The sequence below is a fragment of the Megalobrama amblycephala genome, linkage group LG23 (assembly GCF_018812025.1).
Source record: "Megalobrama amblycephala isolate DHTTF-2021 linkage group LG23, ASM1881202v1, whole genome shotgun sequence".
NCBI classification, from domain to species: Eukaryota; Metazoa; Chordata; class Actinopteri; order Cypriniformes; family Xenocyprididae; genus Megalobrama; species Megalobrama amblycephala.
This window is the reverse complement of record NC_063066.1, coordinates 27,551,918-27,684,678: the sequence shown is the minus strand read 5'-3', so window position 1 is coordinate 27,684,678 and position 132,761 is coordinate 27,551,918. Positions and strand designations below refer to the sequence as shown.

General features: G+C 36.7%; 8 protein-coding genes across 16 annotated transcripts; 3 read left to right on the top strand and 5 right to left on the bottom strand.

The window, feature by feature from the left end:
• Window positions 1-22,124: 22,124 nt before the first annotated feature.
• Window positions 22,125-25,151, bottom strand: hbegfa (heparin-binding EGF-like growth factor a). Of its 2 annotated transcripts, XM_048176834.1 has the most exons (6): window positions 24,938-25,151; window positions 24,099-24,308; window positions 23,777-23,981; window positions 23,455-23,610; window positions 23,280-23,370; window positions 22,125-23,186 (listed from the first exon to the last, which is right to left on the bottom strand). In XM_048176834.1, exons 1-5 carry the CDS (start codon window positions 24,996-24,998, stop codon window positions 23,298-23,300), a joined length of 705 nt encoding a protein of 234 aa, XP_048032791.1. In that variant the 5' UTR covers window positions 24,999-25,151; the 3' UTR covers window positions 22,125-23,186; window positions 23,280-23,297. The 2 variants fall into 2 exon arrangements, with proteins under 2 accessions (XP_048032791.1, XP_048032790.1); XM_048176833.1 differs by lacking the exon at window positions 24,938-25,151 and having other exon boundaries at window positions 24,099-24,904.
• Window positions 25,152-26,744: 1,593 nt separating this feature from the next.
• On the top strand, window positions 26,745-43,393 carry rufy1 (RUN and FYVE domain containing 1). The gene is made up of 17 exons (XM_048176919.1): window positions 26,745-27,068; window positions 33,638-33,811; window positions 35,595-35,712; window positions 35,815-35,916; window positions 36,042-36,165; window positions 36,248-36,309; window positions 36,485-36,620; window positions 37,426-37,527; window positions 38,180-38,296; window positions 38,416-38,583; window positions 38,688-38,785; window positions 38,990-39,109; window positions 40,913-41,042; window positions 41,195-41,289; window positions 41,371-41,419; window positions 42,155-42,232; window positions 42,312-43,393. Exons 1-17 carry the CDS (start codon window positions 26,786-26,788, stop codon window positions 42,450-42,452), a joined length of 2,097 nt encoding a protein of 698 aa, XP_048032876.1. The 5' UTR covers window positions 26,745-26,785; the 3' UTR covers window positions 42,453-43,393.
• hnrnph1 (heterogeneous nuclear ribonucleoprotein H1) lies at window positions 43,351-54,286 on the bottom strand. 6 transcript variants are annotated; one of them, XM_048176924.1, is made up of 11 exons: window positions 54,036-54,286; window positions 53,605-53,702; window positions 53,364-53,519; window positions 53,142-53,285; window positions 51,475-51,613; window positions 50,255-50,433; window positions 47,898-48,001; window positions 47,631-47,766; window positions 45,307-45,384; window positions 44,988-45,218; window positions 43,351-44,176 (listed from the first exon to the last, which is right to left on the bottom strand). In XM_048176924.1, the coding sequence occupies exons 2-10, from the start codon at window positions 53,687-53,689 to the stop codon at window positions 45,034-45,036; spliced, it is 1,206 nt and encodes a 401-aa protein (XP_048032881.1). In that variant the 5' UTR covers window positions 53,690-53,702; window positions 54,036-54,286; the 3' UTR covers window positions 43,351-44,176; window positions 44,988-45,033. The 6 variants fall into 6 exon arrangements, with proteins under 6 accessions (XP_048032881.1, XP_048032879.1, XP_048032883.1 ...); XM_048176922.1 differs by having other exon boundaries at window positions 45,120-45,218; window positions 54,036-54,270; XM_048176926.1 differs by having other exon boundaries at window positions 43,351-44,180; window positions 45,120-45,218; window positions 54,036-54,269.
• A 470-nt stretch (window positions 54,287-54,756) lies between these two features.
• Window positions 54,757-58,930, top strand: eif4ebp3l (eukaryotic translation initiation factor 4E binding protein 3, like). Its single transcript, XM_048176927.1, has 3 exons — window positions 54,757-55,153; window positions 57,607-57,780; window positions 58,361-58,930. Exons 1-3 carry the CDS (start codon window positions 55,021-55,023, stop codon window positions 58,387-58,389), a joined length of 336 nt encoding a protein of 111 aa, XP_048032884.1. The 5' UTR covers window positions 54,757-55,020; the 3' UTR covers window positions 58,390-58,930.
• A 1,182-nt stretch (window positions 58,931-60,112) lies between these two features.
• On the bottom strand, window positions 60,113-64,058 carry hnrnpaba (heterogeneous nuclear ribonucleoprotein A/Ba). 2 transcript variants are annotated; one of them, XM_048176254.1, is made up of 9 exons: window positions 63,949-64,058; window positions 63,473-63,718; window positions 62,967-63,135; window positions 62,725-62,883; window positions 62,286-62,441; window positions 61,946-62,033; window positions 61,325-61,492; window positions 61,137-61,222; window positions 60,113-60,847 (listed from the first exon to the last, which is right to left on the bottom strand). In XM_048176254.1, exons 2-8 carry the CDS (start codon window positions 63,688-63,690, stop codon window positions 61,152-61,154), a joined length of 1,029 nt encoding a protein of 342 aa, XP_048032211.1. In that variant the 5' UTR covers window positions 63,691-63,718; window positions 63,949-64,058; the 3' UTR covers window positions 60,113-60,847; window positions 61,137-61,151. The 2 variants fall into 2 exon arrangements, with proteins under 2 accessions (XP_048032211.1, XP_048032213.1); XM_048176256.1 differs by lacking the exon at window positions 61,137-61,222.
• A 638-nt stretch (window positions 64,059-64,696) lies between these two features.
• Window positions 64,697-67,365, bottom strand: nme5 (NME/NM23 family member 5). Its single transcript, XM_048176258.1, has 6 exons — window positions 67,271-67,365; window positions 66,968-67,124; window positions 66,464-66,669; window positions 66,077-66,177; window positions 65,877-65,995; window positions 64,697-64,905 (listed from the first exon to the last, which is right to left on the bottom strand). Exons 2-6 carry the CDS (start codon window positions 67,109-67,111, stop codon window positions 64,816-64,818), a joined length of 660 nt encoding a protein of 219 aa, XP_048032215.1. The 5' UTR covers window positions 67,112-67,124; window positions 67,271-67,365; the 3' UTR covers window positions 64,697-64,815.
• A 140-nt stretch (window positions 67,366-67,505) lies between these two features.
• rack1 (receptor for activated C kinase 1) lies at window positions 67,506-73,498 on the bottom strand. The gene is made up of 8 exons (XM_048176257.1): window positions 73,279-73,498; window positions 72,648-72,819; window positions 71,567-71,714; window positions 69,322-69,417; window positions 68,973-69,083; window positions 68,599-68,739; window positions 67,876-67,986; window positions 67,506-67,611 (listed from the first exon to the last, which is right to left on the bottom strand). The coding sequence occupies exons 1-8, from the start codon at window positions 73,385-73,387 to the stop codon at window positions 67,546-67,548; spliced, it is 954 nt and encodes a 317-aa protein (XP_048032214.1). The 5' UTR covers window positions 73,388-73,498; the 3' UTR covers window positions 67,506-67,545.
• Window positions 73,499-74,470: 972 nt separating this feature from the next.
• Window positions 74,471-86,920, top strand: clk4a (CDC-like kinase 4a). Of its 2 annotated transcripts, XM_048176238.1 has the most exons (13): window positions 74,471-74,628; window positions 75,029-75,198; window positions 77,711-77,957; window positions 78,537-78,627; window positions 78,938-79,004; window positions 84,298-84,414; window positions 84,585-84,751; window positions 84,851-84,945; window positions 85,292-85,421; window positions 85,536-85,618; window positions 85,722-85,801; window positions 86,177-86,267; window positions 86,415-86,920. In XM_048176238.1, the coding sequence occupies exons 2-13, from the start codon at window positions 75,029-75,031 to the stop codon at window positions 86,559-86,561; spliced, it is 1,485 nt and encodes a 494-aa protein (XP_048032195.1). In that variant the 5' UTR covers window positions 74,471-74,628; the 3' UTR covers window positions 86,562-86,920. The 2 variants fall into 2 exon arrangements, with proteins under 2 accessions (XP_048032195.1, XP_048032196.1); XM_048176239.1 differs by lacking the exons at window positions 74,471-74,628; window positions 75,029-75,198; window positions 78,537-78,627 and having other exon boundaries at window positions 77,818-77,957.
• The last annotated feature ends 45,841 nt before the right edge of the window (window positions 86,921-132,761 follow it).

Genomic DNA, 132,761 nt, shown 5'->3' with positions numbered 1-132,761 from the left:
TTTGTTCCAGCTGCAAAACACCTTTGTACAACCATTGGTCCGTGACGATAACGTAATAGGAGGTGTGCACTGAGGCTCCGCCTTCTTTCACGTGGAACCCTTCTTTGACTCATTTTGTCTGTTGAGTTCATTGAGGTAAGATCTCTGCGGGCGAAAACATGAACACACTGGATAGCAACTTTATAGTACAAAATGAAGTTGTGCTTCTGATGAAATGAGGCACTGACACTGTTTTTTTCACTGTTTTTCCATGTAAGATACTGTAAAGCTGCTTGCTTTTAAGCAATCTATTAAATAAACTGCTATATAAATAAACACGATGTGACTGGAGTGCTAATTTGCAGAGCTCGTGCTAACATACCAATGTTGGTATGATCAGATGCTTTTCTTATGCTGTTTTCTCATTTTTGTTGAAGAACGAAAAAGAACTTAATTTGAAATATATCGGGGCCTTTAATCTCCATTGGCAGCGCGATTTACTGTAATGCTTTTTTTTCCTCAGTTAGTCAGAACAAAAGTGGCAGACATGTTACTTACTTTTTCAGATGACATTCTTTGGTAAAAATTCTTATTTTGGTCATACTTCAATCTACAATCTGTGATTCCGAAGTACAGTATCCACACCGATGTGGTGATTGACAACAAACATTAGATTCATCTGCGCTGAGGAGAAATTTGATGTTTATCTGCTTACCCCCAGGGCATCCAAGATGTAGGTGACTTTGTTTCTTCAGTAGAACACAAATGATGAATTTTAACTTCAACCGTTGCGGTCTGTCAGCCGTATAATGCGTGTCAATGGCAACACCATCTATAAGAGTCAAAAAACATGCACAGACAAATCCAAATTAAACCCTGCGGCTTAGGACGACACATTGATGTCCTAAGACACGAAACGATCGGTTTGTGCAAGAAACCAAACAGTATTTATATCATTTTCTAAAACACTCTTATAGATAGTGTTGCCATTGACCCGCATTATATGACTGACAGATGGTAACGGTTGGAGTTAAAAATCATCATTTGTGTTCTACTGAAGAAACAAAGTCAACTACCATTTGGATGTCCTGGGGGTAAATAGATAAACATCAAAATCACCAAAAATTTTCATTTTTGGATGAACTATCCCTTCAAGCCTTGTCTTTGAAACTAGGGATAAAGTCATTGTCTCAAACTAAAAGATTCCTGGAATTCTTAAAGAGAAAGTCTTTGAACTTCAGGAGTCTTTGAATGCTCAATAAATCCATCTCACAACCTCATCAGGGGTCCCATTAATAATACAAATGTCACTCCTTCTATAACCACGAGCCCACAAGCAGTGACCACAAATACCCTCGACTTTACAAACGCTGAGAGCTGGGGGGGTTTGCATCCATCTGACAGGTGTTGAAATTAGATGTCATCACCCGTCACAGCACATAGACACCCTGACTGCCAGCACAATCAGGTCATAGTGGCATCTCAGCAGACAGAGCAACCAAATTTACCTTTCAGACTTACTGCCTTTTGCAACATCTCTCCAAACCATTCAAACACACACACATACATATATTTATATCTTTAGCAGGAACAACTATTTGCAATTTGCGCTGAGCTACTATAATAAATGCATTTAGACACAATTATCCCACAGTTTTATTCATATTGCATTTATAAATAGATGTGTTTACATGCAGTCATTTTGGTCATCCTTATGAATCCAATCAAATGAAAGTTCTGTTTAATGAACGTTGCAGTCCGATTCATATGTGCATGTATATGCACGTTCAGAACTGGAGAAATCCACTGCAATAATGTCACTGGAGCTACCACGAGTATAATTATCGTTTTTGCTCATCCACTGACCAGTTAACCAGTAAACATGCACAGCACAGCACTGCACGTGAGTGCAAGGTATTTTTGAATCCATTTGAGAAAATAGATGGATTCAAGCGTTTAAGTGCTTAATTTATACATGTTGATTTATTGAATTATTTCAGGTCTACACCACCACTTTCCATCCAATCGAAATTTAATTCGGATCAAGCTCAATTAATACAATTTGTATCACAGATTGAGGTGTTAACATGAAGACATTCAGTCCGATTGAGCCATCAATATGATTCTAAATGGATGATTTGGGTGCATGTCAATGTAGTGGATGATTTTTCATTAGGCTACTAAATAACTTGAAATGTGTAATTGCATGCAAATTGGCTCAACCAATGGTGTGAGATTGGGGCTGGATGATCTGTTAGCCCAACCAATGACAAATGGGATTAGTGTTTATGAAACCTCTTTGTAACAATCATTATGTTTGCAGTTCCGTTTGGTGCCACTTGAGGTGCAAAAAACAAACACTTCATCTGTTAAATGGATAGTTCATGCAAAAATGAAAAATTACTCACCCTTATGTTGTTCCAAACCTGTAAGACTTTCATTCATTTTCAAAACACAAATGAAGATCTTTTTGATGAAATCTGAGAGCTTTCTGTCCCTCCATAGACAGCTTCACAACTGACACTTCAAAAAGTTAATAAAGAGATCGTAAAACTAATCCATATGAATTGATTGGTTTAGTCCAAATTTTCAGAAGAGACTCAATCGCTATATATGACGAACAGGTTTAATTTAGGCTTTAATTCACATATATACACTGATCAGCGAACATAAACAGAAGCTCCACCGAAAATGCTTGACTTGCGAGAAGAAACCTCTTTAGTTCTCAAATGCGCTGTGTAGCACACGAGAATGAACTTCATTGGTTCTCGCATGTCCGTTTACCTCAACTGATGTGTGAGTTGGTTAATGTTTGTATGTAAATATAAGCCTAAATTCAGTCTGTTCATCATATAAAGCGATCGTGTCTCTTCTGAAAATTTGGACTAAATTTATTTGTCTTCAGAAGACAAACAAAAGTCTTACGGGTTTGGACTACAAGGTTGAGTAATTAATGACAGAATTTTCATTTGTGGTGAACTATCACTTTAAATGTGCTTTAAAACAACAAGATGATCTCAGTGAACAAGCATGTTCATGTTTAAATTATAAAATACCAAGAAGAAACATTCTGTCCCATGCATTTTGGTAATAACATGTCTATAAAAAGTATAACTGTATTTATATCACATCACATTTTAGGTGGGGGTATGAAGGAATGGTTGCGTGGCTTTCAGATCTGGAATGACATGATGGGACGTGAATGATGGCGTAAGTCACACATGAATCTCTTACCTCAGGCCAAAGTAAACTCTTGGGAGTCATTACAATGATGAGAGTATGAAACCCTCTGTCACTCCGCCAAGCGGTTGAAGCTAAATTCAGTTTTGGAAGGAACAGAGGCTTTCGTTCTGCTGAGTTACAGACTGTAATACAGGCAAGCGACATTATTATTATTGCTCAAGTGTAATATTTGATATTTGGTTTGTTCAAATCCATTACCATGGTAAACACCACTAATAAATTAAAATAAGTGCTAGAGAAGAACAAAAGAATGTTCCCCATTGCACTACACAAAATGAAATATGTTATCGCAGTAAAACAGCATCTCAGAACCTCCCTCTAGATAAAATTTAGGAGGATTTATGTTAAGTCTGACAAGCCACAATCTAACCATTAAACAGTTACATTAAACAATCTAATATAAAAAAGTTTGCTTGATGTATTTTTCCATTAAATCAATTATATTTGTGACAGTGTGTTCAATGGTTAGTTGGCTACTTCCATTTGTTTCTGGATAAACATCCCCGCCTGCCACAGTACTGTCAAATCACTGTATAATCACAGAGCACTTTTCTAAAACTTGGTGGAGTCACGTCCAAGGTGCCGCATGTATTGCAGCACCTTAATCATTCCAGGAACTGTTTATTGAGAAAAACCAACAGGCAACCTGAAAATAATAGCTGTATAAGAAACCAGCCTCATTTTAGGCTTTGTGGAAATTTTGGACAGCATTCCAAAGTTGTGAGAGCGTCGCAAAGCTCAGGGAGCACCCAGCATGTCTAGGCAGATCCTTACCTCCACCCAACATATGAACAGCTCCTTTATACCAGGCAGTTCCCTTTACAACTGAAGCTAACAGGTGGAATTGTAAAAACAAAATTAAGCTCTTTCATATTTAAATGAGCATAAATTTGGTTGGTCAGCTAAGGGGTTAATGTATAATAATGTAAAATATATAATGTATATAACCCAAAGGTTGTGGGTTCAAACCCCAGGAGCTTCATGAGCTACCATTATTGTGACACTGAGCAAGGCACTTAAAGGGACAGTTCACCCAACTATGAAAATACAGTCAAGGACCAAAAAAGCAACATAAAATAATATCTTAAATGTAGGCCATATGACTTAATGTGTGGTCACATTAATGACATTTTGCGTGAAAAAAGATCCACTGACCTTCACACAATACTGCCTGTGAAATTCCACAACGCCATGGCACTTACAGGACTTACAGCGATATCCTTCTAGCAAATGCTGCATGTTATAGACTTTCTTAAAAATGGATAGTGAGAGCCAAAACACACAATACAACATGTCCCTTGATGGTTTTTTTCCATTGCTGACAGCTCAGTTTCAACCACAGATAAGAACACGAAATCAGAAGAAAACATATTTTATGACAGGAATCTGATGATGACAAGTTTACCAGACAGATGTTATAAAGGAGTTGGGCAATATGATACATTTCATGCCAAAATCAAAAGTCAAGTCAAGTCAAGTCACCTTTATTTATATAGCGCTTTTTATAATGCAGATTGTATCAAAGCAGCTTTACATTGATAACTGGTACATAATTTTTGCTGCACAGCAGCTCTTCAAGAATAGTGTCAATGCAGGCAGATCAAAGCACTGTTGAATAAATGTCAAGAATACTGTTGAATATCAAATGTCAAGTCAAATGTCAAGTGTCCCCAACTAAGCAAGCCAAAGGCGACAGCAGCAAGGAACCCAAACTCCAACAGGTGACATCAGGTGGCAAACAAGTGGCAAATAGGTGTTAAAATGGAGAAAAAAAAACCTTAGAGAAAAAAGAGAAACCAGGCTTAGTCGGGGGGCCAGTTCTCCTCTGGCGAACAGTGCTTTGTTACGAATCAGGTTGCTATCATAAATCTGATAGGATCGCAACATTCAAAGTATTTATTTCAGTTCCATCCAGTTGAGGATCGTATTCATCACGCCGGTATGGACGGTTTGTTGAGGAACTGTGCTACTGGCTGTCGTGTCGATGAGGCCTTCACAGTGGATGATCTAGTCGACTCGATCTCTGCTGATACTTCAGGGCTGCGTTGTGGTCGTGTCCAAAGGAAAAAAGGTGCATGAAGAAAGTCTGTTTTATGACTATTACAATTTTTTTTTGCATTGTGACATTATTTTCATGAAAATTAAGAACATTTTCAATATAAATTTTCATTGTTTGGTGACTCAGAGGAATTACAGCTGTAATTAATAATAATAATTATTTGCACTACATTAATGAGAACATTATTTTTGCATTATGCTGAGAATTTGGAGGGATATGTGCTGAATATAAGAAAATGATGTTAAGCGCAAATTATAAATAGTTCTAAAAATAGACTTAATAAATAGACAATCTTTCTTTTCTTTTCTTAAAAGGTTTTGTGAGATTCTTCCCTATAGATAGACATACAAACACTCCCAGACATCCTAATAAAGATTAACTTCCCACATGAAAGCTCCTGAATCTCAAGTTCACCTTTGTACACTGATTTTCTTAGTCATTAACAAACCTTGAGTATCACCTTCATTCTTTAAGTGTTGTAAATATTTGACACCTTGGTGATAGAGCACAGGCTCTGGATTTTATGTTGGACAAGTAAAAAACAATTTATTCCGTCAAAGAGGGCCTCAATCAATAAAGGAAATGTGATAAGTGTGCTGTGCATGTTAAGGGAGTTCCTGGGCTTCTTTTGCCAGAACACCGCTGATGACACCGCCTCCATTGACGCTACTCACATTGAGAGTCACAGCATTAGTCAGAGTTAAGCTTTGTTACAAGAGCTCTCACCGGAAGGTATCGTATGTGATAAAGATCTGATAGAGAATGTAGCCCGTGGCAACAGATTACACACTGCTGTGTTTGTAGGTGGCATTCCTGAGCATCTTTAGGTATGGCCTGCAGGGCATGCGTCATATGAACAGTTTTCTATTCAGAAGAGCAAAACCTCTAGTCTAGACAATAACAATGCTTTGGTTTCTGTTTTTATTTTTCAACCAAATAACAAGTTTGGTTCAAAAACAAATGCAATTCAATGTACACAGTCAGTATTTGGGGTTGACAAACGCATTTACAGGTATAAATCTCAAAATGTCCTGTTCACATATCAGTCTATGATAGTGGTGCGAATACTGCAATGGAAGTCAAGCCCATATTCTGTACCGTCCACCTGTAACCTTAGAGTCAGCGACTAAAGTAATATTGTCACGATATCCAGTTGGAGTACCCTGGTTGGCCACCAGAGGGCACTCCAGCACGGACTACGTCACCAGTTTTCACTTCATTTCCCATAATTCACCCCTTGGACTTATCAGCCTCATGTCATTGCACTCAGGTGTTTTGTGTTTGCTCATTAGTTCTGTCTATTTAGTTTCAGTGTTTTTTTGCCTGTGTTGTGGTTCGTTGTTTACTGTTTCGTGCACTTTGTTTTTGGTTTCTGTTTTTGTGGACTGTTTATTCCCTGGACTTACATCATTAAACTGCACGTGGATCTTATCATTTCGTGTCTGTGCATTCCGTGACAGAACGAACCACCAATTAAGATCCAGCAGCATGAGGACTATTTTGTCAGGCACATGCAGGGAGCGTGTGGCTCTGCTTGGGGCAGTGATGGCGTTACGCCAGGAGGGAGAAGAGGTAGGATGCTTCGCCAAGGTCTTTTGGACAATGGCGGTGGGGCTGAGGTACAACGATGCGGCGCTGAAGGATATCTTTAATGGCTGCATTGACAATCCTTTACCTCAGTGTGAGATGGAGGGGCTACAGGACTTGGATTTCTGGAGATTCGCCGCCTATCTTCGCCACTGGGTAGATTGGGCCTCACCAAGTCAACCAGGCAGTGTGCATGCTCCTGACCATGAATCCGTCTCTGAAGTCACCGGGGAGGTGGGCACTGAGCCTCAGCTTCACCCCGGTAAACCGAGGAGGAGGAGAAGGAAGAAGGTTTCCTTCAGACGTCAGGGCCCGGAGGCCGCTCCGGTCAGAGAGCCCGCTCCAGCCAGTGAGTCCACTCCAGAACCCGCTCCAGCCAGTGAGTCCACTCCAGAGCTCGCTCTAGCCAGTGAGTCCACTCCAGACCCCTCTCCAGTCAGTGAGTCCACTCCAGAGCCCGCTTCAGTCAGTGAGTCCACTCCAGAGCTCGCTTTAGTCAGTAAGTCCAGTCCAGAGCCCACTCCAACCAGTGAGTCCACTCTAGAGTTCGCTTTAGTCAGTGAGTCCAGTCCAGAGCCCACTCCAGCCAGTGAGTCCACTCCAGCCAGTGAGTCCATTCCAGAGCCTGCTCTAGTCAGTGAGTCCACTCCAGAGCCCGCTCCAGTCAGTGAGTCCACTCCAGAGCCCGCTCCAGTCAGTGAGTCCACTCCAGAGCCCGCTCCAGTCAGTGAGTCCACTCCAGAGCTCGCTTTAGTCAGTAAGTCCAGTCCAGAGCCCACTCTAACCAGTGAGTCCACTCTAGAGTTCGCTTTAGTCAGTGAGTCCAGTCCAGAGCCCACTCCAGCCAGTGAGTCCACTCCAGAGCCCGCTCCAGCCAGTGAGTCCACTCCAGAGCCCGCTCCAGCCAGGGAGTCCACTCCAGAGCCCGCCCCAGTCAGTGAGTCCACTCCAGAGCTCGCTTTAGTCAGTAAGTCCAGTCCAGAGCCCACTTCAGCCAGTGAGTCCACTCCAGAGCTCGCTCTAGCCAGTGAGTCCACTCCAGAGCCCGCACCAGCCAGTGAGTCTACTCCAGAGCCTGCTCCAGCCAGGGAGTCCACTCCAGAGCCCGCTCCAGCCAGTGAGTCCACTCCAGAGCCCACTCCAGCCAGTGAGTCCACTCCAGAGCCCGCTCCAGCCAGTGAGTCCACTCCAGAGCCCGCTCCAGTCAGAGAGTCCGCTCTAGTCAGTGAGTTTACCTTAGCCAGTGAGTTCACTCCAGAGCCCGCTGCCGTTCTGGAGCAGCCCGAGCCCGCTGCTGTCCCGGAGCAGCCCGCTCTCCCTGATACGGCCACGGAGGCCGTCACCGAGCTGCCCGCTCTCCCTGATACGGCCACGGAGGCCGTCACCGAGCTGCCCGCTCTCCCTGATACGGCCACGGAGGCCGTCATCGAGCTGTCCGCTCTCCCTGATACGGCCACGGAGGTCGTCACCGAGCTGCCCGCTCTCCCTGATACGGCCACGGAGGCTGTCACCGAGCTGTCCGCTCTCCCTGATACAGCCACGGAGGCCGTCACCGAGCTGCTCGCTCACCCTGATACGACCACGGAGGCCGTCACCGAGTTGCCCGCTCTCACTGATACAGCCACGGAGGCTGTCACCGAGCTGTCCGCTCTCCCTGATACGGCCACGGAGGCCGTCACCGAGCTGCCCGCTCTCTTTGATACGGCCACGGACGCCGTCACCGAGCTGCCCGCTCTCCCTGATACGGCCACGGAGCGCCCTTGGTCAGCCCTGCCGCCGCTGCCATCCAAGCCTTCTGCCCTGCCGCCACCACCGAAGCGCCTTGCCCTGCCGACGCCACCTGAGCAGTCTGAGCCTGCTGTCGTTCCTGAGCAGCCCGAGGCCGCTGCCATCCCAGAGCTGCTCGCTCTTTTCGATATGGCCACGGAGCACCCTCGATCGGTCTTGCCGTCGCTGCCCAGATCTTCTGCTCTGCTGCCGCCATCCAGGCCTTATGTTCTGCTGCTACTGCCCAGGCCGTCTGAACCGTTGAAATTTGCTTGGTCAGTTCCTCCAGCGCCGCCCTGGCAAACAGCTGGGACTTCAGACCTGCCAGTGCCTGCCTGGTTGGTTCCTCCAGCACCGCCCTGGCAAACAGCTAGGACTCCAGACCTGCCAGTGCCTGCCTGGTTGGTTCCTCCAGCACTGCCCTGGCAAACAGCTAGGACTCCAGACCTGCCAGTGCCCGCCTGGTTGGTTCCTCCAGCACCGCCCTGGCCTTCGGGGGAGCACGCTGGATCTGGCCCGCCATCCCTCCCCCTGATCCTCCTCCTATCCACCTCCCTCCTGAGTTTTGTTTTGTTTTGTTAAGTGGAGCGTCTGGTATCCGCTCCGTAGGGAGGGGGTAATGTCACGATATCCAGTTGTAGTACCCTGGTTGGCCACCAGAGGGCACTCCAGCATGGACTACGTCACCAGTTTTCACTTCATTTCCCATAATTCACCCCTTGGACTTATCAGCCTCATGTCATTGCACTCAGGTGTTTTGTGTTTGCTCATTAGTTCTGTCTATTTAGTTTCAGTGTTTTTTGCCTGTGTTGTGGTTCGTTGTTTACTGTTTCGTGCACTTGCACTGCACGTGGATCTTATCATTTCGTGTCTGTGCATTCCGTGACAAATATGATGATGTCCATATAACTGGATTTTCTTATCACTTTTGAAACAGCAAAAGTCCAGTCAAGCAGGAGTTTATACTTCAGGTCTAAATTAACCGACAAAAGCATCAGCGAGAGCAGAGCATTTGAGTCGCACATGTAACCCCCCTACCCAGGTCCTACTCACCCAGCTCTGCGCAGGCCTCGAACATGGGTCTCCGGCGTGAGAGTTGGATGCTCTAACAAGGAGGCTAAAGGCTGCAACCGCTAGCATCAGTTGCTAGAGCATCTAATGAGATCAGAGGAGTGAAGTTTACTCACACAGCGACTACTAGCTGGCCTCTGTTACACTCACCCCCCTAAACCTCACTCCCATCCGGGTCACAACACCAATGTAACCCCTCCTACCCAGGTCCTACTCACCCTTCTCTGCGTGGGCTTCGAAAATGGGTCTCCAGCATGGGAGTCGGACGATCTAACAAGGAGGCTAAATGCTGCAACCTCTAGAATCAGTCGCTAGAGCATCTCTTGAAGATAGTACTAAAGATGAAACACAGCTCATGCGGTGTTGAATAGCTTTCTCACTGTATGAAGTGACAGACAACTAGTCATCCAGGGGTGTTTTTCCCAAACGTATCGTTAGCCAACTTCCATTGAACTCTAACAATGGAACTTGTGACCATAGGTGGCTTTGGGAAAGGCAGCCCAGTCTGGTTCCTTTTACACAGCAAGTTAGTAAGTCCTGAAAATGTACAGATTTGAGTTCAGTGACAGCAGGGGTGCCCAATCCTATTCTTGGAGATCTGTCTACCTGCAGAATTCAGATCCAACCCTGATCAAGCACACCTGTCTGTAATTATCAAGTGTTCCTTAGGATCTTAATTAGCTGGTTTCGGTGTGTTTGATCAGGGTTGGAGCTGAACTTTGCAGGGTTATAGAATGTAGTCGTCACTCCTGTAAATAACCAAATTCCGTGTGAATGTTACTGTATTAAAGATTCAGATAGGACTAGGACTGACAACCCTATTCTGCTGCTGTTTTAATGTGAATGTCATGATTCAGAGTTTTTTAACAAATTGGTTGAATATTTTATTCACTCATTCATAATGACAGATGCTGAATTCTGAACCACATACTAGAATACTACTCTTACTATTCCTGCAATTCAACAACTCACTTGTTTTTTTCACAAATCAGTGATTTGAACAATTCGGTTAATGATTCAATAGTTGCGTCCCAATATAGAGGTTGCATCCTTCGAAGGCCGATTGTGTTACAGCTGTGCAACAAAGACTATCCCAATTCGAAGGCTCCTTTAAAAGCGGCCTCCAAATGTGTCCTTCATTTCCCATGAAATGAAGGATACAACTGATGGACTCTTTATTATATACACAAATGGACCATGGTGAACATATGCATATGCAGCTTCTGAATTGGGACACAGCTAATGACTCTATAATGAAAGCCACTCTTATTACTGAATCAAACTGTGTGTTTGAACAAATTGGTTGAATGAATGATTCAATGACTTCGCTGGTAATGGCAGTCACTTGTTTCGTTCCTCAGTGATTCAGCGTTTTCAAACAAAGACAATCACTTGTTTCATTCAGGGGCCGGTTGCATAAAATGCATAGACTAGTCTTACAAGTTAGTCATCTATTTTTTTTTTTTCATTAAGACTGTTCATAACTTTTTTTAAGTCAGTTACATGAAAAGGCAGATTAGTATAATTGAATCTGAAGAATAACAGTGATTAGCCCTAACTAAAGTTCTGCTAGTTGGTCAGAGTTCTTAAGACAAGTCTTAACTTAGAGGCTATGTTTATACAACTGTGTTTGAACGAATCAGTTGAAGAATGATTCAGTGACTCTCAGCTGTTTTGAACAAATCAGTTGAATGAATGATTTAATGGGTGCTTCACTATTCAAATGGATGCTTCCTCATTTCCTTGCCCCTCTGTCCTCCAGCCTCTGATCAGGAAACTGATCAAAGTTAGCTATTTTGAAGGAGGTCTCAATTTTCTAATTGCACCACTTCCAGAGAAGTTATGAGAGAGGATACACAGTTCCACAATCATATTGCGGAAGTCTTTCTTGTCGAAAAACCTGATGCACACATATACTCTCCTCCTCCTTCACATCTGTCACAATAATTTTAAATTATGCTTTATCTTTTCATTTTAAATAAATCATACAGCTCACATATTTCAACAGGGCATTTTGCTTTATTATTATTTATTTAATTCCTGAAAGAGTTTTTAGGAATCGGTTGAATGAACAAGTCAGTGACGTACTCAAAGACAGTAACTTGTAGAAAGAATCAGTAAATAACTTCCACCACCAATAAACTGTGGTAAAAAAAAAAATACAATAATATAAGATAGAAACATCTGAAATTGATAGAAATTATAAACTGAGAATTAGTATAATGAGGGGAACATCTTTTTGTGTTTAAGAAAACAAGATTTGCTGTTCATTTACTTTTAGACATTTTCCCTTTTTACTGTAACAGATAAAGAAGTGTAAAATTAATCTGCAAGGCAGTTTCTGTTCTCTTGTTCACTCCCTTTCCTTCCCTTTAACTTGTATACAGAAAACAGACAGGGACAGTATATAAAGCTCAAACTAACATTTAACATTCTCTCTCTAATGCATTTACTTTGTTGATGATTCAGTTCAATATTCTGATCCATTAAGGGTTAAGCTAGTGGATACCAAAAAAGCACATCTTATCTGAATCTTGCCTTGAATGTTCTTACACTTTTCTCTCAATTCTAAAGTTATTTGTAGAAAAAGTGGAAGAACCCAGCCTCAAAAGAAAACACCCAAAAATAGCTATCACAAGGAGAAGAAAGATAGCTGCTTCAACTGCTGGTGAATAGAAATGGAAACAATTGCTCTCATTCCTAAAAAAAACAGATATTATAAAGTCAGTGCTTCTTGTTGACAGTGTTTGTTGAATGGTGAAAGGAGTCGTCAATGTTTGTGTGGCTTCATGCAGCACAGCTTTATGTATTTTTCTTCCTGAGTTCCACTTGTAATGTTTGTAAGGATAAAAAAGTCATGATTTAGGTAGACCATTGTTAACCCTATTTAGTTGACCCTTAGAAGACTTCTGCATAAAAGGTCTCTTCACACATGTAATGAACAGCAGCATTCTGCAAGTTTTTTTTTTTTTTTTTTTTTTTTGTGTGCAAATTCTACTTTACAGATGACAGAAAAAACAACAATATGCACTGAAATGTTCTACTCAAACTATTAAAATCATACTGAACTGATCTTGAATCCTGGTTTCTAAAATTTTGAGGGGAATTTCCCAAGTGGTTTTAACGCTAATATTATCTATACAGCTTTTTTTGCTGTTTCCTCACTGTGACTATACTGGCCAAGTTTCTGCATACTGTTCAGGGATTGTTGGTGTGTATGTTAATTTTTCATGGATCTGACATCTGTAATCCAATGATTTCAGTGTGAGCCATTTTTGTAACTTAGTTTCAATAAATAGCCTTTTAGACTGGGAAGGAAAATTTGAGTTTTAAAAGTTACAGCATGTTTTCATAGTACATCATAGTACTATTATCAGCTCAAAAAGTATTAGCTTTTTGATAGCTCAAAAGATTGAGGAAAATTTGAGGAATATTTCATGAAATGATGAAATGACACTTTTATCGGTAACACTTTACAATAAGGTTCATTAGTTAACTTTAGTTAACATGAACTAATAATGAACTTCACTTATACAGCATTTATTAATCTTTGTTAATGTTTCTTGAATTTCAACATTTACTAATACATTATTAAAATCTTGTTAACATTAGTAATGCACTGTGAGCTAACGAACAATGAACAGCTGTATTTTCATTAACTAACATTAACAAAGATTATAAATTTGTTACTGTATAATAAATACAGTAACAAATGTATTGTTCATGGTTAGTTCATGTTAGTTAATACATTAACTAATGTTTATGCAGTTAAACAGTCTTTATTCAGAAATACACTACTGTTGAAAAGTATGGGGTCAGAAAGATTTTTTAATGATTTTGAAAATCTTATTAAGATTCAATAAAAACCAATATGTTGAGATATTATTACAATTTAAAATTGTAATATTTTAATATATTTTAAAATGTATGTATTCCTGTGATGTCAAAGCTGAATCAGCATCATTACTCCAGTCTTCAGTGTCAAATGATCCTTCAGAAATCATTCTAATATGCTGATTTTCTGCTCAAGAAACGTTTATTATTATTATCAATGTTGAAAACTGTTGTACTGCTTAATATGTTTGTGTAAATTATGATTCTTTGATAAATAAAAAAGTAAAAAGAACAGTTGGTAAAAGGTAAAATAAATGTTTTGTTACATTATAAATGTCTTTACTGTCACTTTTTATTCAATTTAATGCCTGGTGAATAAAATAATTTCTTTAATCAAATACACTCTAAAAAATGCTGGGTTAAAAACAACCCAAGTTGGGTTGAAAATGGACAAACCCAGCGATTGCGTTAAATGTTTGCCCAACCTGCTGGGTAGTTTTATTTAAACCAACTATTGTTTAAAAATTGCTATATGGCTAGCTTAAAATGAACCCAAAATTGTTGGGAAATTAAAAACCAGATGCAATTAGAGGCAACAATAATAGACAAAAGGTGAATGTTTATTAATAAGCTTTAATATTTTATTAATATACATTTAATAGTTTAATAGATTATTAATATAAATTTATTAATAAGCAATTTAATAAATGTTTATTGTTTAATAATTATTCATTGAACATTAATAAATGTTCATTTCCAACATACTTTGGGTTAATTTTAATTAAGCAATACAGTAATGTTTAAACAATAGTTGAGTCAAATAAAACTACCCAGCAGGTTGGGCAAACATTTAACCCTACCGCTGGGTTAAAACAACCCAATTGCTGGGTTTGTCCATTTTCAAACCAACTTGGGTTGTTTAGAATCAAATATTCCAGAGAACCTTTCATACGATTTCATATTACAATATATCAAGGAAGGGCAAATCCACCTTGTATTCTTGTAGCAGGCCACTTGGCATGAGAAGCAGAATAAAACAAAAGCCTCTTCTTAGTTTCTGTCACCATCCCATTATATCAGTCCAGCCTACTCAAGGAATGCAGGGGAATGACCCATAATGTTACCAGGGAACAGACTCATTCCTTTAATCTCCATTGGGTTTCTTTATGAGCCAGAGAATAAGGGAGACTCAACATTAACCTCACCAGATATGTGATTTATGCCCACAGATCCACCTGCACAGAGTTTAATCACCAGCTATAATTACTAGCTATAAAAGTCTGTCTTTGTTTTCTGTTCCGTGTTCTCGTTCCTGCTTTCAGTGCAGCTTTATTAGTGGGAGAATATTGGTTTCACAGCAAGCCCCTCCTTTTGCAGGTGGTCTGGAAACTGTCCTCATATATTTTTGAATCAAAAATCAATAGCCTATAAAATCATTTTGACGCAAAATAAAGGTTCTTTATTCATAGTTTTCATGTGATGTCACACTCTTATAGGAACACCCACCTGAATGCAAAACAAGGCTTTCCTCCTTTGCCCGCCAGTCATTTTTACCAGGTTTGTACTAATGTAGTAAGACAGTGATATTAACAGACCAAAAACAGTATACACCTTATATATCAGGCAAGCAGATGAACCCAGAAATAAAATAAGTTATGAACACTATTTTAATGTTTAACACATTCAGATTTGCACAGAACATGAATAAAACCCCAGAAAGACAGACAGACACAAGGAGATATTTTTGTGGGTCAAGCTGTCAGATAACACACTCGGGTCTAATATCTGAATATAAACCATGGCACATTCACAGGTCTATGTTTAGAGCTTTTATGATGTGCAGATCATAACTGTGGATCCAGATTTAGAAAGCACAGAGCCTCTACATTTATCTAGTAATGGAGTCAGTGTCAATATTATCGCTCTAACCATTTAGTATTTGCATAGTCAACTGCAGCTTAATTGTTCATAGCTGTGATTCAGTTGTTGTCGTTTCAAATTCTCTGAGCTATATCATCCATTGACTCACAGATCGCATATATTGTGGTGAGTGTTTGATCCGTGTTCACTGATGACGGGCCAGACCCGTATAAGCCTACATCATCTCATTGTCCCCGGGGCCCATTCATCTGCTCGTCAGCCCCAGAAAACGCAACAGGGGGCACAGAGAGGACGAGGTTTCACATGGAGACACAAAGGCTGGGTGCTGTGACTCATGCTTACACATTCCCCCGGGGAAACGGCTGAGTAATCAGACCTCACAAAGTAGATTTTCAACGATTTAACAGGTCAAAGTGACTGTTTGCAATAAACCATTTTTTCCTATTTCTATCCAGTCAGCTTTTGAAGCAGTCTAAGAAGTGCGGAGCACACTGAAAACTGACTTGTAAGTGCTCTGAGCCAGCCTTTGTTCATGCCTGGAAGAAACTCCAAAACCATGCGCTGTGACATTAGAGTCGATGACTCCAGGATCGGGGTTTGTGGTCTAATTACTGCTTCCGCTTACTGCAAAGGTCGAAAGTTGAGGGTTCTGGGACTTAAAGGAGGCATAACGCTTAGAAGTTTAATGTTTTAAAGTGTGTTACGATTTATCTTGTTTTAAGGATGTTTTCATGACAGAAAACTGATATATATATATATATATATATATATATATATATAGATGCACTGCAGTAAAAACAAAAACACATGTCTGTGCACAGGGTTGTGTACAGAAAAAATAAGCTGCACATTACTGTAATTCTAGAGTAATGGATCACTGAAAACTCCTTTAAAGGATGTTGATGATTCTTGCCATCACTACATCTGTCTTTGTTGTAAAGCAGAGCTTTTCAGAAGAGCAGTGAGCTCACCATATGAAAAATCCCCTCCTAACATTCCTCAGGCCCTGACTACAGCTCCCTCCTCTCTGTGGCTCGCTGTTCAGAAACCAGACAACACGTGAATTAGAGAGCGAGACACTGAAATGTAGTCGTTGCAGCACCTGATTCAGGATACTTAAAGGAATACCCTTGGTTAAACAAGAAGAATTTAAATAAATTGAAGAATTTAATGCTTTTACTCAGCACATTGACTGCATAGATCAAAAGTGACAGTCAAAAAACAATGCTGCCAAATGTATCTGTTTCAAATAAATGCTGTTCTTTTGCACTTTCTATTAATCAAAGAATCCTGAAAAAATGTATAACAGCAAAACTCTTTTCAACATTAATAATAATAAAAGGATATCAGCATATTAGGATGATTTCTGAAGGATCTTGTGACATTGAAGACTGGAGTAATGATGCTGAAAATTCAGCTTTGATCACAGGAATAAATTACATTTTAAAATATATTAAAATGTATTAATGTTAATATTAATGCAGCTTTGGTGAGCATAAGAGGCTTCAAATTCATTAATTCATTCCTTGAAGGCAGTCCTTTAATTTTTTGAACTTGTTTTGTTGTTTCTAACATTGCTGTTTGTCTTTTGCTGCCTGATCATTCTTGCTAAGATGTTTTTATCTATGTTATGAGATCGCAATGGGCCGAACTGACTAAATAGTTGAGTAGCATTTTAGCCCAAAATCCTGCATCTTATTAATGAACTAGTTCACTTTCAAATGAAAATTAGCCCAAGGTCTACTCATCCTCAAGCCATCCTAGGTGTATATGACTTTCTTCTTTCTGATGAAAACAATCTGAGATATATTAATAAATATACTGACGCATCTGAACTTTATAATGGCAGTGAACGGGATCAACAAGTTTAAGCTGAAGCAAGTGCATCCATCCACATGACCACATCCATCCATCATAAACGTATTCCACAAGGCTCTGGGGGTTAATAAAGGCCTTCTGAAGTGAAGCGATGCATTTGTGTAAAAAAAAATCCATATTTAACAAGTTATGAAGTAAAATATCTAGCTTCCACCAGACTGCCTTCCGTATTCAACTTACGAAGAAAGTGTAAAACTCTTGCAGTTCAAAAAGCTTACGCTACGTCCTACACCTTCCCATATTTAACTTACGGAACTGACGCGACGCCAGTTCCATTTTTTCCGTTCATCATTTTGTAATCTTCACAAATGAAGAAAACTGTAATGAATTTTGAAGAATTTATTTCTTATTTCTTATTTTACTATTTGTGTACTGTTGTTGTCTCTGTGTCTGGAAGCCCCCCCCCCCCCCCCCCCAACTGTCTGTGAAATCGACTAGTAAGTAGATGAGTTTCTCTGTTCAGCTGAGGACGTTTAGATGCTCCTGACAAACTCTGTCCCATTTAGCTTTTTTTAGCATTTAACTTGTTAGCAACCGCCCTTTTAAAAGACAAGCAAAATCGTTAAACAAAAAATCACAAGAGGGTATTACTAATGTGTTTTATATCGTAGAATGAAACGTGAAAATATCTTAAGCTTGCATTCAACACAGACCTTTTTTTTCAAGCATTTAACCAAAAACCCATTCAAAAAACCCACTGACTTCAGGACGATGAAACCTGAAGTGCTAAATTGCAAACTTGTTTCTGTGTTTTTTTTTATTTTTTATTTTTTTTTACCTAAAACTGAGGTATGAGTTGCAATTGTCATTCAGTGACAACTGACACTTGATGTGACATTTTCAGAAAGATGAAAGCTGGTTAACTATTTAAAATCAGCATGCTCTGCAGAACAGTGGCTCATGGAAGAGTCATTCTGGCAGAAAGGCATGCACGCTTTGGCCTAATCCTGCCTAACCGCATCTGCCGGAAATGGTAGGCTGTGAGGGGGGGTGTAGGCTCTTGTTTAAATATGTGAGTCAAGGGCAAGACATCCCTCCCTTCTGGCTGCATTCTGAATTGTGGTAATAAAAAAAAGGCAATGCTCAAAACAAGCCACAGCCCTGGAACACCATCAGATTCCCAATGTTTATTGATAGCATCCACTGAAAAAGCAACCGAATTTGTTTGTGCAGGAGCTAGAGCAAAAAACGGATGCCTCTATAGTCATTTTGTCCCCTCTCTGCTTCACTCCTCCCAGCGCTATCATATCCTCTCCTCACATTTGTCATACAATCCTGCTCGGACTCTCCAGGGGATCTAAATAGACGGGTGAGAATTTAATAACGTGATAAAGATACACAAGTGTCTGTCCAGCACCATGAGGTCACGGTGAAAGAATCTGATGGCAGCTCTGATGGGCCATCAGGAGAGAAGATGAAGTAGACTACTGGCTCTCCAGGAGATAGACAGATGGTGCATGAGAGAGAGTTTATGTTTATGTAGAGTTATATCCTGAGACAGTAGAAGTGTGACCACTGTAAACATTCAATTCCTACCCATAATCCCTAGCCATGCGTCCCACTCCTCTGTCTGTCATGTGCCAGGGATAATTCAATGTTAATAATTACATATGAATATAAATAAAATAATATAATTATAATTATATTATAATAATATAATCTATAATGTAGTATAAATATAATAACAAATATTAAATATTAACTCTTTAATGCATAAATTGAATCGCAATTTTTTTTCATCATTCCCTTTTGTTTTCTGAACAAAAGAGTGATTTTGAAATAATTATTCATCTGTCCTTTGCAATAGAACTTAGTAGTAAACATTACTGAGGTACTTTTTTATTTTTGTCAGTTATTTAGAATTATGGAAACAAGTCATGAAAACAATATGAGAATAGCGATGATAAAGTAATATCAAAACCGGAATGGTTGTGCACTATACTAGACAACATGCAAAAAAGGTCCTCCTACAATTTCTGCTATGTACATGAATGATAACTAAAATCTTGTAGTCAACAACAACAACATAGCAGCCTGCTCAAAACAAGTATTTCATTGTGCTCTATCAGGCACCTTTAGTGTAGAATCACAAAGGTTCTGTCGACACCTCATCCATCACAGCTCGTATTTCACCGGCGGAGTGACAGTGTGTCAGAGTCCATGACAGCTGCTCTTCAGCAGTGCCAGAGACAGAAGCTGCGTCCCAATTCAGAGACTGCATCCTTCGAAGGACGCAGACTTCAAAGCTTTGTTATATTAAACTGTCTGAAAAAAAAAAAACAGGGTTCACAAACTGTCTAAATATGTTCACCATATAATTGCATCTTAGTAAGATATGTCAACATTTGAACCAATTTAAAGTTTCAATACTTATGTTTAAAAGTGTAACTCGACCTGTCACCACCAATGCGCAATGAATTCTGGGTTAGGCAAGGCTGCGAAAGATCCATCTGTTGTATCCTTCATTGCACGCGAAACGAAGGATACATTTGGAGGCCGCATTTGAAGAAGCCTTCGAATTGGGACAGCCTACATCATGCGGTGACGCAATAGGCCTTCACATGGGCCCTTCGAAGGATGCAGCCTCTGAATTGGGATGAAGCCAGAGAGTCATTAATATGCTGGACGCACACCCTGCTTAACACAGGTGAGTGAAAACAAACATCTAAAACCGCAGTCACACTTGATATGATGTCACACTTAAAAAAAAAAAAAAAAAAAACATAATTCAACATATAATACATCCAAAATGTAAAAATATGCAATCTACTCCACTTCAATTGCATATTCATTTCCATTTGCCCTCTATAATCTTCAATAATCAATGAAAATAACTCTGATGATGAAATGTTTAGTGGTGTGAGGGCAGGACAACCAGTCACTCATATGAGAGCAATAGCCAATGACAACGATCCAGTCAATTCCCAATGGACAAAACCAAGTCCCACCCTACATATTTTCTTGTTTGAAAGGCTGTTTCACATAGTTCACAATAGGGAAGGAAAGTCTATCACAACTTCCGTTTCATGCCAGCTTTATGAGGACACGCTGTGACATATCAATCTTCTGTTGTGCCAAAGACTGTAAATTACACACACCCATAGCGAAAACATGAATTTTGAAGCAGTGATGTTAATTTTTGAAAACGTCAAAAGTATCGTCAAATTATGTTTACCACAGGCTTTATTTTACTCATAAATTGTAAACCCCCATTATAAAACCCCAGTGGAAAATCTCAAAGGAACCAGCGGTGACTTCCAGGTTCTAACGTCAGACCTGCACCACTCTTTTGGTCACACGACCTCACATGATACAAATTTGCAGGTCAGGGTTCACCGAACTTGAACTGTGGAACCCAGTGAAATGCGAAACTTCTTTGCATGCACTCGGATTCCCTGTCTCCTGCATTTGCATGCATGTGAATGGAAGTCAATGGAATGAAAAGTGTAGTGTGAATGAAACATGACACCTTCACATTTAAAGGTGTACATAATGAGCCTTAAGCACAACACATTCTGGAGGCCTAATGAGATTTCCAACTGTCAGTGTGTGCACTTCCATTGTATGATGGAAATGAGCCATTGTTACACCAGGAAACACCTTGCTCAACAAAAAGGTTTTGAGAAAAGGCAAGTTTTTACCAGCAAACAATAAATGTTACTCAACTGAGTCATCTTACACAACCAATGGAGATGTCTTAAAGGCAGAGCCACTATAAGCAATGTCTGAGCGCATGTCATCATAGCCTTCCTGAATTATGAACTGTAAGCCCGACATACTGCCAGGGTGTGACCCAAACCCATATGTACAGTATTCCAACCAGATGTGGTTGAGTTAGATTGGATAGCTCATAAAGCATGAGAATGATGTCATCCCTAAATGAGGGCCGTCGGCCACCCAGCGTGTGATGAGCTACTCGTATCCCCTGCCAGGTCTGTCAGCTGACCTCACAATATCCAGTTACTGAAAGCTGAGTGAACTTATACAAGTGTAAAACAATAAACGTTCATGTTATCCTTTAGTATCAGTAACAAATAGAGATAAAGTTCGGACTCAGCAAACACATCTTCTGATGCTCCTGTAAGCATGATGTCACCCAACAGGATCTTTACAAACAAACAGCATGAGTCATTCATCAAAGCAGACAGGCACTGTGTGGAACAAGCTGGGCTTGTAATGCTTTTTGAGGAGCTGGTTTGTCACAGACGTTTAAACATCGGTTTAAAACAGTGAGGGTCAAAGGTTAAAAAAACCAACATAAGATCTGAGACCAACTTCAAACATTCAAAAGGAAATAAGCTCTGTCATGAGGGTTCCTATGGAGTCTTTTAAGTCTGTCACAGATAAATTTTTTATTGATCAGGGGAGAAATTTATAAAATGGAAGTCTTGTTGCTGAAAGTGTGGCCAACACACAAGCATTGCAACTTTCTATAGAGGAAGTGCAATTTCACGATGATGTAACGAGTTATGCGAGTAATGCAAGGTGAGAAGTTGCATGTGATGGGCGTGTTTGTGAAAGAGTGTTTATTGTCAATGTAAAATGGCCACAATGCAGATCACATGTTCAGGATACAGGTGCATGTCACATGAAATCTTTGGAATTGATAGCAGGAGGCAGACTAGACAAATAGTTTACTTCTTAAGCCAAAACGTAGACATTACAGTATTCATGTAACTATTCCAGTTTTCAAAAATATCCTCAAAATGGGAAACCGGCCGTAACTGCTCTCATGAGGAAATGACTCATTGCATCACACTGGAATCTTCCTCCTTGAGAACATAGTGAGCATACAAATCTCTAATGAAAATACAATAAAATGGTCTTTTATATAAAGAGGTTTTATTATTTGTCTGAATTTCATGTCTGGGCATTTTAAAAAATACTCCATACAGAGAGAATGAGGAAACAATTTCTTTATGTCTTATAGAGCAGGATGCTGAAATTAAATAAGCAGAAAATGAACTGCTCAAACAAAACAATTCACATTTCATAATTTGCACACTGTTTAATATAACAGTGCAGTTTACTGGCCAAAATGTTTTTTTTTCTTCTCTCCTAAAAAACACAACAAAAAACAAGCTTGAAATATGACTTTTCAAAGTTTGCTGAAAAATACATTCTAACACTGTCCTGGACATTAAAATACAAATAATTCTTAAATATTCTCTTCATTAAATGCATCAAAAAAAGCATACGTTATAATATACTATAATAGTATATATAGAATATGTACTATTATAATATACTATTTTTTAATATATAATATACTATCATTTTGATTTTCAGTCTACCATTGTTCAGTACTCATTTACTGAATAGACACAGATTACTATTGCTTTTTTTTAATAAATAAAATATTACATCGACATACAACACAAAGACTTTCAAATACGTTGCCAGTGCATTTGGGCTGGACATTGTTGGTCTAAATCCAAATAAATATTAATAGATATATACATAAATAAATAAATTAAAGCATAGCCAGCAACGATTAAATACACAGTGCACAGGACATAAACAAAAATGCTTATTTGTAAGAATACTTATTTCAGGCAAAGCTTCTTCAGTACTAGAAAAAGCTTAGCCTCTAAAACTCAAACTACATTCCCAACCCCGAAGAGTTCCTTCTTATTCTGAATCGAACAGCTCGGGGTCTCTTTCTAACCGAGTCAGTCCGTCAGAGTTCCAGATGGTGGCAGGTTTTGAGCTCTCCTGCGAACCTTTTAGAGAGTCATTTGTGAGTCAGGCCCTTCACGGAGGCGGCGCATCTCCTGCCAAACAAACGCGGTCACTCTTCCCTCTCCTCCAGCACGCTGTGCCCTCTGCTCCTCACAACATTCAACTTTGCCACTTCATTTTGAGGTAGAATTTCCACACGGTCGCCCTGAAATAAAACAAGAACCCAGATGTCAAGCAACTGAGTCAAATCAGGCTGGATGAGTTGATGCAGTATATACAAATGGATGACTTCACTCACCGTTCTCTCCGGTCTTGTTTAGTGGTGTGGGGCAGTTCCCAGTTTAACCTTCTCCTCATTTTCCACATTATATGCGCCTTTCTTATGAAACCTAGATGATAAAAAGACAGACATTATGATAGACTGCAGACATCCACTCGCTTATAGAAACTAAAGATGGTGATTAAAAACCAACCTGAGCGCCAGGAGAAGTCCAATGATGGTGAGACATAATGAAGAGAGAACCACAGCCACCACAGCGAGCGCCGTAGTGCGGTCGTACGCATCACCATTCGTCCTTACTTCCAGGGAGAAAAGGTGACACCGCTCTCCTGAGTAGCCCTGATCACATCTGGAGAGAGAGAGAGAGAGAAAAAACAAAAAAACATTGTTTCTCATACATGGCTATAAAATGGAACTATTTAAATAAAATAGATTTTAACAAAAAAAAAAAAAAAAAAAAAAAAAAAAAATATTCACAAAAATTACAGACGATGTGGCTTAAGGGAAGTGCTTACATGCATGAGGGCCCTTTTATGTCCTTCAGGTACTGGCAGCTTCCGTGGATACAAAAGTCCTTGTACTTTTTTAGACATGGATTCCTTTTCTTGCCTTTTCCCTTTCCTTTTCCTTTCTTCCTTCCGAGCCCCTTCCTCTTTGAATCTTCAAGTTTCTCTGCATTCAAAACTGCACTCTGGTCTTTGGGTTTGCTTGAAAACGCAACTTTTGGTAGGAGAGAAGAGAAAATATACAGTTAACTTATATTGTATCAGATACTACAGTACACCAAGTACACCACACATGCAAATCAGAAAAAATAAATGAACAGAAAACAATTACCCATTGGCAGCCCATAATCTCCAGAAAACTCATCCTCCTCTTCATCGTCATAGTAGTACTCCTCACTTTCTTCCTCATATCCCACTTGCTTGTTGTCCAAAGTAGATCTCTTCTCATTCAGTGCTTCCAAAAGATCAATCACAGCTGTCTGTGCAGGCCTCTCGCTCTCAAACCGCTCTATAGACGCACAGCTCACCGACGTGACAGCCACTGAATGGGAAAACATAATAGCCATTAAAACTTGATTAGTTAGGCTCATTGATTGTTTTCGATTATGAAGTGGATTGTTGACCATAATGTAAATAATATGCCGAATAGGTGTCACAGAATTGTATTGTTTTAATCATATTTTTCTTCATTAATGCAAAGAGCACATCAATATCTTCCATTTTAACTAGAATTAAAACATTTTCTTCAAGGTCTCGTTGATGACATACAAATAAGCATATTTTAAAACTAATAATAGTTTGTGTGCATTACCTAATACCCCTAGAGGGTGCTGAGGGGCTTCAATTTACAAAAATCTTGCATGCACAGACACTGAGCTAACGAATGAACGCATGAGACAAAAATAAATATATCCCAGAATATTCTTAAAACCGAATGACTGAACGACATTGTTGACCCATTAATAGATTCATTGGCAAATCCGAGGTTTTGAAGGGTAAAAAAAGTCTGTTTTAAGTATTAAACAAGCCATGTTTTGATTACATTTCCATAGGCTATTAGTAAATACAAAGCATTTTGCTAAAAACTACCATTTTACACTTATATAACTAGCTCAGGATTGTAATGCGACACCCTTCAGCACCAAGTGGCCGCCTGTCAGATATACTCACCGATGGTAAAGACAAAAAGTCGGAAAACAGTTAAAAACTTCATATTTTCCCTTCTGGTCATGACGACGATAGATTCAGTTGTTAAAAATAAAATCCTTCCCGCTCTCTTAATTCCTTTAAAGTCACTGTAGATTGTTACTTTGTGTCTTCGAGTGTTACTTTGTTACTGTGAGCGTCTTTCGTGCGTCAAGGTTAAAAAATCAGCAGAGTCTCAGTGACAGCCGTTTAAATATGATTATGACCGTGAACACGCCCACTCGGAGCTGTAACACATTGTGTATCTAGAAAAGAAATGCTTGACGTTTTTTTTGTTTGTTTGTTTGTTTGTTTAATTTATGAAGTAATATAACACAATTTTAATAAAACATATTGAAAATGTTTTTTTTTTGGTTAACTTCACTTTTGCCATTTTATAATATCTCATATATTTTATAACAACTTATTCTGAAATTTTAGTTCATTCATATTTCACAAATAAATTGCAATTGTTACTGGAGCAGTCAATACGGGCCTATTTGAAAGTTTATCACAACACATTGATTTATTGACATTTATGCACAAGAAAAATAGAAAGGATAGAAAAATAAGAATTTTTTTTTGCTTGAAATCTGACTCATAAATAAAAACATATATTATTTATATACATTTATTATATTAAAACAATCGCACTATATATATGATATTTATAATGTGAATTCTTTACTGAAATGACCCAAAGACAATAAAAGGTTAAAAACAACACCTGCCGTAGTGTAGCCTAGATCACGAGTTTGTAACAAACATAAAAGTAGTAAACCTATAAAAGAGACTATAATATAATGTGGATGATATTATATTTCTTTTGGAGGAGAACCATGCAATTGGTTCAGTATAAGCACATTAAGAGTGGAGATTTATGTAAAATATTGAATTTTTTTTCTCTTTTAAGACATGTCTAACTAGTATTTAAACAAACATTATCTAATGATCTGATGATGATATGAATGTTAGTTAATGGATTAATGTACAAATCCCTGTAGTGAAGCAAATACACAAGATTCAGCTGCGTTTGACTTAATACCGTTTGATTTCCCTCTCTGGGATTGGCAATCTGCTGTGATTGAATGAATGAGAACATTCATGACCAAACATTAAATTGCATTACATCTTTAATTTTCTTTACATCTTTAATTCTTCTTAATCCTTAACATCTTTAACCACGACTGCATTCTTTCATTGTCACACCTAGTGACTTTTTGGTAATCCATCACAATTATTGGACATCAAAAGAAACTTTTACAAATAAAATTTAAGTCAGGCTGTTCTGAAATCCTAAAAACTACTTTGCACCAGGGACATCTTTCCCTGTTTTTGGATATAGGACTTACAACACACTGAACAAACAGCATTATGCATATTTGTGTTCAGTGTTTCACCATTTAAATAAGCAAAACTAGATAAGTAGGCTATGAGCAAAACAGTTCGCTACTGCCATCTAGTGAATACTTCGAACTGTTACATAGAGAGTCAAACCAGCGCATAGACAAATTTTGCTTTCTATTTTTGAAGTGTATCTCAGGTTAAACTTTAAAATGGTAACAATCTAGCTGTCGATCTGTCTTTCTATATGTGGGTAATCTTTAAATACCTTCGCATTTTTTAAATTGTTATTTAATTTTATTTTCTATTTAATTTCTATTAATTTCTAATAGATTTTAATTATTTTTATAGTCATTCTCATTTGTTTAAATTGATGTCTATATATTTGTTTTAAAAGTAAAAATACTCTCTCTCGCAAATCGATTTGTCTCCCCTGAGCGATTAAACCCGATTGCTCTGGTCTCGAGTCACATGCTTTGATAAGTAAATATGGCGGACGAGGACCCAAACACGAAAGTTGAAGGCGAAGACGTTTCTGCAAAAGAAGAAGACCCAGACGCTACGGAACTTGAGCAAGATGATGTCGCCAAAAATACCGACGAGGTCCAGAAGGACAAACCCACAGACAGCTCTTGGTCTGCGCCTATTTTGTCGTTTGCTCGTAAAGCGACGGAGACGCTGAGCATCGGAGTGAATCATTACAGCGCGGGGTTAAAGGGATCTGACACATCACAACACACCCCTGACACCCCTGATCCCATTAAGACAGCAGGTATGACACCTGTTCCGTAGTTTGACATTTAAATAAGAACGTTCACTGACTGCACGTACTTACTAATATAACTAGTCAATAACAGAACTAACAAAGTATAACGGTATTACCATATATTTGGACACTTGGGTAAAGTTGGTTTTATATTCGCACATTCGGACATCCGTATTCAATAGTCTTGTTAATCACACTACATTGGACATTCAGTGGACATTCACAAGTAAATATGCCATTAAAACAATACTTGCCTATTTTGATCGACTGTGAAAAATGTTGCAAGTTGACAATCGTTGGTTGTCAATATCATGTCGCTGCTTAAAATTCGCAAACATTAATTTATTGCACATTTATTGGAAAGTCTGAATTTATCAGAAGTCCGAATGTGCGAATATAAAACCAACTTTACCGAAGTTATTTGGACATGGTACCAGGGTATTGCCATGATATTGTATATAAACATACATGGAACTCGGTGCCTTTTACTTGGGTAAAGTTGGTTTTATATTCGCACATTCGGACATCCGTATTCAATAGCCTTGTTAATCACACTACTTTTTTTATTTATTATTTTTTTTTTTATTAATGCCACAAACCAACAACAATACAATGAGATATATCATTTAAGTAAAAGAACAAAAACAAACCAGCAGCTAAAATAAGGTGAAAAAAACAATGCCAGAGGACAAGAAAAAAAAAAAAAAAAAAATTTTTATATATATATATATATATATATATATATATATATATATATATATATATATATATATATATATAACAAACAAAAGGAAAAGGGTGCTACTTTATACATCATATCTGCTTACAATTTTATGAGCTCGCATTGCCTTTTTACTTTTACAATTATGCAAAACAGAACAATACAGTTTGAAATCATTTTTAAAGCAAAAAAAATTTGGCTTGGAGTCAGACCACTTCATCTTATGAATGTGAAACTTTCCCATTAATATTAACAATTGTATAAAGTATGCCTTTTCTTTCTCAATCCCATGATCATTAAAGTGTATCATTATATCAAGTCCACTCAATTGCAATTCAATGTTCAATTTTTTCTTAACTAAAAGCTCGACATCAATCCAAAATATTTTTGTATATATACAATGGAAAAATAAATGAAAAATAGTTTCTTTTTCACCTTTACAGAAATTACAAGAATAATCGATATCTAATTTAAACCGTTCTAAGACATGTTTCACTGGGTATATTCTATGCATTATTTTAAAAGAGACTTCTTTTACTTTATTATTAACATAGAATTTATCCACTGTTCGCCAGGCTTTACGCCAATTCACATCCCCAAACACAGAAGACCAGAAAAAACGAGCTGGAGGATAAAGAATATTATTAAGTATATTTCTAATATAATTATTTGAGACTCTATTTTGTAAAATATTTGTATTACCAATAAATATTTTACACTTGATATCTGTAAAATTTAGATCTTCCTCCTGTAGTGCATTCCTCAGAAGGATCAATCCTTTTTGGGGAATTGCATCCAATACAACAGCAAACTCCTTAGGTCTAACTGGTATTTTAAATTTATTCAAAAATTCTCTGTAAGTCAATACATTTCCATCATTATTTAAAAGCTGACTAACTAATATAATATTGTTTTCAACCCAGTAATCAAAAAAAGAGATTTATTTTTGTATAAGACGTCTTTGTTGTTCCAAATATAATATCTCCTAGGTGAAAAGTTATGCTTATATGCCAGTGTCCATGCCATGAGAGCTTGTTTATGAAATTTTGCAAGCTTAACCGGTATTTTTTCAATTGAATAATTACACTTTAATAAAAATGAGAGGTCACCCAATTGCTTAAATAGATAATTGGGAAAGGAGTTCCAGATACTATCTTTATCTTTTAAATATTGAATAAGCCAATTTATCTTAAATACATTGTTTAAAGCATCATAACTCAACACCTCTAAACCACCATGATCTTTGGAATTGCATAAAATTTCTTTTCTCAGATAATGAGGCTTGTTTTTCCAAATAAAGTCAAAAAGCATTTTATCTAATTGCTTGATAACTTTAGGGGGAATGTCCAATGATAATGACACATATACTGATCTGGATATTCCTTCAGCTTTTGACAAAAGCACCTGCCCCTGAATTGACAAATCCCTTTGTAACCACATATTAAACTTTTTATTTGTTTTGTTAATAGTTTAAACTTCAATCCAATTATTACGCAAATATTCATCTTTACATATAACAACTCCAAGATATGTTACTTGATTTGCAATTGGAATATTACAAAGATTAGTTAAACAACAGTCTTTAAGAGGAAACAGAATTGACTTATTCACATTCATTCTTAGCCCTGATACTTCTGAGAAATCTTTTATGCATTTCACTGCTTTAATAATTTCATTCCTATCTTTCACAAATAAGGCAGTGTCATCTGCAAATTGACACAGCTTGAATGTTTTTCCTAACGCTGTAATTCCTTGAAAATTCCTTTTTTGATGTGAAGGGCCATTATTTGTGTTGCTAACAAAAACAAAAATGGCAAGATCGGACACCCCTGCCTAATCCCTCCACTTATTTCAAATCTACCAGATGTCCCCCTTGCTAATTTTACAGAACTGGTACATCCTTTGTATAGGGTTTTGATAGCTTTTTGAAAATAACTGCCAAACCCAAAAAAATCAATTGCTTTAAATAAAAAGTTGTGTTCTATGGTATCAAATGCCTTATGAAAATCAATAAAAAAAGATAAAACTATCATCTAATATATATTCATTGTAGTCTACCATATCTAGGATCAATCTAATATTATTACTGATGTGCCTTCCTTGAATAAATCCAGTCTGTTCCTCGTCTATAATATTTTCCAATCCTTTTTTTAGTCTTTTGGCAAAAATTAAAGCAAATAATTTGGCATCATTATTTAGTAGACTAATGGGTCTCCAATTTTCTAAATTCAAAATATTTTTGTTTGGCTTTGGAATTAATGTAATAACGCCTTGTCTTAAAGAGGTGGGCAGTTCCCCCTTTTCAACAGATTCGATGAAGACGGCTAACAAAAAGGGCGCTAACTTATCTCGAAACACTTTATAGAACTCACTAACAAGTCCATCATTACCTGGAGAACGATTATCTTTAAGATTGCCAATACACTCTTTAACTTCCTCCAATTTTAAATCACTATCACAAAACAATTTAAAATCATCATCAATAACTTTGGCTTTGTCTACAACACTATTCAGAAAGTCATTCAGATCAGCAGATACAAAATTGGAAGTATACAGGTCTTTATAAAACTGAGTAACAAACTGTGATATCTTTTTTCCATCCTCTGTGACTGTATTATTAATTAACAATTTACTTATAGAAGTCAATTCACCATTTCTTTTCTCCAAATTAAAGAAATATTTTGTATTTTTTTCCCCCTGTTCCAACCATTTATGTCTTGACCTGATAAATGCACCCTCTGCTTTTTCTTGATAAATGTTATCCAATTGTACTTGTAATGATGATATGTCCATCAGTTCCTGTGTGTTCAAATTAACTTTACTAGACAGGCGCATTATTTCTTTTATAAGACTATATTCTTTTTCTCTTTTAACTGAAGCAATCGATTTCCCCATTGAAATTGCTAGGTTCCTAATTTTGTATTTCATTATTTCCCAATTTTCCCCATAAACATTCATTATTTTATTGTTAATCACACTACATTGGACATTCAGTGGACATTCACAAGTAAATATGCCATTAAAACAATACTTGCCTATTTTGATCGACTGTGAAAAATGTTGTAAGTTGACAATCGTTGGTTGTCAATATCATGTCTCTGCTTAAAATTCGCAAACATTAATTTATTGCACATTTATTGGAAAGTCTGAATTTATCAGAAGTCTGCGAATATAAAACCAACTTTACCCAAGTGTGCCTTTTGTGTCCACAGTAAAAATAATGATCTTACTGCCTTAAAATGTTGAACAAATATAGCATTTTTAAACCTGTCTTAGTCATAAACAACACCAGCTGAAGAATTTTGATGTTGATTGAATTTTTTTTTTTGGAGATTTTACAGCATTTTGAACCACCACATAACACCATTTTTCTTATGTCCCCAGGCCTGTGTAGTCCATTTCACGATAAACACAAATACTGACTATACATGATCCCCCCCCCCCAACTGTTTTACATTGTTGGCAATATCACTAAAGATTCTCTATAATGTATATATTTTTTTCAATTATTAAATTTATTTTAACAACTATAATCAAGGCTTTTATCTTTTTCCTCAATTTATTGTCCACCCTCTTATTTTGGACTACTTTCCCTTTAAATGACAGTTGGAAAAATTAAATGACATATCAAAAAGCTGTCATCACTTTTTTTGGAAAGGTGAGTGACGTCCTTGATTATTTTAACTTTTTTTTTTTTTTTTTTTACCAATTTTTTCTTTCAAACTTGATGTGGTCAACTTTAGTACACCCACCCTGTTAAGGGAAATATGAAAAAAGTTAATAGAAAAAAACATTTTTAAAATTATAGTTTTAAAGACCATACAGTTCATTATTTGATAAACCTATGTTAGCTTGTTTTTGCTCAGACACAGTGCATTGGCTGATTTTTAGATCAGAATGTCCACCCTGTTAGTGTCCACCCAAGAGCTAACAGAGTGAACGTTGAGAGTGTACATAGTGATTGTGAATGTAATTTATGTTTAAAGTTGAAGAAGTAGTGCATTTAAAGTTCACTGGCAATGTTTTACATATTGTTTCCCATCTAAATCCAGTTCAAAATAAAGTAAAATTGTAACCTGTTGTACGTGAGCGATAGGAAATCAAACATCCATCCATCCTTTATTCCACTTGTCCACCCTGTTATCAGGTTGTCCATCCTGTTAAGCAGTTTTTTACAATAATTTCATAAAATCAGCAAAAGAAAATAGGCCGTAATTCAGTGACAATGAAATTTTACTAGAGTATCAATAATGTAGTACTTTACAAAGTAAACAAAAATGCCTTTAATGCATTTCTATCTGTTCCTACAGGGTGGACATTTTTGATCTTCCATTTAATTTATTTTGTTTAATAAATGGTTCAATTTGTTTACCAGAATATATTTTTTAATTGTTTTACATCACCCTATCATGACTACACTAAATAAATAACCCTGAAGTGTGACATGAGTATTTAAAAATAATATCGCATTTAATGTCATAATTCAGGGGTTTTCAGTCTTTGATACCACAGGCTCCCAAATATAATCATCCTTGTGTGAGGAGGGACCCTTATCTGAAAGTTTTAAAAGACAGCTACTGCATCTGTTGTCTGTCATGTACAAATACCCAATCCTACTGTGAAAAATGTGTGTGTATATATATATATATATATATATATATATATATATATATATATATATATATATATATATATATATATATATATTAAATGAAACGTGGAAAAAATTTATTCCGTTCCCAAGTAACGGCCGATTATACATGTACATGGGTGAGTTCCAGAGATAACGACCGATATCTCGGTCTGGGGAGGGCCCAGCGGCTCGGAACCGTTGAGAGGGGGGTCCCCGGGGCTCGGTTCTGATGGGGACCCTGATCTGTTGGGGCCGTTTTCTTCACGAATGGTGTTGCTGGAAGCTCGGGCCCGGGTGCATTTGAAGGGGCCCCACGAGACCTCTCATCAACCCGAGTTTGAAGGTCCTATAAGGTCCTATAAACTATAAGATCCTATAAGATCTTCAAATAAGTTTTTAATTTATTTCATTTTACACTTTTTCTCTTGTAAACTTTTTTTATAGACCATCTAGCTCTTCCTTGATGACCCTGTACCCCAGTTTAAAAACCCCTTTTGTACTTGACCTGAGAAAATAATGCATTTGCTTTATGAGAAATATGAAACTGCATGAATAATAATTATACAGTGTACTAAAGTAAAAGTAATTGAAAATATAGCATGCCAATCTACTGCTGACACTGCTTGAAATGTCACATTAGCCTCCCAAATACTAAGGTATATGAATATAGTAAAATTTCAATACTACTGTATATGACAAAGAACCATGATATAACCATTTGATACCATCAAACCACACTAGTACAGTTTTGTAACAGAGGCCTAGACACCACAAAACCATTAAAAAAAAAATGTCAAGGTCCAAATTATTGCATCAGACAGGTTAATCTATTCATGACTGAATCCTTGTAATTCTTATATGGTTTATTCTTATTCAAGCTTTAATTTAAGCTGCAACATTTTAATACAGTCAGTGTTATTTGATTCAGAACATGTTTAGTAACCTACATCTGTAGCTTCTTTTTATAAAATGACAATATATGACATAATTGTTTTCAGGACATTACAGCATACAGGAAATGCATAATGCACCTGCTTCCTGACTCCAGCAGGAACTTCCCCTTCCCCTTACTGTAATATCTGAGTCATTGTTTTGCATTTGCACTTAATTGCACTGATTCACCAGTTAAACTGACCGATAGTGAGCTTATTAGTCCTGCAGATGCCACAGGAAGTGTTTGCATATGTGTTTCTCCATTTGTGTTTTTTCTGATCTGTCCAGCTGTGAAGGATCCCATGGTGGTAGAGAGGTCAAATCTCCTTAGCATGATGAAGCTCAGCATTAAGGTTCTGATCCAGTCCTCCCTCAGTCTCGGACGCACGCTGGACTCTGAGTATCCACCTCTGCAGCAGTTCTTCGTGGTTCTGGAGCACTGTCTTAAACATGGTTTAAAAGGTGAGATGGGACATAAAGTTTAAAGGGATAGTTCACAGAAAAATGAAAATTATCCCATGATTTACTCACCCTCAAGCCATCCTTGGTGTATATGATCTTTCAGATGAACACAATCGGAGATATATTTAAAAATATCCTGGCTTTTCTAAGCTTTATAATAGTAGTGAATTGGGCGATTTTGAAGCCCAAAAAAGTGTATCCATCCTTCATAAAAGAAATCAATAATGGCTTTCTGATGCGAAGCTGTGGGTTTTTGTAAGAAAAATATCCATATTTAAAACTTTATAAACTAAAATAACTCGCTTTTGGCAGACGACCGTAAGCATACCTTGCAAGTGGACTTGCGCCACAAGAGTAACCCCTGATGTGATGTAGGAGTAGTGTAAGCTTAGACACCTCTCACGATTTGAACAAATAGGTCTGGGCAAAACTCAAGCTCCTCTTATATCAAATTCTCCAACATTTCTCTTTAAAATTTCTCATTTTAGACTTCTAATTCATTAGCGGTCTTGTGTTTCTTATGTGCTTTCTTGTTCATCATCGCGTCATGCATCGAGTCAGGGGTTACTCTTCCGCCGTAATTCGATGCATTCAACCGTTTGCCGGAAACAAGCTATTATGGTTAAAACATGGATATTTTTCTTAAAAACCCATCGCTTCACTTCAGAAGGCCTTTATTACCCCCCTGGAGCAGTATGGATTATTTTTTTATAATGGATGGATGCTTTTTTTGGGCTTCAAAATCATTCCCCCCATTCACTACCTTTATAAAGCTTGGAAGAGCCAGGATATTTTTAAATATATCTCAGATTGTGTTTGTCTGAAAGAAGATACACCTAGGATGGCTTGAGGGTGAGTAAATCATGGAATTATTTTCATTTTTGGGTGAACTAACCCTTTAACTCTTTTCCTCACCAGCATCCTTAAACAAGTTGCCAGCCACGGCCAGCAATTTTGATCACTTTCACAAAACTTTCATGGCCCCTAGAATATTTTGTTGTATGAATATTTGAACATGCAATATCTCAAGAGCTTGTGCTTAAAAAAAGAATTATTCTACCTTCATGCATTCTGTAACATTTTGAACAAAAAGCTGAGAAAACTGTGTTTTTGTCAAAGACTACTTCCAGATCGGAAGCTTTTGTAACATTATCTCTACCGAGACATTTATAATGTTGCATTTATAAAGCTTTATATTTCAGATAAATGCTGCTCTTTTAAACTTTCTAGTCATCAAATAATCCTGAAAAAATCATTTTATACAACTGTTCTCAACATTGATAATAGTAAATGTCTCTTGAGCAGCAAATCGGCATATTAGAATGATTTCTGAAGGATCATGTGACACTTAAGACTGGAGTAATGATAATGGTAATGATAAAATACAGCTTTGCCAACACAGATAAATAAATGGCATTTTAAAAAAATATTCAAATAGAAAACAGTTATTTTAAATTGTAAAACTATTTCACAATATTAGTGTTTTTGCTGTATTTTGTATCAAATAAATGAAGCCTTGGTGAGCAGAAGAGACTTCTTTTAAAAACATTAAATATCTTATCGTTCAAAAACTTTTATTTTATTTTATTTTTATGGTTTTAGTTACCCTGCTTCAGAGTTTAATAATATTTTTGGGGGGGAGAGAAATGTGCTTAATTGTCAGAAAAACATAAAGGCTACATTTTCTTAATAAATAATAAAGTAAGAACTAAATATGTTCATATGTTTTGTGAAATTAACCAGCTTTTATGGCCTAAATCCTGCATTGCTTCTGTTTTTCCAGTGAGGAAATCTTTCATTGGTCAGAATAAGTCAATCTGGGCTCCTCTGGAGTTGATAGAGAAACTGAGCCCTGAGTCAGCAGATATTGCCACCAGTGTTCGTGATATGCCTGGAATCAAGTAGGTGCCCATCATAGGCGCATGTCTTGGATATATGTCTGAATCAGTGTAATAGGTGTGTGCATTTGGTATTTACATTCATTAGTATTTGTGTTGTTTCAGGACAGGGCTCGGTCGTGCTCGAGCGTGGCTGCATCTGGCTCTTATGCAAAAAAAAATCGCAGACTACATGAAGGTGCTTATAAATAGAAGAGACCTTCTTGGGTAAGAGCAGTTAAGTTATTGAAAAATAATCTTCAGTATTTAGTCCCTTGTACAGAATTTATTTGATATCATACAAAAAGTTGTAGTGTTTCCCAAAGTAAATTCCTGCTCTTTTTCTTTCTCAGGGAGTTTTATGAGCCTGGGGCTCTTATAATGGAGGAAGAAGGGGCTGTGATTGTAGGGATGCTGGTGGGTCTGAATGTGATTGATGCCAATTTATGTGTGAAAGGAGAGGATCTGGATTCTCAGGTGAAACATACAGCCATTCAAACCATGCTGCCAGATGTGCACTTTCACACTGACACAAAACACTGCATTCTTGTTGCTGCAGGTGTGCGTCATCGACTTCTCAATGTATCTAAAGGATCCGCAAGCAACTGAGACCACGCAAGAGTGAGTGTGTGATGATCATTTAGCAAATACTTTAATCAATTATGTGTCTAAAAACAAGTCTTAGAAGACAGTAATTTTGTTTTAAACTAGTGCCAGTATTTGAATTTTTGATATTTAAAGACTTTCCACAATGTTCAGTAATGTTGACTCTTTCCGACTCATTAACTACTAACAGTGATTCAAAAATGACAGCCATTCTTGACCAGAAGCACTACATAGAAGAACTGAACCGGCATCTGAGCTGCACAGTGACGGACCTTCAGGCCAAGATGGACTCGCTGGAGAAGACCAATAGCAAACTCATTGAGGAGGTGAAAACATTGTACACAAAGATACTTTCGCGTTGTTTTTTATGGACTTTATGGGCCTGTTTACACCTGGTCACATGCAATTTCTCTGATCGGATGACTATCAGGCTAGATGTAAATGCCCTCCTAAATACTTTAATCCACTTTAGGAGGTGGTTTGAGATGCACTGAAGACGAAACCAGAAAAGTGTAAATTTATCTGGTTGTCGAAACCAAATTTGTGAATTTTACCACTTTTACTAAGTGTTAAAAAATAAACACGTGTGAGCTTGTTATTGGCTATATGACATGCTATAGCTAGATATGATAGCGCTACTGCAACACACATCACAGCAGATGAGTAGCTGATTATCTCTTCAGCAAACTGACATGCAAACTGCCACAAATGAAACTGAAAATAAGTTACACACTCAAAAAACAATCATCTTTATTTAAAGTAGTGAGACTAAATGATCAGTGCTGATGGCGCTCTCTCTCCTATTGCGATATAGCTGATGATCAATAAAATGCAGCTCATATCTGTTGCTTTTATTGATGTGAACTCCTTTAAATTTACATTTAGCGTGGCAATTGAAGATCAGATTTATATTTGTTTTGCGGAGACACATTTCTGTGGCCAAGTGTAAATGGAACCGTTTTAAAAAATCAGATATCTATCCGATCAATAAAAATACATGAATTGACCAGGTGTAAACAAGCCCTATGATGTGCTTTTGCATATTTTAATTTGTTGCTTATAATTCATGCACACTGTAAAATACAGAATTAACATGAAAAGACATTTTTATTTTCTTTGTCTTGTATACAGCTTACAGCAGCCACAGACAGAATCAACGCTCTGCGTGAAGAGCAGGAGCAACTTAAACAAGAAAATGCAAATATTCTTGAAAATAGTCAGAGGAAAGAGGAGGTGAGAGTTGCAATAGAAATGTTGTATTTTAAAAACACTCTGTATGAAATCATTTGCAAAAAGCACTAGAAAAAAATGTGAGAAGCATGATTTTGCTTCTTGAACTGCTAATGCTGATAGCCTAACAATAGGTTTATCACTAATTTAAGACATGTATTATTTTGTCAAGTCACCTTTATATTGCACTTTATACAGTTCAGATTTTCAAATCAGCTTCATAGTGATAAAAAGGAAAATTACGATCAATTTCTTAAACTTCATCAAATATGAGACAAATTCAAATTCTGCTATAAAGAAACTCTAAAACGACAATTGGGTCATTATTCAGCTCAAGTCAGTCAGTGTTGGTTCAGTTCAATAGCTGTGTAAAGTCAATCAATTATAAAATAAGTTTAATTCAACTACAATCAGCTCTAGTGTCATCATCCAACTCAATTCAGTTCATGTTTTGTCCTCTTCTGAGTGTCAGTGCAGTGCAGTCAAATCAAAAACCCCAACTAAGAAAGCCAAAGACGACAATCACAAGGAACCCAAAATCCAGCATGTGAAATGGAGGGAAAAAAAAGTAATTCCAAAAGAAAGTTACCTGCCAGCTGGCCACTTTTATTTACTAAGCAAAGCCATATTTGCCTCACATGTCAATTGTTTTTAGGTAACTCTGCAAGACAGCCAAGTGGAGCTGGAAACATATCGGCAGACACGTCAAGGTTTGGATGAAATGTACAATGTAGTTTGGAAGCAGTACAAGGAGGAGAAACGAATCCGGCAGGTAAAAATGTAAAATAATCCAGCTCTGAGTGTACAATTATTTTTGATTTTTATTTAATATTGTATCGGATGTATATAATATTGTACAGAGCCAATCACTTGCAATGTTTGTCCAATCAGGAGCTGCAAAAGGAGCTGGAGTTACAGATCGGTCTGAAACAGGAAATGGAAGTTGCCATGAAACTTCTGGAAAAAGACACGCACGAGAAACAAGACTCGCTGGTCGCACTACGACAACAACTGGACCAAGTCAAGAATCTCAACATACAGATGTTCAACAAAGCACAGGTGTTACTTTTTTTTTTTCTTTTTTTTTTGTCTGTACAGCATGTTACTGGAATGGGATCACTTGTAACCAATTGAAATGTATGACTTTTCATCTGACCCATAAGGAGTCAGATCGAGTGGCCCAGAAAAAAGTGGAGGACATGCTACAACTGGAAAAGAAGATGATCCAGATGGAGGCTTCCATGAAAGAACTGGAGCAGAGGTGCCAGCACATTTAAGGAATAATTCACCCAAAAGTGTTCCAAACCTGTATGACTTTCTTTTCTCCTTGGACTTTGGGAGAACGAGTCATACAGGTTTGAAACTGCATAATGACAGAAGTTTCATTTTGGGTGAACGTTTGAGATATGTATATAATAATATGTACTTTTTCAAAACCTCATAAACATGAGCGTTTTCTTCTCAGGCTTCAAAATTCAGAAAATGTGCGCAAGAACACGGATGAAAGTCAGAATGAGCTGAGATCGGAGATGAAAGGGAAGGTGAACGCTCTGCAGAAGCGTCTCACTGACCTCGACACGCTCAGGTAGTGTGAATTTGCCTCTGTAAATGTGCTTTCATAATTTCACCCCTCAACATTCTTATATTCAGTTGTATCAAATTTATGGCCATAAAAATCTTGCGTATCTTAAACGGTATAAGAATTATCATTCAAGTGCTCTTAAATTTGGGGACAAGAAAAAAAACACAACAAGAATCGCGATATGGCCTTGATAAATTTTGACAATGTTTACATTGTGATGTTTATATCATACCTGCAAACACAGTAAGACTAAAGACCAATAAAGGACATCCGGCTTATCATCCTGTTTTCTTATCTCATCTTACAAGCCTGTACGAACAAAAACATATCCAACCTTTTGGACTACGGATAAAACCACGTTACAAAATCTCGAAGCAGATCTAAGCATACTGGAACAAAACACACTTCTGTAAAATCCCCCTTTGTAAATTCAAAAAAACAAAAATAATTTTAGATTTAACAAGAAACAAAAAATCTGAAACGCCCAAATAACTTTAACAACAACTCCTTTATATCAGAGAAATGTTTCCATCACATATACCTATATATATACTGACAGATCAAAATATGAGGACTGTGTATAATCTGCATTTGTAAACAACCACCAAAAAAGAGGAATATCCATCCCTAAACATAGCTCAATTTTTACAGCAGAAGCAAATGCTTTCATTTTGGCATTGGACTACATAAAGATGCTTAGAGACAGGACTTTGAACCTGTATTTCTCTTTTGCAGTGTCATCCCTTAAAAATGATCACCCAGCACTTGTAATGATTTTTTTACAAACTGCTTGAAATAGAGGGTCATCAATTTAATATCTGGTTTTGTTGGGTACCTGGACACTGTGGAATCAAAGGAAACAAGGAAGCAGACTCTGCCGCAAAACAGGCATTATCAGCAAACCTCGAAATTTGCACAGTACCTCCTATGTATCTTAAACCAATAATTAATTCCTATATTAATAACAAATGGCAAACAGAATGGGATCTATATACTATGAACAAACTCCATGAAATCAGCACCAATGTTGGAAGAAGAATTTTCTATCAGTTCTCAAACCGATGAGACCAGATTGTTTATACCCGTTGCAGAATAGGCCATTTTAGGATGACACAAGTTTTTAATAATAGGAGAAGATCCACTAACACATTCTTTTTGTCAAAAGTCTTTATTATTGAAGCATGTTTTATTAGATTGTGCTGGTTTTAACCCTGTTTTTTAATTGTTAACTCTGATTTTTTTTAACAAAGTTAAACCAAATATAGTTTGAGTTTAAAATAAATTAAGCAAAAATAAATGGTAAAAACCTGATATAGTTTTATCATAAGTTTTTCTTGCCATGAAAGTAGCCACAGATGTTGGCATGGTGTTAACAAACAAACATCATAGCTTTAAACTTGTCACATTTCAGCAGATTTCAAGAATGCTTATTTCGATCTACCGACTGAATTTATACAAACACATATACACATACATACATAATCATTTATAATTTTGATTCTTATCATTTAGATTTTAATTCTTCAAAACATGTTTTAAAGTCTGAAATGGTTTGTGAGCTTTAGCGTTTTATAACCTTTTTGTTTTCGTCAAATCCTCTATTATTTGAACTTTAAGGTTTTTTAAATCGTTTTTTCAGTCATTGCATGGTGAATGTTACCATAGATCTTTCTCTACCCTGCCTAAATGTTAATAAATTATTTGTACAGGTCTTAACGGTCTAAAGCCCTAAAGCTGATTAAATGTAAAACCCTGCAGATACCCTTTCATTAGACTCCATATTGTTGCTGTTCTCTCTTTTTACAGGGCAGGCCTGGAGTCAGAGCTCAGTGTGGAGAAAGAACAGCGGCAGAGCCTGCAGAGGGAACTACAGAGAGAACAGGACAACAGCGCAGAGCTGCGCACACAGCTGCAGCAACTGCAGGGCCTGCAGACGGTCAGATACACTGCTGCTTCAGCCATAAAACTAACCAGTACAGTCAATAAATGGCTTTAAAATCTACAAAATAAATCAAGAATGAATATCTTTCTATTTTGTCATGAATAAGTCATGCTTTGATCTAGAATTCTGCATCTTTGTTTCTGCAGGAGCTGCTTGACCTTCGACAGGAGAAGAAACAGCTCCAGCAGCTGTGTGAGGAGCAGGAACAGGCTCTACAGGAGATGGGACTTCATCTAAGCCAGTAGGACAACTCTACTCTCATTTCTGTCATACCTTTTGTCTGATAACACACACTAGTCTTACACCAAAACCCTGCTTTCAGGTCCAAACTCAAGATGGAGGACTTCAAAGAGGTCAATAAAGCCTTGAAGGTAAAAGAGCTTCTTGCAAATTCACCTTTATTCGGTTAGTGGTGCTTGCCAAGTATTACTGTTTCCTTTATTACACTTTGCTGTGTAACTCATCCTACCCATTACCCACACTGCTACTGAGGTGATGTTTCATCATTGAATTTGAATGAACTATAATTTTTTTATTGCAGTGTATTTTACATTAAAAAAATGAGGATTAATTTTTTGGAAATTTCCTGTATGAATCCAGCATATCAGGTTTCTCAGTTTGTTTCTATATACTGTATATAATGTTCAAAGGTTTTTGGTTGGTAAGATATTGAAATGCTTTTGAAAGAAGTCTCTTATGCTCACTAGGGCTGTATTTGATCAAACCCCCCAAAACAGTAAAAAAAAAAAAAAAAAAAAAAAAATAACAATATTGTGAAATATTATTGCACTTTATATACATACCCCAGTCTTCAGTGTCACGTGATCCTTCAGAAATAATTCTAATATGCTGATTTGCTGCTCAAGAAACTTTTTTTTATCATCAATGTTGAAAACTGTTGTGCTGTTTAATGTTTTTGTGGAGGCTGTGACAATTTGATGAATATAAAGTTTAAAAGAACAGCATTTATTTGAAATAGAAATCTTTTGTAATATTATAAATGTTTGATACATTTAATGCATCCTTTCTGAATAAAAGTATTCATTTCTTTCAAAAGTAACTTTCAGTATATTCCAATGGTAATTGATGTGATTTCTGTTCAACAGGGTCAGGCCTGGCTAAAAGATGATGAAGCTACACAGTGCAAACAGTGCCAAAAAGAATTCTCAATCTCTCGGAGAAAAGTGAGTGATGTTCCATTCTGTCAATCACTATATCGCAGTCCTTTGGCAAATAACTCAACTCTTGTGTTTCTGTCTGAAGCACCATTGCAGGAACTGTGGAGACATCTATTGCAACAACTGCTCCAGTAATGAGTTGGCTTTGCCCTCGTACCCCAAACCTGTCCGCGTATGTGATGTCTGCCATTCCCTTCTGCTCCAGAGGAGCTCCATTGCCTCCTGACAATGTTTAACTTATCTGCTGATCATGTGTGAAACTACAGGCCAACTCTTAATTTCTTTGTATTTTTAACACTTATGCATTAATATCTCGTGACACCACTGGCTTCTGTTTGACTAAACCTTTTGATTTTTGCAAAATCATATGCAAAGTTTCTTTGACAGGAAGATGCTATGATAATTAGAAACGGTAACATTGATATGACTGTATTTATATTGGTAGTCTCCATTTTAGGGAGCGAACTAACACTTGGAAGCCTTTCAGATGTTCACCAAGAGTGAACGCAGAAGAATAATCTTTTTGGTACTCTTCGTGCTTTTTAGTCTTTAGTTTTGTCTCCTCTTATCAAAATAGGTCTGAATCACATTTGTAAAGGTTTTGTAAATTACTGATTAGTGGAGACATGGAATAACAATTATAATCTTTATCATGTCATTTTTAGCATATGTGCTTGTACTATAAATATTTAATCCACAGAATGTCTCTCAAAAACACCACTACCAGAGCTCATATCAGTCAAAATGGGAGCCAGTTATTATATAAAGTGGGTATGTATGAATTATTAAAGAAATGTATTAGCCATTCATAAACTATCGAATGCATTTGCATAATTATGCATAATTTGTGAACTTGAAAATTTCTTCTGCTTGTATCATGAATGAGACTCAAAGTCTAATTGTTTTTTCCTTGTCCAAAGTATGCAAGACTAAAGAGCAAATGGATTGTATTTTCTCCAACTTGTTTTGCTCATACAAAGAAATATCTACATTTTTTTACAAATTTTTTAAGGCTCTCTAAATACAAAATGTATATTTTAGATTGTATGACAGTTTCCTGTGTTGTACCCTCTCTTGTCTCCTGTTCTGTTCATAAATCTGTAATGAAGTCTCTGGAGATTTTATAGAATTGTGTATGGTTTAATAAACACTGCCTTGAAGTATTAACCCATCTGTGAAGACATAAGGAATCAAGACATCTGTCCATTGATGCACTACACTGAAACCACACGTGATACATTGCTTGGGGGGGAAAAAAAGCAAATGCTTTTCCAAATGCAAACAGTAACATGCATCTAAATGAAACCCCTTCACTTGTAACCATGCTTTAAAATAATACAAAACTTTTCCCCCCTAAACTTGTACACTCTTTTGAAACTTTCGGCCTGGATTAAGCATTAAATACATGCAAAACACCTTTGCTGGAGCGAAAAGTTTAAGATATGATGTGCTACATTCGCTGACAGAGTGAAACCTCCATGTGCAAAGACGTCAACCTGTACTAAAGGCTTTGATAAAGTTGGCCCACTGTGCCCTGCAATGAGGAAACAAAAATCACCTCTTTTTATACTCGACTGTAAACATATTTACAGGCACCTCTCCAGTGTGATACATGGGCTGTCACATTTCAGCAAATAAAGAACTTCTCTTCAACATAAATTACTAACTCTAGTTAAATGATTTTCCTCAACCATGTCAACAGGGAAAAAGAAGTTTGCTTGTGTAAAGCCATGAAACAACTTAGAATGGAGCAAGGAACAAACAAACAAACAAACAAACAAAAGAGGACACTGTTTAAATTAAGGTTTGTTGTAGGTTATAAACCAGCTATGAAAGGCCCCAGAGGCTACATTCCCCAGCCTCCCCCCATGCCGCTGTTGAGGCCGTTCATTCCCATGGATCCGCGGCTGCCTCCGCCATAGTAACTGCTGCCCATTCCGCCCTGATTACCTGACAGGAGGGAGAAATACACATTTTAGGACCAGGGAGTTCTCAGTGCGAAAAAAAATCATCATGTCTGCTATGATTCTCAAGGCCCGGTCACATGACAAGTGATGCAGGTTTGTCATGAAGGATGATTTAAGGTTGTAAAACCTTAATTTCAATTTCACCACCATGAACACCTGTTGAATTGTTTGGCAATTAATAACAGTGATTTAAAAAGTCAGGTGGGGTCAAAGGTGAAACCGTTTGAACTTTGAGTGTAAACATTACATCATTTGACCTGCGTGAAATCCTGCATTGACAGAGGTCATGTGATGGGGCCTTCAGTGATGCGTCAAATTCTACCCCACTTGGACCCCAAAAAATTCCATTGGCTGGAAGAACTCCCTGGAAATTCTTTTTGGAACCCAATTATTCAATTATTAATCGCAAAATGCATCATGTCGATCTTAACCAGCAACATGTCTCTAAAACATAACATCAATAAATATTTTTTTTAATGTAATTATACATCTTGTGTACAAATTATCATATATAAAATGGCAAAAAAAATTTTGTCTCTTTGATTTGGTTGGTAAGCGAACCACTCAGCAATCATAAGCTTTCACTGAATTGTGCTCTCTGTGTTTGACATCCCTACACCTTAGTTTCATGTAAAAATCTCTGAATGTAATGTCGAAGGATACACATTACATACACATTATATTTTAGGTATCACAACAGAAAGATACTACTGTAGTCAATGTAAAATCCAGACAAACTTTATTAAAATTATAATATTTGTATTGAAGTACTGTTTAATGGTGATTGTATTTACCTGATCATCTACAACAGGATAACACGAAAGGCTTTTTAATCAGGCATTACAAACAGCTACCCTTAGGGGTCCAAGGGCGATAGGATTTGGCATGGAACCGGCTAGCAGAGCTACGGAAGAGCTGACACTCACTGTAGTCACTGTAGCCCCCCATGCCACTCTGGTTACCATAACCACCGCTGTAGCCAGAGCCCATCTGTTGGCTGCTGTGTCCGTATGACGACTGGTTCCCTGCAGAGCAACAATATTGCATCTCCTAATAGCTGCTCAGTAAGAGTTACTCATTTCTGAAGAAGAGGTAAAGAGCTCTTACCCATACCGCCCATCATTTGGCCACCATATCCTCCGCTTCCGCCCCCTGCCGTTGAATTTAGGAACAGCTCCACATAACGATGCTCTGCATGACAATTAGTGTTGTTAATTAGACTCCAGGGGCCGTATTCACAAAACATTTTATCTTACCACTAAGAGTTCTCCTAAATAGCAGTAAAAGTTCTTAGCTAAGAGTTTTCTCTTAAAACCTATTCACAAAGCTGCAGAGACAAACTTTTACTAAGGAATAGACTGAAGTCTTAAGCTAAGAGTAAGGGCGGGGTTGATCTCGTTTCTATGGAGTATACACACAGTGATTGGCTGAAGTCAGCGATTGTTTCCATATTAAAATAATGGTTTTAAAATGCAAATGTTGCCCTATTCAAATAAATATTTTTTTAATAAAAATGTTGCCAAAGTCAAAATAAAATGCCATATTGTTGCCATAAAGGTTTTAAAATGTAGGCTAAGTGTCACGAATTAAACTAGTATATACAGTTAATTGTCCGCCTCTTGGATGTCTTCATCTCAAGAGAATGCAGAATTCAAGCGACAAATTACATTTTATAAACAAAGTTTGGGAGAAACACATTCGAACAGTCTTTCTAATCAGCTTGAGAGGAGGAATATATACACAGATGAGAGCCGACTCGCCTATAGTTACTTTGACAGTTTTCTGCATCCCTCCGCCACCCTGTCCCTCACTCTTGGCTCACTCATTTTTTTTTTTTTTATCTATTCAATCATTTGTAAGTGTGAAACTTTTGCCACAGGTAATCAGACAATATTTATTTATTTGTTAAAGATTTTTTTTGCCGTCTCATAGATTCAAATCTATAAATCAAAATGTACTGCATTTATGAAGAAAAGGTTCAGCACCCAAGGCTCTATTGCTATTGCCTCAATGGTGTAGGCTACAGTGTCTTTGGGTGGATTAGGACTGTTTGTGATTTGGTCTTAGTGACTTGACTACTCCTAACGTTTTACAGACTTAGGGGCTAGTTTTAGCTCTAAAATGCTTTGTGAAATACTCTTAGAGCAAAAATTTAGGACTCCTAAAATTAGGACTGACACGCCCATTATTTTTAAGAGTTTCTCCTAAATCGGCAAGTTAGGAGCTACTTTTAGCCTTAAGATGTTTTGTGAATACGGCCCCAGATTATGATCTATCATAATCTATCATGTTTTAGTAAGGTGTTCAGTTTGCTTCAACAGAAGAATTCAGACATTCAAGACACATTAGCAAAACCTGAACTTAATGAATATCATTTGATTCCAATATTTTGTCTTTAGCTACGTTCAGACTGCAGGCAAAAAAACTCAACATAGATTCAATTTTTTTCTTTTTTTTCTGATCTTTTCAATTCTGGTTTGCAACATATGTGGTCCTACATCAGATACAGGTTTGAGGTTTTGCAATGCAACCTCTGAAGTCTGAAGTCATATCGGAAGTCATGTAACTTTTACGTCTGAGATCAACTTGATGGGAGTCACTCCAAAGTTTGTACATTCTGGTAGTTTTTTTGGTCACTGTGAATATGGAAATTTGCAGCAGATTTAGTCAGTGGAGGGACAGTGAGCTGTTATACGTATTACAGTGACAGTTCTATACAAGCAAAGCTTGAGGGAAAACTATATGAGAAAAATATCTCTAAATCTCATCCTCATCTGCATATTCCTTATCGCCTTTGCACAAATTTGCAGGCTTCCATGGTGGATCACCTTATAAATGAACATGTATGACCTATAACATTTGTTATTATTCTTTTGTGGGTTCATTACAGTACTGTGGCCAGTTCACACTCAATTCTGATATTGATCACATTTTAAAAAAGAAAGAACAGCCACATAAAGAAATTGGATGTAAGGCCCTGTTTACACTTTTAGCCACTTCCAGAGGTAGTCGAAAATGCATTTGACTGGATTGCTTTCGTAGTGTAGACGCTCATGTGGTCGAATGTGTTCAAACAGCCAATGACCTAATGCTTAAACATTATGGGAAGCGCACTAGCCAGAAGGGAAAGCTGCTGCTCTCTGTATGTTTTTCTGTCGTCTCTGGTCAAGTTCATATGTAAATTGCATGAGCATATTTCGTCCATTAGATCAAAAGATCTGAAAAAGCCCATAGATCCTCCCCTCGAAGAAATCAGGACAAAAGCGGACAAAAAAAAATTAAAAAGGTAAATGGGTATGTGTCTTCCTCGTCTACTTGTGATCCGATCTAATAAAATGCAGCTTAATACCAGGTGTAAACACAGGGCCTGAGTAATAAATCAGAATTGTGCACTAAGGCTTGCAGTGTGAATGTAGCTATTCCCGTCTAATACTTACGCATATTGGCTTTGTCCTTTGACATGGCAGCCACGGCGTCCTCATGTGTGGCAAACTCTACATCTGCCTCGCCCGTCACTCTCCCATCGGGACCGATCTCCAGGTGAACACGTACCGGGTTCAGTGGAGAGAAAAACTAGTGAGGACAACATGGAGACAGACAGTAAACTGGATGCTATATAATTTAACTGAAAAAATGCTTTGCATTAACAGACACAAAATACATAGTCTGGAAATAAACATGTATCTGTGAGTATAAGGACTCACATTATATATGTCTGTCTCAGTAGCTCTGTACGGAAGGCCTCTCATGTGCACACAGTGCCCTGTTGTGCTCTGAAATGAGGAGCTGCCATCTCCATAACGACCATCTTTGATTTAAATAAGAGAAAGAACAAATTAAAAAATCCTGATAAGCCTTTCACTGGCTATTTTACTTAACTGTGCACAAATATCTTTGTTATGCTTATATGCAGAAGTTGGCCGCTGCTGTTCCTTTCGTTTTGTTGTTTATGTTTATTTTAGAATTAAAGTTGTGTTTAATGGCCGCTTCCTTCCCCAAACTTGAACTTTGTTAGAGTTACGTTTAGGGATGCACCGATATAAAATTTTTTGGCAGATAACATTTTTTAACTTATATTTGAAATCCACTTACCGATATATTGGCTGATAAATCTAAATTTGTGATTTTACTTTACATGTAAATAATTTACATGTAATAATTGTCCTGATGGACTAGTGGCAGCGTTTTTATTTAGCGTGCAAGAGGTTCAGGGTTCTAATCCATCCATGCATGATTTTTTTTTTTCATTAAAACCAAAGATGTTCATCAGTGATTGTATATCAAGAGCAAGGACACGTTTATGTGTATTTTGTTTTGTGATTTCAACCTAACGAATAGTGAGTCTCTGCAACAGTTAAGCGATAGATTGAAGCGCTCATCCGTGTGAATCCGCAGTGTGCACGAGCGTCAAGAGAACACTGTTGCGCCTCTGACAACAGTGAAAACGAGCACTGAACATGATTTCAAAAACCACACATCCCAGCGCCAGATCGCCTATTATTAACACAAATTGATAATCAACTAGAGGTGTTTCTTTTGTAATTAGACATCCGTGCCACGAGATGTTTCAAAAAGTGGTGGGGACATGTCCCACCCGTCCCATCCGCAAATGACGCCTATGGTTTTATCCAAGACTCAGCTTACTGTATTTATAAAGTATAATTGAACCAAAAATGTAAATTCTGTCATGTACTCACCCTCATGTCATTTCAAATCTATAAGATTTTCGTTCATCTTCATCTGAATAAAAGCCTAAATTCAATTTTATGATGAACAGATTTACAATGAACATGTTTAAATTTGCGTGTGTGCGTGACCCACGAAAACAACATGAGTGTGAGTAAATGAAAAGAGAATTTTAATTTTTGAATAAACTAATAAAGTTTGGGAAGTCATTTTGACACGTTTTGCGATTATAACTGTCACTGATCATCTTCAGAGCATATGCGCATATGCGAACAGATTTACAATGAACATGTTTAAATTTGCGTGTGTGCGTGACCCATGAAAACAACATGAGTGTGAGTAAATGAAAAGAGAATTTTAATTTTTGAATAAACTAATAAAGTTTGGGAATAGTCATTTTGACACGTTTTGCGATTATAACTGTCACTGATCATCTTCAGGGCATATGCGCATAGGCGGCACTCCTCAAGCTGAAAGTGCAAACATAATTTAAAGCTGCACTCCCCGAAGAGAAAGCAATTTAACTTACCATATTGCGTTTTTAGTTTTGGTAGTATGATGATTAGAAGTGTTTTAGATGGTTTATTCTTAACATGCAAGTACATTAATAGAGAGAGAGGCGGGACATAGTGAGCACCAGGAGATACTGTGCGTGCGCTGCTTGTTTATGTAAAAGAGATACAAGGAATGCCTGCATTGAAAGCACGAGTGTACTGCTTTACAAAAAATGAATGTTTACAGAGTTTCAGTGACAGTACTACATTAAACTACTATATTTAATGTTGAAAATAATGTATAATGATGCAATGGGGGAATATTTGTGGCTTTAAGTATCGCGATAGTATTGTATCGTGAGTTCAGTATCATAAATTGTATTGAAACTAGTGTATCGTTACACCCCTAATAATTAGGTAACAGGGCTGCAACATTCTATTTACTGTTCTTTTGAACTCTCTATTAATCAAAAAAATCCTGAAAAAAAAAAAGGTTTTTTTAGAAAAATATTACACAGCACAACTATTTTCAAGATTGATAATACAAGCTTCTTAAGTGGAAAATCAGCATATTAGAATGATTTCTGAAGGATCATGTGACACTGAAGACTGGAGTAAATGATGCTGAAAATTCAGCTTTATTCAATATATTAAAATAGAAAACAGTTATTTAAAACTGTAAAAGTATATCATAATATTACTGTTTTTACCATATTATTGATGAAATAAATGCAGTCTTGCTGAGCAGAAGACATTTCTTTCAGAAACATTTTTTAAAAATGTTACCAACCCCAAACATTTGTACAGTAGGAATGTTCCAGGTTAAACATCATTAAGCTCTATCAGTAGCATAATATTGATAAGCACCAAAAAAAATGTACCTCCACCATAGCCTCCACGTCTCATTCTCTCAAAGGAGACTCCTCTGCCCATGCTGTTGTAACCGCGGCCTCCTCCTGGCCTGTCATAGGGGCCCGGTCTCTGCATGCCCATGACCTTACGCTGGGGTTCATAATGTGTGCGCACTTCCGCACGGCTGCTCTTGAAGATCTCTATATACCTAAGGACATAAAGGCAAAGTAATAGCACCAGGGTCTAGCGGCACAAGACAAGAGCATTCCTGCGTGCAGTATAAATAAGGCTGTCTGAAAACGGGTCTAATGAACAAACACCCTTAGTTAGAATGACTCTGGGATGACACTAATTAACAGTCAGCGTCTCCGTTCAGTGACTTTACGTAACAGTTTCCGAAAAAAAGAGACACAGAGAGACAGAAAATAAAGAACCCTTATATATTTAGTTTCATTCAACCCTTCATTATAAAGAACTTTTCTTATGGTCACCCGAAGGCGTGATGTGGTCTCATTGGACTGACACGCTGCTTTCGTTCTCTGCTAGCAAAGCACTTCAGACTGTTAGGGTTAACTTTGTATTACCTGTTTAACTGGGTCCTCATGATCTGAAGTCTTCAAAATGGCAGAAACACTGACAGATTCCTATTACATCAGGCTTAGTGCTGAGTGGCCATGTGATCGGTCAAGCAGGGAGGGCTGATGCCAATTAGCTAAATGAGGCTGATCTCAATAGACCAAATATTGGCGTATTAACATTGATCAGCAAAATGTTCACAGTTGAAACCCAATAATTTTAACAGGAATCTACCCAACTGGGAACTGACCAACAGAAAGCTCAAAGTAACTTGTGTGTGAGCAATTGACAGTATACAAAGGACCTTTTTGACTGTAAAATTTTGCTAATGTGGCCGCACTTTTAATGAGTCTGGCAGATATATCGATTCAGTTCCATCCCAAAATGCTTTGAATGTCCATGAAAATGAGAGTTAAGAGTGAAAATTCACTAAAGTTCTATGTCTAAGTTCAAATATCTGCAAAACACTTTTCCTCTTTAAAACTATAGAGTGCAGCTCAATGGTTCACTCAGCACCAAAAACAGATAAACTATTGGGCTTCATTTTCCTTGTTTTTTTATTTGTCATCAAATCATCTGTGGTCATGTCTTGTCATTTCTGCAGTGGATGATTTAATGAGGTGAACACCATAAGAAAAGCAACGTATCCAGGCAACCAACCAGCCATCCCCACCTGTGCCCTATTCTTTCCTTGTGTTTCTTTAGAGCCTTTTCGGCTATATCCTGTGAAGCAAACTGCACGAAGGCCTCCCCCGTACTCCTCCCCTGGAAGTCCACCGGCAATGTTATCCCATTTGGCACGATTTCCAACCCTTCAACCCAAGGACAGATAACCCCAGTGGGGGACAAATTAAGTCACAAGCCCATTAACAAGACTTTATATTTACTCTATGGGTTTCTCTTTATGTCAAATGAGAAATGATATTATATAAACATACCAAATGGGGCCGCAATACACTTGAACCTTTTCTGGCACAACTTATGGATAATTTGGTGCAAGAAAAAGAAAAAAGGGTCACTTAAATCAAATACCTATTGAGCATCTGTCTCAACCCATCTCTGTTTGTTTGGAAAGCCCCAATAAATGCCTAGATTGTTGTACACCTGTTTTAGTTCAAATCTAAAAACTACAAAAAGGGCTGAGGCAATTTAATTTAAAATGTACAATTTCTTATAACTACATTAAAGGGATAGTTCATTCAAAAATGAAAATTCTGTCATCAATTACTCACCCTCATGTCATTCCCAACCCATGAGATTTTGTCCACCTTCTTTCCAAACGCATTGCGGTTCTCTCTCGAAACGATTCTGAGCTTAGTTTTTAACAGCTGTACTCTGCTTGCTTCCAATTCCTTACACACACCAATTGAACCTTCTATAAAATAATAATTCATAAAGTTCAAAAATGTTGAAGCGAATTACATGGCTGTTTACATTAATCTTGCGTCATAAAAGCATTCTGAGGTGCAAGTACATTCTCAAACTCAGCCAAACGCATGAGTGCTCTTCTTCGTGAGCATTTGAGTGTGCGGTTTTAGTGTGAGGGTAGTTTTAAAAACTACCCTCATAATCGATTTGAGAGAGAATTGTGATGCATTCGGAAAATATCAAAATCGATCTATGAACTGGGATGCATCGATTTAGTGTCACAGCCCTAATCAGCGAATAATGTATACATCATTCAGTTTTGGTCGTGAAAGCTCAAGCATGCTTGCTTGAGGCACGAGAACCAATGATGTTCATTCTCGTGTGTTACGCTGCATGTTTGAGCTTCTGCAAGAACCAATGAGGTTTGTTCTCGAGAATGTTTATATGTGAATAAAAGCCTAACTTAAATCTGTTAATCAAATAAAGTATCGTGTCTCTTCAGAAGACTTGGATTAAACCACTCAGTTCATATGGATTTATTTTACGATCTATTTATGTACATTTTGAAGTGTCAGAGATTTGGGTGAATATACTTTCAATGGACAGAAATCCCTTAGGTTTCATTAAAAATAACTTCATTTGTGTTTCGAAGATGAACAAAAGCCTTATGGGTTTGACATGAGGGTGAATAAATGATGACAATTCTCATTTTTGTGTGAATTAACCCTTTAAAGGACAAAGCTGGATAAAAAGTGACCCATCTTGGTCCTTCTGGATGATCCAATTCTGGAGATTTAATACAAATTTCAACTAATCCTAACTTTAAAGATTAAATGACTAAAACTGAGCACTTTGATTAAAAAGTTCATTTATGTGCAAATGATGGTTTGATGAGCTAAAATACACCTTAGATGTTGGCATACTGTTTAATTGTGTGTAAAGTGTGGAATTTGAACTTCCTATCAAACATACCTGCAAAAAATTGGACAATTTCCTCCTTGCTGCATCCGAAGGGCAGACCGCGAAGCCTAACCAGGCCATCCCCTCCTGTGTCTGGGCAGTTCGGTCCGGTATGCTTAAGAACCCAGTCCATCTCTACACTATTTGATTTGAATACTGAAACCACAAATGACTCGATCAGCATTTTGTCATTAATTATTAAGGATCTTAACTAAGGCAAAAAGAGCTGCCTACCTTCTACATAACGGTGCCCCATAGTTTCACGATCTTTCTTCACTGCGATTTTAAGATCTTCCTCCGAATCAAACTCAACAAACGCCTCTCCACTTGGTCGTCCTTCCCGTGTGTATGTGAAGTGTATGCTTGTTCCATTGTTTGCAATTTTGCATTCTGTAATGAAATTTAGCCAGAATTAGTCAAGCCAGGAATAAACCATAAGAAGAAAATATGGAGATTTAAGCAGAGGCTGTTTTACCTGAGAAAAACCTCTGAACTTCATCAACAGAACAGGACCAGGGTAAACCTCTGACTCTCACCACAAACCCCTCTCCATCCGCCATGCTGGAAATAAAACTGTTTAAACACAAATTATAGGATAGGTGAATGTATAATACACTGCAGTATTACATGGACTAATATCTGTTTTAAAATGAGCTGTATTTCATAAAGTTATATGCATCTCAAATGGAGCATCACTGCATGGTAAACAACTCAGACATAATGCTAGCTATTATTAAACTAACGTTACCTAACTAATAAAAAAACTATTCAGTCAAAACGAAAAACCCAAAGAAGATCAATTTAGGCATAAAATAAATAGGTAATAGTAAATAGTTATATTTACATAATAAATGGGAAACTGAGAAAACGAAACTGTTAGCTTAGCAAGCTAGCTGCACCACATACCTTCTGATAAACCCCCAAAAGACGCTTCGTCTACTCAACCGAAGCCAGTTGATGTAATATATCAACCCCTTAATAAAGTATTTTACCACTTCTTATATATGTCTATAAATAAATAATAAGATAACACGACAAGCTGAACTGTGCTCGCGTATGAACTGTATGAACGGGCGATAAACGGCGCTCTTCACTGATCTAATGCGGATTCAGAAACTAAAAGAGGGCGTTTGTCGACACCTTCTGTTTGGGGTGTAAAAACGTTACAGCGCTCTAAATCTAACGTATATGACAAAAACATTTTTGTACATGACATTCGCTATGTGTATTTGTGCATCAAACCAAACAAATATGGGAAATTATGTTATTATTTACACAGGACTATTACAATTCGAAATTACACCTGTGAACAGTTTCTATTTATAATAATAAACTACACTACTTGAACCAATTTAAGATCAATAACTTTTCGTGAAATCACACAAACTTTAAGTTTAAACCTTATAAGTTTGTGGCTTTAAAGGACACTACTTAAGACTTTAAGTAGTGTCCTTTAATTTAAATTATTGGCAGAAGATTTGTAAAAATAAAATAAGATAAAAAGTAAATCTATTTCCCTCAAAGATCTGGCAACCCTGAATGGTACACCGCCTGTTTTTGTTGTTGCTCAAGTCTCGTTTATCACATGATGCGAGTCACGTAGTCGGTTCTGTTGTTAAATACCCCCTCACTCACCCAACCGCTCCACCACTGCGCCTCAGCCCTGCGGACAGAAAGTCTCGCTTCTTCGAGTATCAAAAGACCAGTGCTGTCTGCAACACGCTAAAAATATCTTTGGCATTTTTTTATGTTGTTAAAACTTTGTTGAGCCAAGTTTGATCTTAACCAGACACGTCGTATAGACAGTTTAGGTTGGATAGAAGCAACCCTTAAGAGCCCTTATATATCACCGTGTTTAGCGTCAAAAAGTTTTGAGCGCATTTCGCCCACGATGTCCGCCAACACGCAGCAGAGCAAGAGCTGTCCCATTCCCACGCGCGTGCTGCACCTCAAAGACTGGTCTCAGCTCCCAGACTGCTACAGTCAGACCCCTGGAGGAACACTCTTCTCCACCACACCAGGGGGTAAGACTGTGTTTTATGATTATACAGTTTGTTTGTTTTTATTTTTGTAGGTAGGTGAACATGTATTTTGATGAATATTGTTTTTTTTTGTTTTTTTTTTTATTCTGCTAGGGGGAAAAACTTAACCCAGATCTTAGATGGTCTCCCAGTGTGGTCTGTTTGTTGGTTTAGGTGGATTTTGGGCACTTGTCAGGTTGGGAGACCAACTTTAACCAGCTAACCCAGCTAAGACCAGCAAACCATCTTGGGAGGGTTTAAACTGTATGTTGTAACACATTTTGCCATCCCCCATCACTTCATTTTTTTTTTTTAATGTTGACAATAATAAAAAAATAAATAAATAAAGAAATAAATATGGATGGAAAGTAAGCAAAAGCAAAATAAATGTAAAAAAACGTTTATCTTCAGACTAATTTCTAGTTGGTTAAACTAATGGTGTTACAACTCACTATTTTAAGCAATTTGAAAGTACTTTTTTTTTTTTTTTTTAGCTTGACTTGCATTAATACATATGATAGACCTATATATTAATTAAATAAAGCTATATTTTATTTTATTTTTTGCATTAAACCAGGGGATGTGCATGTATTTTAACACAAGTAAATGAAAAATAAAACCTCTGTTTATGTTATTAAATTGTAATGAACTGAGATGTTGTGTGCCAATGAATTGTTTCACTGGTACAAATTCTTGTTGCTACACAAACGTTTGTTATGCACAACAAGTTAATCATTGATGGCAGACCATCTGTAGCAAGATAGCCCAACTGCCATGCTTCTTATGTAACAATGTCTGATTATCTGATTTACGACTTGCATGTCCCCAAAATGATACTAGGCATCGAGTTAATCTAATCATGTGAAAAACAAACACTTGACCCTTTTACTTTCTGGGCAGGACCCGCATGTTTCTCAATCTCCTTTGTCCCTCGCTAGAATATCTTTCGCATGTGGCTGTAACTGTAGCACATGCCAGAGGAGGAGGCAATTCTTAGAAACACCCCTCCTCCTCCACAGCTGTTGTGGATTTCAGGAATAACAGAACTCTATGTGCTCTGAAATATGGGTTCATTGGGGCCACTGTATCATGGACAGCTCCCTCACCGAAGAATGAAAAATAACAGATCAGAATCATGTGCATACATGTTTATGTACATGCATATTTATAACTGTACTTGCTCTCTATAAATAGACCAACTGTGAATGTCTGCCAAAATGTGTACAGATTGCATTTCATTCCACAACCAAAACAAAGAAATAAAGCTTGTTTTTTAGGACGTTTTTTTTTTTTGGACATCATGACACCCCATAATTCCCTCGACATTAAAGGAAACTACATTAATTATGAATATATATAGTTATTTAAAGTACTTAATTAATTTTGATTTAATTAAAAAATACAAAAGTATAATTTCAGGGAAATTATCACAATAAAAAATTATAGTCAAGTGCAAATATAATTATAGTAATAGTGCAAAAATAGACTTCATTTCTTTATACAAAATGTAATTTCACATTTTTTCCTGTTGATATTGGGGTGACCGGGAGTGCTTTTAGTCTAAACAGATTGTATACTTAGGCTATATTTAATCATGGTGCATTATGAAAACTTCATCTTTCTTGATATCTAAGATGTTGAAGAGCAGCTGAGCAAAACATGCCTCAGCAGTTCAAAGTCTTGCAGAAACTGTTGGATGGGTTGGATGGTCTCCCCGCATTCCACTTGCCAGAGCAGCTTCCAGTTGTGTCCACTGTTCGTCCAACCCCGTCACCATCTCCGTCCACACCCTGCCCCTCCCCCTCCTCTCTCAACCCCCTTTTGTCCAGAACACATTGCACTGAATAGCAAAAGTTGCGTAACATGTTTTTCAGCCACTGTTAGGTACAGTATAGCTTCAGAGACTGTCAGACTAACAGTTCTCAAGTCAGAAAAAATCTAACCAGGGCTAGTGAAGTGTGTTCACAACTTCTCTTAACATGAGGTTAAACTCTGCTACATCGTGGTGCCCCCGTGGCTCGGCTCTGCATGCTCATGTGCAGACGTGCTCAAATTTCCTAGAACTAAAATGGGAGGTGCTGAGTCCAGCAATTCAGTTCACCCCATTTTCATTGTGGGAGCTTGAGAGCTTCTTTTCACTTGCAAAATGTCAAACATTTGAGTCTTTGTTTGCTGTCCAATAGCATGGGCGTGTTAAGTGGCACATCGAGTTAGTTGCTGTCTTTCTTTTATTTTGTTAAATCAATTAGAATTGCCGTTTGTTTGGTATAATCCCAAGAAATCCATATGTTTGACTTCAAAGCCACATTTCAATGACTGTTTTTGAGTGCTAAAACATTTGACTTGAATCCTAGTTTTTTTCCCCCTCACACGTGGTAGTCTGCAGCCTAGAATGTAAATATGTTTTTCTAGCCATCCGATTGGTCGCTATAATATATGTCCTGTCCCTCCTCCAGGAACTCGGATCATTTATGACAGAAAGTTCCTCCTCGACTGTAGGAACTCTCCAATTGCCCGGACTCCACCCTGTTGTTTGCCCCAGATTCCTGGGGTGACCATTCCTTCACACCATCCAATGTCCAAACTGCAGGAACTCAAAGAGGAGTTGGAGGAGGAGAAGGGTCTGGCAGGTAAAGTTGCTGTCTGCTCCAGAAAATGAAAGGAAAGAAAAGGAAAGAAAACCTGTTCTGTGATAACATTTCCAGGAAACATTAAGCCCTCAGGTTTCTCCTGAAATAAATTACAGTATATTCTGTACTCTTTGGAAAACAAGGTTCAATTGTGACTATATAGAGCCTTTAAGCCAAAAATCTTTCATGTTTAACAGGTTAATTTTTTTTTCTAGTGAAAAGTATGTTTATGATCTGTTTAATTCATAAAATATCATAAGATATTTTGGAAGAATGTTTGTAACCAAGCAGATCTCGCCCCCCATTGACTACCATAGTAGGTAAATCATTACTATGGTAGTCAATGGGGGGGCGAGATCTGCTTGGTTACAAACATTCTTCCAAATATCTTCCTTTGTGTACAGCAGAACAAAGAAATTTATAAATGATGAGAGAATTTTCATTTTGCCTTAAACTATCCATTTAAGGCTCTCTATAAAACCTTTTGTTAAGAGTTCACTCCAGTTTGCTTGGATTTTCAAATTTCCCTGTTCAAATGCCTCAAAGAACCTTATTTGTATTTCTTTTCTTTTTTTTTTAGATGACAACCAGTTTGAGATGGACATTTGAGTCTTTCATCTACCTCCTGTGGAGAACTCTCTATTTTATCTGTCAGGATGATGCTGCTTACCTCACAATCAGCGGACATCACATATTCACCAGATTAACAGGCTTTTTAATGAGCTAAACACCCAAAGGGTGTCTTATTCTTTTGATTAAAAGTACTTGTTCAACGTTTACCAAAAAAAAAAAAAAAAACATGATTGTAAGTTGCGATATTTTAAAGTTCTTTATTGTACATATGGTACTTTTTACTTTTTTTTTGTAGCATTACGTTACGTGTGAGCCGGGACAAAACCATTGCAAAATCTCTAATTTCTGAGCATTATATCTCAGCAAACATTGTTGATTGTTTAATGGTAAAGGCTGACTAAATGCCAAATGAAAGTTTGTTGCATATGTTTGGTGTTTCACTTGGACAAGCACATCAGAACATAGATGTACACCACCGTGTCCCCTCAGGGTTTTCCTGGTGTTTCATTTGCCTGGATTTCCTCAGGTTTTATTATTTTGATTGAAATAAAAAAAAAAAAGAAAACAGAAAAGAAAATACTTGTCTTTTGATCAATTTAGAGTTTTTGAGAAAATTACATATTGGAAAACTGCATTTATCTTGGTCTCAAAACTTACACAACTCACCGACAAAAATCATGGGAGCTCCCCTCTACTGCTAACTAGATAAACTAGATTTGCATTTACAGAAGGAAATGCCAGGGCTTTATAACATATGCCAGACATTATGTTAGTAATGTTATGAATTATGACTGAACAAAATACTAGAAGATATAATTGGACCTCATGGACAAAAGATGTACACTACTGTTCAAAAGTTTGGGTTGCATTTATTTAATACAGTAAAAACTGCAATATTGTGAAATATTTCAGACAATTTCAGTGTGTCTATGTTTATATATTTTATAATGTAATGTCAGCAAAGATGAATTTTCAGTATCGTTACTCCAGTCTTCAGTGTCATATGATCTTTCTGAAATCACTCTAATATGCTGATTTACTGCTCATCAATATCAAAAAATAGTTGTGCTGCTTAATATTTTTGTGGAAATTGTGAAAAAAAAAATCTCAGGATTCTAGAAAATTCAGCATTGTTTTGAAATAGAAGTCTTTTGTAACAAATGCATTTACTGTCACTTGTGATCAATTTAATGCATCCTTGCTAAACATGTATTCATTTTAGTTCATTTTGAACAGTATTGTATCTGGTCAGCATGCTGGTAGATGGTGTACAACTACACACCATGCCATGCCACTTTTGGACTCCCTTCTATGTTTTAAATTAAAACTCACTCAAAGTCCTCTGAATATTATCAGCTCAATGGAAAAACATTCTGGTATTGGAAAAAAGTTTGCTGCTGCTTAAAACAGAAATTCAAGTTCTAACAAAAGCAGAAATGAAAGATGCATGTGCTGCAGTAACTTTTCTTTTCACAAGTTTGGAACAACAAGCTGCTTTATCCATGCATGTTCCTCTAAGCTGCATTCCACAACTATTACTGTCAGGATTAGATACAAACTGGCCCAGTTTAACCAATGACCTATTCTACATTTATTGGCCAGCTACCTTGACTGAACTCTCTCAACCTTTTAGTACAGTAAAAGTGTTAGATCTTAAATTTCTTTTAGACACTCTCATCTCTTCAAATGCAAACTTCAGGTGGATGGTTCAACTTCATTATGGAGATTGAACGCAAAAGCATTAGACATACAATAGACATCTTAAAAATCAAGTTTATTTCTTGAAATTTGTCCAAGACACTGGAGGAATGTGTATCCAGTGTTTTGAGAAAGAATCATGTTACAATTACCTGTGTGTATGTTGAGGTATAGTTTAATCACTATTAAAGCCACTCTTAAATATCTAACAATACAGGAGGAAATCTCCTTAAAAGCAGTAGAGGGGAAAAAATAAAAAATAAAATAAAAATAAAATAAAAAAAAAAGTCATCAAGACTTGCCACCAACATTTTAATGGACAAGCTTACAATCGTTTAGAAATCCCTTTTCATCTCACCTTGAAGCCATGCAACTTTGCAACACAGAGCACAGGTGACAGGAAAAAAATATAATCTAGAAACACTAAAGAAAAATGAACCAAAACTGTTTATTTTGAAAGCATTTTGAAAGCTCTGAGCCTAGATGTGATAGACACAGCCATGATGTAAAATACAACCATACAATACATTAGAATCAAAAAGGTACCAAAAAGTACAGTAAAAAAATAACACTTCCATCTCTGGAAATGTAAAAAGGACACAAAAAAACAAAACAAAAAAAAATAAACAAAAAAAAAATTATAAAACAAATGACAAGTGACATTTGCACCCCCCCAGTTCCTTATGTTTTCTGTACAAAATGAAGCAGAAGTCCAGATTCTGCCAGCTTCCAAAAGTAAAAGACCCCAATGTTCACTGTGACCAGACGGCTGGTTCCTGCTCGGTAGCTTTACGACCTTTAAAGAGAAAACACTGAGACTTAGTTGCTTTAAACCACATTTACTATACGTGTATTTTGTATTTATAAAAAAAAAAAAAAAAAAAAAAAAAAAAAAAAGTGAAGTGAAGAGATGGGGCCTATCATGATCTACCACTACAACCCTACCAGATCTCGAAAACCCTCCCCAAACGGATTCGTTCTATCTGCCTTATAGTTCGGCTGGGTAAATGGAGATGAATTGGTAATGGAGCGACACAATCAAATTAACCTTACCATGAGTGGTGGGAAAAAATAAAAATTCATACCTGAACTACACATGATCAGTATGGCTTGTAGCTACTCTGGTGAGCCCCACGTCTTGGAGTTTTTCCATAGCTTGTATTGCCCTGGTCTAGGGGGGTAAGAGAAGAGCAGAGAAAGGAACTTGAGTCCCTCGTATTCACAAGAACCCAACGGGGACGGTGGGGAAACCCCAAGGTCAATCAGTGCTTACTATAGTCATATCCACCGCCGTAGTAGCCTCCAGAGTAATCGTAGTTGCCGTAGCCTCCGTATCCACCATATCCACCGTAACCTTGCTGTCCTCCGTAGCCGTAACCCTGGTTGCCGTAGCCTTGATTCCAGTAGTTGCTGTAGCCCTGATTCCAGTTCTGACCCTGGCCTATAAAAACGAAACAAACTATTTTAAACACAGCATATCTGTAAGTAAGTGACTTAAACCATGAAGCAACTGATCTCTACTTAAGCTTTGGATTTGAAATTAGCCAAATGTTTTACGATGGATTAAATCTGAAAACTTCCTATGTATGGAAAAAAAAAAATATCTGCATGCAAGCAATAATAAATTCTGAATGAGACTGTATTCGTATTACAAATGTTTAATACTTAATTTATAAGACATTCGGATATCAGTAGTATGTTTGAACTAGCCTGAATTTGAATCATATACAGATGCACAAGGGCAACTGCACAGAGTTGTTTTGCTGTTGTAGATCAGTGCATGTTTGATAAGCAGTCGTTATCTGGTCTAGTAAACTTTACTCAGACTAAGGCAGCCTAGAGTTTGAGTGGCAGATGAGAGTCCAATAGGAGATAGACATTCAGCTTTACTAACCTCCACGCCCCCTTCCTCTTCCTCCAAAGCGACCTCCGTACTGCTGCTGCTGGTACACTTCCTTAGGCTGTGCAATCTTAATCTCGCACTGGGAGAAAGAAAAAACAATTGAGTGAAAAATGAAAGAGGAGTCATAACAGTAAAACATCTGCACATAACAATACCATTAAAATCAATACTGAAAATAAGTAGATTACGGAATATGATAAGAACATTGTATAATCTTACATTACATTGATGGTAAGTATAAATGGATAGCACAATGTCAAAATCTGAAAAACTCTAGATTTATCACAAGTATCAGTAAATTCAAGGTGAATGTCACACTGGAAACACTCACAAGGCCTTCTTTTCCATTCGTGTCCTTGGTTCCACTGACGTTGTGATATTTCTTTTCCAGAACTTTCTTGACAGCATCTTCCTCCTTGAAGGTAATGAAGACAAACCCTCTCCTCTTATTTGTCTTTGGATCCATTGGAAGTTCAATAGTCTCAATCTGTAGTGACAAACAAAAAAAAAACAAAAAAAAAAGATTAATCAAATGTACAGGTTTAAAATGCGGAAGCAACAACTACAGACAATGTGCAAAAAAGACAAACAAAAGTCTGTGCAAATATTGAAAGAGAATTGGCAATATATACTTGATCATTCCTTTAATTTTAAAAACACAAATGAATGCATATTTCCAAAGTAAAACTTGAGATTGTAATTGTACACATTTTTTCAGCAGGCCTAAAATAAAACAAATTAAAAACCTAGAAAAGGAACAACTCCAATACCTCGCCAAAGGCACCAAAATACTCGCGGATCCTCTCTTCCGTAGTTTCAGGGTTCAGTCCACCAACAAAGATCTTCTTAACAGGTTCTTTCTTCATTGCCATCGCTTTTTTAGGGTCAATCTGTCGTCCATCCAGTCTGTGCTCTTTTTGTGCTAAAACCTGTGCAAAGAAAATAAATTTCTGAGTCTTCGATGGTTAACTACATCACAAGACTTTAGGTTTTCCTAAGCACCAAAGCTTACCTTATCTACACTAGCTGGCTCTTTAAAAAGAATAAACCCAAATCCTCTTGATCGTCCAGTGTTGGGGTCCATTTTAATGGTGCAGTCTGTCACCTCTCCAAATTTAGAGAAGTAGTCTTTAAGATCCTTTTTACTAGTGTCCCAGCTGAGCCCCCCAACAAACATTTTCCTGAGGAAACGAAGCAGGAAAAAAGGGTGAGACCAGGAGGGGGCGTGGTAGCGCAGATTTCATAATTTCCCAATTTCTTGCATTAAAAAACCCACTTTCTATTAATAAACGCAAATAAAAACGGCAACACAATACAGATGCGCTTTAAGCACACAAAAATATAGAAACGCTCGCCCAAGGAAACAACAGTATGCAACAATGAATTTTAAAATGCCTCTTTATGCTAAATTCACCAAATTCGCCCATCCCCCTACAAAAGACACATGGCGCCAACAAAGACGGAAGGAACAAAGGATTTTATGTCCGAGCATTTAGCACAATTATTCCACTAACATACCCCGCATCTTCCTCTCCTTTGCTCGCGTCAATTTGCCCGCCGTCCGATGCACCATTTTCATCCTCATCCCCGGCCGTTTCGTCCGCACCGGCGTCTCCCTGCGCCCCGGCCTGCGCATTCCCGTTGCCCTCCTCGTACTGCCCGGCTCCGTTCAGATCATCTTCGCCCTCGTGGCCGTTTTCTGAGGTTTCCATATACTGCTGCTCGGCGTCTGACATGGTGGTAGTTGAATGTAAAAACCTAAAACTGCAGAAAATGTGAAACGGTTACAAAAGGAAGCGCCTTATATAACACATATGCACCTCCATTTTGAACAGCGGCGCTTGCATTCTCATACGCAACAAGAATGTAAACATATCGTTGTCCTAATTCATAAATACACAGCTTTACTGTCCTAGAATTAAATATGAGGATTAACGCAACTAAATAAGCACACTGGGACTAATAATTTCATCATTTGCTCGTAAATACTTTACCTTAAAAGCAGCAAGTGAAAAGTCTCCGTGGAACGCTTTCCGCGGTGTGGGCCCTTCCTTATTGCGCCGACAAGCGGTTGGTTTTATATTACTGGATGGAAGATAAAGGAATTTTAGTAAGGGCAAATTTGATTGGATGGCTTTGAACGCCTATCATTCTACCAACCAATTAAATATGTCTTTTACACGTCACATAAATCCTCCCCCAAACGCGCTTCTTCTGAACCTTCGTGTCGAGTGGGGGAAGAAGTCTTTGTTCTTCTCTGATTTATAAACATGTTGTTGACCACTTGTAAATTAAGTATATATATATATATTTTTTTTCGAAGCAGTCTACAAAGACGACAATGCAAGAAACCGTGCCGTTTGTGTTTGTAATGCTTAATCAAAATAATAGTACGAAGACGTTACAGCTACGTTACATCATTTGCAATAGACATTTGATTCATTAGCATGCTAACATTCATTTTGTTGTCGAGATCGGATAATTATCTCAATCTACTGAGTTATTCACATTAAAAATTGATTGTGAGTTTATCGCTATTAGAAGGGTAAAATGTATTTAAAAAAAATAACACTATTTTATTGGGAGATGATGAATATGTAAGAATAGGCCTTCTACTGTTGTAGTAATCGACCGACAGAAAGATACTGTAAATGTACAATTTTGTCTTACATTTAAATTAAACATGACAATTAAATATTTAGACAAGAAAATATTTAGCACAAAACAAGGGTTAAATCAGCATTGTTTATAAACTACACTTTATTTTATTACATAGATCGAATGATATGGAAAAAAACAACCAAAATAGATCAAGACAGTAACTTGTTGGTAAATTCTTGTTGCTTGAAAAACAAATCGGTCTAGGCAGTAGTAGTTGGCTTCACTACTGTTCCATCAGATATTTTGGGCTTATTAGGGTTATTATTCATCAGCCAGTCAGCAAGCCATGTCTGTAAAGAAAAATGATACAGTACAAAAATAACTGAGTAAACAGCGTATAGATAAATAACAAAACCAAGGCGCAGTTGTTCAAAAAGTTTAATTAGAATCAGAATGTCTCGTATTTGTAAATCCCATGTCTTGTAATCCATTTTACTATAGTGCCAGTTTTTCAAAGCAACATTAGATTGGATCACTAACAATGGGGCTACAGGCTACAGGCAACAGATAAAATGTGATCCCATGCTGACTGTTATAAGTGTTTTTATTTGAAGAGAGAAATTAGCACAATAAATCAATACAGACATCCCTTTGCATTTTCAGTTACAGCCAAATGCCTCATATGACCCACAACAAAAACAAGAAAAATAAGGAATAAGGGATGAAACATCTTTTAACTGTTTCAAATGTAATTACTATACAGTGATAAATGACAGCTTGTTAGATATCGATAGCTGTTGGGGTTAAACAAATGCAAAATATAAATATATTAATTATTAATATTTATTATTGTATTATTTTAGCCAGTTTTAAAGTGTTTGTTCCTGAAATCCATCCAGAATTAAACCATCACCTGGGATCAGGATAATCCATATTTCTTTGGATCAAAGGTATCCCAATTCTAAAAAGTTTGAACAATACATACTTAAGGTTTGATTAAGATCAAAACCATGATTGGATTATGTGATCTAATCTGATTTCAGCTTACTTTTTTTTCTTCTTTTGAACAACCCATTTTCAAGATTTGATCCAATCGGATAGCTGAAATCCGTTTGAATTTATTGAACAACTGGGCTCAGGGTGTCAAAGAAAAGGAAATTGGAATTACAGTTTTTGGTGAAGAAATGATTCACCCAAAAATGAAAATTCTGTCATTTTTTTGTCCTCATGTAATTCCTGTAGTTTCTTTTGGGAAACAAAGCATTACATATTTTAAAGAATCTTTTTAGAATTACTTTAATACTTTTATAAAAAGACTTACAAAGGGGTCCACTGGCTTTTTCTTGCACAGCTCTGTCAGTCCAGTGAGAAGTGTTGGGCTGACATACCGGCTCAGATAATCTTTGGCAGCATCTCCCATAGGAATGGGTTCAATCACAGCTGAAATAGATGACAAATAATAATAAAAAAACATTTTTTATGCTTAAATCTTCATTAAACTTTAGGGTTAGATTCACTCACAGTTGGGAAACATGAACCTGATCTCCCTCTCAGCAGCAGAGAAGGATTCACTGCCATGCACAGCATTCCGCAGGTCACATGTGCCCAGTCTCGCCCTCAGACTGATGGTGACATGTTGATGTGGACCCAGTAGTGTATTTTCCAGAAAGAGGAAAAAAAACATGATTGATTTAGTCATTGCAATGAACAATAGCTTTGTAAATTATTAGCCTCAAGTGCATAAAATCCAACAAAAGTATCCATTTATTTGGCCAGGAGTTTGAAAGGAACAGAAAATGGTGCAGTGATAGTTGTCCCAACAGTACATGAGAATTTAGCTTCATAAGTCATCCATTTTATTATTAAACCACCTGCATAGAGAGAGATTCATTCAATGACATTCATTACCAGTCGGGATGTGTCTCTCTAGCCTTTATGCTGCTGACTGGTCCCATTATAGCTTTCCAGGTGGCAATAGCCTGGTGTCGGGCCAGTGCTAGAGCAACAACCGGTCCTGAGCTCATGAAGGCAGTCAGATGGGGAAAATACAGCTTCCCATAATGCTCAGCATAGAAATCACTGCATTGCTCTGGACTCAGCTGAAGACGCCTTTTCTGTTAAATAAGAAACACAAGAAAGCAAATATTCTGCAGATACTGTTTTTTTTTTTTTTTTTAAATCCAGGCTGGCAACAAAATATGAGACGTCAGTTGATAGTATATTTCTGCTGTGGCTTAAAACTGAAATCACATGATTTCACCAGCCTCATAGTGTAAAGTAGTTGCATCAGACATCACGTGACTGTCTTGTGCTTCCAAAATGACAAATTTAGCGATTGTCTATATTCCAGAAACCATCTTATGCATCACGTAAAATATTTAGTACAAATGTGCTATCTTTCCACTTACGTACCTGCAGAATTGTAAATCCAGACTGAAGAATAACGTCCTCTATTTCGTCAGTTTTGTGGATGGCATCAGGTTTGATTAAAGCCAAAGTTCTCTCCACGAAGATACGAGGTTCTGGCATCTGTTTTTGAGGACTGTCGCTCTCCATTACTTTAAATCAGCTAGTTTTACACAATTTCACTGCAATTATTGGACTTTTTCACGGTTAAATTCTAAGTTGTTTGAATTGGCAAGGCTGCATTTCTCAATTATATAGTGCAAATAGTCAGTTACCAAAATACAAGCAAAATTAACACGATTTTCTTACCTACAATATATAAAAATAGTTATTTCATTTAGGCGCCTGTATCATGTCGCGTCCTATGGGAAGAGTCGTGTTTGTTGTCCTTGTTGCTAGGTTACAGTTGCATATATTACATTAAGATGCAGTAGCGCCCTCTAGTGGCTTTACAAACCTCTTTCAGTGACTCACATGGTTACATGTCAGTTCTTAGTTTATTGAAAGGCAGAGAAATGAAAGTAAACACACAGTCAATTATAAATCTTTTTAAAACGTTTTTATTCAGGCATTAGAAAAGGCTTTTATCTGGTTCCAATGGTCACCTGCCACACTCTGATCAGGTTGTCAGTGTAGCCAGCAAAGAGAGTCTGTGATGAGAAAAGAGAGGAATTATCAGGCATTGTTTTAGAAGAACTTTACTATTGATTTAAAAGCATATTACTGCCCCCTCATATTTGCAGGACTGTCACCATAAGGTTTCAGATGTTATAAGTGATTGGGAATAATCAATGGGGAAGCTGCTCCAACCAGAATTTATGGCCATCAAATAAGCACAAGACACCAAATCAGTGACTGATGAGATGCAAGTCCAGGAACTCATTCCAGGCAGAAAAGGTTGCTGTAAAACCCACCTGTCCATCAGCAGACCAGGCCAGAGAAGTGCACTGAGGTGGCTCAGCCTTGCTGTTGGTGGTAATGATGTCCTGCCTCAGCTCATCAACAATGATCTTGCCCTCCAGATCCTGTTGAGACAATACAGTCAAGCTTTGCAACAGCAGTATGAAAGTGATATTTCTGCTGAAGCCAATAATTCTCAGAAAGCCCTCTTTATCATCATAGTTACAAAAGGCACAGAGTTTCATCGCTGAACCCTGTGCTCCCATATAAATGATTACTTTTAGTCACAATGAAATAAAAAATGATAATTCTTTAATGTAATATTGCAGTATTATAAATTATTTGTCTGTACACTTTATTCATGTGCCCCCATAAGGTTTTATCAAAATAACTTTTTCCCTCCCTCTTGCAGCATTTCTTCTGACACATTTACTGGCGCTAGGGCGGGACAACCTGTCACTCACATGAGATCCACCAATAGAAACCCACAACCATCCAATCATCCAGTCAATTCCCCCATGAACAAAATAAAGTCCCACCCACCCAATTTTTTTTGTTTTTTTTGTTCGAGAAACTGTTTCACTTGGATATACGTCATTACAGGGAAGACACTAAATCGTAAATCAATTTCATTTCAACTTCAAAATATAAATCCCTTTACATTGAAAGGGAAATTTATCTTATAGTCTTTTACATTATATAATATGAATGAGAAAGGTGCATGTAGATAAACTCACCCAGATCTTGATGCTTGGTCCAGTGGCAGCACACAGCCAGTAGCGGTTGGGGCTGAAGCAAAGGGCGTTGATGGTGTCACCACCATCCAGGGTGTAAAGGTGCTTGCCTTCATTCAGGTCCCATAGCATGGCTTGCCCATCCTGAAATATGAGGACAAACACAAATACGGATTGAAAAGCTAATGCACATTTAATCAACTTCCTAATGATTTCATACAACTTTTTTTTTTTTTTTCAGATCAGAAACAGCCTCTGTGTCATCACATGGAATGCAGATGGCGTTAAGTTTGGGTTTCATCATCTCTTTAACACTAAACCTGGTCAGGTCCAATTTATTAACTTCAGTAATGATAACAGGAAAAAGAATGTATTACCTTTCCACCGGACGCACACAGAGATCCATCAGGAGACACGGTCACTGTGTTCAGGTATCCAGTGTGGCCAATGTGGTTGGTCTTCAGCTTGCAGTTAGCAAGATTCCATACCTATAACAAACACAAATCAAACTGGATGCATTAGCAAATATTAAGTTGATTTATGCAAGTTATCCATATTGTTCACTTGCATGTTAATGGTTTTAATCCATTACCCATCATAATTGCAGGACTTGTCAACAGAGCCCAAGAGCTCAGACAATAAGAATGTAATTTCTTTAATCACAGGGTAAAGTCATTACAAAGACACAGATCAACAATTATAGTTTACATTAAAATGAGGTCTCACCTTGACCATTTTGTCCCAGCCGCAGGACACAATGATGGGGTTGCTGCTATTGGGAGAGAAACGCACACATGACACCCACTCAGTGTGACTGTCATCCTGTGGATGAAAGTTGAAATAAAGGGCTTCAGAACAGCACCAACTAATCTAAACATTAGGGAATCTGTAGAGTTTTTAAAGTCAAATTTATGACATTTTAAAGATCTTCAAATAAAATTAATATGTTATGTCCATATAGAAGTTACAACAAACCCATACAATCTCAAAATAAATCATGCATCATGTTTTCAAGACATGCTTTCCTGATAATGTTCAGGGCTCAGACACACACTGTTTGAATCAAGATTAAAGACATCTCTTTAGCCAAGCATTCACAATTCTTTTCGTAAGCTTGTACCATTTTATCTGATGAAAGTTCCAAATATACATGTTTATCTGTAGTCTAAAATACTATGAACATCAGCTATGCCAATTATTTTGCTTCTTCTGATTCTATAGATTACAGATTGCACCAGCTCCAGTCTGGATCCAGCCTTTGCAAGGTTTTTAGGTGACGCCGTCAATTGCGAAGATTTCAGATGATGGCAACTTTGGATCAACACAATTTCAAAAATTATTCTAATATTGTCCTTATATTGTAATCATTATGAGCACAAGTTGTAATCGCTGTCTGACATGCGTTTCACCCCAAAATGTAAATTCTGTCATTAGTTACTCGCCCTCATGTCGTTCTAAACCTGCGTAACCAATGAGGTTCATTGTTGTGCGTTACACAGCATGTTTGAGCTTCCGGAAGAGGTTTGTTCTTGTGAGTCATTCAGGTTCGGTTGAGCTTCTGCTTGTTTGCTGATCAATGTTTACATGTTTACCGAAGATGAACGAAAGTCTTACGAGTTTGGACAAGAACATGAAGGTGAGTAATTAATGACAATTTTCATTTCGGGAAGAACCATCCCTTTAACTCAGGGGTGTCCAATCCTGCTCCCGGAGGACCACTGTCCTGCAAAGTTTAGCTCTAACCCCAATTAAACACACTTGAAACAGCTAATCAAGCTCTTACTAGGCATACTAGGAACTAGTATTCTTGCTTCTACACCTGCCTGGTGACTACATGACAATAAGCACATAATATTAAATTATAGCTGTATATTACTGCCATACGGACATTACTTTGATACACATCTCTGACTGATTGACAATACCTCCTAAATTGTAATATTGAAACATGGGTTTTCTGTAAAGTGGCTTTGAAACAATGTATTATTAAGTGATGTATAAATAAACGTGAATTGCCCATGTTTTAATCTAGGGCTGGACGATTATGGCCTAAAATCAAAACCACGATTAACTGAACATTTTACCTCGATTACAGTTAGAGCAATTATTTTGTTTGTTTTTTTTCCCTTCCCCTCATAGTTCACTGACAAGATATGTACTGTAAATATGATTGACTATTAAAGGCAGGATATTTTTTCCTATTGAAAGAGTGATCTGACATAACTGCTCACTATCAGCAGTTATTTTATCTATGGTTCGTAACATTTCTTACAGATTTCTGCTCGTTGTAAATCAGATAAAGAAATTAGTACAGTAACAGTACAAGCGATTGCTTGTGAGAATTGGTCATACCGTCTCTCTAATTGTGAAGCTGTGGGTTGTAAATAGCTCCTTAAAAAAGTAGAAAGATATATGCTATAATAACTTGAGTTTCTAAGCTACTGTTTCTTGAGTTCACTGGACAGCACTGACAACTAGTTTCTGGGTTCCTCTATGTGCGCATGATCTTCACATTTTGCGCAGCTACTGTTTGTATGAGTGTTCGTGCCACAATGGAGCTGTGTGAGCACGGTAGCTCGAAATAATATACATCCAATCGTCAAAAATCGCTTGAATGTCCAAACTGGCAAATACAACTGACAAAGTTTAGTGAAGACGCAATGCTCACCACTTGTGCGCCATCACTGTGTGTTGAACTGGTGTTCACCTCCGTGCTGCTTTTATGACACTTTTTAAATCCACTTTTTGCAGTTTAATAAATCACTTTAGGCTGTATTGCAATTCCTATAATACCGTCCGCAAATTTAAGAAAATCTCAAACTTTTGTTACACCTCTAAAGATACTTTTGAATTAAAACTATCAGAATTTAAGACAAAAGTTGAAGACATTTTAAGAATTTTTAGGGACCCACAAGAACCCTGATGATGGGCAAGGCTCCTGGTAAACTACTCTGACATTAAGGATGTCTACCTGGATGGTGTACTTGCAGACTCCCAGGGTGTTCCACAGCTTGATGGTCTTGTCTCTGGAACCAGACACAATCTGACGGTTGTCAGCAGAGAAAGCCACGCTAAGAACATCCTTGGTGTGTCCAACAAAACGGCGGGTTGTAGTGCCCCTAAGTGAGACAAAAGTACAAATTCAGATCAATTTGACATTTAGTAATAATGCTGTGAACTACATTCATTTTTAATCTGACACTCCAGGCAGATGATGGCTATGCAATCATTCTGACCTTAAAGTTGGTTGCAAGTATATTGTAAGTTTATTGCCATTAGAGCTTCACAAGTTATTTAATAGATACAAATTCAACATTCAATTTTTATTTAAAAAAAAAAAAAAAAAAAAAAAATCAATAGATGCAAATAATTGATAAAAATCAACTTGAAGAATTATTGTGTATATAAATTATTATTTAAGAGAGGATCCATTTCTGGATCCATCTCACAAGTCATTTTGTTGTCTCAATTAAAAATTGGGCAGACTCAATTTTTTTATAAATGACTTAGCGCCATAATATTGACATTTTGGTGCTTCTTTGCCCTCTAATAAATACCCATGAGTCACATTCTGACCTTATGATTCAGTTATAAAATGTTAAATTGTTTAAAGAATAGGGTAAATTAAAAATGAACTCAATTAAAACAAAAAAGACAAACAAAAAGCTCATTAAAATAATATAAATACATCCAAGCATAGTGCTATAATGAAAAAAAGAAAAGATAAAAAGAACTAAATATTTTCCTAATAATGTTTAGACTTAATTTTTTATAAATAGGGTCTTTACACAAAACACTGTATGGATGCCTTTTCAATTTTAGGGTTGGGGTTACTCGCCTGAGGATGATCATATTTGGGGTCCATGGCATCTAAAAGATCAAAAAACCCTGACATACAAAACCACATTCTTTGGTACATAAGAGTTTTAAGTTCAGAAACAGCCTCTTTATCATCACAGTGACACAGATGGCATTGAGTTTCATCACCACTTCAAAACCAATGGATGACAGATTTAGAATGACTGCCCGGGACCGTCTTTCCAAATACTCACGTTGTCAGATCCCACAGGCGCAGGGTGCCGTCCCAGGAGCCAGACAGGGCGAACTGACCATCAGATGAGATGACAACATCACTCACAAAGTGGGAATGGCCCCTCAGAGCACGCTGGGGGATGCCATAGTTGGTCTCATCACGGGTCAGCTTCCACATGATGATGGTCTTATCTGCAAGGTGGACAACAGAATATCACTCACCAGATCTTTGACATATAAGCTTTCATTTGCAGATTTTTGACAGCTGGTGGCATCTTACACACACTAGACAGGTACACTGGCTACTAACGTACACTGCTACTGCATTATTATGAACCTTTCCGGTGAATATAAACCATAATCTAAGTTTTGATGGTGCAAAATAGTGGTTTTCCACAGAACCAGAGCAGAATGGACTAATGCTGCCTTCACGTGCTATCGGAAATTTGATAATTCCCACTTCTGAAGTCGCGATGACGAGCTCATTGAATTCAACTTTCGAAATTGGAGGGCGTTCAAGTGCGATTTTACCTAGGAAACTCGCATTTACGATAATTCCGAGAGCACGTGAAGGCAGCATTATTATTCAGGGTAATTTGCCCATGTATTAGGAAACTCATTTGGCTCCAGCGCGGCTCTATGGACACTTACCCCGGGATGCGGACAGAATCATGTCGGGAAACTGGGGTGTGGTGGCGATTTGGGTGACCCATCCACTGTGACCCTTAAGGGTACCCCTTACTGTCATCTGCTCGGTCATTTTGGCGCAGGAAAGAATCACCTATAAAGGTGGATGGAGTTGGATTTTGTCGGAGGTCCAAATCCTCCCTATCTCTCACACTGTGGCAAGAGGAAAAGGAAGCTGCACACCGGAAGCAAAACTCTTGAGGGTGAACCGACTTCTTCAGCTTGCGTTCGCGCATGTGATGACTGATGTAAACAACTTACTGCCATCTAGTGTGTGGATTACGGGGCACTTTCAACAAAGTACTGGTACTGGTTTGAAGGCTGTCATATTTTAATAAATGTTAATAAAGTCCCTAAAAATATGTAATAATTAAAAGAGCATAGCTGCAATGTTTAGAATGTATAAGGTGCAAGTTACTAAAATGGTGTAAAGTTAGTGTATGTAGAGTAGGCATATTGGTTAATTCTTTTATGTATAGTAACATGAACAACACCAAGAAAAATATACAATGCAAACAGTACATTAAAAATAAAAATGTATTAAATGCCATGCTCTGTACTACAAGCCTTTTTGCTTCTATTTTAATAATAATAATAATAATAATAATAATAATAATAATAAAACACCACAGTGTTGCTTAAACTATACTTAAAAACACAATAGTAGCATACTTGAAAATTTGATTTGGAGCCAGGCCATTTAATTTATGTCCTTAATAATTTTAATGATTGTATAATATATGTAGAGTAGACTATCGCTTAAATTAATGTTAACCTAGGGCATCATTACAAGTTACTATATCAAACTTTTTAGCTAACTTGTAGGCCTTTTATTTATTTATAATAAATAGAGATAAGAGACTGAAGAAAACACAAAGGACAAGGAACAAAGTAATTTCCCTAAATCAATTAAAGAAAGAAAGAAAGAAAGAAAGAAAGAAAGAATATTGAAAGAAAACAGGCTAATATTATTAGTCTAACAAGTAATATAATTTCCTATATTGATGATTTTCCATTATTTGTATGGCAAAACATCCCGTGTAATGGTTTTTTTTTTTTGATTTTTCTCATGTTTTTACAGTAACTAAATCAGGCCAGTGTACAGCAGTACAACCCAGCACTTGTTTCTCGCGCGCCCCTGTATAGCGTGCACGCGCCCTCTGGATCCGATGATGTAAGAGAGCAGTTCTCGAAAATTCCAGCTCGAAGGACGCCATTTTGATCCAACCAACGACATCAAGAGAAGACAGAGGAAATAAATTCTCCTTTTGTCGATACAGGACTGCAATTATTCAGGAGACTTTCTTAAGCCAGGTAAGGAATTATATTCATTATTTGATAATTATTTTACTCACGCTATGTTTATTCAGAATAGATTTGTATTTTACCATCTAGAAGCGTTAACGACGTTGCTACTGACTGTGGGTTTTGTTAATCCTAGGTGTGCAGTAAGTATCACAAAATGCGTTTTATTGCGGTTTTAATTACTATTATTATCATCTAACCACTTTAGACTCCTTTACGGAATTTTTAGACTCCTTTAAGGAATAATTTGCTTTATGCAAAGACTTCGCTGACACGAGGTGTTCAGAACAAAGAATTTAAAGGGCCACCGTTCCTGTGGAATGCGGCCTATATATTTTACATTTTGCCCGGATATACAATATATATTGAATGTAAAAGTAATTTAACTGTATTTTGTTTGTTTTATCAGATGAGACAATCTCAGAGAATGCGCTCTCCCTGGCCGAGAGAGGTGAGTCTGGAGGAGAAAATGGAGAACAGAAAAAGACACAGACGAGACTCGCACAGCAGCGAGAGAGAGAATAAATACAGAAAAAATCATCATGTTCATCATCACCACCACCACAAGAGCAGCGAAGGGTGAGAATCAGAAACTTCAACAGAACAGACTCTGTATGCTTAGTTTTTATTTTGAGCTCTTAATCAACATATTTTATGGGGACGTCTTGTACCAATGTTTAAAAACTTTTCCAGGAAGTTACTAATTTAAGAGATGTCAGTCTTTGGCCAGGGCCCATTGAGCCTTATGTGGACATATCTTGGCAATGTATAATACTAGTTTGACAAGTTTGCTCTTTTCTTGGAAGCTTCCTGGAAAACATGATCATGTGACTTCAGTGTTGGCAGTCATATCCATTCAGGCATGATCTATGTCATATATCAGTGTCTGTTTTAAAAATAAGTTAATTACTTAGATCCATCATTTTATTTGCATTGGTTGTCAACAAATCAGGGCCACAACATTAAAGCTGCAGTTCGTAACTTTTGGTGCTTTAGCATTTTATAAACAAAACTGCATACTTCTTGCAGAAGAACATTGTAGCCGGAGCTACTTCTCTCTGTTTGTCTATGACAAGTCACGCAGGTACTGGGCTATTCTGCAGCAGTGGCGACCCGACCAGTCTAAAATATTCTGAATATAAACACTTATTATAGGTGTACCATAAAAATTCAGGATAAGACAAAAACAAAAATGGATTCATGGAGTACTAGCTCATTATATAAATTTGAAAACAGTTATGCACCGCAGCTTTAAGGATCTCTTCCATCAAAAATTTCCACCACCACCAAAAGAAAATACTTTTTATGTGTAGCAATGTATTTGTATATGTAAGGTTATTTATTTATTTTTTTAATTGTATCACATTTTCTTTACACAATTTTATTGAATTTAGAAAACAATAGCCTTATTGATTTTCTAATAGTGCTGTCAAATCTATTAATTGTGGTTAATTGCATCTAATATAAAAGTTATATAGTTAAGATGGCTTATATATACACAGTGTTTCCTCTAGGATTTTTTCCAGCTGTGGTGGCAGGCCTGTTTCCACGGGGGGAGGGGGAGAGTGATTTCCCATGCCCCCTTACCCCTGGTGGTTAAACCTCCCCACCCACCCACTTTCTGAGTAATTAAAAAAAAAAATTAAAACAACCAAGCAAATTTTGAAAGATATTTATTTGCAAAGATTTCATTTTATTACTCAAAAGTATTATAATATGAAAGCCTCCAACATAGAGTGGCACAAAGCGCAGCACAGCACTAGAGCTGTCACTAACGATTATTTTGGAAATCGAGTAATTGTTCAATTATTCTGACAATTACCCGAGTAATCAAACCCCTTGCCGCCCCACTCCCCTGTGCACAGATGTTATGGCTTGGCATTTATCACAACTGTTCGGTGTTTTCAACCACATAATGTTAATTTTAGGCTTCAGACATTTAATACACATAAGTACTAGTAACAATACATTTAGAGTTTATAAAATATACATGGTTGTTTATGGAAGCTGCAATAATAATCCTTGCTATTATAATTAGATTATAATGGGACCACCATCATCACATCATATTCATATTAGATACATACTTTGTGTAAGCAACTATAAAGTCTAGCCTGTTCTTCTCCCAGTTCATTGGACATTTACATCCATCTGTGTATTCTGATTCTCTGAACATATAGCTCAACTACTAACGTGATCATTATATGGGTGCTGCTTACACAAATCATGTTCACTTACACGTATGGCTTAAAATACATATATAATGGCAAGAACACAATAATAATTGATTCAAGTAGCAAGTATCAAAAGCAAGTAATCTTAAGATTTTATTGAACAAAACTGTCAAATTACATAATGTATTGTAAACAATATAACTAATGTACTTTATGTATTATAACAAATGCCTGCAGAGGGCACCAGTGGCCTGACGATAGTTTTTACCCTTTACTACGCAATATAGTCCTTGTTTAATATTGGCCTACAACATATATATTAAATGTCCACTTAATCTTTAATATTTGGCCATTTCTTTTTGATAGAAATGCTACAACCACTGTTATTTCTTGAACAAGAACATATGGACTTAAACGAGGGCTTAAACTTTTATTTTTAAATTGTGATGGGCAGTTAGCACATTTAGAAACATACTGACGTATTCTCCTGCATATGCGTAGGTTTATGCATGACTTACCTTACAAAAAATGATGAACTGCCACACATTGCTTTATCTAAAAAATAAAATAAAATGGGAAGAGTTGTCTTCATGAACAATTATTTATCACTTATAAATGATTAAATACAAAATTAATAGTAGTTATTAAGATTGATGTGGTTTGGAATTGGTAAAATGTGTCTGGAAAAAAAATATGTTCTGAAAATGTGTGTGTGTATATATATATATATATATATATATATATATATATATATATATATATATATATATATATATATATATATATATATAATTTTACAAACTTTTATGTAAGATGCAATTAATCACGATTAATTGATTTTATAGCACTGCTTTATAATCTTCAGCTCAGTGTGAAACAGTCAGTACTCATTGAATTTTGTTGCTGTGTCTTAATAGGCATTACCTTGAGACAAGGAGCTCAAATGAAAGACTGGAAACTAAAGAAAGGCGAGCTGTATGCAAAGACTATGAGGACGACAGCCGTACTGCCTGTAAAGACAAGGAGAGAGACAGAGATCGGGACAAATCTAGATGCCGTGAAAGAGACAGAGACTGGCACCATTACAGCAAATCTTCTGGGAACAGCAGGCGGAGCAGCCGGCACAGACACCGGCACCGTCGCTCGCACCATCACTCTGACTCGGTATGACCACTGTCTGTCTCCCTTTGCCATGGCAACTGTTTGCTTTCTGTGCTTTTCTTTCTTGTTATATGGACTGTGGGAGTTCCTCATTTCCAATATTGTCTGAATGAATGACAGGAAGAATGTTGGATGAAATGTTTACGCTAATATAATGACATATAATAAGATTGAATGGGTTCTTACTCAAGATATAATGTTAGTTTGATATCCACGGCACATAAAATGTTTTTAAGGCACCTCATTCATGGAGGAATAAAACTCTCAAATGTTTTTCAATGATAAATTGTTGTAATTGTCTACTTAATGGTCTGAGAAAGTTTCTCATCTGAAAATATGTTGCCATTGTTTTTCTTCTGTAACACACACGATGTGGTGGGCCCTGTGTGTATCTCGTGGGCTGAATTTGCGTTGGCTGCTCCCTGTGGCCGGGCCTGGCTGCTGCGGGTATCTGAATGGGCCGAATCACTTCCCCCCCCACTCGTGAATGAATGAATGGCGCGTTCTGGTCCCCCACGATTCTCATGGGTTAATGATGATGGTGGTGATGATGATGATGATGGCGGTGGTCCGAAACCCCAGAGGAGCCATCGCAGGAAAAGATCCAGGAGTATTGAGGATGATGAGGAGGGGCACCTGATCTATCACAGTGGAGACATGCTGAGAGCAAGATGTATAGAATACACACTTTTCTGTATCTCTTCTGTATCTTTTCATTTCTTTCACTGCTTATTTTCTGTTTTGGGGTCAGACTAATTTTACAAGCTAATTTTGGGGTCCTGATAAATGCAGTTGTGACAGAACAAGTAGACTTATCCTGATGTGTGTATCACCAGTCTATAGTATTGTCTTATGTTCGTGGATTATTTATGCATTGCTTTTCTAATTTGAGTGTTCCAAAACGCAGCGAAATCTTTTGAAAGGGTTTGATGCTATTGTGTCATTTTTGTTATGTTTCTAACAGTATTTCTTTAAACCCATAGATGAGATTGTGTGCACACTCGGAGAGGGAGCCTTTGGCAAAGTGGTGGAGTGCATTGATCATACAAAGTAAGTCTTCATTGTCACATCTTAGCATGTTAATTCAAAAACAAATAAAGGAAACCCAGCACATCCAGCAGTTTTTTCAACCCAGTATTCAATAATGTATGAAAGAAAACCAAATCATATTCGTCCATTTGGTCTACGAATAAAACCTCATCTGGAAAATCTCAAATTAGATTTAAACATCCTGGAACAAACCCACTTTTGCAAAATTCCTCCTTGGGATATCAAAAAACCCTTTATTTTGTGGGATTTATCAAAGAATCAAAAATCTGAAACACACCCAAATGATTATCAGCTACAATTTTTAGAAATAAGAGCTATTTATCCCCAGTATACTCCAATATACACAGATGGATCCAAATCTGGAAACCAGGTAGCGGCAGCTTTTGCTACGAATGAAGTACAGCAAGGAATACGTATTCCAGATCAAAGTTCAATCTTCACAGCAGAAGCAAACGCTTTATTGTTGGCATTAAAATTTATTGAAACATCTTCACAGAAGAAATTCTTAATAGTGACTGACTCAAAATCTTGCCTGGATTCACTGGAAAATATGAAAACTGATCATCCAACAATAGTCAAGATCTTCATTACATTATCAATGCTGAAATCAAAGGCTTTTAACATCTACTTTTGCTGGGTACCTGGACACTCAGGAATTGCTGGAAATGAGAAAGCAGACAATGCAGCAAAAGAAGCACTATCCACAGAATTAATAAAGTGTTCTATACCTTTTACAGACTTAAAATAAACGATAAAAGAATACATCAAAAATAAATGGCAATCAGAATGGGATCAATGTCTAAATAATAAGTTGCTTGAAATAAATCCTGATGTGAGGAAAAAACATAATTCCTATTTTGATGAACGATGGAATCAAGTTATATATACAAGATGTAGAATAGGACATTCAAAAATGACACACCAATTTTTACTCTCAGGAGAAAACCATCCAAAATGTTCATCTTGTCAAAATCCATTGTCCATTAAACATATCCTTTTAGACTGTATTACATTTACCCCTGTGAGAAACCGTTTTTACTCTGTTGATAGTTTTGAAAAGGTTTTTAATCAAGTGAGCCCAAGCATGGTTTTAAGATTTTTAGAGGAAATAAATTTGAAACATCTTTTTTAATCTTCCTTTGATTTAATTATACTTTATTCTCGCCATGAATATAGCCTTTGAAGCTGGTATGGCGTTAAAAAAGAAAGAAAGAAAGAAAGCATGTTAATTCATTGCTTTTGTGTTTTACACCTGACCCATATTGTTTAAAATAATTTCTTAAAACTGATTGTGACTTAATAAACTTCAAAAAAAATGAAAACATCATTAAATCTTTTTCCCTCTGTATTGTGACGTACACGCACTGTATGAAAATAACCCTACTCTGGTTAAATCTTTATTTTCAAAACCTTTTATATAGGTTTTTAATTGGATCTTTTTATAGTATTTTAACGTGTATCTCACCAAAAAAATTGCCAATGAACTTGGCGTGTACGTTTGGTGTTGTAACAAGCAAAATAAAATGCCACTGGGGTAAGCAAAATAATCTTATTTTAAACCGAACACAAGATTATTTTGCTTACCCTGTTGGCAGATTATTTTGCTTGTTTTAAGGAAAAACTCTTTTGACTTATTTTTTTCTGAAAACAAGACAATAATTTTTACTTGTCTTAAATTCTTAAATCAAGAGTTTTTAGATATTGGACTAGAAACAAGACAACAAATCTAAGTAAGAAAAGCATTTTTTTGCAGTGTAATTATGATGTCTTTACATTGCTGTCTTCAGGGCATAAAGTTTTCCAGCACCGTGCCGGATCTCCGGTGTGCGGCATTTGGCTGCGGGAAAAAAATGTATGATGAGAGTTTTAGTTGATAGCAGCCTACTTTTGACAGCTGATTTCTGAGGGACGCAAGAGAAACGCGGCTATTTGATTTACGAACGCGCTGCTCATTTAATAGTTTTCACCCATTTGTGTTACATATTGTTTATCTCGCAAGGTTTAAAACATTTAAATACATATCAAATAGTAGAAAATGTTTAATGCTGTATTTTATTGATGTATTAGAATAATTTTGACAAAGCTCTGATTTCTGAGAGACGCAAACAGCGCGGCTATTTAATTTGCGCTGATCTCAGTTTACACTCATTCGCTTCACACACATATTAGCCTGTTGCTTAATAATTTTAGAGATTTATGTTTCCTATACACTGGAGTGAGACCATGGATGTCTCTCGAGCTGTCGCAATCTTTGTTGGCACTCTGTGGAGTGACAGATCACGGTACCGCTTCAGTTCACGCAGAGAGCACATGAACCGACCACATACCTGTCAACACTCCCGTTTTTGCTGGGAGTCTCCTGTATTTCACACCCATCTCCCACCCTTCTCCCGTTTTGCTATGGCCCAAACCTCTTTATAAGAAGAATAATCAAATATACTATTCCAAGGCTGTCCAGTTGCCAGCTCTTGTATGAAAAGCATTCTACTTGCACAATCGACACATCGTGATATATGCGCAGTTGAATTGAAAAGTTGAATCAAGGAACAAATCATTTTCAAATAATGTTTTTATATTTAGCTTACAAATCGATTAATTTGAACCTTTTAAATAATATAATGATGTACAAACTGTTGCTCCCGTTTACAGCATTAGTTGAGAAGTTTTTTCTTTGAGGAAATTTGCCATGTACTTAACCTTATAGGCCCCAAATAATCACATCAAAATCAAATGGCAAGCTCCTGAATCGAAATTGAATCAAATTGTGAAATTTGTCAATGCCCAGCCCTAGTGTCAATATATACAGTGTATATATATAATTTTTTTTTTTTTTTTACTTGAATTAAATGTTGTTTTTTCCATTTATTTTCTTTGTCAAAGTGCACCAAAACGCTTCATTTAAATGTGAAAATTACAAAAATGTTCTCATGGGGGAGGAGGCCCCTACACCCCCAACAATTTAGTTTGTATGCGTCACCTTTTTAACCTCGAGTTTGCAGGTAGGCCTGCGTAGTTTGAAGGAAAATAATTTTCAAATAATGACTTTTTTTTTTCTTTTTTTTTTTGTTGCCAAAAAACCCTGCATATGTGGTTTAGAGTATCGATATATCTGCTCTTTCTGATGAAAACAAGAATGATAACTGAATTAGCATCCATACCAATGGGTGATATTGTTCTGTTTATTAGTTTTGTCGTCTGCCGCTTTAAATGCTCGAGCTCTTTAAAGTCTGTTGGTTTCTGATTGGCTGTCATTGTTTTTATTCATCAGCTGGAAAGAAAATCATCCTGAAAGTGATTGCAATGATATTGTTTCTTTTAGTGTTGTCAAAAGTACCGGTAATTTTGAAAATGTGACGATACCAGCATTTCTGTAGTACCGGTAGTACCGAGATTCCGGGTATATTCGGTACCCACTGATTGGGCTGTGCCAGTATTTACGTGAATATGACACGAGTGAAGCACAAAGCTTTGTTTACAAAAGAAATAATAGGTTAGCAATTAAATGTGACGTGACATCGCATCGCAACAACATTTAGGTTCATGCTGAGTGAGAGAGGTGCGTGAGTCCATAAATTTAAGCTTTGTATTCTGTTTTGCGAATCGTGATCTGTTCACCTGATTAGCAGAGAATTTAACAATATTCTATTAGTTATTCCACTGAACATGCAATCTCTGTTTATTTTCCCAAATCTTCACTCAAGCAGGGGATTATAAACGTTTCTTTCGTTCGCATTTAGGCCTATTATAGGCTATTCACATTCTTTACTGTGGTAAAGTAGAAAAAACACCGTAGGACAGAAACCTTTTTGCTTGCACGTCAATTTCTATTTAACACAGTTTGTGCTCGTTATTGGACTTTATAAGGTGCATCAAGTTTATTTGTCTATAGCGTGTTTCAGACACGCTGGTGATTTTTACTTTTGCTTTTAGTTTGACAAAGCAAAACCAAACATAGCCTGAATATCTTGCCCCTGTGGAGGATAAAACTCGCTCTTCAGACCTTTTACAACGAGTGTCAGTTGCTTGTAACGTCAGGAGATAACGTGAAGATATTATTAAAGAGAAATGGTCTCTTTCCTGCTCGCATCCTCATCCCTCTCAAAGCGCAGAGCGGTGGCTATATCAAAGACTATAATAACGGGACTTTGGCTATATCTTTGTCTGGAAATAAAAAACAAATGTTTTTAAAATAATATTTAGGCTAACTTTCTTATTTAGGTTACCATTATTTACCACTATTTATTTCATAGTTTTACAGGCTAGTGTGTTGTTTCACTGACGGAATAGCTAAAATAAACACGCACGTCTGTTACCCCTGTTGAAAAAACCAGCAAAAAAAATAAAATAAATAAATATATATATATATATATATATATATATTTCAAAATTTATTTTATTGAGGTAGCCTATATATACATACATAAACATACACATATACACACACTCCAAATCATATTTAATGTTTTTAAAATAGGCTATATAAAATAGTAAAATAGTTCCAACAGATTTTTCTGTGGTACCGAAATTGGTACCGAGAACCGTAAAATTTTCATGGTATCGGTAACGACTACTGGAATTTTGGTACCGTGACAACACTAGTTTCTTTGCTGTTATTGTTGTAGTTGTGGTTTGGACTTTTTTTTTTTTTATATTTAGAATGATTTTTAGAGCTATATCTTTATTGTTATCATTTTAGTTATCCTTAGTGTGAACTACTCACTGATTGAGAAGTCTGGCACACATTGTTTCACTGGAATTCTTTTGATTTAAGAATTAAAATGAAAGGATAAAAATGAAACCTACGTATTAGGGGTGGGACGGTTCAGATTTCTCACGGTTCGTTTTGTCACAATTTTAGTGTCACGGTTTCGGTACAGTTTGGGATGTGCTATGCTCAGTAAAAAAATAGGACAATTGTCATATAAAGATAAAGAAAATAAAAACAAATAATTTAACTACAAGAAACGGCACAAATACATGAGAGCTAAGATACAAATAAAACAATGCTTTAAAGGTTTTTCAGCTAACAGCTTTCAGGTACAGAAATTGAATAAAGTAATCAAATTTAAAATAACACTGCATATAAACTTTTTTTTTTTTTTTTTTTAACTCTGAACCGTCCCACCCCTAATATGCATTTAGGATCAACAAAATAGGGTGAATTTTAATTTAATGCAGATTTTAAATGTTAAGTGTTTTTTGAGAAATGCTTTGATATACTAACCAGTAATAAATGTTTTTTTTTTTTTTTGGTTTAATGTGTAATTGATATTACTGTATGTTGCTATTGCAGGGGAGGAGCTCGCATTGCGCTGAAGATCATTAAAAACATTGAGCGTTATCGTGATGCAGCTCTGTCTGAGGTTGAGGTGCTGGAGCAGATTAACTCACTTGACTGTGACAGACGATAGTAAGTGTGAAAGCAGATAAAAAGGAGATCTCCAGTAATTTATACCTCTGTGATGCATGGCTGTGAAATATATCACACTTAATTTGAAATTTACAGCCTCTTGGGTTTAACGATGTCCAGACTACATATTAGCAGTGCAGTATTTCACATCCACTTTTTCCTTTCTCTAGTGCTTGTGTGCGGATGTATGACTGGTTTGATCACCACGGGCACGTCTGCATTGCCTTTGAGCTGCTGGGCTTGAGCACGTATGATTTTCTGAAGGAAAATAACTTTCAGCCCTTCTCTATCAACCACATCAGGCACATGGCCTACCAGATCATCAGAGCAGTCAGATGTGAGTCATGGGTATTGTTTGATTGCATCTTTTTTTTGTGTGCTTTGGATGAAACACTGATTTAATCTTTTGCTTTTCTTTGATTTCTTTGTGTTTCAGTTCTTCACAAGAATAAGCTTACACACACTGACCTGAAACCAGAGAACATCCTCTTTGTTAATTCAGAGTATGACATCAAGTACAATTCGAAAATGGTAAGGAGAGGCACTGATCCCATTCAGACCAGTGTTATATACTTATATAGTTTTTATAAATATTTTAATATTTGTTTTTGTTTTAGTAATTTAATTTCATGCTTTCTAATATAGTTTTTTTTTTTTTTTTTTTTAGTTTGTCATTTTATTACTTAAACTTAAATGAAAATTTGAATTGTTATCTTAGCATCTAACTGAAATTTAAGTTTTTAATCTTTAATTTGAAATAAATTTTAATGAAATTTGTTTCCAAAATCTTTTGTAATAGTTTAGAAATAACAGCACTGATTCAGACTTGCTCTGCCACTGTTTATTGTGTATTAATCAATAGTGTTTTGAATTACAGAAGAGGGATGATAGAACTCTGAAGAACCCTGATGTGAAAGTAGTTGATTTTGGGAATGCAACGTACGAACATGAGCATCATACATCTGTGGTGTCCACACGACATTACCGAGCTCCAGAAGTTATTCTGGGTAAGCAGTTATGAATGCATTGTTTTTATTTATACATTCTCTGACACGTTGATGGCACACATGCTGTGATTTGCATGTATTGTGAGTTATAACAGAGATGTCTGTTTCATACAGATCTGGGCTGGAGTCATTCCTGTGATGTGTGGAGTGTGGGATGCATTCTTATTGAGTATTATCTGGGATCGACTCTGTTTCAGGTCATTGTCATTTGAGTTTCAATTAGTTAAATTATGTTAATTTTGGGTACATGTGACTTGTTGATTCAGCACCTTAGTAATTTGTGGTCTTTGAAAATTTTAGACGCATGACAGTAAAGAGCATCTGGCCATGATGGAGCGAGTTCTGGGCCCCCTACCTACCCACATGCTGCAAAAAACAAGGTAATATTTCTGTAAATTAATTGCTGTGTTTTTGCAGGGTTTCTGGAAATATCAGGGGTTTTAAATCTCTAAATTCAAATTTTATCTAGTTATTCTTTATAATATAACACATAATGTTATTTCAACAACTAGAATTTGCTGTTCATGTGTGAAATCTTTATAAAACTATTCAGTTATGAATACCTGAAGAAAAGTCATGAAATTATGTCAAAAGGATTTGTAATCTTGCTTGTGGTATCTGAAAAGCTATTACTTTAATTTTCTCAGTTTGATTTGTTTGCAGAATGTTTCTATTGTTTGAACTGGCCTTTTATTAGTTTTGATACCACATGCTGCTTTTGTTTTATTAAAATGGGTATTTTTCTCATTATGCAGGAAGACCAGGTATGTTCGTCATGATAAACTGGACTGGGACATTCACAGCTCCATGGGACGTTACGTCAGGAAGCAGTGCAAGCCCCTGAGAGTAAGTTTATCGTTCAAGTCATTGTTTTATAAGTCAAGTTACATGGAGTCAGTTGAAGTTTTGTTTTTACTTTAAACCATGAAGGCATTTAGAAACAAACAACTTTTGGATTGCTACTGACTTTTTATTAATAATTGTTTCTTGCAGCAATACTTGGTCTCCAGTAGCTCTGAGCATGAGCAGCTGTTTGATCTCATAGAGAGGATGCTTGAATATGACGTCACAAAGAGGATTACCCTGGATGAAGCCATCAAACACCCTTTTTTCAACTGCATCAAGAAGAGCAAGAAATAATTTCTGTCCTTTTGCTGTAGTTCCTCTCTGAGAGAGGCCATTTCAGTTGACTGTATCAGTCCTCTGTATAGATCATACACTGCTCTTTTCTCATTGTTTATATTTATTGTGCTTGTTCAGTTTAGGTTATGTGACCTTTTTGCTCTCGAGTTCTCCACTTATTTGTAACTGTATCACATGACTTGATTATAGTGTGTAACTGTAAAGGTGCTGGGTTTTGGGTATTTGGTGTGTAGGATGCTTGTATAATTGTCATAGATTTGTTAGCATTATCAATATGAGCCTAGTGATATTTGTAAATGTCTTTTCAGTTGTTTTCTTTCACTTGATTTTTAAATAAAGGCAGTTCCTGATCTGAATCATTTGTCTCATTGAGGTGTAACGTTCTCATGCGGTCAATTGGTGGCAGCAGATCGCAACTCTAAATCTTCACATTTCAGGTTGTGCGTTTGAGTCCAGGCCGGCATTTATGGGTCTGATTTAATAATATAATCGGGAAGGGAGCCTTCAGTAGATCTGACCCACCTTAGGACAGTCAAAACATGGTTTGGGGTAATTCCTTTTTAAAAATTACATTTATAAAATATGTTTACAAATGTTTTACAACGCTCAAGTTACAGAAATCGCATTTGCCTGAGGAGGAGGAAACCACGGTTATAGTCAACGTAAGAAAACGTTGACAGAACACACATATTAATATTATTTGTGTAGTATAGATTTACATTTCACAAATATATGGCAGAAAAAAAAGTTTGAAGATGGTATGAAGTTTGAATAACTAAAATAATTCGCTCCAGTCGCTCTACGAAAAATTGTATTATGCTCATGCCAACATGTGGAGAAAACAACCTGAAACAGAGAAAGTCTTACGCAGATTGTTCACAGCTGCTTCTGGCCGCTCTCTGGTTATTCCAGCACCTTGTTTCACGCTTGTTTCAAGCCACACACACCACGCTGAATGTCAGGGCGCTGCATGTGTCTTAATACCCAATGAGCACCCTACCTAGATAGCATTCCTTTGCATCGAAGGCGCGCGCAACATTTTTGGCAGCTCACAGCTTACTAGGTTTTGAAACACAGCCATGCTGTTCAAAGCCCTGTGTGCTGTTCAGCGCTGCTCAGTCTGACAGCCACATCTCATCGATCAAGAACTGATCGATACTTTAAGTGATCTAACTATCGGAAACTAATCGGATACTTTGTCAGAATGGATCCATCTGCGGAAAGAAATACAGAAAGCAAACAGAATACTGCGAAACCGCTTTATCTGCGCTATTTAGTGTCTTTTCCAACCATAGTGTGTTTAGTGATATCGCTGAGTTCAATAGCGGTGTGCTTTCTCATGACTTTTAAAACGCATCAGATGGAGAGCAGGCTGCGCGCGCTGGAGATAAAGATGAGTGACATCTGTCAAGAATCATCTGTGGACGTCTCTGTTTCACAGGAACTGCGGGAATCCATTGAAACACTCTTACAAGAGGCAAGTATGCAACATCATCCAAAATGTTTCTTTTACTGTTTCACATGTTTCTGCAGTATGCTGATTTTGTCCAGTTATCCCTCATCACAGTAGCTAGTTAGAATTATTCAAGGCAAGTTATTATTAATAGGTTACTCTTTATCTTAAATAATTATTATAATATATCTATAATATATGATGATATAAAATTCTGTAATTCTGCATGTGCAGCAGCAGGTGCGTTTATGTAAGATTATGTAAGGTAAGATTGATTTTATATATATGTTTATTTTAATGGTACATTATTAGTAAAGATTTTATATATAGCATATATATATATATATATATATATATATGCTACATTCTGCTCTTTCACATATTTCTAGTGTCATTTACAGTATGTTGATTATACACAATTTAATTTTGGCTGATTAAATCACAGCTAATAATAATTAATTAATAATAAAGTCATAATCATTCAATTAACATTTTTCACAATTTTTTTGTTTTTGTTTTCTCAAACAAACAAACAAACAAACCAACCAACAACAAGTAGCACCATGACCACCACTGATACTGAAGGGGTCTTTAACAATATTCAGATCACTGCTTAATCAATATGGAATTTATTAATGACGGATTCTTAAAATGTTACCTTTGATCTGCTCAAAATTTGAATAATTACTTTCCTCCATGTTGTCTTTCACAGAGGCTGAATGAAGCAATGCCAAAGTTGCGTGTGGCGAGAGAAGTGACACAAGACTGCAACTGTCCTCCAGGTACGTCCATCAATCTGCTCTGACAGTCCTGTTCCAAAACACGGGAACATCACTGGATGAAACCTGATAGAAATTGTGCTAAATTTATCAATGGCTTGTTCCTGAACAGTGATTTAAAAGCTGTGATGTGGACGAGACGAGGGTAGATGGAAAAATAGGAGAAGTGAAACAAAGATTGGAGTACTGAAAAACACAGGTTTTGGTAACTCTTTGTATATCAGATTTGTACTAGCATTTTGCAACAAAAGCGTTTTATACAACGATGCTAAACTATAAAGACAATTGATTTCACTCTTAAAAAGAAAGGTTCTGAGCTGGTCACTGAAAGTGAAATGAATATTTAATATCCATTTATTTAAATTGCCACTATTATGCTATTTTAAAGGTTTCCTAATTTTGTTCTGAAGGTCTAATAGGTTTACATGCATCCAAGGTCAAAAAACATTTTAATTTTCTCATAATATACATTGCACATCAGCATTGTTTGTGGGCAGCCAAAGCAGACCATAAGCTAGCATTATGCAAATTAGTTACATTGCTACATGAAGTGAGACTGGAATTGTAGTGCTTTTGTCATGCAATTTGATCTTTAAAAATGTGCAGACATTTCACATTCACAAACAGCTACATTTACACGCTGCATGAAAGGTAGTAAGTATTCAATAAAGCATAATATGGGCACTTTAATAATTGGTTAAGAAGTCAAATTGTCATATAATTTTCAGTTCAGAGTCAGGACGTCAATGCGTTTGGCAAACATGCAATGTTTTTCCTTAATGCAGTTACAAATAGTCATGATTATAGATCAGAGCATTTTCATACAGCTATATGCACTTCTCTTTTAAATATAGAGGGAAGGAGAAAATGTGGAGAGAGTTGTTGTGTATTGATGAATTGGTGGTTGCGGTGAGGTTTTTTTTTTTGGCTCCTCTGTCACAAAATGAGGTTGTTAAACATGGGGTTGGTGGTAACCTGAGTTCGTGTGCATTGAGAAACCTTGAGGAATTGCTGTCGGACTTTTTCTTTTTCACAATCACTCTTTACATCGAGTCATAGAGCTTATAAAATCCAGTGTTTTCATAAACGTATGCGGGTTCACATCTGAGGGCAGATATCGATGTCGCAGGACAAGAGGGAGGTCATAGGCATCTGTTTATAGGTTCTGAGCATGAATGTGTGTATGAAGGGGCCCCAAGTATGTGTCTGTGTGAGTGTGTATTTCTGTTTGTTTGTGTGGGTAGTGCCGCAGAAGGCCCAACAGAGGCACCGAACTGTAAGGTGAGACCCTTTCATTTTAGAAGCAATGGTTGCCACCTGAAACTTGAAGCGTGTTGAGCGGTCCTGGCAGGCAGGATCAGAGGGAGAGGTATTTCTGTCTCCACAACAGACGTGAGCTCAAAGGTTTCGCCACTGGGCAGGTTATAGTGTTTCGCCCCCTACAGGAGCTGCTTGGAATGACACTAATGAGAGGATATCATTTAGTTTTTCCATGGAGCACAGAAGTTGAATTTTTTGTTTGTTTGTTTTTTCCATGCAGTTGCAATTAACGATGCTTTCAAGCTTTAAAAAGGATGCAAAAGCACCCTAAACATATGAAAAAAGTGCTTCTTTTCTGTCTTCTGATTCCATACGATAGCTCTGTGTGAGAAACAGAATGCAATTTGAGGGGAAAAATATCACAGTACCTCAGCTACCCATACTTTATTATTATGTTGATTATTATTATCATTATTATGTGCTTAAAAATAAATTAAAAAAAAAAGTTTTATAAAATATATAGCTCAATCTCAGTCTGCTATAATTTGGCGAATGCTATAATTCTTTCAACCTATACCTCATTTAATTGTTTTATTATTATTATTATTATTATTATTAGATTTTACTTTATTTTAATGTGACTTTAAATAAGTACTGAGTGTATATTAATTAACTACATGTACTTACTGTAGTTAGGGTTAGGTTTAGGGTTGTAATTATGCATAATTTACTGTTTTTACTATAGTACATGTAGTACCATGTAACTACATCACCTTAAAATAAAGTGTTATCTATTATTATTTCATATTTTTGTATTGATTGTGAAAGCCTTTGACAATCCATACCTTTAAATATTTAATTAAAAAAAATGTAAATGTTTTGTGAAATATATGGTTAAATCTCAGTCTGCTATTTTTATTGTTTTATTATTATTATTATTAAGGTAACATGAATTAAGATGACTGCCCCCCCCCAAACCTTAATTTTTTTTCTCCTGACTTTAGATGGGACAAAATCTCATCTCAGCACTTTTGACGAATAGCTATGCTATTTTTAATTTTGTCATCTATGACATTGTATTATGTTGAATATCCATGTTTATTGTGTCTATTTGTTAATGAGGAACTTGTGGAATTATTGTAATTAATGGGATTTTTATTCAGTATTTTTCATGTACATTTCAGACATTTTTGCTTGATTGAAACCTATAGGTTAGTTGAGTGAAATAATTAAATTTGCATTCATAGTGTAGCTATTATGACATATCTTCAATTATAATATGGGCAATTAAATAAGTAAATATTAATATGCCTGTATATAAGTCGTAGAATAATTTTACCTTTCAGATGAATCTCTTTTACTGGTATTGACTAAATTGATAAAATAAAAATTGTCAAAATTTTCCATACATTAGTTTTAGTATTTTACATTAATGATACTTATAAATTAAAAATATTAAAAAATAAAAATATGTAAATGTATTAATAATAGTTAAAATTTAGTTAAAAAAAAACTAATAATATAAACATTTGTAATTAAACATTTTAATAATTTATGTGTCTGCTATAATTTAGAGAAGAAAATAATTGTTTTTCACTATTTAACATTTTTTAAACATATTTGTATTATTATTTGACACGTAACAACAACAAAAAAATATATACAATACTGTGCAAAAGTCTTAAGTCTTAGGAAATATCAGTTTACATTTCAAAACGTTCATTTTGCTATTAATTGTAACAATCCAGTGATATTTTGTATGCACAAACAGTCTGATAACAGCCGGTGCTCCACACAGAGACCTGATCTCACCATCATCGAGTCTGTCTGGGATTAAATGAAGAAACAGAAAAAACTAAGACAAACTAAATCCAGAAGAACTGTGGCCATGTCTCCAAGAAATTTTAAGAAACCTGCCTCCAAAGCTACCTGAAAAACGAGGTGCAAGTGTACTTGACAAAATCTGTTTTAAACGCAAAGGGTGGTCACATCAAATACTGATTTGATTTAGTTAATAGAAGTTAATTTATAAATAATATGCTTTTATGACATTATTTTTGAAAGCATCCTCTCTTTACAGCATAAAACTTCTCACAGTACTGTAGCTTTGCAGGTCGGATTTCTTCAAGTGTCTTGGAGATATTGCCACAGGTCTTCTGGATTTAATTTGTCTCAGTTTCATCTGTTTCTTCATGTAATCACTGAAAGATTTGATGATGGTGAGATCAGATCTCTGTGTGGAGCATACCGGCTGTTGTCAGACTGAAGTGCATATAAAAATATATCAGAATTATTACAATTAATGGCAAAATGAATGTTTGGAAATGTAAACTGATATTTCCTACTGACACACTACAGCAAGAGATATAAATAACTGGCTTAAAACCATTCTTTGGGGTGAAAATACTAACGTGCCTAAGACTTTTGCACAGTTGTATATATAAAAATGGAAAAGTATTGAACATTCTGACCACAAACGTGATGTTTTTTTTTCTTTCTAAATTTTACCAGAACTATAGAAATGCACTAAGCATTGCAGGTGGTCCCTGTCATGTCTTTATTTCCTGCCTTCTTCAACCACATAGCTTCTTTCATTTTTTCCTCTATTAATTTCCACGGCGGAGTTAGGTCGCCGTAATTACCTGTCGACTGAGATGGTTATCCTTGCATGCTAAACGATTCCCCATCTGTTATCACCCATTTCCACCAAACACCAGGCCCTGTTTGACAACAAGCTGTAACTCTTAAATGAACGCACGAGAGGTCTTTAACTTGGTCACATCTTCTTGTCTCATTTTACAGGCTTGCGTACTCTCCTTCTGTCTATTTAGTCCTTGCAAAGTTTCGACAAGGTCAGGGACACATTTCTCTCCTTTTCCAGATTTAATTACCCTAAGGATTTATTGTCTTTCATCACCTTTTTTGAACGTCATCACCATGCAACCTGCCCAGGCCTATTCAGGAAACATCTGAGCTATAGGTGTGGTGTGTGTTTTGTAGTGATTGACTGAAGCCTGTGGTCTCTTCGTTTTGTTTACTGCCCGGCAGTGGCGAGGCTACAGAAGGGCCAGGGCGGCACTGGCCCACCCAGATTGATGGCTGGCCCACCCAATCAAAGGTGCCAGAATATTTCATTTTATTTCCAGACACTACTTGGGTCTGGAAATAGTCATATCTGTTGCGAAGGCCTATATATGATTTGAAAAATGTATTATTAAAAGTACATATAACATGATATGTTTATATTGCGCCGGTAAACTCAGCTTTCCAGAGTCGCGGCGGCAGCTGTTTCTATGCAGCGTGCGTCACCGTCCATGAGTCGCGTTTATAATAGCCTACGTGTGCCGGTTTGTTTTAATTTTTACCGTGATTGATTAGCCTATTTATTCAACAGTAACAATGTATTCTGTGGTAGTCAGCTGTGTGTAACCAATTTAAAAATGAAGTAATGACAATTAAATTAAATCGAGCTTTGGTTCAGTATCCTTCCCCCACACCATTATGACGGTAACTCTCCAAACAAGCAAATGCCCCCCATGTTATTCCCGATGTGATCCGTCAGCTCCAGTCCACTAATTTGGAGCGGTTAAGGCCTAAGCGGACTTCTTTTCCCACGTTCCCCTCCGTCTCGCGCACAGTTGAGCGCGCAAATCTTTCTAAGATACTCATTTGCCCTTGAGCGCGCGGGCCTTTCAACTTTGCCCATGAGCTCGGAAAGACGCGTTCGGACGCATGCACACGCGGTCCATGGTCATAAAAATTCGGCTGCGCGGACACTGTTCAGGGAGTCAAAGCTAGTCCACGGTCTAGTAAATGTTTCTTGCTTGCGCCGACTGAAAAGACATGAGACAAGAGAGACTCGGACATTGCAGTAAACACTGAACGGTCTGTGCGTGAATTTGGATAAAACAGTTAATCGATTTGATGCCGCGTCCGAATGCCGTTTATTCCTTCACAGTGGCATATAGTGGATGGGCATGCAGGGCTATTAATTTTTTTTATTATTATTATCATGCTACTTTTATTATTAAATTAATATTGCAATTAATTTGCCCCGCGATATCATAGCGCATCACCGCATAACCGACGCGCTGCGAGGACAATAAAATATTAATTAGATAGCTCCTCATTTAAAGAACAACTTGTTTAACACGAAATACTTCTCAAATTAACGAAACCTTTTTTCTTACTATGGGCCACAAGAGAAATATTAAGAAAATAAATTAGAGTCATCTCTCATCTCTAAGGTAATATGCGCCGTTATTGCAGCGTCGGATGCCAAAAACTCAAGTCAGGTTTTTACTTTGTTTCTGTAGTGAATAATTGACTGGAGTTTGAGACTTCTTCACCCACATAACTCTCACGCAAAGTTTGCACATTGGTTGTGTGATTTCCTGGCTCGTCTTCATTGGTTTAAAATGGAAATATTTTCAATATTGCGACGTGGCACTTTTCTTTATTGCTCGCAAAATGGTGGACACTGATTCACATATCATCCACGTCATTTCCCGTGATAATAAAATGAAGTGAATAAACAACAAGCTCTATATATATATATATATATATATATATATATATATATATATATATATATATATATATATATATATATATATATATATTAGAAAAAAAATAGAGGTCCACCCTATTTCACCAAGGTCCACCCACTTAAAGATTTCTGGCCTCGCCACTGCTGCCCGGTTAATTTGAAGAATTGCTGATTAATTGACTCATTTTAATACACTAATACTTTGTGTAAATTAACTAGGTCTATCTGTGTCCAGTTTGTTGTGTATAGCATTCCTGTAGCTCAAACAGTACCACATTGCATCAGAAACGTCAAGCTCATTGGTTCAATTCCCAGGGAATGCATGAATTGAAAAAATGTGTGTCTTTAATGCAATGTAAGTCGCTTTGGATAAAAGCATCTGCAAAATGCATGAATGTAGTCCAGGTTTTACCTAGTCTCAGCCTCAAAAGTCATGCCCATGGACCACCCACTGGCCATCTGATGCATGTTGCATAGAAAAATGGCAAGCAATTAATTTCTTGATCTGTCAGCTTCTAGTCTGATTTGATGGCTGATATCTGATTGATGCTTCATAGCATCACATGTGTTCCTGTAGCTCAACTAGCAGAGTATAAAGTAGCAGAGTGTGTAAAGTTCAGTGTTTTCTGAATTCAGAGACATATTACATTAGGAAGGACAGAAACTGATTACAAAGTCATGCACTTTTCTGCTATTTATTCAGTTTTCTGTACAGCCTTTCCCTGTGCAGTGACTCTGTTTTGCCAAAATTAGATTTTTATTTTTAAACGTTTTATTGTTTCCAATAAATCAGCTCTAAAAAATGTCATGTTAAAGCTGCAGTCTGTAACTTTTTTGGTTAAATGATCCAAAATCAAATTTTTAAGCAAGTACATAACCAGCCAGTGTTCAAAACTATCTCCTTACCTTAGCCCGATTCACAACGGTAAGCTTGTAATAATGTTTCCTAATTCGGGTGGTACAGGTAGGTTTCAGAAATTCGAGCATGCCGCTGTTCATCTTCGTGTTTTTACATCACGTCTGTTTACATAAAGAACGAGTCCCAGCTAGTAGGCTATATGGCATGTGGAGGATGCTACAGGCGGCAGATCATTTATAGCCTTTTCTCACAGCAGCTGCAATAATTAAACATATTATAAATGCGAATTATAATCCAGAAAGGTCCAAATGACAATCATCAGTGACAACTGAGATTCATCCCGGAGATTCATCAACGGAGATTCACCCGTGGTCAAAAGTAAAAGACTTTGGACTGCGTAGTGGCTACAGAAATTGAAATCTACAGGTAACGCTAATACACACTAAATACACAAAGTCACGTAATGCTGATGTTGTTAACATTAACAATTTCAGAACAAAGTATAACAATAATAGTAATGTGCATGGCTTGACGTGATCCGAACTAAGTGATTGATAGATTTAATCACCATTGGCAGCGTGATTTAATCAATGCTTTATTTCTCAGTTGGTCAGAACAAAAGTGGCAGACATGTTACTTACTTGTTTAGATGACATTTTCCGGTGAAAATTCTTATTTCATACTTCCAAGACGTAGAATCTGATTCCAAAAATACAGTATCCACACCGATGTGGTGACTGACAGCAAAGATTAGATTCATCCGAGTTGAGGAACTGTGCTGATGCACAACCCACATAAATATGATAATTCTGCAAATAACTGCAATTGACCCTTCGCCGGGAGTTTGATTGACAAGCGATCTAACCAATCAGAACGCCGCATCCGCCATTTTGTCCGACAAAGCAGCCAGTAGTTAGAAGATTAACCTCAGTGGAGTTAAACTTGAAAAATTGTGTATATTGACGTCGTTCCGCGTTTGAAACAACATTCATTCTCATGTTCATTCATGTTTATTTGATGTTATAAATGGACTAGTAGGAAGAGATGATCGGTTTATGAGCCTCTTGAGCTGAGGCGCTACAGCGATCTGTCACTAAGATGGTCACGACACATTAAAGAGCCACAAAACGGTTTTTATTGTTTGAATTTCTTTAATAACTACACAGTTTGAAAGCTGGGACTTTGTTTAATATTATAAGTAACCTGCTTTGTCTTGTCTGTCGACATGTTGTCAGTATCCTCTTTGCTCCGCAATGTATTTTTCACTGCGTGTGGTGTGACAGCGCCACGGCTTGTCGGACAAAGCAACAGTAACTAAGGGGGGTGGGTCTTTGCGAAGGGTCAATTGCAGGTTTCAAACCAAGATTGCAACAAAAAGGCAAAACTTACGGACTGCAGCTTTAAATAAGTTAATAGCATTTTTGGTCAAACAGTCTTTTTATGCCCAAAACATCAACAACAACAACAACAAAACACTAGCCCTTGTGATGTCCATTATATGCATGCAAACTTGGGAGACTGGAAACACAGGATCATGTGTAGGCATTTTGCATTTCGTTGCATTCGAAAGTTCAAGTTTGATGAATTCAGACTTGCTTTCACATGCTCAAATTGTAGTGTGACTGCAGCCTAAGTGGATGGACAGTGTGGCCAGGATAACCTGCAGCATATACCAGACTTTATGCACATAGTCACACAGTTTTATCAGGCACATCAAAGGCACAGCTATTGGATATCTATGGGCTCATATAATTTGAAACAACGGTAAGATGTAGCGTTTCATATTTCATTCCTCTTGCAGGTCTGGTTGAGATTGTAATATTAAACATCACTGAATAATTTATCTCCAACTTGTTAATGACTTTAAGTGGTATTAACATACAAAAGGTGTCAGAAAGGCTTAATCTGGATGAGTTTTTAGAAGCATTTGGAAATCAGAGAAGGTTTTGGGTGTGGCAGCGGGATCTGATGGACTCAGCACTGTATTTACTTTCATCCCTCCAAAAGGTCCGGCTTAAAATATCCGTCTGGAGCATGTGCATATGTGTAATATCTCACTAGGAAGTGGTGCAATTAGATACGCTACCCACGGCTGTGCAAAAGAGATAGGACATGCAACTAGGAATTAGGACTTCGCTTCTCTTACATACATACTCACACTTGTCCAGTGGCATGCGATTATATGCACACACGCACAAGCTCTGCAGAACTGCTATATAAAGTTTGTGCTTTAGGACCTTTCTTTCTTTCTTTCTTTCTTTCTTTCTTTCTTTCTTTCTTTCTTTCTTATTAATATTTGTGAACATTATTATTGGCATTTAGCATGTTTTCCCCAACTGTCTTGCATTTTTGGCCCACAACCCAGCAGTTAAAAATGTAATGATAAACCATCTTTTATGGAGTAATATTATTGATGATATTGATTATATAGAGCACTTGTGTTTTGGGTTGCACTACAGTCAGAAGGGCCTGAGCACTGTTTCTAGATCTGTATGGGTGGCATGACAGGCTCCCCAACCAGACCAATTTCCATGACCTGCCTCAATGTTCACCTTTACTTGTCTCTCAACAGGCATCTTATTAAAGTTTGCTTTGCAAAACCACACTCTGTGCATTCTTCCCTCTGGAAAATAAACAGCTCAGGAGCCTGTTGGTGTAAAGTGGTGGTCTTAAACAGAGTCAGAATACTTCAACCGTAGTGACCCTGACCGCTTATAAAACATTTCTAGCTATTGGTTCACTGGGGCAGGTGGTGTGCTTAGATTTATGGTTTAAAAAAACATGAAACACTGTTTCAAATGCATTTCACTTCTTTAATGTGACATTTTCACTTCAAACAATATCCAGTGGGAAATAATGTAGAGCTTACACTGTAAGATGAGCAATAAAATGAGCGACATTCAGAAAGTAAATATATTGTAAAAATGTGCTTTTTGTGGTAACATCCAAAAGAACAATCAGAAATACTGTATTATTCATTTTTACATCCTGACTACATTTGGCTTCACAAAACAGTATTTTTTAAGGGTCACACTTTAACGTTTTATAGCGTAGAGAATACATTTTCGTTATATTTTTTCTTTAAAAATTAACAAATGCACATTTATCAAACTTTTTTTTTTATTTTTTTTTTTATACAGAGGACTGATTAGAAAATTGCATGTGATGTTTTGTTGCCTGAACTGTATTTTTCTGTCATTTGGACTGAGCAAATAATAGTGAACAAGTAATATTATCTCTCAATCTTGCCATTCTTGCCTTTAGGCTTGTACTGTACAAGAAGTTGTGTATAATTTGTCTTTGGCATGGATGAGATTTGCAGTGTGACATCCCAAACAGTCTCTCAGCATAGCTTGCGGTATTAACTAAAATAGAAAGTCCTGCTAACCCTCATGTGCACGATGACCTTTACTGTCCCTGGAGTTCATTGCTGATAATGGGGCGAATTTATTAAAGCATGTATCATCTCTCTTTTTAAGACCCAACAATGACGCCATGGAAAATTAATTTCAAATAACACTCTGTTAAGGTCTTTAACTGTATCTACTAATCATTGATGAAAGCACACATTGATAGATTTCACTAATGGCATTTTAAATAATTGTTGAAAATGATTTTAATTTGATCAGATCAGATGTGTGACCACGTGTGGGCCGCATTCCAGAGGTACATTCCCCCGTGTGGAGTCTGACACAGCGCTCTTACTGTAGGTCACAAAATTCCAAGGTGTTGCTGGGAACGAGAGGCACGGGTGGGGGAATGGAAGTGATTATATTGCGTTAAGTTTCATTATTGAGAGTTACAGGTGACGTGGAAAGTTGCCATTAAATTTAACGAGGGAGAGCGTGAAAAACGGTTAACACTTTACGCTTGTGTGCATCAGTTGCTTTGAGAGGCTTACCACCTTCACACAATGGATTCTCCTTGAACTCCCACCTTGAACCAGATCTAGAGACCATCAGATCTGCATCAGCTGCATGTTACTGGGCTGTCACGATTATGAAATTTGGCTGACAGTTAATTGTCTAAGACCTAGACGTTCAACCTTGCTCCAGGAGCCCCATTGTTCTGCAAAGTTTATTTCCAACCTGCTTCAGCTCACCTGCTTGAATTTTTTAGGCAATCCTGTAGACCTTGATTGGCTGGTGTGTTTGATTAGAGTTGTAACTAAACTCTGCAGGACAGTGGGTCCCCAGGACTAATTGTCAGTTTTAGGTTTTTGATTATAAATCATTTGTCTCTTTTAGGGCTTTGACTATAAATAATTGTCATACAAACTGCCATACATGTTTGTGTGCTTCATTTATTATTTGTCAGAAGTTAATAACTTTCTCGAGTAATTTTTCTGGATTACACTGGGCAATACAGTATGTCCAAAAATCACAATGTGTGTTTGTTTTTTTCTTCATTTGGTTTGATATTGATGTTTATGACAATATAAATTTAATACAATTAGGGTTGCAAAGGGGCGGAAAATATCCAGTAAATTTGGGAAAAAAGTGGGAAGTTTGAGAATACAGCGGTACTCAAGGATGTCTATTTTTTATAAGGCATTATACTTGTGCTGACCACAAATATACACTGAATTATTAGATTAGTGTAATTTTTCCAGGATTTTTTTCTTTCAAAGTTCTTTTTTAAAAAAAAAGGCTATATATAGAATTCAGAAACACTTGTATTTAGCGATACCGGTGGCCGTTAAATGAACTGCAGCCAGCAACTTATTGCTCATGCTCACATACCCTCACAACCTAGGAAGTCGGAAAGGTCTCGTTTTTTAAGTTTCATTGCAAGCTGTTTCCACATTGGCAATAAAAAAAATGCAATTTCCAGTTTGTTCCCTTTAATTCCTATAAATTCCTGTTAATTAATTCCCATGGAAAGTTTCCATCTTTTAAAATTCCCAGAATTTTGCAACCCTATATACAATTAATGGTGAAGGAAATGTATGTTTGATAGACCTCAAGAATGAATGCAAACATAAAGTAGGGCAAGATGACAAGACTTTTATTCTAAAAAGTCCCTGATGTTTATATGAAAAGTCCAAGCGCTGGATCGTGGGTTTGTGTCTCACTTGGTTTTTGTCAGTCCGCTGTTACATATGCGAAACTTGAGAACTTATCACTCTCTTTTAATGAACAAAAACATAAAACATGCCACTGGACTTCATGTGCATGTTTCTGATTTTGCTCTATCCATCAATCACACACACCTGTCTCTCTCAGTCTAAATCGTGGGGAGCTGTTCTCGCCCTACTAACAAATCCTGTTCAAAATATAAGAATTTAATATACTCTGCATTTAAATTCCAATCCATGCAGCTGTTTGGCATTTGTCCTCATACAGATCCCATCCTGTATGAATTGAATACTGAATACAATTTTGTTTCCAGACTGGGAAAGGAATTGCTTGTATTGTAGCAATACGCACTTGATCTTCTAGTTCTTAAAAAATATTGAAAATATTGAAAATAAACATGCCTCCTAGATTCAAAATTTTCACTTGGTGGATGATAAAACTGGCAAAAACTTCCCTTATAGACATCCCATTCACACAGAATGCATTTTTTGGATTTAAAAACAAGAGATACATGTCAGTGGAATGAACATCCCAATCCTCTAAATGGGTTTTTCCACTTGTCATGCACGAGAACAATAGCCAAATGCATCCATCTAGCGCATGTTTACATAGAAAAACAATGGAAAAGCAGCGCATTGGAATTCAAAAATGTGTTCTGTGTTTAACAGCCTCCTATGTTAATGGAGGGACCTGAAAATATTAAGACTTTTGACTTTTTGCATAGCAACACCCTGGAAACCACTCATATCATCATATAATCAGGGTAAAAAATTAACACAGGCAAACACAGCTCATATTTTCTTCATAAAATGTAAAAATGTGTTCACCATTTCTAATTTACTTTAATGTTTGTGAATGTTTTCAGTGGACTGAAACCCAAAATGAGCTGAAATATTACTGTGGTTGTCACATCTGCCTCTATCATTCAAACCATTTAACCTAACAGCATCATTAAATGATCCTCATTTAAATTAATTAATACCATATTTAAGATCCAGTGATACAGCCTGGAAATATTATTAGATCTTCTGAATTATTTAAAGATAAACACATAGAAAATTAATTTAGACACGGTTTACAATGACATTTTCTTTCGTTCCTGAAATCATTCAAGCCATTTGTGCTCCCTTGATATGCACTTTAAACACTAACAGAACTCAGATTTTTCCCAACCGCTTTTGAGGCCTTTTACAATTAAGTATCGATCTATCCTGTCATTCCTTAACCACAGTCAAGTGAAGCGTTCTGTCGTAAACTTTCAGCGTAACCTTTAAAATCCCATTTGGCATCAGGAGCACTTTTATAACTTTCAGGTTGTAGTTTGGGCTGCCCTGGACCTCTGCCTGAGTGAGAATCTTTCAGCACCTCTTAAAAAAAAGTTAGTGCTTGTCTTTCTTCTCAGTGTGTAAATGTGTGTGTTTGAGTCTGCATGCACGTATATGTGTGTGTGTGGGATTTTCTTCATAGCCTCGAGTAGCACACATAGATAAAGTAAAAAGAAAAAGGAAAAATACTTAAAAGCGAACTTGTAAGGTAAGTAAGATCCAGATTTATTTTGTGGTACAGAGCAATTAGGCAAACTGAGTGTTCACCTGTCAGGGATTTGCATACTTTTTTTGTCAGGCGAACCCCTTTGAATTAAAATATTTACTCAAAGCACACCTTTGAGTTTAACTTAAATTATTTAACAACACATTCTCATTAATCATTAGCTTTTTTATCTACTCACTAACCCCTTGCAGTTCCTTTATGAACCCACAGTTTTTTTTTTTTTTTTTTTAATTAAATAAATAATACTTGTGTATTTCTAAAAGTTGATTTGTTGTACATTTACTCTGTTGCATTTGGAAAAAAATAGTGGTAGATTAAAGTTTATTAAAAAGTTAGTTCACCCAAAAATGAAATTTCTGTTATTAAGTATGTAAGACCTTCATCATCTTCGGAACACAAATTAAGATATTTTTGATTAAATCTGAGGGTATCAAAAATAGAAAGCAGCAAATATACCACATTCAAGGTCCAGAAAAGTAGTAAAAATGTTAAAATAGTCAATGTGACTACAGTGGTTCAACCTTAATGTTATGAAGCGACAAGAATACTTTTTGTGTGCAAAAACAAAACAAAAGTAATGACTCGTCATTCTCCTACGCTATTTTGCAGTGCTTCCATGCTTTCTACGTCAGAATGCTGGATCAGTATTGGCCAACACTGTTGACGCAGGAGCCGGCCAATAATGAGTCGGCATTCACACGTAAACATAGAAGTGTGACGAATTTGTTGAATAAAGTCATTATTTTTGTTTTGTTTTTGCACACAAAAAGTATTCTAGTCGCTTCATGACATTAAAGTTGAACCACTGTAGTCACATTGACTATTTTAACAATGTTTTTACTACTTTTCTGGACCTTGAATGTGGTAATTTTGTTGCTTTTTATTGAGGATAAAAAAACCTCCTGGATTTCATCAAAAATATCTTAAGTTGTGTTCCGAAGACAAACAAAGGTTATATGGGTTTGGAATAACATGAGGGTGGGTACTTAATGACATAAATTTCATTTTTGGGTGAACTAACCCTTTAATGACAGGTTGATCATTTTTCAAAAAGATGTTTTATCTTTAAATCATATCTAATGCTATGTGATGCTGAATCGAATTATAGAAGATTATCATTTACTTAAACAGAGGAAAACCAGTTGATTACTGGTTGAAAGTTCACCTCAGTGCAGTGGTGATATACTTCATAGATCCAGATGTGTGCTGTAGTTGAGCTCTGTAAAACTCTTCACACTGTACAGACAATTGAAAAGGACAGCAGGTATTAAAACAATTTTAGTGCTTACTTACCTGTCCAGTGTATTAAATATATTGTTTTGTTTCTCTCTCTCTTTCTAAAGGGTTACAGGTTCATATCCTCTGTGGATTCCACATGTTTTGTTTTGTCTGTGGGAATTGAGGAAATACTATGGGATGTATAATCTTTTTATTACCTCTGTAAAACTGGGTTAGCTGAATTAACTTCCAGTTTACAGCAAGTGGCATCATGCTTTCAGGGGTCGTCATTAATTTGCCTTTTCTCAACACAACAGACATGAGTAAATCAAGTTCAGTAGCCCAAACAGATCCAATGAATGCTTTTAATGGAGTCAGATGTTAAAGCTTGCATTAAATGGCTATGTATAACCTCATAATATGTGTAGTGTTGTTCTCAAATGCGTGATATAAATCAGACTAAATGAGACTTAAAGCAAATAGGCCTAAAACAAGAGCGAGCTAATGAGAGAGATATAGGTATGAAATGCAGGGGAGTGTTTAATCAAAACAGCATTGCTAAAGTCCTTCTTGCTGATATCGAGCCAAAAATCCATTTAAATGTGTTTTAATAGGAACAACTGGCTTCAATGAGCAATTACTGTGATTAGACCCTGCTGTTTCTCTGTGGATTGTCTTAAAGGGATATTTCACCCAAAAATGAAAATTCTGTAATCATGTACTTACCCTCAAGTAATTCCAAACCTGTATGAAATTCTTTCTTCTGTTGAACACAAGGGAAGATATTTGGAAGAATGTCAGTAATCCACCATTGACTACCATAGTAGAAAAAATAAACACTATGGTAGTCAATCGGGGACGAGATCTGTTTGGTTATTGACATTCTTCCAAATATCTTCCTTTGTGTTCAGCAGAACAAAGAAACTCAGGTTTGGAACTACTTGAGGTTGAGTAAATGATGACAGAATTTTCATTTTTGGGTGAACTATCCCTTTAAAAGGGACTGGAATAATCATTAATGGTCTTGAGTTACAGCTGGTAAAGCAAACAAACTCCCAGTATTAGACATAAAGGGAATAAAACATGTTTATTAAAATAATATAATGAAGTAAAATCTCTTTTCTCAAATAAACAAACAAACAAACCTCTCTCAATCCTGAACCAGTGTTATTTGATTATAGATAGTGATCATATTTTGAATTTTTATTTATATATTTTCTGTTTTAAGCTTTAGTAATTTTGTTGTGTTTTTGTCATTTTTTTAATTATTTTTAAAGTATGTCTATAAAGTTTTTCTATTCATTTTTATGTCAGCTTTAGTTATTTTAATACATCAAGTTAAACTAAATGAAAATAAGAAATGTTGCCTGGCATTAAGCTGCAATAAAATGATTTTTAAAAAATATATATTTTATTTCAGCTAACATTTTTTTGCAAGTAATGACATAAAAAAAGGATTTTAGTTGTAGTTCATGTAGTTCTTCCAGACTGATTTTGCCAAATGTGAAAAAAATGTAAAACACAGCAGGTCCCAATAGGCTTACATTTTTCCAGATGTTGCCCATAGCTCTCTTTGTGTATTGGCTGAACATAGCTCTTAACCACACAATTCCTATAGTATGCAGTCAGACAATAACACTTAGTATTTGCGGTCCCAGAGTCCCCAGACTGTAAGGTTTAGATCTTAAGTGTATGTTTGGCAGCAAACGTTGTGGCAAACCACTGAAGAAAATGCATTAATTATTAAATTTAACCTTGTGATACCTGCTGTTTGGTAGTGCAGTAGTAATCAAATGTAATTTGTTTTAACCCTCTTCTGTATATTTGCTGTAGTAAGGTGTTCTGACCTTATAGAAGGTGAGCTACAGTCATCTGTTACTCTCTCTGGACTTCAGATGAGCTGTGGAGGATAATACTCTGTCAACAGATGGAGGAAAACAGAAAATGATCCCGTCCTGTGTGGTAGAATAATTGTCCAGTATATTTAGTAACTCTGCTATGCCGACAGATTGTCAGCTGTTGTCTGTCAAAGATTTATTCTGACTGTTTATTGGACACTCAGTTCAAGATATTTTAAGCCCATCGAAGACATCCAAAAAGTATGAAGTATGCTTATTTCTTGTTCATAATGGGTGACCTATTTTCAAATTTAAACTACGGTTTGGATACTTAAAGGGTTAGTTCACCCAAAAATGAAAATTCATTTATTACTTACCCTCATGCCATTCCACACCCGTAAGACCTTCATTAATCTTCGGAACACAAATTAAGATATTTTAGTTGAAATCCGATGGCTCAGTGAGGTCTCCATAGGGAGCAATGACACTTCCTCTGTCAAGATCCATTAATGTACTAAAAACATATTTAAATCTGTTCATGTGAGTACGGTGGTTAAATATTAATATTATAAAGCGACAAGAATATTTCTGAAGTGGCAAAAAAAACAAAATAACGACTTATTTAGTGATGGCCGATTTCAAAACAATGCTTAAGGAAGCATCAGAGCATAAATGAATCAGTGTATCGAATTTGCTGTTCGGAGCACCAAAGTCACGTGATTTCAGCCATTGGCAGTTTGACACGCGATCTGAATCATGATTCGATACACTGATTCATTTATGCTCCGATGCTCATGAAGCAGTGTTTTGAAATCGGCCATCACTAAGTCGTTATTTTGGTTTTTTTGGCGCTCCAAAAATATTCTCGTCGCTTTATAATATTAATATTGAACCACTGTGCTCACATGAACTGATTTAAATATGTTTTTAGTACCTTTATGGATCTTGAGAGAGGAAGTGTCATTGCTCCCTATGGAGGCCTCACTGAGCCATCGGATTTCAACAAAAATATCTTAATTTGTGTTCTGAAGATTAACGAAGGTCTTACGGGTGTGGAACGGCATGAAGATAAGTAATAAATGACAGAATTTTCATTTTGGGGTGAACTAACCCTTTAAAATCATGATATTAAAAACCTTTTTTTTATCTCACAGCTTAAATGCTTAAAATTAGCTTTGTAGACATATAAATTGTCTATATATATATATATATATATATATATATATATATATATATATATATATATATATATATAGTTTGACACAAAAATAGTGACTGAAAATAATGATAACTTGGAGTTTAGTAAGTGAATCAGATGTTGATTGATTCAGTTCAGTGAAGGTTTCGGACTGATTCAAACCAGTAACTCGTCTTTAATTATTAATAAAATTGGATCATTAGTTTTGGACATCACTAGTTTCGCTGGATATGTTTGTTTCACTAAAACGTAATTTGTTTGTGTATCAAACTACACTGGTCACTCTTTATGTGTTTTATTCACTAAAAACAACCAGGTCATAAAAGCAATTTGTTCGTGATTCAAATTATACTGGTCACGCTGCATGTGTTTGATTCACTATAAAGAACCAGTTCATAAGAGTCATTTGTTTGTGAATTGAATTATACCGGTCACGCTGCATGTGTTTGATTCACTAAAATGAACCAGTTCATAAGAGTCATTTGTTTGTGAATCGAATTATACTGGTCACGCTGCATGTGTTTTATACACTAGAAAAAATGGCTCATAAGAGCAATTTCTTTGTGAATCAGACTATACAGAACGCGTATGTTTTTCATTGACTAGACGAATCGGCTCGTAAGAGTCATGTGTTTGTGAATCAGAAACTGGTCCGCTTGTATGTTTCATTCACAAAAATAATCCATTGTTCATAAATCGAACTACACTGGTCACGTTGTATGTTTTTGATTCACTAAAAAGTATTGGCTTATAAGAGTCATTGGTTTGTGAATAAGACTACAGTTGTTGAAAATTCTGTTTGCGTTTGATTCACTTAAAAAAGGCTCATAAGAGTCATGTCTTTGTGAATCAGACTTGATTGCATATGTTTTTCATTGGCTAGAAAAACCAGCTCATAAGAGTAATTTGTTTGTGAATCAGAACACATTCATCACGTCACATTTGTTTATACATGCAGGCATGAGGACAACTCAACAGAAAGACATTTCTTGCCATTATTTCACAGTACACAGTCTTTTCATCACATTCACTACAGACTGCAAAATCACGTTCACTCAGATAAAATATTGTAGCAAAACAAAAACGTACTGCTTTTATTACTGTATAGGTGTTTAAGTCTTCCTTACAAGTAGCAAATAGATAAAACGTTCTTGAGACCTCTGTGTGCTTCTTTGAAATAGTACAATATGATTTCTTTTTGACTGGCATGTTTTCATAATATATTTTGATTGGTTACAATATTAAATTGTTTGTATGGTGTTTCATACTTTCATAAAATAAAACTTTTGCATCAAAGGTGGATTTATGGTCTTCTGATGCTTACGCTGAAACTTCATGCATCAGGATGACGGTGTTTATAATATGTCTCACATGTCAGCATTGAACACATACCCTCAGGGCCTCCTGCAGCCCTCGCTGGACAATTAGACCAATGCAACACCCCCTCCATTTCCCCCTGCACCCCTCCCCAACCCAATAACCCGCTGTCCTCACCCCAGTCTCCACTCTTTAAGGACCAGACCTCCATCAGCGCACAGGCTGTATCAGATGACCTCATTACCCTGGCCTGTCCTCTAAGGATTCAGCTACTGCTAACTGTCCATCAGCAGTTTACCATTTACAGCCCCAATAGTGCTGCGTGTGAGACAGCGGTGGGTGATTGCTTAACTGTGCTGTGCACTGAACAAAACAATAAAATGTGATGGTACTCATCCTTTTAGGATGTTTGCTTCTGGTCCTTTTGTGAGTAGCTCACTTTAAGAAAATGCAAACAGACAGTTTGGAGTGTTTTTATTAAACAGTGCTATTTCAGAACAAAAACTTGTGTTATTAGCCGAGCACCCAAAATCTAGAAAATCAAAATAAATTAGGAGCACAGTCAACAATTTAGGAGCATCTTACGGGACAATGTTTGCCTCAAATTTATTTCCAGGGGCTTTGTAGGGGCATTTTTTAAAACCTTATTAAATGTATCATCTTTCAGGTCAAATAAGAAATATTAAATTTTTGCACAAATAACATCATTTGAACATTTTTTAGTTAATCATAACACAACATAGACAATGCATACAATTCATTCACAGTGAACTCCTGCTGTGTTTAGCCTCAGGTTGGACAAAATCCAAAATCAGGATTTTGTCCACCTCAAAAGCACTGTTCAGTTTGGCATGTCTTTGAGTAATCACTCTCTCTTCATGTTGCCGTCTTTGAGATTTGGAAATGATGCATTACTGTTCCTTTAAGAGGTCATATTATGCCCTTTTTAAAGTCTTGATTTAGTTTTTGGGGTCTACTTGCATAGGTTTTCATGCTTGAATGAATAAAGACCCATTGCCCCCTCATTCTGGAAAACGCAGTGTGTTCTGATTGGTTGGTTCGACCAATGTGTTGTAGTTAGTCAACTGCCCCTTACCATAACTGCAAGTTTCAACACACTACTAACACAACTCAATCAGGCTTCACCCCCTTTATTTTGTGTATGCCTTGGGCGGGAATTATTTAAATGAGGATTTCATCAGTTCATAATTCTGAAAAGAAAATAGTACTCAAAGCATAAAAAAATCATAGAAAGTAAACAAAACATAGGTAGGTGATCAGTGGAATTACCATTTTTTAACTTAAATTTTTTTAGATTTTGTGCATGATTTAGCAAAGACAGCAGATTTCAAATCAAATATGTCTGGGGGGGTCCTTCAACAGCCAAGAAACTGCCATTAAGATGAATACTGACGGATAACTTTCTCCAGGTATTATAGAACCCTTTGATGCTAACCAGTCAAACCTTGACTCTTTGTATGGAAGAAAGCAGGAAGAGCAGATGTCTTCCTGATCATACCATGCAGTCTTCATTAAATAAATATAAAACACAAAAAGCATAAAGAACTGACAGAAAGTGAGCAAAACATGAAAATAGAAAGATGTGACCGACAGATCCGGTTTAATGGCTTTGAGCAGCGTCTTAATGGAATACAGCGGAAAGAGCAGACAACCTCATCATTAGAACATGCAGTCTTCATTAAATCAATAAAAACAAGAACTGATTTCCTCAGAACAGCAAAATGAGCATCTGATTAAATCATACGGCACTTTAAATGATTCTTAAATCACTCATTGATATGTCTAATTTGTTTGACTTGCCAGGGGAAGTTCTCAAAGAAACAGTTGGTGCAGATTTGAACAGGCTTTCGGGCTTTCTCTTAGATTCAGCATTCCTGTGTTTCATTAATATGCCATATTTTCACAAGGGTTCCAAGTGGTTGCCATGTGTCTGAGATCCAGACATTTCATGCTAATAATCCTGAATACATTGTTGAATTTGAACAATTTGAACGTATTGTTTTGATGGTTGATTTACTAAAGAAACTACAGTTTTACATTTTCTGAAGAAATTGTGCATTGTGCTTGCCAGGGTGTTTCCATGCAGTTTCTATTGTTTTGTATGGTGTGCATTAATTTCCCAAATTCAGATATGATTCTGATTTATTTGGGAATCAGCGGTTCGGAGCGCCAAAGTCACATGATTTCAGCAGTTTGGCGGTTTGACACGCGATTCGAATGATTCGCACCAAAAATATTCTCGTCACTTTATAATATTTATATTGAACCACTGTAAACACATGAACTGATTTAATTCTTAGTACATTAATGGATCTTGAGAGAGGAAATGTCATTGCTGGCTATGGAGGCCTCACTGAGCCATCGGATTTCAACAAAAATATCTTAACTTGTGTTCCGAAAATTAATGAAGGTCTTACGGGTGTGGAACGGCATGAGAGTGAGTAATTAATGACATTATTTTCATTTTTGGGTGAACTAACTATTTGAATTGTATTTCTTGTCTAAAACAGTTAACAATTTGTATTGTAAAATGTATAAATCATAAAGTCATGAACAATGCATATATATTCACTCTGACTCGGATACAGCTAATTTAATCAGTGAAGGATACATCAGACCAATTCAAATGGTAATGCTGAGTTTGAAAGTCCTTTTGAATGATTCATTAAAAGGACAGGTTCATACAAGTCATTTGTTCCTGAACGGGATTCACTAAATTTTTAAGAGTCATTTGTTCATGAATTGGACTGCACAGGTTGTGCTGTATGTTATTGCTTTTAGCTTGCAAGGACAACTTGCAACGTGTTTTCTTGACATTATTTTGTAGTACACACCCTTTTATCTTATTAAATTCAATTCAGACTGCAAACTCTAGTGAATATGACTTAATTTTGGGGGTGGGCTGTAGATTCAGCAGCACTGACATAGATTCAGCGTTTTGTTTTGTTTTGATTGACAGGCAGTGCAGTCCAGTCCAGCTGGCCAGTGCTTATGTCATTTCCGGAATGTCAAGGTCACTCGCTATCAGGCCTCTGTTGCTCCTTGTTTGGACTATTTTAAATTGATTGTCAGGATTAAGATACGTCTCGTTTCAACCACTGCAAACAAGAATCTCATTTCTAACTTTAGCATTTAACTAGCGTACATTTAGACTGCACCCAGGGTTTCATTTAAACTCGTTAAACCTGTCACACGCTGACTAGTGCTGGAAATGAGTGTGGATCGTCACCTCCAGGGTCAGAGGGAACAGTCACGAAACGGATTATGGAAGTCTGAGACCCGACAGCCGTCAGTCGCTGAGGGAGATTAGAAAGATCCAAAGGTGGCGGCCCGGACAGGAATCTGACACAGCAGGGGAATGATGAGGGGGGTCTGTGCTGGTCGTCACAGCATGAGATGTTAGGAATTAACGTATGAAGTGACGTTACTAGTCCTCTTCTTCCTACTGGGTATCAAATATTTAACTGCTTCTCCAGTGACTGACAGTGTAGCACCTGATGGTAAATATATAAATGAGCTCAGTTTAGTATGCAGTGGCCGTGGCTGATGACAGCTATAGTAGGATAAAAATATGTAAAGAACTCGCTGGATTTAACACTGACTGTATGTACAGAAAGAATTGACAGGCTTTTATGCTCATGTGATTTCTGAACCATTCAAACAACATCACTTTCTTTTTTTTTACCTAAATAAAATGTTCTTAGCATAAAATACCAAGTTCTGTCATGAAAGTCTCGATGACACAACCTTATGACTTTCACATTGTTAACTACATGGCCCAAGCTGATTTGTTTCTGTCACATCTGCAGCCAATGAGCTTGCTGCTCAACATTTAAATAGCTAGTTAGCATTTGCTATAGCAGTTTGCAGTGCCTCCACTTTTTTCAATGACAACATATCCGTTTGACTGCATGGTTTTCTTTTTTTGGCTGGCTTGCGTACTTTACACAACTATTTGTCTACTGAGTAATATGTCAGATGAAAACCAAAGAGCTTTGGGGTTTGAAATGCAGGTTCCTCCAAAAACCACAACCCTGTTGCCACCCACTTTGTCTTAGGATCTCTCAGATTACAACAGGCCAATTGTTAAGTTACTCACAGCGAAAATGTTAATAAATGAAGCACTGGCAGTTTGTTAGTCATTTTTTTAAATAGCACTCTGTCTTTGTAACAGTTTGGTAAACCATTGAAGCATTTTTCTCATTTAAAAGACACATTTAAAGACTTGCCACAGGGCCAGATGTCATAAACAATTGCTAAACTTTTATTCAGATCGATTTGATTTGTTCTGAGATTTCTATTCAACACCATAATCACAAAATGAAATGATTAACTGCTAGATTAGTTCTGCATGAAAAGATTCTCAGATTTTCTGCTGAATTTGCCTTATGCCTAAGGCATTATGGGATTGTATTGATGCTGTAACACGAATATAAAATGCTCTCCAGGCCTTGTGAATCCACAGGACAGGTTGTTTTGACACTGATAAGCTCATACAACACAGAACGGTGCATCCTGTCTCCTTGCGTGTGACCAGAAAGCACTTGTAACGTCCAGGAAAACAGTATTTCGTGAGCAGTGTGTTTAAAGGGTACCAAGGTAAGCGTGAGAGGGAATGTGTTGTGTGATTCACTGTAGCACTGTTTGCATGCATCCACTGCACACACGCACAATGATGGTTATATTGAGATGTTTCTCTTTCTGTTGATAACTGCCACTTGGTGTGGTAGACAAAGAATGTGTGGAATGCTTGGACCCAAACACTCAGACCACCGAGCTAGTTACAATAATGAACTTTAAATTTGAATCTTTTTGTATCTTCATTAGTGTTGCACCAACATGTTTCTGAAGCCAAAGAGAAACTTTATTTAATTAATGAATCAGATTTATTTAATAATAAAAACACTCAAATAAAAAAATGAGTTGTATATAAACATTTAATTTGCACGTAAGGCAGGTTTTTGCAGGTTTTTTTGTGCAATCTTTAATGATATAATTATGTTTCTACTCCAGTTCGTTGTTGAAACATAATTATTTAAACGGTGGCTACATAAAAACTTGCTTTCACGACAGATTTATTCAAACATACATTAAATACGCCTAATAAAGACATAACTAACAGGTTAAGTAAAATATAAATGAATATGTTGGCCCAATAGTGCATATATTTATCAAAATGTTCCTCTCTAGAGTTTTTTTCTTTTTCTTTTCTAGTTAACTAATGAGGTATGGACATAGATGTAATGTTATGTCACAAAAGCTATTAAGGCTATTTTTATGCTGATTGAACAATTAATTGAGACGCATTTCAGTGAGTTGTAATGATTCTTTCAACATACCTTCTGATGTTCTTTCATATTTATTTCGTGCTCTATCTATTAGTAAAGAGGAAGAGATGATTGGTTCACATGCGCTCTTCACACTGTTTCGGTCAGTGATTTCGCCTCTCCAAAACCATTTCGGCTGAACCTTAAAATAAATTTTTTGCCATGGTGCAGTTTTTTTTTTTGGTTTTTTTGGTTTTTTTTTAAGTCAGGTATCAGTTATTTTTCATTTCAGTCAAGTATCAATTGTGTCACAGATGTTTCTCCTCAAATTTTGTAGGAGAAATAGAAATAGCCCCTTTTGAGACTGTTGCCATCAGTATAGTGCACTGATCGTTTTGTTCTTGGAAAAATTAGATGAAAAATGTTGTTCATATTGAACTTTGATATCTTGGCTTTTTTTCAGAAAAGTCTATTTAAACTATAATACCATGTTATTTTTAATAACCCGAAAAGAGGGAAATGTTTGTGTCTGGGAGGGATTCTGCTATCCTCACATACAGTATGGGGAAGTTGTGTCCAACATTTGGGTATGATGACAGAAAAGTGTATGCCTGCCATGATGGTAAATGGCCCTATAGGCATCAGCATGTCGATGTCCTTATGTTGATGTCCTTATATGCCAAGACAAGTGCTTTGAACTTGATCCTAGCAGAGAAAGGGAGCCATTGGAGTGAATGTAGGTGTGACTGTGACATGACCTGACACAAGTGGCAATATTCCATAGGCCTAGTTATAAAGCTGAGGACATCATGATTGGTAGATCAAATATCTGTTCAGAAATTCTTGAGAACATTTTTCATTTTGGTTGTAATCGTTTGTTAGAGATTGGGGGTCTCTGGGGTCTTTCTGTCTGCACAGCTTTGGCTTGATTCTGTCAGTTTGGTGCATTTGGCCGACACTTTTATCCAAAGCAATTAACATTGTATTCAAAGCATATCAGTTCATGCATTTGCTGGGAATCAAACGTATGACCTTAGTTTTGGCAGTGCCATGCTCTACAGCAGAGGTCGACAACCTTTTTGTCATGAGGTGTTTGTATAAATAACACAAACATATTTTAAATATTCGCAATGGCTAACACAGGAATAGTGCAGAGCCTTAAATATTTTTGAAATTTCTGTCTCCGCAAAATAAATATAAATCTAATCTTCAATTCCCACGCTATATGCATGTTTAACAGAGTTCATGTCAAAGAAAGCAAGATATGAACTTCATTTTATTTATTATCAGGGAATTTCAAGATCAAAGACCACGATATTTTAGTGTCACTACTTAGTACCACCTACATTTCCTGCCGGTACTGAGACTCGAACCCGCAACCTTTGGGTTACACATAAACAGAGTTTAATGTTTAATAGCACTCAATATACTTGGCTGGATATCTCCGAAATTTAAAGCATTAACTACGTAAAGTGGAACGAGCTGTAAGCTGTCAGTATGTTTGCGTGCTTTCATTGACTTGCACAGTTTAATTCTCACACTTTAGTATTTATAACTTTTTAAAACAAGCTGTCTTACTGTGAGGAATGATTACCTCAAAATGTAGATATGAAATACTTTATCTGAATGAAATACATACACCACTCTTACTTTTGCTCACGTGCCAGTGATCACCCCTCCGCTTGCATTCGTGCCATAGGTTGCCGACCCCTGCTCTACAGGAACGCAAGATGCGTGTGTAATATTATGGACAAGAAGTGGTCTCTAAAACTATCTTTGTGAGTTCAGATGTGAAAAGTTAGCAGTGTTGAAGTTGCTGTGGCATGTAGCAGCTGGGAATTATAGTAAGCTGTTCTCATACCATCTCTTTTCCTCCTTGTCTCTTTTTCTTTCACTGTCTCTCTCTATCCTCTCTTTCTTTTTTTTGTTCTTTAGTATCCTTTATATAGTTTTGATGAATGTAGATTCATTATTTTACAGAAAAAAAAAAAAAATCAACAACACTAGATCATAATCTGATTTTATATAAAGCTAATTATACATACTGCAGACCAGGGTTATTATAATTAACTAAAACTAATCCTAAAACCATAAAAAAAATGTTGTTGCTTTAAAAAATAAACATTAACTGAAATAAAATAAAATAAAATAAAATAAAATAAAAAAACTTATTTCAGCTAAGGCAGCATTTCTCATTTTTATTTAGTTTAACTTGATGTAACTAAAACTGAAATTATTAATAAAAACGATATATATATATATATATATATATATATATATATATATATATATACATATATTTTAAAAAATGACAAAAACACACAACAGTTACTAAAACTTTGAGTAAAATTAATGGGAAATGGAAAATATAAAAATAAAAACATTCAAAATAGTAATAAAAACTATAATAGTATCTGAATAATATAAATTATATAAATGTTTTGAATTATAATTATTGTTTACTTGTGTATATTATTTATGAAGTTATTAGTGTCCACAAAGTGAGGTTTTGACAGTCTATATCCCCCCCCCCTTCCCCCTTAAACTGTAGCTAGTAAGAATGTACATGGACATACACTGAGCCCAAGGTCATCCTGTCCATTTGGGTGTGGGGACAGCTGTCCTACACTCATTGATGACAGAGTTTGGCTTCCTCTCAAGACTGTTTTGAACAACAGCCCCTTACAGAGGTCAGTAAACTCTCATACCACTGTCAGAGTCTCTTCAACAGCTGATCAAATGTTTTACTCATTAAATTATACAATTATACAGACATGTCAAGGAAATCATACTACACCTTTCTGAGTCCTTGGGCTATAATGTTATCAGTTGTCAAAATGGCTCATCCAGATTTGAGCTGAAACTGTTTTTCATCTCATTTTTACATTTATTCCTCACTAAAAATATTCAAATAACTAAATTAACTTGGTAATTGTAAATTAACTTGGGGCAATTGCTTTAATGGTTAAGAGAGTCAGTCTGGTAACCCGAAGTTTGCGAGATCAATTCTCAATACCGGCAGAAAATGACTGAGGTGCCTTTGAGCAAGGCACCTAACCCCCAATCGCGCCCCTGGAGCCATATCAAAATGGCTGCCCACTGCTTCAAGTGTGTGTGTCCACGGTTTGCAGTGTGTGTGTTCACTACTCACTACTCCTAATGTGTGTGCATTAACTTGGATGGGTAAAATGCAGAGGACATTTATATATATGCTGGTTGCTCACCCTGTATTTATGGGAGCATCAGTAAGCCATGTTGTTTAGCTTGGCACTTCCTTTATGTTGTCCCATGTCAGAGGGGGGTTTAGTTGGTCAAACATTATTTAAATATACACAGGGAACATATTGAATTACCAACAAAGTGTCACTCCATCTCCACTGTGTGAATTCCACAGTGAAATGTCCTGCGTTTCTGTCATACACTGACATTGTGCTGGGAAACCCTTAATCACCTTGACCATGTGCACTCATACTGCAGGTTTACATACTTCCTGTATGGCAGATTTTCCCTCATCAGTGGCCATGTTTTGATACTGCCTGAAAGGCCAGAGTTGTGGCCGGAGAGGTTAATGAGGAACAAGGAATGGAGGTTTTTCCAGAGGACTTTCTCACATGTCAGCAGCTGTATAGTGTCACGCCAACCTAGGATGATGTATGAAATCTCCAATGCTCCAAATGCGGAAAGAAGGAGGGGGATTCATGTACCGCATGTAGTTTTTTTGGTGTAATCATAGAGCTTGCCATTGAAATTTTAATTAAACATGGCCAAAACAATTAAATAGAATTAGCTTTTGTGGTACTGTAATTTGTCATACAAGACATTTTCCCTCATAGTGTTCCATTTTTTAGTTTTTTTTAATTAGTGGCAAAAAATTTTTTTTGTGAGAAATAATGTAATATTATATACTGTTCAAAAGTTTGGATTTTTTTATCATCAAGTCTCTAATGCTCACCACGACTGCATTTATTTGAATAAAAATTAAAGTAAAACACGATATTGTGCAATATATATAAATATTTTCTATTCTAATATATTACGTCACATCATTACTCCAGTATTCAGTGTCACATGATCCTTCAGAAATCATTCTAAGATGCTGATTTGCTGCTCAAGAGACATTTCTTATTATTATCAATGTTTTAAACAGTTGCAGCTTACTATTTATGTGGCAACCTCATATAGTATGTGTGTATATGTTTTTAGGAATTGTTTGATTGGCAGTGTGGGCCTCAGGAAACATTTCTTTCTGTAAATTTGTGCCAGACAGGAGGTACCAGCTCATAAAACCCTGAGCTTACAGCCTCTAGCATCCTACACGCATAAACACACACACATACACACGTTGTGCAATACCCCTGCAGAGATCCTCTGCCCTCAATAGACAGGATCCCTGCCCCAAAAGGAGGAAGTCGTAAGCTCATTAAAGTAAGAAGGCCTTTGCTAGGGGGCTCAGAGGAACAAGCCATGATTCAAAATACAGCTGATGTCCTTCAAATCAAACATTACACTTTTATTTCACTTGAAGATTCTGTCTGGTCTCTTTATTAGTTTTCTGGAAACTAGCAGAGTACATTTAAGTGTACATTACATGATTTATTTCAATTTGGAGTATTTGAATATTTAGATTTTTTTGGATGATGTTTATGTTCATGTGGAATATTGTGTTTATTCCTTGTAGATGCTTTTTTTTTTGTAGATCAGATTCATCCACAAGTTTGACTGCTTCACATTAAGCCTTTTCTATGAGGCATGACTTGGACGTGAACTGTAACCGTTATACATGCCAAGTTTACACTCAACATGTTGGCCTATATGTTTACTCCATAAACATGTTGTTATGTGCTGGCACACAGCTTCATCTTGATTATTTGAATTGTATGCGTCTTGCATAGATGATATCCCTTGCTTTTGAAGTATCATTTGAGCTCATTAAATTCCAGGTTTTTGTTGCATTCTCTCAGATCTGATTGAGTGGATCATGGTCCATTAACTGAGGATTGTGCTGGTATCGCTGGTCCGTGGCTTGTGCGTGTGGCCAGAGGACTGTAGATGATAATCTCTCTGATGGACAATGCATTAGTTTCAGCAGTCTGAACAAACAGCTTCGCTGGATCAGTAACATACTACCTTTTAGCATCTAATGTTCATAATTTTCAGCAGGCACATGGCAAAAAATGACAGCACAGGGTCTGGAAAAGGTCTGGTATGGCATGATGTGTTTTCTTCTCTTAGGCAATTTCTTAGATGGCCAATAATTTATATTAGTGAATTTATAAACTAATAAGATACACCGGTCTGTCATTTTTTCTCATTCAGAAGATAATCATGCTCAGACAAACAGCATGATGTGAGTATGACATTGCTTTTAAACAAAAGTTCTGTCATGACAACTCTCCTAGAGTTTGGCGTGGTAATGGATATGACAATGTTAATGTATTTGGTCTTGGCGGAAAATCTGCTCCGCTGCTGCTACTGAAGAGCAAGAGCGGAAACTTGCTATTGCCAATACAGTGGCATGCGAAAGTTTGGGCACCCCTGGTCAAAATTTCTGTTAATGTGAACAGTTTGGCATGTGGAAGATGAAATGATCTCCAAAAGGCATACAATTACAGATGACACATTTCCTTTATACAAATTTTTTTTCAAAGATTTATTTTTGGTGTTTTTGCCTTTATTATGATAGGACAGTGATTAGACAGGAAGCGAAGTGGGAGAGAGAGAGGGGGACGGGATCGGGAAAGGACCACGAGCCGGGACTCGAACTCGGGTCGCCCAAAGCGCATTGGCGCTACATGTCAAACGCACTGCCCATGAGGCCATCGGCGCCACATTCCCTTTATATTTTAAACAAAAACATTTTTTTTTATTTTAATCTTTTACATTTTCAAAATAACAGAAAAGGAAAAGGGCCCACAGCAAAATTTTGGGCACCCTGCACAGTTAGTACCTAGTAGCACACCCTTTGGCAAGTATCATAGCTTGTAAATGCTTTTTGTAGCCAGCCAAGAGTCTTTCATTTCTTGTTTGAGGGATTTTCACCCATTCTTCCTTACAAAAGCCTTCCAGTTCTGTGAGATTCCTGGACCGTCTTGCATGCACTGCTCTTTTGAGGTCTATCCACAGATTTTCAATGATGTTTAGGTCAGGAGACTGTGAGAGCCATGGCAAAACCTTCAGCTTGCGCCTCTTGAGGTAGTCCATCATGGATTTTGAGGTTTGTTTAGGATCATTATCCATTTGTAGAAGCTATCCTCTTTTCAACTTCAGCTTTTTTAGAGATGGTGTTATGTTTGCTTCCAGAATTTGTTGGAATTTAATTGAATCTATTCTTCACTCTACCTGTGAAATGTTCCCCATTTCATTGGCTGCAGTACAGCCCCAAAGCATGATCGATCCACCCCCATGCTTAACAGTCAAACGGAAGTTCTGACTTGCTTTTCTACTAATCCTACGAGCAGCAATTCTCTCTGATATTTTTCTTGGTCTTCCAGACCTTATCTTGACCTCCACTGTTCCTGTTAACTGCCATTTATTAATTACATTCTGAACTGAGGAAGTCGGTACCTGAAAACACTTTGCTATCTTCTTATAGCCTTCTCCTGCTTTGTGGGCATCAATCATTTTCATTTTCAGAGTGCTAGGCAGCTGCTTAGAGGAACCCATGGCTCCTGATTGTTGGGACAAGGTTAGAGGAGTCTGGGTATTTATAAAGCTTTGAAATTTGCATCACCTGGCCTTTCCTATTGATGACTGTGAACAAGCCATGACCCTAACAGGCTAATTAAGGTCTGATACCTTGGTCAAAGTTATCTGAGAGCCTCCTGGAGTCTCCTGGAGTTCCCATTCTTTTGCAGTACGCTGCTTTCCCCTTTTTCACTCTTTTTCACCTCTGCTTTTCGGAGATCATTTCATCTTCCACCTGTTTAAGTGTTCACATTAACAGAAATTTTGACTAGGGGTGTCCAAACATTCACATGCCACTGCACATACACAGACATGACGCTGTGAGCATGTAAGACATACTGCTGCTGCACAAAAAGCATGCATGATATTACATGTAGCAGATCTATACAAGTGGAGCTGGGGAAGGTAGGGCTTTTGAAAGCATGCTGCAAACTGCTACAGCAAACATTGACCAAGAATTTGAATGTTGAGCAGGGAGCTCATTGGCTGCTGATGCAACAGAAAACAATCAACTGTGCCATATAGAGAAAATTGTAATTGTGTCATCTAGAGTTTCAAGACAGAACTTTGAATTTCTATAAACAAAACGTTAATATGAAGTAATTTACATTTTACACACAATATTGACATTTCCTTCGATTTTGTCCAATGAAAATAGTTCTAAACGAACCAAGCAGAATCAAGCACTGTTTCTTTGAGCAACACACAGTTTTGAGTGAGTCATTCATTTTTAAGTGAATCACTCATAAACAGGTTACTTGTTTCATTCCTGAATGAATTAGTAGGTTTGACGGAATAGGCTGACTGAATGACTCAGTGACTCACTTATAACATTAGGCTTATATTTTTATATTAAAATATTTTGTATCTAAAAGTGATTAGATGTAGGATTTTTGCCATTCAAACAATAAAAACAGGTGAAGACTTGCACTGATTTACTGCAAGTACAAATAGCACCACATAGCACCACTCTGGCAACCACACACAGAAAATGTAAAGATCAAGTCATAAATAACATTAACTCAATGATAATAAATAATGCTTGATTTTAGTCATGTAAGGTTTCCTGTCTGACACACGTTTTCAGACTGCTGTAGATGTGGTATTGTCAGGCCCAATTATCATCTAAAATACATGTCCTTTCTGCTCGTTAAAAGCACTTTATTTGGGAATGTGTGAACTGTGGCCTTTTCTATCATGCTATGTGAACACATGTGTGAGTGTTTTATGGTGCTTGATGCCATTTCTTCTCTCACTCACACCTGTGCACATCCACTGACACTGTGATTGACAGGTCATTTCATCAACATGGCACATGTGCTCGATACTCGTCTGATTGACATGTTCAGGCAGCTTTAGCCTTTGCCCCATGCTCTGTGCCGCCCCCTATTACAGACCTGAGGTCAGTGTATCAAGACAACAGAGGTCTTGAGTGGTCGTTAGGTGATGACACCCCCTTTTTTCATTTTCATGTGCCTTTTTTGAGGTGGAAGGAGCAGGTTTATCAGATGGTGTAGACAGATGCTCACTGTTCGTAATCAACCCCACTAACATCTGACCTCACAGCTGGACTGCATAGACCACTGGAACAAGAAGCTGATGTGTGTGTGTGTGTGTGTGTGTGTGTGTGTGTCTGCGTGAGCATGAAAGAAAGAGAGAAAAAGAGTCCTGTTGTAATGGTACTCAGAACAACAGTAAGATTAACTTACATTTCAGGTCGGAGCCATAGCTGTGTGGCCAAGTGCTCTGACATACGGTGCGGTTGCACTTCTGGTGACACGGGCTCGAGGTCCTTTCCTGGTCCAATTCCTTTCTCTTTTCTCATTTCCTGTCTATCCTCCTACTGTCCTATCTAAATTAAGGCAGAAAGGCATATCTAAAAATAAAATAACTTTCATTTTAGACACAATATTAATACAGTTACATTACAATTGTTGCTTGAAAATAGCTCCAAAGCCACAGCAATTGTTTGCACATTGCACATTGCACGTTTCCAAGCAACACGCAGTTGAGGTGTTTTGTTCCTGAATAAATCACTGTTTTTGAATGAGAGAACGATCCAGTGACTCACTCATAAAGACAGAGCATATTGCTCTTACTATTTCTAGCATTTCTTTTTATAAAGAAGAAACAGTAAGAGTAATATACTGTGCGGCAGAACCAACCTAATTTCACCAAGAGCAACATTTTCCTGGAGTAACATCTTTGTTGATCCTGGAACAACATTCCAATCAACCAATCAGATTTGAGGGACAAGTTTACAGTTTATGTAAAGTTCAGGCTTAAAACCGCAGTTAGGTGCTTCTACATCTGTGTTATTCACCTATCATTTCCCTCTAATTTTTGTGATAACTTATGGGTAGTGTTAGGTTTAGCGGTATAGGGATAAGGTTAGGATTAACTATTCGGACAGGAATGTTGTTCCAGGATCAAAAAATATGTTGACCCAGGAACGTGTCTAACTCTGCAAAATCTGTACGTGCATACCAGGAGAGTCAATTTTCTGTTCCTGAGTGAATAAATGCTGCTGAATGAATTGTTTCAAAACTCAGTGACTCACTTTTAAAGACTTCACTTGTCGCCGCCTTCTGGCATATCGATGTAACCTACAAAAAGTGTAGTAACTGTTTTATTTATGTATGTATGTTCCCTTTCTGGTATCTTTGTACATTTCTTGCAAAAGATGCCCTGGTTTAAGCCAGTAAGAGATTTTATCACATATGTTAAAAAAACATAACGCCTGGTTTCACAGACAGGGCTTAGATTAAGCCAGGATTAGGCCTTAGTTCAGTTAGGACATTTAAAGTGTTAGTTCAACCAAAAATGAAATTTCTTTCATTAAGTACTCACCCTCATGTTGTCCCAAACCGTAAGACCTCCGTTTGTCTTCAGAACACAAATTAAGATGTTTTTGATGAAATCCAAGGGTATCTGATCCAAACATCGGCAGAAACGACATTTGCACCTTTTGAGGTCCAGAAAGGTATTAAAGACATCGATAAAATAGTCAACGTAATTACAGTGGTTCAACCTTAATATTATGAAGCGACGAGAATACTTTTTGTACAAAAATAACAAATTTATTCAACAAATTCAGAAGCAGAGCTTCAGTGTTTATGTCTGACCGTGGGCTCAGTATTGAACAGTATCGTGAATTGAAAAATGAGTATTGAAAAAAAACATTACTTGTGTGCATCTTGAGACAAAACCAATGGTACTGACATATTTTAAGATATGTCATTGGCTATACTTTTGAAACTTTTAATAATGATGTAATATAAATACTATCTATAATCTACTATCGAGTACTATCTTCTTTGCTGTGGTGTGTTGGGGTGCAGGAATCAAAGCAAAGGATGCCAACAGACTACATAAACTCATCAAAAAGGCTGAGTCTGTCATCGGCTCTGAGCTTGGTACTTTGGAGAATGTGGTTAGGGACAGAATGCTGGCAAAGTTGCTGGCGATTATGGACAATGATGTTCATCACCTCCATAAAACTCTGGACAAACTAAGGAGTAGTTTTAGCAAAAGGCGTATTCAGCCTTGTTGCTTGAAAGAATGATATAGGAAATCTTTCCTGCCTGGTGCTATTAGAGTATATAACTCATCTGTCTAGGATAGAACTGTGTTCGTTTATAGATATGTAGTTTAGTCACATGTTATTCTAAGTGCTTATTGACTGTATCAAGCTGCCATGACAATTTAATTTCCCTTCGGGGGTTAATAAAGTTTAAATCAATCAATCAATAACAGTTTTTCTATTCTACAATGCTTTGCCTCATGAACTTCTATAGACGTTTTTACAAATTGCATGCCACAGATGCTGTCAATAGAGCTTAACTTGTAATGAAACCATAGAAGTAAACTAAAAAGCACTGTCAGGACAGATCTGCCACAAGACGTATGAAGTATGACATTTTGTGTCAAATATGGTGTAACTCACAGTAGCCGTTTCATGACAAAAGTAATTATTTTTGAAGTACTTCTTATTTTTGTTAATGAACACAGTGTCTGTTATCCAACTAATCAGACCAGGTACCACTGAATCCTGTCTTTGACCTGACTATAAGACTATCTCTCATGGCCAGTGTCAAAGCACGCCCCTGCTCTCCTAAAAGTAACGAGCATTACTGAAACAGGGGTCATTCATCAGCACTTGGCTAAATGATGCAAGTGGTTCTTATTAGTGCAGCGCTGCAATGTTTTACCAAGGGTGGGGGGCCTCTTCCCCTGCATTGTTCCAGATGTTTCCCTCTGGGATGGCGGGACGCTAGCTATCAGAGGAGCGTGACTAGGCTGGCTGGCCATTGTGAAATAATTGAGAATGACCGTTAAATGCCATTATTTATCGATTAGTTAATCCACAGTTTCCAATATCCTCTTCCGTACCTTCTGAAATAACGCTCAAAGGTATAATGCACACCTCTGATGTTTACTAGAATTGTGGCTACCTGAAATATAAGCTCTAATGTAGAGTGAGCAATACCAAGCCACTCACAATTTAAAGTAGTTAACTGTACTAATTTATATACGCATTTAGCAGATGCTTTTATTCAAAGCAACTTACAATCTATATCAGCACATTCATTTTGGGAATGGAACCCATGATGACATTGATGTTGTTTGTGCAATAAAAATACAAAAAAAAAAAATAAAACTATTCAAATAATTATTAAACTATTTAAAAGTGAAGCCATTTAAGGGGGCAATATCTTTTAAAATATGTATCTATGAAACTAAATAATTTCTTTTAACAATTTGTTCAATTATTTTTCTGGAACACAAACAATAAGGGTCTCAAGGTTAAAGGGATAGTTCACCCAAAAATGAAAATTTGATGTTTATCTGCTTACCCCCAGGGCATCCAAGATATAGGTGACTTTGTTTCTTCAGTAGAACACAAATGATGATTTTTAACTGCAACCATTGCCGTCTGTCAGCCGTATAATGCAAGTCAATGGTCACACAATCTATAAGAGTCAATAAACATGCACAGACAAATCCAAATGAAACCCTGCGGCTCGTGACGGCACATTGATGTCCTAAGACACGAAACGATCGGTTTGTGCGAGAAACCGAACAGTATTTATATAATTTTTTACCTCTAAAACACCACTATGTCCAACAGCGTTCAGAAATCGCTTGGTGAGGTCTGATCGCATTCTGACAGCGGCAGTGATGTCTAGCACTCATTGAAGTATATGCGCGAGACATCACTGCCGCAGATTCACTAAAATGAAAAGTAGTAACTCTACTAATTTTGATTCACAATAAAAACATCACATTTTGTTTGAAATCATCAGAGCTACTGCCATGCTACTGAAAATTAGTAGCATGCATAACTACTTTTACTTAGTTACTTTCTAACTTTGATATCAATTGTACACAGCTGAGTCATTTCACTAAACTAAATATTATGTAATGTGTACTATGAAGTCATCTCATCTTGTTGAAGTAATCTAGTTATAGATCTTGTTATGTTTATGTATATATCTTGTTATGTTTATGTGACAAAATGCTGTATTACGTAAGATCTTGCACCACAGCACTGCATGCATTTTTTTTTCTGCTGAAATTTGGCCCGGTACATTTGTTGTCCTGGTGACATGAAGGTAGCGCTAAAGTTTGGGATGTGCGTTGGCTTCAAGGGTACTTATCATTGAGTAAATCTAAAAGTCCAAGTCAAAGGTCAGCTGAAGTAAATATTATTTAATTATCCCATTTAAAGGATGATAAACCCAATGTTATCAAGTGTAATACGTTTTTTAAATTGTGTCCTCGTAAACTAAAAATGTGTTTAATTAATGTGTGTTTGATCTCTGCTGGACAGATGTGAGTAATTATTGTTATGTGGTGTGTTTGCCATGATATATGTCTGGGACAGCAGGGGGTTTCGGGTGTCTAAAGGGTCAGTAGGGTTATGCTAGCCATTGTTTGTGCATGATCCTGTTTAAAGGCTTAAAAGGACCAGCAGACCCAGAGCTGTAGCTCTGCTGAGTAGTCCATCACCTATATCCCAACCACAATCATTTGTTATTGACAAGTGAATCCAATTTTTGCATTTTATGTTCACCTGAGAATCATTTTTTCATATAAATGAAACATGATGATTGTTCACTATATGTGTGAGAGTGGCCATTGTAGCCCCGTCTCCTTCCTCGCCATGCAGATAAGCATTTCCTGTGTTCTCTTTTAAGAGATAATTGGCATTACTAAAAATTGATTTACATAGTAATTTGTAAGAGCAGGCCAAAGTTGAAAGCAAACACGCCATGAGCATTATCATACTGTGATTTTGCCTTTGTTTTGAAGCAACATTTAGGAAGCATTCAGGTTAATAAGATCCATCTTTATCTTCACAATGAATGAAAAAATCAAACAGAATAGTTTTATGGCTTCTTTGACCAAAAAAATCAATCGAGTGAATCTCACAATCTCAATGTCCAGATCATATTTCACCCTCAAATCCTAGAGAATAAATAATAAACTATTTTGCTTGTTTTTAAGATCACTAGGAAATTTAGCATTATGAGATTATTTTCGTGACAGTAAAGCAAATTTCCTCCCAAAGTCTTAATAAAATGTGCAAAATCTTTTTCTTTACCATAAGAAAAATTCGGTGACCAAATCCGAAGTGAGCTTGGTTTCAATAAAAGCAGTTTTTGGACTAACGAGGACGTTTTGAGTTCTGAAAAATACAGGATATTTTTACAGTACAATGGCCTCTTACATGTAAAAAAGATCAAGGACAATTTGATTTCTCAATTCATGACCTCTTTAAAATATATTACTGTTGAAAACAGTTATTTAAAAATTGTAATGAAATATAAAAATATAATATCAATAAAATATTTCACAATATTAGTTTTTACTGTATTTTTTTATATGATACAAATAAATTCACCCTTGGTGAGCATAAGGGACTTCTCTCAAAAACATAAAAAAATCTTACCAACCTTAAACTTTTGAATGATAGCGTATGTATTGATAAAGATCACAATTCTTGCTTCATTCATGGCCGATCCATCAGCAAGATGCAGAGGTGATTTTCTGGCAGCATTTTAAATCAATTTCCTTGAGAAGTTTCAGATGCAGTTACAATTACCTCTTCAAATACATTCCAAAGATTTTCCTCTGAGACAGGCTGGATTCAGTGCGTGGCGATACCACGGGTTAAAATGAACACATTATTACACAGGGGGTCATCTTGCAAGAGCTTGTGGTTTTTTAAGGGAGTTCTGGCCTTCTGGAAGGGTTGGGTGATGCAGATATCGTCTCAAACACGACGTGTTATGGGGACCTGTGAGATGGCTAAGTGCGATAAGACAACAGTAAGTCGCTGGCCTTGGCTTCTCAACGTCAGACAGACGAGACACCCAGGCAGCACCATTTGGTACTTATTTGTGAACTGTTAATGAGTAAAGGGTTTGAGTGTCACTTACGGCCTATGTAGCTTTATTAGAACCGCATGTGTCAGTTTCATGTTCAGAACTTTCTCAATTGCATTTTTATCAATGAGGAAAATCCAGATGCTCTGAAAGGTCCAGAAGAGGTATAATACTATATCCAGTTTGAACTGAAAAAAGATCTCTTCTTTGACGCTCCAAAAAGTGAAAACACATTGTGCGGGGTCTTTCTTGGCCTTTCGGAGTGAAAAGGGCTGCTGTGTTTTCTTTTCTTGCATTTAAATCAAGGCTTCGTCCATGAGAGACAAGAGAACTGGAGTTATTAGCGGTAACATTCAATCTGTCCCTATCCACTCACCCTAATGATTTCAGCTGGAAGTGAGATGTGGCTGGCACTGATTCTCATTTTTGTTGTGGTTGTGGGGATTGGATTTGCTGTGAAAACTCAAAAACCACATTTTCTGTATTGAATGTGATTTGATTTGCATTCAGACTTGAGTGAACTATACTGAGAAAGAAGTTAATACAGTTTACACTCAATCATTTTAAAAGGATAGTTCACCCAAAAATGAAAATTCTGCAACCATTTAATTTTTTCAGTGTAACACACACCAATATTTTTTGAATAACCTTTACACAGCTCTTTCCATACAAAATTCAGAATATAAAACTGGTCCAAAAAAGCCACATGATAGCTTTGTGAAAAAAAAATGAATGTCTTCAAAATAATTTGTAATATAGAGCATGACTTGTATAGACACCTGGTCTATACAAGTCATGCTCTATCTTTCAAATTATTATAGTTAACTAAAACTAAAACCAACATTATATCAAGGCAACATTTCTCATTTTCATTTAGTTGAACTTGATGTACTAAAATGAATAAAACTAAAACTGAAATAAAAATGTATATAAACTACACAGACGTAATATTTACACTACCATTCAAAAGTTTGGTCAATTCGCCTTTATTTTTTTATTTAGCGCTTTATACAATACAGATTGTTTCAAAGTAGCTTTACAGTGATCGACAGAAAAAAAAAACATGTCATTGTTCAGCTGAAGTCAGTTCAGTGTTGATTCGGTTACATTGTAAATATCATCAATTATTAGTCAATTTCATCTATAAACAGTGATGTCATCACCCAGCTCAGTTCAGTTCTCATCCAATAGTGTCAGTGCAGTCAAATCAATAATATTGTATCCCCAACTAAGCAAGCCAGAGGCGACAGTGGCAAGGAACCCAAACTCCATCAGGTGACAGTGGAGAAAAAAACCATGAGCCAGTTCTCCTCTGGCCAATGAATGAATGATTCAGGCTGCATCACAAGTCAGATTGTGGATTGATATCATTAAAAATATTTCATCCAGCTCCTTCTGCTTGAAGATCATCATAGGGGATTGTCTAGTTGACATGGTCTTAAAATTAAATTTTAAAAAATGTTAAAATAGAAAACATTTTAAAGGTGCCCTAGAATTGAATTTGCCTTGGCATTGTTAAAGAATTAGAGTTCTTTACATGGAAATGATATACAGTGAGCCTCAAACACCATTGTTTCCTCCTTCTTATGTAAATTTAATTGGTGCAACAGACCACAGAAAAACAGTAGAATCTCAACACAACACAGACTGTCAGGGATCATTAATATGTACGCCCCCAACTTCTGCATATGCCAGCCCATGTTCAAGGCATTAGACAAGGCAGTATTAATGTCTGGAGCTGCACAGCTGAATCATCAGAAGTTATGCAGGTAGGCTATTGTAAAGTAAGCAAGGACAATTGTGAAAATGGCAGATGATAACTGTTCATGATCCATGATATCATGATATATTTAGTGACATTTGTAAACTGTCTTTCTAAATGTTTCGTTAGCATGTTGCTAATGTACTGTTAAATGTGGTTGAAGTTACCATTGTTTCTTACTGTATTCACGGAGACCAGAGCCATGTCGTTATTTTCATTTTTTAAGGCTTGCAATCTGTATAATTCATAAACGCATCTTCATTCTTTAGAAATCTCTCCAACAGCGTGTAACGTTAGCTTTAGCCTCGTTAGCCGCAGCATGTTATCAAACTCATTCAGAATCAAATGTAAACATCCAAATAAATACCATACTTACATGGTCTGATATGCTGCATGACGAACACTTTATAAAGATCCATTTTGAGGGTTATATTTGCTGTGTGAACTTTGTTTATGCAATGTATTATAGAGTTGCGAGCTTGGGGGCGGGGAGTGCGAGCATTTAAAGGGGACACACACAGAATTGGCACATTTTTAATTATGCCCCAAAATAGGCAGTTAAAACATTGTATAATAAAAAATCTATGGGGTATTTTGAGCTGAAACTTCACAGACACATTCTGGGGACACCTTAGACTTATATTACACCTTGTGAAATAGGGTTCTAGGGCACCTTTAATATTAAACTGTAAAAAACAATATTTCACAATATTGCTTTTTACTGTATTTTTAATCAAATAAATGAGACTTTAATGAAATAAATGACTTTATGAAAATAAAGAAAGTGAGACTTTATTGACTAATTAATTAGACTAATGAGACTAATTAAATAAATGAGACTAATTAAATAAATGAAACTTTGTTTAAAAACATTAAAAAATCTTGCTGACCCCAAACTTTATAACAGTAGTTTAGGCCTATATATTAAATAATTAAACAAAAAAAAATATTAAATAAAAAAACGAAATATTAATAAAACTGTAATAAAAAAAATTACACTGGAATGTACCATTTTTTTATTATGCTTTTTTTTTTTTTGGAGCTTGTTGCCCTCATCCTTATTCACTTTCATTGTATGGAAAAGAGCATTTGGGAAAACTCTGCTAAACATTTACTTTTGTGTTTCATGGTCATATGTGGCATGTGTTGGAACAACATGAGGGTGAGTAAATATACATATAGATGCCTATAAGGCAAAACTGTATTGTGGTAAAAATAGTTCTCTTTTATGACCCAAAATTCTCATTTATTTCTCTAATGTAAGCAATCCTACTTGTTTTTGTGAGTAAAACCACTTACTGTACGTAAATCTCACTGGGTTCGAGCCCTTTTGTTTTATTATGCACCTGTGAAAGTTTATAGAAATCTGCTCCAAGGAAAGAGAGCAAAGCCGAAAGCTTTCAAAAGCCAGTCGTGCAGTATACCTGGAAGGGGACCAATCCATGCAAACAGGAACTTCTCACAAGTGCAAATAGCAACAATATCTTGACAGCTCTTGAGATGTTTTAATAAGGTTCCCTGGGAAAATCTCTGTATTTGGCTGGTTTACTGTACATCAGTTGTGAATGGTGGACTTCTGAGATGAGACAAAAATCTCCTGTCTGTGTTTGCATATTTATTACAGTATAAGTGCCTCAATTATGCTTTTTCGAATATTACCTTTCATACAGTGTGTAAGCTGGTGCATGACAAATAGTTATTGTCTCCTAAAAGAAAGAATGAGACATTTTCAGCCGTTTTTTCTTTGAACAAACCATTTTCAGACTCTTTAACAAATGAGGTGATGTGCAATTATATTATGCGAAAAATAAAGGTTTTTTTTTTTTTTTTTTTTTTTACTTTTGATGCATGTAAATACAGTGCACGGCATAAATGAGTACACTCCCTCTGAAAGCAATTACTCAATTACTTAGAAGACATGTTAGGGTTCTTTAGAGATATAATGTTCCAGCAAGTCTGCTTAATCAATTACCAAAGAAGCATTATCCAAAATTATTCAGGAAAATAAGATTTTCTTATCTAGGTGATAAATTGTTGTGTAGCCAAAATGAGTACACCCTCCTAAAAGTTACTAAATAAAATGAAATAAATATTAAAAAAGTTTAAGGCAATGTTTGATCAGCAGGTAAGTATGTTGAGCCAAAACATTTAAAGAGAAGTAATTTCTTGACAGTTAAAAGTGTTATATAGCCCACTGAATCTTTCTTAGACTTAATGCTGACAACAATGGGACCACTTGGGTGAGAACTGTTACAAGAGGATTCAGAACTCTGGTACAAGAGGATTACCAAATCATTGTTTTAAGTTTGAAAATAGTAACACAGAAGTAACACAGACATTCAAAAACAATGGACTTGTGACAAGGCCCTTGAAATAATCAGGCCTTTATTTTAAGCTTTCATTTAGTGATGAGGGATTTTTTTGCTAGACAAAGAGCAGGAAAAATACCAAGCGAGTGTCTCAGAGCCAGCAAAAGCTATGAAAAGAGTGACTGTTTATCTCACAGAGTAAGATGCAGCCTGCAGAAATGACATGCATGGTTGTTGTTCTCACTGGAACTACCTACTGTAGCCAAAGCACAATAAAGTCAGTTAGCCATTTCCAAAGCCCATATTTACAAAATATAGATTCTGGGAATCAATACTCTGGTCTCATGAGACCAAATCAATCATTTTGGATCTAACAGCATCCAAAATGTTATGGTGTTGCTAGAGGAGGAGTATAGTAAGAAGTGCCTGGTTCCCACAGTAAAGTACAGTTGTAGTAAAGCTCTTATATAGGGATGTATGAGTGCTGAAGGTGTGAGGGAGTTGTGCTTTATCAATGAATTCCCACACCACTGTGTAATTTAATACACAAACCTGAAACAGAAGATGTTACCCTTTCCTCATTCCCTGCATTGTTGGGCATTTTTATAATATACAGCACCCCCCTATCCACAAAAACATCAAAACTAATGATTACCATGAGTGATGAAAGGTGCTTTTCCTCGATTATTATATTATCATGGCCATATAGCTTTTATCTTCTTTTTATGTTTATTTGCGTTGCATTCAATCACTTCATCACAACATCTTTTGAAATGGGCAAATGTCAGCAGATGGTTCCATTTTCACAGAGGCATCTTTCAGCTCTCTCTTATTTTCTCTAGTCAGGGAGGAGCAGGAATCATTTGCAGTGACCATGTATCTGCTTGCAAAGGTGATGCTTTGTGTTGGTGTGCGTGGATGCTTGTCTGTGTGCGTGCGTTGAAAAAGTGAGTTCTTTCCAAATTGGCCTCTCCTTGGCATGTTTTTGATGTTGAAGCAGAAACAGGTTTGACTGAGGATGAGGTGCCGGGCTAACGGTGAACCTTCCCACCTGCAGAACATGATCTTTCAGATTCAAAGGATGGTTTCGATTTCCTCAAAATAACTGTAGGCCATGTAACATGGGTCACAAAAAGTCTAAAATCATCAACACTTAAAAGCAATGTATATACATTTCAAAAAGCAAGTGAGAAAACAGCTTTTGGGGTGAATCTCATGAAAACATTCCCAGGTCAAACTTTTCCACACAATCGAGACAAAAAAGAAATAAGATATAAATCAGAAATTTTATTTTGCATGAAGATAATGATTTTTTTTTTTAAGATTCACATAAAATTCTATAGAAACAATGGTGATTAAAAAAATGGTGAAACCATTTGTATTCGTAAATGAGTAAATTTCATAAATATATAATATATACTTTATGAATAATGTACAAATTAAATAATATGCCTAGTTCTGTCATGAAACTCTAGATGGCACATGCTGATGGGTCTCAGCGTTAACTACTGTCAACTAAGCCAGTGAGCTTGCTGCTCACAACATTTAAATGGCTGTTTAGCATTCACTGTAGCAGTTTGCAGCACACTTTCAGAGTTCCTCTTAACCCCTCACCTTCCCCAGCTCCACCTGTATAGATCTGCTATGGGTAATTTTATATATG

What these genes read in the sequence shown, in the direction of transcription:
- hnrnph1 (XM_048176921.1), bottom strand. Translation starts at nt 53,689, where the DNA reads ATGGCGGATGGAGAGGGGTTTGTGGTGAGAGTCAGAGGTTTACCCTGG. An exon ending in CTGAGACAGACATATATAAT is followed by an intron (nt 47,767 to 47,897) that starts GTGAGTCCTTAT and finishes TGTCCTCACTAG; the next exon opens with TTTTTCTCTCCACTGAACCC. An exon ending in AAAGGACAAAGCCAATATGC is followed by an intron (nt 45,385 to 47,630) that starts GTAAGTATTAGA and finishes ATTGTCATGCAG; the next exon opens with AGCATCGTTATGTGGAGCTG.
- clk4a (XM_048176238.1), top strand. Translation starts at nt 75,029, where the DNA reads ATGAGACAATCTCAGAGAATGCGCTCTCCCTGGCCGAGAGAGGTGAGT. An exon ending in CTTGACTGTGACAGACGATA is followed by an intron (nt 84,415 to 84,584) that starts GTAAGTGTGAAA and finishes TCCTTTCTCTAG; the next exon opens with TGCTTGTGTGCGGATGTATG. An exon ending in CACATGCTGCAAAAAACAAG is followed by an intron (nt 85,802 to 86,176) that starts GTAATATTTCTG and finishes CTCATTATGCAG; the next exon opens with GAAGACCAGGTATGTTCGTC.
- rufy1 (XM_048176919.1), top strand. Translation starts at nt 26,786, where the DNA reads ATGGCGGACGAGGACCCAAACACGAAAGTTGAAGGCGAAGACGTTTCT. An exon ending in AATAGAAGAGACCTTCTTGG is followed by an intron (nt 35,917 to 36,041) that starts GTAAGAGCAGTT and finishes TTTCTTTCTCAG; the next exon opens with GGAGTTTTATGAGCCTGGGG. An exon ending in AGGTCAATAAAGCCTTGAAG is followed by an intron (nt 41,420 to 42,154) that starts GTAAAAGAGCTT and finishes TCTGTTCAACAG; the next exon opens with GGTCAGGCCTGGCTAAAAGA.
- hbegfa (XM_048176833.1), bottom strand. Translation starts at nt 24,393, where the DNA reads ATGGTCAACAATCCACTTCATAATCGAAAACAATCAATGAGCCTAACT. An exon ending in ATAAAAGGGCCCTCATGCAT is followed by an intron (nt 23,611 to 23,776) that starts GTAAGCACTTCC and finishes CTCTCTCTCCAG; the next exon opens with ATGTGATCAGGGCTACTCAG. An exon ending in GGACTTCTCCTGGCGCTCAG is followed by an intron (nt 23,371 to 23,454) that starts GTTGGTTTTTAA and finishes TTTATCATCTAG; the next exon opens with GTTTCATAAGAAAGGCGCAT.
- rack1 (XM_048176257.1), bottom strand. Translation starts at nt 73,387, where the DNA reads ATGACCGAGCAGATGACAGTAAGGGGTACCCTTAAGGGTCACAGTGGA. An exon ending in TGTGTGCGTCCGGTGGAAAG is followed by an intron (nt 68,740 to 68,972) that starts GTAATACATTCT and finishes CTCATATTTCAG; the next exon opens with GATGGGCAAGCCATGCTATG. An exon ending in GACCAAGCATCAAGATCTGG is followed by an intron (nt 67,987 to 68,598) that starts GTGAGTTTATCT and finishes TTGTCTCAACAG; the next exon opens with GATCTGGAGGGCAAGATCAT.
- nme5 (XM_048176258.1), bottom strand. Translation starts at nt 67,111, where the DNA reads ATGGAGAGCGACAGTCCTCAAAAACAGATGCCAGAACCTCGTATCTTC. An exon ending in AGAGAGACACATCCCGACTG is followed by an intron (nt 66,178 to 66,463) that starts GTAATGAATGTC and finishes TGTCACCATCAG; the next exon opens with TCTGAGGGCGAGACTGGGCA. An exon ending in AAAAGCCAGTGGACCCCTTT is followed by an intron (nt 64,906 to 65,876) that starts GTAAGTCTTTTT and finishes TTTTCTTTACAG; the next exon opens with ACATGGCTTGCTGACTGGCT.
- hnrnpaba (XM_048176254.1), bottom strand. Translation starts at nt 63,690, where the DNA reads ATGTCAGACGCCGAGCAGCAGTATATGGAAACCTCAGAAAACGGCCAC. An exon ending in AAGAGGAAGGGGGCGTGGAG is followed by an intron (nt 61,493 to 61,945) that starts GTTAGTAAAGCT and finishes TCGTTTTTATAG; the next exon opens with GCCAGGGTCAGAACTGGAAT. An exon ending in CGGCGGTGGATATGACTATA is followed by an intron (nt 61,223 to 61,324) that starts GTAAGCACTGAT and finishes TTACCCCCCTAG; the next exon opens with ACCAGGGCAATACAAGCTAT.
- eif4ebp3l (XM_048176927.1), top strand. Translation starts at nt 55,021, where the DNA reads ATGTCCGCCAACACGCAGCAGAGCAAGAGCTGTCCCATTCCCACGCGC. An exon ending in CTTCTCCACCACACCAGGGG is followed by an intron (nt 55,154 to 57,606) that starts GTAAGACTGTGT and finishes TCCCTCCTCCAG; the next exon opens with GAACTCGGATCATTTATGAC. An exon ending in GGAGGAGAAGGGTCTGGCAG is followed by an intron (nt 57,781 to 58,360) that starts GTAAAGTTGCTG and finishes TTTTTTTTTTAG; the next exon opens with ATGACAACCAGTTTGAGATG.